At 45.7% G+C, this 144,179-nt stretch overlaps 1 protein-coding gene across 1 annotated transcript; it reads right to left on the minus strand.

Moving 5' to 3' along the window:
* Positions 1–18,195: 18,195 nt before the first annotated feature.
* On the minus strand, positions 18,196–106,412 carry FASN (fatty acid synthase). The gene is made up of 43 exons (XM_073588141.1): positions 106,217–106,412; positions 98,500–98,633; positions 98,131–98,283; positions 95,381–95,554; positions 95,059–95,259; positions 93,738–93,860; positions 92,170–92,285; positions 91,088–91,222; positions 89,546–90,005; positions 88,416–88,603; positions 87,895–88,084; positions 86,751–86,845; positions 86,506–86,640; positions 85,445–85,648; positions 84,812–84,927; positions 84,398–84,573; positions 84,074–84,265; positions 83,041–83,121; positions 80,539–80,724; positions 80,232–80,411; positions 78,520–78,723; positions 77,872–78,185; positions 70,105–70,494; positions 69,794–69,958; positions 69,592–69,710; positions 53,856–53,992; positions 52,404–52,607; positions 51,892–52,042; positions 51,623–51,801; positions 47,858–47,977; positions 46,822–46,944; positions 46,504–46,727; positions 44,740–44,929; positions 44,495–44,646; positions 42,352–42,443; positions 40,271–40,422; positions 39,831–40,076; positions 38,623–38,811; positions 23,328–23,552; positions 22,266–22,486; positions 21,467–21,565; positions 21,131–21,382; positions 18,196–19,675 (listed from the first exon to the last, which is right to left on the minus strand). The coding sequence occupies exons 2-43, from the start codon at positions 98,624–98,626 to the stop codon at positions 19,538–19,540; spliced, it is 7,518 nt and encodes a 2,505-aa protein (XP_073444242.1). The 5' UTR covers positions 98,627–98,633; positions 106,217–106,412; the 3' UTR covers positions 18,196–19,537.
* Between the last annotated feature and the right edge of the window lie 37,767 nt (positions 106,413–144,179).

Below are 144,179 nucleotides of genomic sequence, written 5' to 3' on the forward strand. Positions count from 1 at the left end.
CGGGTTGTTGTCCATGAAGATGGTAAACTTGGCTGAAGCTAGGTAATGCTTGAATCTTTCAGTCACAGCCCAGACTATGGCAAGGCACTCCAGCTTGAAGGAACTGTAGTTGTCAGGGTTCCTTTCAGTGGGACGCAGCTTCCTGCTGGCATAGGAGATCACTCTTTCTTTTCCATTCTGTACCTGCGACAGTACTGCTCCTAGTCCCACGTTGCTGGCATCAGTGTACAACACAAAGGGTTTGTCATAATCTGGGTAGGCCAGAACTTCATCACCTGTGAGAGCCATCTTCAGTCGAGTGAAGGATCTCTCCAACTCCTCAGTCCATTCAAAGGTGGAACTTTTCTGTTTGGTCTTCTTGGACTGCCCCACCAGAAGATTTTGCATAGGGGTGGCTATTTCAGTAAAGCCTTTGATGAATCTTCGGTAGTAGCCTACCAGTCCAAGGAATTGGCATACTTCATGGAGGTTGCTGGGCTTCGGCCAGTCCCGGATGACTGTGACCTTGTCAGGATCTGGTGCCACACCTTCTGCACTCATCACATGACCGAGGTACTGTACCTTGGGTTTCAGGAGGTGGCATTTGGAAGGCTTCACCTTCAGGCAAAAATTGGACAAAGCCTCAAACACCTCAGCCAGATGCTCCAGATGATCTTCATAGGTTTTGGAGAAAACAATGACATCATCAAGGTATAACAGGACTGTCTCAAAGTTCATGTGTCCCAGGCAGCACTCCATTAGCCGTTGAAATGTTCCTGGGGCGGTGCAGAGCCCGAATGGCATATAGTTGAACTCACAGAGACCCATTGGGGTGGTAAATGCTGTTTTCTCCTTGTCTGCCTCTGCCACGGGAACCTGCCAATACCCACTAGTGAGATCCAAGGTGGAAAAGTAGTTAGCAGTCTTAAGTGCAGCTAATGATTCCTCAATTCTAGGTAATGGGTAGGCATCTTTATGTGTAATGCTGTTAATTTTCCTGTAATCAACACACATTCTCATGGTACCATCCTTTTTCTTTACAAAAACTATGGGAGCTGCCCATGGGCTACAACTGTCTCTGATAACCCCAGCTTCCTTCATCTCTCTCAACATACCTTTAGCACATTGGTATTGTGTTGGGGGTATAGGCCGGTACCTTTCTTTTATGGGTGGATGATCTCCAGTGGGGATATGATGTTGAACCCCTTTTGCCTGCCCAAAATATAGTGGGTGTTTACTGAATACACGCTCATATTCTTGTGTCACTCTGTAAACCCCATCTTTCTGGTATGAAGGTGTAGAGCCAAGTCCCCACCTGCAATTGCTGGCACCACTCCTCCAGCTGCTTCACAGAGCCATTGTCCTCCACCTGATCGGATGAGACAAAGGGCTCTGCTGCCTGCAATACGTTGTTACTAACAGTGAGCAGCTTAGCAACTGTGGCGTACCGAGGTACTGTGGCCTTCTCCTCCCCACAATTCAAAAGGCGTACAGGTACTCTCCCTTTACGTACATCAACTACCCCTCTGGCTGTCAGGACAGTGGGCCTGCTATCAGAGTATACTGGTTCTACCAATGCCTGGTAATCTTTTCCTCTGAGACCTATGACTGCCCGACACCAAATCAACATTTCACATCTGGGGGGTATTGCAATGGGGAAAGGATCACTCACTCTGACGCTGCCAATTTCTCCGCCAGAGAGTTCTACCTGTTGTCTTTGCATCCGGGCTCTGATCTCCTTCTGCAGGACTCGTGTTCACTGGAACCAGCAGTCTCAGCCACCTGTTGCAACAAGACAATAACCTCGGAAAGACAATTTTCAATTACATTGGTACCAAGAGTCATCATGGGATTACATTCACGTCGATCAATATCCACAACTATCAGACCTTGAGATTTTAACTCTACTCTACCCACTTTAACAGTAATTTCTTTACATCCTACTTGGGGTAAAGACTGGCCATTACTGACAACTACTGTCAGTTCATCAGTTGGGCCATGGGTAAGTTCAGAGTCAGACCAATACCTCTTGTAAAGAATGTACGGCATGGTGGTCACCTGGGAGCCAGTGTCCAGCAAAGCGTTCAGGGGAATGCCATCAATCACCACTGGAAGGATTGGTCTCCCTCCAACATACTTGGCTCTCCATTCCTTTGGGCCTGGGGATCCTATTCCTGGGGGTTGGCCCTCTGCCCAAGGGGTTGCTCATTTAAATGACAGAACCTGGCGATGTGGCCTGTCTGGCGGCAGTTACGACAGATGGGACGTCCGTCCTGGTCATAGCGGTCGTTGTTCCTTCCTCGGAGTGGCAGAATCCTTTTCTTCCGGAGCCACAGGACATCCTCTGGACTGGAGGCGAGCTGGATCTTCTCCTTGGAGAACACTTGCAGGGACTGCACAGTTTTAGTAAGTGCAGCCATTCCTTTGGTCAACTCCTGGACCTGAAGACGTAGATCTGCAGCTGGGTCTTTAACCAGAGTCTGGGCATCAGCCTCCACAGGGATGGAAGGGAAAGATGTTGCTTCCTGATGGTAGGTGATCGCTGAGCGCCTAGGGGGCGCTGGAGGGTTGACGGTTGGTTCCTGCAGTACCCGAATAGCCCTGTCCTTGAAATCAGCAAAGTGCAAATCAGCGTTTTGCAGGGTGATGATGCGCAGCTGCCCTCTGTGGATACTGGATAGGAGTCCTTCAGTGAACTGCTCCTTTAACAGTTTGTCTTCTTCTTTCACACTGTCAGGATCAATTTGCTTAACGGCTCGCAGCGCCTCCTGCAGGTTAAGAGCATAGTCCCTTATACTGTCCTGCGCCTTCTGTTTACATCCAAAGAACCTCATCTTGATCTCAGCTGTGGTGCAGGTGTCAAAGGTGTTTCTCAGCTTGGCCAGAATCTTTGTCAGTGTCCTGCCAGGCTTTCACCTCTCTCTGTGCTGCACCCGTTAGCTGTCCAATAAGGATGTTCACTTTCTGGCTTTCAGACAGGGGGTATACTTCAAACAAACTACACAGTCTCTCTTTGAATTCACTCAGGGTATGTGACTCCCCTGAATACTGCGGTAGCCATGCTGCTCCCGGAAGGTAGGGCATAGACAGCGGCATTATGGGGATCTCTGCAGTGGGCACTATCGGAGCCACAGCCACATTGGATCCATCATCTTGTGGCGCTGAGCGGTTGGCGACGGCGTCCGCCGCTGCATTGCTGCGTGGGGCAGACATCCTCTTCCCCCCCTATTTAACGTTAGCCAGGGCCGGGGGTTGAGTGAGCTTACCGGCGGCCGCTTCAAGGGCCCGATGCTCCGGGCTGTAGGCCTCAGCTCCTCCCACTTCTCGCACGCTTTTTCCTGTTCCCGCGTGGGACTTCAATGCTTCGCGCTGTCCGGCAGGCTCCACCCACGAAGGCCCGCCTTTTTGTTTTCCTGCGCGCGCCAAGCAGCGGGACAATGACGGCAATGGCGCCAACAGTTCACAGTACACATTACAGTCTCTGGCACACAGGACCCGGGGATACCGGGCTCCGTAATCCTGTTCGTGACGCCAAGGTGGGTCGCCCTCCCAGGGCTGTGGGGTACTCGGTACTGGGCCGGTGTCAGCGGGATGTGTCACAGCGGCAGGGACCCGGTCCGTGGCCCTGGGCGCCCAAGTAATAGGGGAGATTGAATGGTGGAAATACAATAGATTAGATTAATAGTTAGTGACACCACCTGTGGTGTTCGGCAATTGAGATGTTAAGCCGACGCTGCATGCAGATCCTCTGGGACTGGTGGTGTGGGCAGTGTAGATGTGGTTGGTACGGGGATGTAGCAGTGCCGGAAGGGTAGGAAGCAGACAAAGACACAGCGGGGTGCAATTTCTGTACCTTTACTTGATAAATGCAGTCCAGGGTCCTGATTACAGATGGTACCGGAGCAGGCTAGCTTGGAAGCAACTCAGGGATTCTCTCTCTGCAGGTAGGCTGTGCAGTCTCCTTCCTAGCGCTTGATTGAGGTGTCTCCAGTACCAAGTTATACTGAAGTTCCTCCTGATTCCCTTCTCCTAGCATTCCTCGTATGGCAGACAGCTGTAGCCGCTATTCCTCTCTCGGCTCGCTTCGTGCTGTTGTGCCTCCGAGTCTTAGATGGGAGTAGTGCATTTACAGTCTCCTACTCCTCTGGTGTCTGTTGCAGGACTGTTAGTATCCATACAACCGTGGAGACCAGGCTCCAGTTCATGCGCTCTCGATGGAGATGAGCCTTTCCTCGTCGCTCGATCTCCGCGCTTCTTCCTCACGTCTACACACTTCACCCTCCTCAGACTAACTCCTCACTCCTTCCTCTTGGCCCTCAGAGAGCACTCCTCCCCTCAATTCCGGTTCAGATTCCCCCTGCTGGCCTGGAGTGGAACTGTGTTGCATGTATAGATTAACTACGAGAGACCCCTCATTGCTTCCAAGCCTGGCATTACCCTCCCTGGAGGAAGGCAAAGCCACTGTGGCGGCCATATTCCTGGGGGCGCCACATTATACAGCCCAGCATGGTATATAGCCCCCCAGCATGGTATAATACAGCCCAGCATGGTATATAGCCCCCCAGCATGGTATAATACAGCCCAGCATGGTATTTAGCCCCCCCAGCATGGTATATAGCCCCCCCAGCATGGTATGATACAGCCCAGCATGGTATATAGCCCCACCAGCATGGTATATAGCCCCCCCCAGCATGGTATATAGGCCCCCCAGCATGGCCCCACAGTCCAGCATGGTATATAGTCCCCCCAGCATGGTATGATACAGCCCAACATGGTATATAGCTCCCCCCAGCATGGTATGATACAGCCCAGCATGGTATATAGCCCCCCAGCATGGTATGATACAGTCAAGCATGGTATGTAGCCCCCCCAGCATGGTATAATACAGCCCAGCATGGTATATAGCACCCCCCAGTATGGTATAATACAGCCCAGCATGGTATATAGCCCCCCCAGCATGGTATGATACAGCCCAGCATGGTATATAGCCCCCCAGCATGGTATAATACAGCCCAGCATGGTATTTAGCACCCTCAGTAAGGTGTAATACAACCCAGCATGGTATATAGCCCCCCCAGCATGGTATAATACAGCCCAGCATGGTATATAGCACCCCCCAGTATGGTATAATACAGCCCAGCATGGTATATAGCCCCCCCAGCATGGTATGATACAGCCCAGCATGGTATATAGCCCCCCAGCATGGTATAATACAGCCCAGCATGGTATATAGCACCCCCCAGTATGGTATAATACAGCCCAGCATGGTATATAATCCCCCAGCATGGTATAATACAGCCCAGCATGGTATTTAGCACCCCCAGTAAGGTATAATACAACCCAGCATGGTATATAGCCCCCCCAGTATGGTATAATACAGCCCAGCATGGTATGATACAGCCCAGCATGGTATATAGCCCCCCCAGCATGGTATAATACAGCCCAGCATGGTATATAGCACCCCCAGTATGGTATAATACAGCCCAGCATGGTATATAGCCCCCCCAGCATTTTATATAGCCCCCCAGCATGGTATATAGCCCCCCCAACATGGTATATAGCCCCCCCAGCATGGCCCCACCACAGTCCAGTACTCACACTGATTTAAAAAAAACAAATAACACACTCCTCACCTTCTCCTCGTGCCTGCGTTGCACCCGGCTCCTGTCTCCTCTCCTGCACTACCTGGTACACAGTGAGCCCCCGCTGTGTCAGAGGCAGAGCGGGGAATGATGGGAGAGAGGGAGCGTCAGCTGACGCTCTCTCCTCCAGGCTCCATCATTGCCTCCTTCAATGCGGGGAGTGCGGTAGAGTCGGCGCCGGGGGCAGGCGGGCCCCCTGCCTCACAGGGGCCCCTTTGCCTCCTGCAGCGCTGCTCTCCTCATTGCACTACACATGGCTAGTTTGAAATTTGACATAATTAGCCATGTGGTGCTGGAGGCTGGAGGGGCCCCCTCTCCCCCGGGCCCCCGTGCAATGCACGGTCTGCACGGGTGGTAGGTCCGCCCCTGGGTGAATGCGAGCTTGTGCCCTGTACCACCTAGAAATGATCTTGTAGCTTGTCTCCTGAATATGACATGACGAAGAGAGCTTGTGAGTAAGGACGAAGACCCCGTTCCATTCAGACAAAAAAGAAAGATATATCAAGCTCCAGTTCCCAAGCAAATTGGAATGGAGCTGGAGAGTCTAGAACAGTGTTTCCCAAACTCCAGTCCTCATGGACCCCACGGGTCATGTTTTCAGGATTTACATAGAGTTGCACAGGTGAGAGAATTCCTGATGCCTTGATGATACTTCCACCATCTGTACAATAATAAGGAAATCCTGAAAAAATGACCCATGGGGTCCGTGAGGACTGGAGTTTGGGAAACACTGGTCTAGAATCTCCCCCCTCTTTAACAGTCTGCACATCAGAGAGACACAAAGAGAGGGGTTCTACTCCTTAATACATATTTTTGTGCAACTTTAGTTAAGGATCTTGTCCAGATCTCACTACAAGGGGTTGAGTAGAAGAGGCTATGAATACGATGATACCCCAACCAGGCCTGACCACAGGTAAAGCCAGGAGAGACAAGACACTCAATGGGTTTTAAGCCACTTGAAGAGACAACATGTCTCATTTGAGATATTGGAGTATCTGGTGAGCCCAAATCTTGAAGCTATTATATTTGCGCGGATTATGTAGGGGAGTAAAGTGTAAAGTGTAAAGTGCTGCGGAATATGTCGGCGCTATAGAAATAAAATTTATTATTATTGTTATTATTATTATAGGGGAGGCATTAGGCCTGGGATTGATGAAAGTTTATATTTGGGAGCCAATGTTTCCCATATAGTTAATAAAGTATGATATAGAGGAGATATGGGATAAGTTACAGACCTAAGGGTATGCCTACCCCACAATAGTCTAGTGAGATGGATTGGATTTAAGTGATCTTCTATTTTGGACCAGATGCTATTGGGTGGGTTTATGATGATATTCAGGATACAGCACAAACCAGAAACTTATGGACCACTAAAATATACAATAACTTTTAATTAGAAAGTTAAAACTAATGACCTCAACAGTCCATGTTTCAACAGATACAAATATAAATAAATACAACAATAAGTACGATAATGGTCTTCATTAGGGAAAAGTCAAGTTACAATGTGTTTGGACTAATGAGCCCTAGAAATAATCCCTATAATGTTACCTGCCTGTCAGACCTTCATCCAGCTTCCGGATGAAGCTGGATGCGAAACGTGCGTTGGGGTGAGGAGGCAAGCTGATATCTCTGAGTGGCTGCAATCTTCATTATACTGCAGTTCTGGTAATATGTATTGTTTATTTTTACATGGATTGCACACCTTTATAGTAGTAAATATATGGTGCATACCCGCAATTTCTTTGAGAGTAACTTGACTATAATTATATTAGCCTGACTATATACAGGGTCGGCGTTAGGGGCAGGCAGGCCAGGCAGTTGCCTAGGGTCCCCGCTCCCCCAGGGGCCCCAGCTAGCCGCTATGAGGCCCATGAGGCAGGGGAACTCGCCTGCCGCCAGTGCCGACTCTCCCTGCCGCCACATTGAACTATATGAAATTGCCAAGAAACTGAAGATTTCCTACAACGGTGTGTACTACTCTCTTCAGAGGAGAGCACAAACAGGCTCTAACCAGAGTAGAAAGAGATGTGGGAGGCCCCGCTGCACTACTGAGCAACAAGACAAGTACATTAGTCTGTAGTTTGAGAAATCATCTCCTCTCAGGTCCTCAACTGGCAGCTTCATTAAATAGTATTTGCAAAACGTCATTGTTACGCCTCTTTCACACTTCAGTTTTTTGTGTCAGTTAAAATCAGCCAAAAAGGCGGAAAAGCGGATCCGTTCCTAACTGATGTGAACGGAAGCAACAGGATCCATTTTTTGACGGATCCGCAGAATGAAGAATTTTAAAGGAACCGCTGGCCGGGAAAAGAGAGAGAGAGAGACTGCGGACTGTGCTATATACTATGTGGGCTGTGTTATATACTATTGGGGGGTATATTATATTCTATGGAGGAGGCTTTGTTATATACTATCTGGCTGTGTTATATACTATTGGGGGGTACATTATATTCTATGGGGGAGGCTGTGTTATATACTATGGGGGTATATGATATTCTATGGGGTAGGCTGTGCTATATACTATGTGGCTGTGTTATATATTATGGGGGTACATTATACATTATATTCTATGGAGGAGGCTGTGCTATATACTATGGGGGTACATCATATTCTATGGGGGAGGCTGTGTTATATACTATGGGGGACTGCATTATATTCTATGGGGGGCTACATTATATACTATGGGGAGGTGAGCTGTATTATATTCTATGGGGAGCTACATTATATTCTATGGGGGGCTGTATTAGATTTTATGAGGGAGGATTGCATCATACTCTTTGATGGGGCTACATTATATTCTATGGGGAGGTGGTCTGTATTATATTCTATTCGGGGCTACATTATATTCTATGGGGGGGCTGTATTATATTTATATTCTATGAGGGGTGATTGCATCATACTCTGAGGGGGCTACATTATACTATATGAGGGGGGCTGCATTATATTCTATGGGGGGTTACATTATACTTTGCGGGGTGGTTCCATTATACTCTGTGGGGTGGCAGCATTATGATCTATGGGGTGGCTGCATTATGCTATATGCGGGCTGCATTATATTGTATCAAGGACTATGGGGAATACTTTATACTATATGAAGAACTATGGGGTGCATTATACTATGGGAAGTGAATTGTACTACATGGATGACTATGACGGTGCATTATACTATATGGAGCACTATGAGGAGTGTATTATACTATGTGGAAGACTATGGGGAGTGCATTATACTGTATGGAGGACTGAGCAGTATATTTTAATATATGGAGGACTATGAGGAGTGTATTATATTATATGGAGAACTATGGAAAGTGTATAATACTATATGGAGGACTGAGAAGTGTATTATACTATATGTAGGACTATGGGGCATATTATATGGAGGACTATGGGGTGTGCATTTTACAATATGGAGGACTGAGGTGCACATTATAATATATGGAGGACTATGGGGTGTATTATACTAAACAAGCAAAATGCTGCCTATTCATTGAGTGATTGGATTGTTTATGCCGGAACAGAAATCATTGTTCTCAGCAGCACATCACCGGTGTAAACTGTAGATGTGCTACTGATAACATGATACCGTATGGGGACAGATTGATCTATTAGTGATCATTCTGTCCCTATCATTCTTTCTCAGACGGTGGAAAGAGGCCGGAAGAAAAGTGTTGAACGATTTCAATATTGTCGATCACACTCATTTAGTGTCCTGAACTCAGCGCATGTAAATACAACAGAAATGCTTCTGTGTGATGTGCAATATGTTAGAATTTGCAGTCCCATTTTAAACTTTTCCTAGGGCCCCACTGTTAGGGCTGGCGAAACTCACCAAATAATAAAGATGATAATAAGGTGCGTTCTCAGCACGGGGTCCACAGTGCACAGGTGGTAAACTGCTGCTAGTAAAGGCGGACGCTATATGGCGGTATAATAGAGGAGCACACGCGGGTTAACGTCACCCGGTGTGTACAGGAGCGGACTCTGTTGCTTCACAGAGCCCCACTACCACTGAACATAAATGCCAGAGCCTGTTAAAGCTCACAGAGCTCGGCAAGGTAAATGCTCAGTATCAGGTCACAGGACTCAGCCCCAAGGACGCAAGGTAAGAGTCCCTCTAGACCTACTTAAGCATGCGGCATCGCAACTGCGGACGCCACTAAGTGATGCTGGTGACCGTGGAGTGTCGACCAGGAGAACCATGGGGTACAGACCAAGCCACCACTTGGTGTAGATGCCAGTCTCCAACTCTGCCTCCTACTTGCTCCTCAGCCTGGGCGCTAACAGGCTAGGGTACACAACACATGCGTACCAAGGGTAGGGGAGTCATTCACCAGAGACATTCATACGTGCATACAACTCTCACTCCACATGGTCTAAATCTTTCTCTATATTAGCGCATGGCCGAGCGGCCATTCGAACCTTTTATAGCCTTCCTGACCTTCCCGATGGTCCAATCCGAGCTGAAGAAGGACCTGAGCATGTGACCTCCGATCTCCAATGAGAGATCGTCCCACGGGCATGCTCAGTGGACCGAAAGGAGGACTTAGTCCCTGGAGTAACTCGCTGCTGGCCAGCATGCGTTGCCATAACTGGACAAGAGGTAGCAGCAACAACCAAACCCACAGAGCTGGTCTGAGCAGAGCGCCTGGATCAACGAGTCTGCTGAGCAACCTCCTCTGCGGCTGGAGGGGAATGGGAGACTGCCGAATGCAAGGTTTGGGATTCCTGCTGTGCAGCAACAGGAACCCGACGCCTAACACTCACTTTGCCTAAAACCGGCCCTAACTGTATAATATAAGTTTCTGATATGTTGGATTTTATCACACAGCTCAGTGTCCCCCCTACTTAGGGCGCTCTTCTACTTTGCCACAATAATTTTATCATGTGTTATTGTTTTAATATTATTCAATAAAGCATTTAAATTTTAGCTATTTTCTGGATCTCTTCACTCGGTAAACTTGTATGGTAGTCCGATATTTTTGTCTGTATGATAGTGAAAAATTTAAAATAGCTAAAAAAAATTTACTGTAAAAATTGAAAGATATATTTCAATAAAATTTACAATTTAAAAAAAACAGGGTCCGAGCTATATTATCATGCTTATCTTTCATTCTGGTAGGTAATGATGACAACTGAAGGCAGAAGTTAAATATAAGAGTTCGCTCTATTCATAAGAATCTGATATGAGAATCATAAGTTATTTGCACTGTCATTGCCAGTGAGTCAATATAAAAATGGTGCCCTTAGGGTGCGTTTAGTGGCCCCGTTGGGGCATATGTCCGAACCCCCCCACACAAAATGGGATCCGAATGTGTGCGCCGAAGGGGCCATAGACTGTAATGGTGCCGGCAAAGTAAATGTGCGTCATTTTCAGGAGTGTACGCCTACAGGAGGTAAACACCCAGGCAGGGTGGGAGCTGGTGGATTTGGACTTATGCCCTGACGATGCCACTAAACGCAATGTGAAAGTGCAGGGGGGTTGAAGGAAGATGCCCTGAAGAGCACCCTTTTAGGATGTTCTATGTATATATGTTATTATTTGATGTGTACAATGCCAGCAGTAATGCTACACGAGCACATATATTACCGCTTGTCCTGAGGTCCACAGAAGTGATGCTGTGGTACCGCCTAGGGTGCTACTACACCGTAATGTGCGTAAGGACGAAGAAAGAGGGAAAGTGCAGGAGGAATGCTGTGTGGACTGTAATGTAACTGATGTGTCTGGGACCGTTGAAGAGAAAAGTAAAATTGTTTGGTTGGCATCTGAACCGGTATCTGTGTCTGTTCTTTCTGCCCTGTGCACAGAAGCTGAGTGTGCATGAGCTGTGCCGCACCACAGTGAAATTCCTGATGGTGAACCAGAACCCCCAAACAGGTATGCTGGTAGAAGCTGACAAATTTTCTGTGGGAAGAGGCCGGGACACCAAGGCCCTGGTGTCCTCGGTCACGACTACTGTCCTGGCCCCTTCTTACAAAAGCACCCTTACCCACATAGCTAAAGGAGGATGCCATTTTTTAATTGCATTTGCTCATGGATTAAATGTGGCCAAATTGGCCATTTAGGACATTGGGATCACATTTCATAAATTGAGGTGCTAATTCTCACATTTCCAGAATGCAATAGGAAGATTATATTCCATTCTTAAATAGAACATATCAGACAGAACATCTGCTGATGCTTTATAAAATCTAGTAAACCGCATTTAAGCCATAAATTAGTTGCCATTTATTTTTATCTAATTTACTTTTTTAACTGCATTTAATTAGCTTTGATAGTACAATATACTAGAAAAATGGAAGGAAAAACAGATATAGAGACTCTGGTATCAGTTGTGCCAGGAGTAGTTATTAGATGTATTGCTTATGCCAGGAGTAATCATTAGCTGTATCGGTTATTCCATGAGTTCTCATTAACTGTTTCGGTTATTCCATGAGTAATCATTAGCTGTATCGGTTATGCCAGGAGTAATCATTAGCTGTATTGGTTATGCCAGGAGTAATCATTATACAGTATGCATTGGTTTTTCCATGAGTAATCATTAGATGTATAGGTTATGCCTGGAGTAATCATTAGCTGTATCGGTTATGCCAGGAGTAATCATTAACTGTATTGGTTATGCCAGGAGTAATCATTATACAGTATGCATTGGTTTTTCCATGAGTAATCATTAGATGTATAGGTTATGCCTGGAGTAATCATTAGCTGTATCGGTTATGCCAGGAGTAATCAATTAGATGTATCGGTTATGCCAGGAGTAATCAATAGATGTATAGGTTATGCCTGGAGAAATCAATAGATGTATAGGTTATGCCTGGAGTAATCATTAGCTGTATCAGTGATGCCAGGAGTAATCATTAGCTGTATCGGTTATGCCAGGAGTAATCATTATTCACATGTAAAGCGTCATGGAATAAATGACGTTATAATAGTAAATAATAATACAGTATGTATCAGTTATGCCAGGAGTAATCATTAGATGCATAGGTTATGCCAGGAGTAATCATTAGATGTATCGGTTATGTCATGAGTAATCATTATACTGTACATTTGCAGAAAGCAATGTTTTTTTAAGAGCCTCAAGAGAGGGTCAAAGGTGATACATCCTATGCATAGCATATGACATCCAATCCACAATAAAAGCAGATAGTCTGAAGTGCTGCTTGTCCATTAATACACAGTCTAATTGTGTCAAGATTTTCCTGCTCACATCAGAATCCTTAGTTTCCCTTTCCCATTTTCTTAATAGAGTAACATTTGAAAAAATCATGAACTTTGGGTGTTAAATGAAGTAAAACTTAATAAGAATTAAAGTAGAAAAATAAGATCTTCTTAAGGACATTACGCATGAATGAAACATTTCTGCCTCCGCTGAGTGCACAACACGCCATTCCCATGGGTTTTACCCAACGACTGTTATTCAGGTTATATTTTTATATCCTTTTTATGAAACACCTGTCTTGCTTTCTTTCAAGCAGCCGGAGCCTATCGAGTAAAAAGTGATAGATTTTATTTGCTGCAAAGTTTGTTCTAAACAATCAGTGTGAACATGTCCTAAGTAAATCAGTTCTTGTTCTGTCCATAGATGTATAAATGGAGTCATGCAGGTATGAGTAGTTCATTGAAAAGCTATTAAGATATTCGTGGGTATATCCAAAACCTAATTCAGTCCAAAGTAGAGGAAATACTCAAATGTTAGCGACTAAATATATCTCCATTATATACTGTATATAATATCGTTAATTTGTGGACTAAAAATTGGGCAGTCCAACCAGTTGGGCACAGGAGCCACTTTCTAAGTTGTCCTCACTTATAGGCTGAGCAGAATGGAAATTAAAAATGCACAACATTACTCTTCCCGCCATTGCTAATTTTCGTTTAGACACTTTTGTTTTCCTTCTCCTTCCAAGAGCCATAACTTATATTTTTCTGACAAAATTGCCGTCTAAGAGCTTTTGCAGAACAAGTTATAGGTGTGAATGACAAAGTACATTTTACTATACTAAAATGGCGAAAGAAATTCTAAAATGGAGAAAATAGCGCAATTCCAAAATTGTGTTTCCAGTCGGAATGATTATGGCGATACCAAGCTTTTATAGTTTTCTTTAAGTAATGACAGATTTTCTAGAACCGGTAACTTTTAAAATTTTTCTTTGTTGGAGCTGTGTTTTTTTTTGTGTGACGAGTTAGTGGTAAGTTGATGTTTTTATTTATTATGCCCAACCGTGGTGAATGTGGATTTGTAGATCAACTGTGCCACAGGAACGGGTGTAAATAGACAGCTACCTTGGTGTTGACTGGAGCCTCTAGTAGATAGGTCAGGCTTGTGCAGCAGGTAGCCACCAGGTACCACTCCTGGGTGGAACCCAGTATTGCAGCTGCTGACCCCCGGGGTCACGTACGCTGACACTGATTTAGGGCTTAGTTCAGACACACCGATCTAGGATACTGGATCAGGGTTTGGCCACTCATAGGCCAGGGGATAATGTTCATGCACTGGACCAGGGAACTTCAGGAAAAGGGCTGGCTTCACCGGTATCAAGAGATTTTGGATACATGACTGGTCACACCAAGGGATGTTCAGGAACTGGCCGCTCCGGGACCAGGGGACAAGGTTCACCTAGGCACTGGCCGCTACGGGACCAGGGGGACAAGGTTCAGGTTCTGGCACTGAGACCAGGGGATGATTTTCAGGCGCTGGCCGCCCCAGGACCAGGGTACTACGGATACAGGACTGCCCACACCGTGAACAGAGGATAAAGTTCAGACTCTGGCTGCATCAAGATCAGGGGACCTCACAACTCACTAGGAGTACACCGAACACCAAGGGACTTTGGATACAGGACTGGCCACACCAGGACCAAGGGATAATATTCAGGAACTTGCCACTCCGGCACGAGGGAACAAGGGTCATGCTCTGGCTGCTCTGGGTCCAGGGGACAAGGTTCAGGCTCTGGCTGCTCTGGGACCAGGGGACAAGGTTCAGGCTCTGGCTGCTCTGGGACCAGGGAACAAGGTTCAGGCTCTGGCTGCTCTGGGACCAGGGGACAAGGTTCAGGCTCTGGCTGCTTTGGGACCAGGGGACAAGGTTCAGGCTCTGGCTGCTCTGGGACCAGGGGACAAGGTTCAGGCAATGGCTGCTCTGGGACCAGGGGATGAGGTTCAAGTGCTGACCACTTTGGGACCAGGGGACAAGGTTGAGGCACTGGCCACACCGGGATTAGGGGACAACGGATACAGGTCTGATCACACCAGGACCAAAGGATAAAGTTCAGGCTCTGGCCGCACTGGCAACAGGGGATCTCACAACTCACTAGGACACTAGGAGTACACTTTACTAACCAACGATTCAATACATTGCTTGACAACTTCTTGGGGGTGAGGGAGTCTTTTATACAAGATGCCTACCAGTTACTGGCTGGGAGCCATCTTGCAGATGTAGGGGAAGGGGAAATTGTGCAGGTGCTCTGGCTGTAGCGTTACATCATTGATACAATTTTGAGGCATCTGTATCAGTATCAATCTATAATTAAATGTCCTTTATTGATCCCACTAATGTACGGTTATTTGTATTTCCAATATTTCTGATGACGGTCGAAAGGACAAAAACATTACTTTTAAAAATAATTGGATTGCCTTTACATTGAAGAATTTTCTTGTGAAAACAAATATTTGGAGGACTGTGGTCTTTTTGAACTACAGGAGTTAATTACTGTGATAGGCAGACCATTATTTGTAATATTTAGTGCTTCTATAATTACAGGGTTTAATCCAGAGGATTGTCCCATAGCAAATGTGGTATCAATATTCAAAAAGGGGTCAAAAACGGAGTCTGGAAACTAGAGGCTGGTAAGTTTACCGTCTACTGAATGCAAAATCTTTGAGGGTTTTCTAAGAGATGCTATCCTGGAGTATCTGAATAATAGTAACATTATAACCTAGCATCAGTATGTGGATCAGGGAAACAGGTTGGTTATTACAGGAGCACACTCTGACTGTGGAGTAGCACATGGGTCAGTATTGGGCCCTCCTGTGATGTCCCAGGACCAGCCCTTACTGTGATGTAAATACTCCTAGCCCTTCCTGTGATGTGTATACCTGCAGCCCCTCCTGTGATGTGTATGCTCCCATGTCTCCTGTGACGTGTATGCCCCAATGTCTCCTGTGATCTATATGCCCCCAGACCGTCTTGTAATGTGTATGTCGCCATGTCTTTTTGTGATGTATATGGCCCCAGACCTTCCTGTGACATGTATGCCCCCAGCCCCTCCTGTGACGTGTACGCCCCAACTCCTCCTTTGACGTAAATGCCCCCGCTCCTCCTGTGACTTGTATGCCCCCTAACCCCTCTTGTGACGAGTATGCCCCCATCCCTCCTGTCACATATATGCCCCCAACCCCTCCTGTGTTGTGTACGCCCCAGCCCCTCAGGTCATGTGTATGCCCCTGCCCCTCCTATCAGGTGTATATCCCCATCCCCTTTTGTGACATGTACGCCCCCTGCCCCTCCTGTCACGTGTATGCCCCCAGCCAGTCCTGTCATGTGTATGCCCCCTGCCCCTCCTGTCACGTGTATGCCCCCAGCCAGTCCTGTCATGTGTATGCCCCCAGCCCCTCCTGTGAAGCAGTTCCATTGGGGGTGAGTTAGTTAAATGTCTATATAGAAGGATACATATCAAGTTGATAATTTTCTACGGCCCCTGACTGTTGGTATAAATGTCCTGAAAGAAGGTTTGATCATCAGAAATGTAGATGATTCACTGTAAAAGCAGTGAGACTATGGAACTCTCTGCCATATGATGTTATGGTTTATTCACTAACAAAAAGTTCGGAGAGGGCTTGGATGCTTTTCCTGAAAAACATAATATTATAGGTTAGGAGTACTAGATTCTGTGAAGGGATGTTGATCCAGGGAACTCACCTGATTGCTGTAAGTGGAGTCGAGAAGGAATTTTCCCCCCTAATATGGGGCAATTATCATCTGCCTCATAGTTTTTGGCTTCCTCTGGATAAACAGGGTAGGTTATAGGTTGAACTTGATGGACTTCACTCTAAACTTGATGGTGTTCATGCAATTTTAAAACTATGAAATTCGAGTTTCGTGGAGATGGGTATGACCTAACACAAAACATTCATGGAGGTCTTCAGTGAGTGAGAGGCTACCATCTGATATTCCGAGTGGTTTATGAGTTAAAAGCTATAATTTATGTGGCCTATGACTAAAATATAGATACAATTTCAGGTAAATATTAAATGTTCAACATTAAATGCTGGTTAATTTTATAATAAGTGTTTGTAATGGTAGTATTCTAATTACGTAATACATTTCTGGGGGTATGCTGCCAACATTAGGGGGCGCTCACTATATTCTGATTTATTCAGCTCTCATTGAAAGTAATACTGGCTGTAAACATCTGGAGGTAATCCGCTCCCCCAGTGATGGCTGCATTCAGAAAACATTTTACCAAGCAACTATCCTGTTTCTGCATTTTAATGGGAATATATCATAAAAAATAACTTATTGTTTTACTCAGGTTGTATTTCTAAAATAATTATTTGTAATGGGTTTGTTTTCCCATATCACAATCTTTATTAAAATATGAAATAGAAATTTTGCCATTTTCATGCTGGCTACTGGAGATTTTTTTAGACTCAAACTTCACAAAACAACACATGCACATAGTGATAATGAAAAGACCCTGACCCTATCTTTTGTATTGAAGTGTCAGAAGAACCAGCACAGAGGTCATTGTGTAGGAGGGAGAGGGAGCATGGGCAGCGGTCACATCACCTATTGTGAAAAGTAGATCCTGGGTTATCAGCTGTGTATAAAGGAGTTACCTGTCATTACCTCTGATGAAAAGGAGACTGCTGGAAACTCTTCCTCAAAAGATAGAAAGATAGGAGGTATAAGTCTGAAGGCCCTGTTACACACTTCAATGTCCCAGTGATCCCACCAACGATCCGACGTGGATGGGATCGCTGGGACATAGTTAGCTGATCGCTGGTGAGCTGTCACATAGACAGACACACCAGCGATCAGGACCGGCGTGCACGCTGGTTTCCAAGGTAAACAGCGGGTAACTAAGAGCCGCGCGGCTCCTGGATAAACGCTGTTTACATTGGAAATCAGCTCCCATCGTCGCTGATCGTTGGTCTCTCACAGCGATGCGTGCTGACCAGCGGGAGACCAACAATCAAAAAATGGCCCAGGATGTTCGAGCGCGATCAGCGATACCCGGCAGGGGGGCCGGTCGCTGATCCATGTCACACACAGCAATGTCGCTGGCGAGATCGATGTGGCGTCACAAAGTCAGCGATCTAGCTGTGTGTGACGAGGCCCTAAAATGGCTCCAGTGGCAGGAGGAAAATTGCAAGATTACTCGTTTCATTTTTTTAATAAAGATCATAAAATTAAGAAAAGCCATTTTTTAAAAAAAAAATAATACATGCAACTCAAAAACCTGCTTTAATCAGTAGCTCATTTTCTGATAACACATGGCCTTTAATTACTGAAAATAATGACATATGATCATAAATCCCCTTAAAAAGGACAAAAACATGACAAGTCTAAACATTTTTCTTCTTTATTAATAACATGAAAGTGCAACATACACAAGACTATCGTAAAGCTGCAATATTTTACCAGGAAAGAGAAAAAAATAATGTACGAAAAAAGAAAACCATCACTATTATTTCTTTTTTATTAAAATATAGACCTACATTAAAGTTATTCTGCTGCGGTCAACAGAGGAAGGATGCCAACAGGCGTCTACACCGACAGTGAAAGTCCCAGTATGTCCTTATGATCTGCAAGGAATCAATCCTTAATACAGCTTTAGGTCCTGAGCCTTCACCTGGGAGAACTTTAAACCTGTGTCCACCTCTCAACTGTGTCATAGGTGCAGCAGAACATCATTTCCATCAAGGAAAATTCCAGAGTAGATAGACCTGCTTGACGAGCAGGTAACAGGATCACTCCCTCACTAGAAGATGCACAACCACCATGCCTCATATTCACTTGAGTTTACAAGTCATTGGACCATTACATGCATGATTGCAACCTCTCGTGACAGAGTACTGCAATATGTCCAAGCATTACATATTGTTGGCCCTTCATATAAAGGTTAAACCATCCAAAAGCAATAAAAATGGAACCTAAGTGCCATCACTTAGAACACAAATAACGCATAGTGCTAATATATTTAGTACGTATCAGCAGGCAACCCTTGTGCGTGACTGCTTCTTACTGTAGAGCATTTTATGGTTTATGCTTTTTTTCCCATAGAATTCTCCTTGGTAATAGTTGTATAAGTGTAGATCGACAATTAGACTTGAAGGTTTGACCCCACAAACATATTTCTAGATGGAGCTGACTGCATTCTCCAATGAGTGAGTGACCCGAAGAACTAGAAGAGGTACAATAAATTACGGAACATTAAAAAAAAAAAAAAATACACAACCACAAAAAATAAGGCTGACAGGGACTCCACTGTACGAAGACCTATGTCATTATGAGACTAGACCGGCTCGTCACAGGCATGGAGATGCCTCAGAGGGCGAGAACTAGTCATTCAAAAGTGGTGTGCAGAGTTTTCTAAGTGCTAACGTTTCGCCTTTGGAATACTGATAAGAACAACATGCTACAAAATGAGCTCTAAACCTACTCTAGGAAGAAGGCATGGAATCTTTGCTGTGTTTGGTACCCATAGAGCAGGAGAAGTAGTAATGGACATGAAAGGTGAGTGATCCAGGGTTCCTTCCCACTAGAGGTACCATTATGGCACTGCCTCACATGGGGTTCTGTGCTGATGTGAAAGTGACCATATGCCCAGTCCAGTGTGTTAAATGAAGCTCTTTCTCCTTGTAAGCAGGATCTAGAGAAATCCAACAAGGAGATGACGGCTTCACTAATTTAACCCTCACGGACGCTGGTGCGAGGTTCAGCTAGTGAACTGTGGATGATGTTGATGATAGAATCAACGCCAGATCCTTCCAGAAATGTTCGGTGATCTCCTTCTATGACATGAACGGACACCTTACCATCACACACCTAATGGAAAAGGAAAAAAAAAAGAAAGAATTTATATCCAGATAAAGAAGGTAAAAGAATCGGACATTAAGCTGCATCACCAACTATTTCTATAGCCCAACTCCAAGAAGACACCTGGTTAAAGAATGAGCTAATCGGCATCGGCAAGGGTGAATGTCGCAAGAGACTAGGACTTCTATTGTTAAGCTAGGTAAGAAATAGCTGAATGTGCTGAAGAATAATGCTGCCATATGCACACAGTATGTTACACTTATGGGAAACAGAAGTAGCACAAGGGTGCAATTATAAATAATGCAGTGTTACACAGCTTTTGCTTTTTAATTAAGATGGAATGCTATTTTCACCTTGAATAGAACGTGTGGGCGACAATAAAAGAGTATATTCTGAACACCATTTTTCTGTTCGTATGGCATCTATACAAATGCTTAGAAATGGTATAAATATATAGCATTCACTCAATGGGAGTGGAGTTGCAGTACATAAAAACGGCCACTAAGTGCTGTGCTGTTCCGCTTCGGAACACTGTGTGTTTCTGGCGGCTGCGGGACCTGGTAACAGCTGATAAGTAGGGGTGTTGGGAGTGAGATCCCCACCATTTTGATATTGATGACCTATCATAAGAATGGTTTATCATTATTATAATCCTGAACTACCTCCTAAAAGAGGACCTGCCACATCGAAAAAAAAAATGAGTATGTTTCCTGGTCAAAATCCCAATGTTCCCCTGAATCTGCCTCTGTTTTTAGTTTTTTTTAATTTGTCCCTCTGTTGTTGAGATATACCATTTATTCATTTTGGCACCCAGTATCCTAACTTCTGGCATTTAGTCCAAGAGGGTGTGTCAGAAGACTTCTCTGGGGGCTTGTTGTGAAGTCATTTCCCCTCTATGATGTTGCCCAAACAGCAGCATCTGAGATTGATCGATCAGGTGGGATCTCAAGAGATGACTCTGCTCTTGTGAGATCCAATGTAGGAAGACTTTCCTGAGCGCACACAGGCAAATCACATCGAGAACAGTGAGACGAGATTGTGATGATCAAACTGTTTCATGCCCTGACGAGTGGTATATGGGCGGCGTCACAGAGGTGGGAGGACTACACGACACCCCCCAAGGAAATCTCCGACACACCCTCTTGGCAACAAGACAGGAATTACCATATTGGGTGCCAGCAAGAAAAAAGGACTTATTTCAGCAACGGAGGAACAAAAAATAAAACGGAAAACAGAGTCAGATTCCGGGGAGCACGGGGATTTTAGTAAGATAACAATCTAATTGTTATTTTTAGAAGTGACAGACCCTCTTTAAACTCTCATGTACATTTATTTTCTAAACTCAGGGAATGTGCTGTATAATTCTACTGCCTCTGTCCTGCAGTCCTTAGGCCACCTTCAGTGGTCCTTGTGTAAAAGAAAACAGAGCAGACAAAAGATAATGGCTCCCAAGTGTCCACCTACCTCAGAGAGTTTGTAGTCTGCCCCCAGCCCCTCTCCATATTCATTTCTTGTCTTTGCCCTCAGCAGGGTAATGTTTCCATGATACTTATTGCCTGGGACATACTGGTCGGCAGCCTTCAGCTTGTAGTAGAAGGAGGACGCTGCAAAGTGGAGGGAGTCATGGTTGATGGACTTGTGAGTCTGTGTTATTAGATCAACGGCGGCACTGACTCTGGTCGCTAAGTCCTTGTGGGGCAGGAGGGTTTCCAGCAGCTGTGGGAAGGCAGGGTAAGCGATTATATCAGTATTTTTCTGGATACGAGGCAGCCTACTAGGTCTTATGTGAGCAACATCTACCTTATTATATTCAGTGCCGGTGAACTGCTGGATGAACGCGCACAGAGCCTCGGTTTCTGCCTCAGCATCGCTTCCCGGTGTTAGTTTGGCACGATAGCTCTAGAAAACAAAAAAGGATATTCCATCAATCAAGATATGAAGATGATATTACTAGGCACTCAGGCTACTATGATACCTCAGGCTGAACCTAAGGACGGGTAATCCCACAAACCAAACTAAAAACCAAGCGTGTCCACTAACAAAAATTTACAGCTAATAATGCCCAGAGCGCTTGTGCAAAAAACTAATTTTTCATCCATTTCAGGGCAGTCACAAGCCCTCTCCTGTTCTGATCTTGTCCTATGAACAAGCAGTGGAGATGTACCATGCAGAGTTGCTGTGGTTCCTTCTCACTACATGATCAGTGTCAGACCATGGCAAGCATCAGATGGCTGTATTTCACAGGCAGCATATGGACCGCAATGCACAGACAGAACGCAGGATTAGTAACCCGTATTTACACCCTCGTATATGCCTATGAAGCAGTAAATTCGGGTTGGAAGACCTGAATATATTTAGTGTGAACACGCCATTAAGGCTGCAGAAAATAATTCAGGAAAAAACATCTCCAAACTTCTTCAAGAAATGAAAAAACTCCAAAAGCTCCCCAAAGAAGGACAGTTTACTGAAGTGGTTTCTGATCAAAAAACTTGTGGTTTTGAATACCTGAAACAACTGCATGTGAACACAGCCTAATACTACCTTCTTGGCACATTCTCTTTGCAAGGTAAAGAAAATGAATTGCTGTAAGCAGCCTTACCTGCGTATATGCAGCAACGTATGAATGTGACCCATCGAACAGGAACAAGCTGTCGGGGGCATGTGTGGCGGCTCGCTGAGCCTGCAGCTGGGAGCACATCTCAAAGGCTACACAGGCGCCAAATGAGTAGCCAGCTATCCAGTAGGGCCCCTCTGGCTGCACCTGCTTGATACACTGAATGTAGTAGGCTGCCAGATTCTGAATGCTGTCCAAGGGAGCGGCTAAAATGTAAAATAATATACATATAGTTCACGCTGTTAATTTCTGAACAAAAAATGGAATATTTTAACAACAATGAACAAAATACCAGCAAAGAATATAGTAACCGTATAATGTCTGACTATATGATAAATGGAGATGTGGCCCCCAAAAAGTTAGAAATACACACTAGATCTTTATAGCACCATTGTTTGTCCACATAGAGCTGGCACATCCTCCTGCTCTCCAGGGTCTATGTGAATCTTCCATGGGAATCCTCACTGTCTCTTTCCTTACTCCTAGGAGAAATATGGAGCTGGGATCAGAAGTCTGTCAGCTCTATCTAAGCCACAGAGTATAGAAGAGTAATAAAATATATGGTGGATTTAGTGGGCTAGGCAAGATTCATTGTAATACATGAAATTATATTACATATTGGCCCCGATTCATCAAGATGGGCGATTCTCAGTCTTAATGAGGAGGTGTGGTAGAGCAGATGCAACTGGTTCTTTAGGATTCGCTTGCCTCTGTGTGCACCTCAACACCAGTCTTACTTCAGTCCCTGCTGGAGTAAGATTTGTGGTATTGTGAACGCCGCTTGTATGAACTTGACGAGTGAGGATCACCACGACGCGTCAGGCCCCCATCGCTTCTCACTTTGTTGGAGCTGGGGCGAGGATGGCGTGAAAACGATAAAAGTTACATTATTTGAGCAACATTGAGTTTGGTAAAAAAGGACAACTTTGCAAAGTTATTTTTCACCAGAAATCCTCCGAAAAATCTTTGAGTTCGCTCATTGTTTCTTGACCACAAAGTACATTGGGGATGATATGACTGAAGTGGTAAAGCAACCACCTAACTTACCTTTTGTACACTGCAGTCCATAGCAGGAGATGCTGAGTTTTACAGCCAGATTCTGGAATGCAGAGATAGATCCTTCAATGGGGTGCACCAGGAAGAGATGATGTTCGTTACTTTGTACATCGTTCAGCTTGGCAATAGTGGAAGCATCGGGGTTCACCAGGAGATTATTAAGATCTAGGAAGCTTAGATCTGGTTGCGCAGAGGTTTTCCGAGAAGGCTTGGACTCTAAAAAGGTAATGGTTGCCAATAATAGGTTATGTAAAAGAAAGAACTTGTCCATACTTGTTCAACATTCACTACTTTTTGTTTTTAGTTTTTACTTTTTTCATTGGTTTCTCCTATTTTTCCTACTCCCACTAACCCTGTACATTCGGTACCAATAGGACTTTTCCCTACTGGATACTGTATTTACCACTTGTCTATCGGCATAGACCTTGTCAATGCGATGGCGGTAGATAATGAACAGCCGAACAGATGGGAACCATATTACAGATTTTGTATTGGGGGCCAGGAACTTCAAGTTCTGCCTTTGCGCATCACAAACTAGTGAAACTCCCACATATAAATTTTAAGGGCTGGTCCACAAAGACATGCTGAAGTGATAACTTTTCTTACAAACAACTTCCCGGCCACATTTTTAAGAATGTTATGAATAGATGCAATCATTTCATTAGGGATAGAAGCTGGATGAAGTGTTTCTCACGTCACGTGCTCATACACAAGACCGATTATATAGGACAAATGCTATCCATGATTTTCACAGCCAGTACCTATATTATTCTATGGGGCGGTGCACATGGCCAATTTTTTTCCCTCGGACCACTTGGTGATTGATTTTTTTTTTTTTTAAATTCGTTTATTAAACCATAAACAAGACAAACAACATACACACTTATATATGATGATAAGCATTGCATAAAGCACATACACTTTCCACAGTATTGATATAAAACAAAATGTATACGTCGGTTTACATATGGAATAAAATGTAGTGTGAGGTAAACCATGCAAGCTTTTATATTGTTATTCGATCAATAAAGTCTTTTTAAATTCCTAAACCAAACTTTAACTACCAGTTCGCAGCCTAGTTCTACATAATCAGCTAATTATTATGTGATGTCTCCCTCCTACAAGGTAAGATGAGAGGAATTCCACCTCTCCCAGATCTTTTCGAATTTGCCCAGGCACCCTCTATTTCGATACAGCATACGCTCATATGGAATAACCGCATTCACCAACTCAATCCAAGTCCTCAGGGAGGCATATGAGCTCCCCATCCAACGCAGTGCCAGAACCTTTCGTGCCATAAATAACGTTTCCCGTAAAAAAATCCCGATATAATGACCCCAAGATTCATCATCCCACACCCCAAACAGGCAAACCAGTGGCTCAAGGGGAACAGGAGCTTGTACCAGGGAAGTTAATAAAGACGTCACCTCCTTCCAATATTGTGCAATAATAGGGCATTGCCAAATCATGTGTATAAAGTCTGCATCCAATGAGTGACATCTCAAGCATTCCGATGATTGGAATCTGCCCATCCTGAATAGTCGGGTCGGGGTCAGATATGATTGATTTATAATATATAATTGTGTCATTCTGTTATTGATAGACGGAGACACCCAGATCGGAGATTCCAGAATTTCTCCCCATTCCTCTCCTTGTGCATCCGGGATGAGCCTCTCCCACTTCCCTTTAACTGAGTTTATGGTGGATTCCACCCCTACCGATAGTATATATGTGTACAAAGTGGAGATGAGACCCTGGGGACCTTGCGATTTAAGGATGCCTATCAAGGGCAGAGACGATATAGCTTTGTTTACCCCCATATTTCTCATATGTGATTGAAAGGCCGACCTCAATTGTAGATAACGGAAAAATTGGGATCTTGGGACGTTACATTTGACCTGTAATTGTTCAAAAGACACCAAGGTTTCATGATCGTGCAAATCGCATACCGAGGAAACATTGTGCAGAGTCCAGAACTCGGCAGACGGGTGTTCAAGCAATGCCGGAAAATAACCATTATTCCACAGGGGCATTTCAGCCACTATGTCTCTAAATCCAATTACTCTCTTAATCTGCCTCCACACTGATCGTGCCAGGCGAAGCAGAAGCAGCAAACGAGGGACATTTATTTTTTCCAATTCTAAGAAGCCCAGCGGACAGCTAACTCGTGCGGCGTGGAGCAAGTGGCTTTCAGAGTTAGGGAGGTGATCATCAGGCATCCACTTGCATATGGATTTGGCCTGTCCAGAAAGATAATATAGAAAAAAGTCTGGTAGCGCTGCCCCACCTTCCCTTTTTGGTCTTTGCAGAGTGGACAGCCTGAGTTTGGGCCTAGCTTTTCCCCATATAAAGGATGTAATTTGAGAGTTCAAATTTGCAAAGAAGGATCGGGGTACTACCACGGCACTGTGCTGAAGAGAGTAGCTGAGCTTAGGGAGCAGTATCATAGAATCATAGAATCGTAGAGTTGGAAGGGACCTCCTGGGCCATCTGGTCCAACCCCCTGCTCAAAGCAGGATTCGCTAAATCATCCCAGTCAGATGTCTGTCCAGCCTCTGTTTGAAGACTTCCATTGAAGGAGAACTCACCACTTCTCGTGGCAGCCTGTTCCACTCATTGATCACTCTAACTGTCAAAAAGTTTTTTCTAATATCTAATCTGTGTCTCCTCCCATTCAGTTTCATCCCATTGCTTCTAGTCTTTCCTTGTGCAAATGAGAATAAAGTTGATCCTTCTACAATGTGACAGCCCTTTAGATATTTGTAGACAGCTATTAAGTCTCCTCTCAGTCTTCTCTTTTGCAAACTAAACATTCCCAAATCCTGCAACCTTTCCTCATAAGACAGGGTTTGCAGACCGGTCACCATTCTGGTCGCTCTTTTCTGAACTTGCTCCAGTTTGTTGATGTCTTTTTTAAAATGTGGTGCCCAAAACTGGACACAATATTCCAGATGAGGTCTGACCAAAGAGGAGTAGAGGGAAACAATGACCTCACGTGATCTAGACTGTATGCTTCTGTTAATACATCCTAGAACTGCATTTGCCTTTTTTGCTGCTGCATCACACTGTTGACTCATATTCAGTCTGTGATCTATTAGTATACCCAAGTCTTTTTCACATGTGCTGTCACTTAGCCCTATTCCTCCCATTCTATATATGCTTTTTTCATTTTTATTGCCCAGATGTAGTACTTTGCATTTCTCCCTGTTAAAAAGCATTCTGTTAGTTACTGCCCACTTCTCCAGTTTATTTAAATCTTTTTGAATCCTCTCTCTCTCTTCTCTAGTATTAGCTATCCCTCCTAGCTTTGTGTCATCAGCAAATTTAATCAGTTTACCCTCAATTCCTTCATCTAAATCGTTGATAAAGATGTTGAACAATACAGGGCCCAGGACAGAGCCCTGTGGTACCCCACTTGAGACATTCTTCCAACTGGATGTGCAGCCATTTACGACCACTCTTTGGGTCCGATCACTAAGCCAGCTATGAATCCACCTAACAGTTGCCTTGTCCATTCCATACTTAGTCATTTTTTCAATAAGGATTGTATGAGAGACTTTGTCAAATGCTTTGCTGAAGTCAAGATATACTATATCTACAGCATTTCCTTGATCCACCCAATCAGTGATACCGTCATAGAAGGAAATTAAGTTAGTCTGACATGACTTATTAGTTACAAACCCATGCTGACTCTGTTTGATCACTTCATTCTTATCCAGGTATTGACTTACATGTTGTTTAATAATTTGTTCAAAGATCTTTCCTGGTATAGAAGTCAGACTCACCGGCCTATAGTTGCCTGGGTCCACCTTCTTCCCCTTTTTGAAGATAGGAACAACATTTGCTCTTCTCCAGTCTTCTGGCACTTCTCCTGTTCTCCAAGAATTTTCAAAGATTATGGAGAGTGGTTCAGAAATTTCTTCTGCTATCTCCTTCAGTACTCTGGGGTGTAATTCATCTGGACCTGGAGACTTGAATTCATTTAGGTTAGCTAAGTGTTTCCTCACTATCTTTCTGTTTATAGATATCCTGGATTCTTCTATTCCCTTAATAGGACAGTGAATAACAGTTGGTGTTACATTTCCTTTCTGAGAGAAAACAGATGCAAAATAGGAATTTAAAAGTTCAGCCTTCTCAACATCCTGTCTTACCATTTCATCATTTTCATCCTGTAAAAATCCTATAGCATCTTTGACTTTTCTTTTACTTTTGACATATCCCCAAAATCCTTTATTATTGCTTTTGACATCTCTTGCAAGCCTCAATTCATTTTCAGCTTTAGCTAATCTGATTTGAGCCCTGCAGATTCTGCAGACAGCATTATATTCTTCTTTAGATATGCCTCCCTCTTTCCATTTTATAAACATTTTTTTCTTCCTTTTTAGCATGTGCTTAAGTTCTGTGTTCACCCATCCTGGTTTCCTTAAATGCTTCCTATTCTTCCCTCTTTTCGGAATTGTTAACAACTGTGCTTTGAGAATTTCATTTTTCAAGATTTCCCATCCTTCCTGGACATTTTTGTCTTTAAGGATATCCAGCCATTGGATCCCTCCAATTATCTTTCTGAATCCCTTAAAATCTGCCTTTCTGAAATCTAACCTTGACGTCTGAGTCTTCACAGGTCTTCCGCCTCTAGTTATCCAAAATTCTAAAATAGCATGGTCGCTACCTCCTAGGGTTCCAGCCACTTTTACCTCCTCAACCATTTCCTCCCTGTTTATAAGGATTAGATCCAAGGTAGCAGTTCCCCTTGTTTTCTCCCCTACCTTTTGGAAGATAAAGTTGTCAGCAAGAGAGGATAAGAATTTCCTTGACCTGTTAGTTTTGCCTGAGAGAGATTCCCAACAAATGTCTGGATAGTTGAAATCTCCCATGACAACTATGTCATATTTTTTGGAGAACTTGGCCATTTGATGCATAAAGAGTTCATCCATATCTTCAGCTTGCACAGGTGGCCTGTAGTAAATGCCTACAATGGTGTCCTTTCCATTGTTCTGTCCTTGTATTCTTACCCAAACAGTTTCCATTTTGATTAAATTAATACGTCCGGCTACAGAAAGCGGGGGTTTACTCCAAATTAGAAATTTAGCTTTAACCTTTTCCAACAATGGGTATATGTTGAGCCGCAAATCCAACAAACTGCTTTGAGATATGTGAACACCTAGATATTTGAAACTGGGTACAATAGGTAATGAGGAGAGGGCTTCCAGTCGTGGCATCGGGGCATGGGAGAGGGGCATCAGGGCAGACTTTTCCCAATTTATATATAAGCCAGAATATTTACTGAATTTATTGATAGTGGCTATTACCCGTGCCAATGTGTCCTCCGCGCTACCCATAAAAATTACCATGTCATCAGCGTATAAGCCTATGGTGTCTACTCGACCCGCTATTTCTATACCTTCAATATTAGGGGAAGATCTTATACGAATAGCCAATGCCTTGATCGCCAGGGCAAAAAGGGCTGGAGAAAGGGGACAACCCTGACGGGTTCCCCTATGTAATGAAAAGGACTCAGATATAGAACTATTTACAATGACACGAGCCTTAGGTTTCATATATAATGTACTAACCCATTTTAGAAACCTGTCGCCAAACCCATATTTCTGTAAACATGCACATAGGAAGGGCCACTCAAGGGAGTCGAAAGCCTTGGCCGCATCCAGCGATGCCAATGCCCATTGATTATCTGGTACCAGGGAGCTATATTGGACCACCGACTGGACTCGTCTAATATTAATAGAAGTGCTTTTACCAGGCATGAAGCCAGTTTGATCAGGATGTATAAGTTCTAATATAATCAAATTCAACCTGGTAGCCAAAATTTTCGTAAAAATCTTATAGTCCACATTCACTAAGGACTCTGGCATAGACCCTCCCTCCCAAATCCCTTGGAACACCATCAACAACAGTGGCGCTAATATCTCCCGGTATTTCCTATATAATTCAATGGGAAACCCATCAGGTCCAGGGGCCTTCCCAGACGCCATGCCCGTTATGGCATTCTCTATCTCCTCCAGAGTAAATTTAGCATCCATAAAGGTCCGCGGGGAAGGGCTTAGACTGGGAAATGTGATATCCGACAGGTATTCCAAACACGCCTGACTATCAACACCACTTCTAGAGTTGTACAGTGATCTATAATAGTTATGGAAGCAGCTCAGTATCTCTTCAGTTGAAGACACCAGAGTACCATCTAAGCTACGGATCTGTAATATTGTGTTAGTAGTGTTGTGCTGACGTACCAAATAGGCCAAGAATTTACTTGCCTGGTTCCCCAGCTCAAAATAAGATTGACGGGCAAAAAGGAGATTTTTGTGTACTCACCGTAAAATCTCTTTCTCTTAGCCTCTAATTGGGGGACACAGAACCATGTGTTATGCTGCTGTCCACTAGGAGGCGACACTATGCATAATCTGAAAAAGATTAACTTTGGCTCCTCCTCTGCAGTATACACCCCTGGACGGCGTCAGCCTTCTCCAAGTTTTGTGCAAAAGCATTAGGAGGAACGTAACCAAATAACATAACCATGCCTGTAAGAAGGCTACTATGTACGAGCTCAAAGAACAATATGAGAACTCAACCGTAAACAACGGCCCATAAGGGCAACAGGGTGGGAGCTGTGTCCCCCAATTAGAGGCTAAGAGAAAAAGATTTTACGGTGAGTACACAAAAATCTCCTTTACTCTGTCGCCTCATTGGGGGACACAGAACCATGGCACGTCCCAAAGCAGTCCCTGGGTGGGAAGCAATGGACGAATAATGTGCTAGCAGGTCCATAAATTTGGGGCACTGCCGCCTGCAGAACCAGTCTACCCAGGCTCGCATCCGCTGAGGACTGGGTATGAACACTGTAGTGTTTCGTAAACGTGTGTAGGCTAGTCCAAGTGGCCGCCTTACACACTTGTTGTGCCGAAGCCTGATGCCGAATGGCCCAGGAGGCCCCTACTGCCCGTGTACAGTGTGCCGTGATACCGGCCGGAAGAGGGGAACTGTTAAGTCGGTAGGCCTCATGTATGGTGGACTTGATCCACCTGGCAAGGGTAGTCTTGGAAGCCGGCAGTCCCTTGCGACTACCTTCTGGAAGAATGAAGAGGGAATCAGACTTCCGGAAAGGTGCAGTCCTGGACACGTAAATCCGCAATGCTCTGACGAGGTCAAGCGTATGCAGAGCCTTCTCCACTCTATGAACCAGAACCGGGCAAAGGGATGGCAGTGAAATCTCCTCATTGAGGTGAAAGTTGGACACAACCTTCAGAAGGAAGGATGGTACCGTGCGGAGAACCACCTTGTCCTGGTGAAAGGTTAGGAAAGGCCGTCTGCAGGAAAGTGCTGACAATTCCGACACTCTGCGTAACGAGGTGATCGCCACTAGAAAAACCACTTTCTGAGACAGAATGGAGAGTGGAACTCCTCTAAGAGGTTCGAAGGGTGGAGCTTGCAATGCTGTCAGGACCAGATTGAGGTCCCACGTATCCAGCGGACGTTTGTAGGGAGGAACCAATCGGGAAACTCCCTGGATGAAAGTCCTTACTTGCGGTTTAATAGCAATGCGCTTTTGAAAAAGGACTGAAAGCGCCGACACCTGACTCTTAAGCGAGCCTAAGGATAGCTTGGCGTCTAGGCCCGATTGAAGAAAACCTAGTACCTTCGGGAGGGAATAAGGGAGTGGGACTTGTCCATGAGATTCGCACCAAGAAAAGAAAGCTCTCCAGGTACGATAATAGATCTTGGCGGAGGCAGGCTTCCTTGCCCTGATCATAGTTGCAATGACTGCCGGTGAAAAACCTGCCTGGGTTAGAATCCAGGTTTCAAGGGCCATGCCGTCAAATTGAGAGCCCCTGAATTCTGATGGAAGAACGGACCTTGAGACAGAAGGCCGTGACGGTCGGGTAGACGCCAGGGGACGTCTGCTGTAAGTTGAACGATGTCGGCGTACCATGTACGTCTGGGCCAGTCTGGCGCGATGAGGATGGTTGGAACTCCCTCTTGCTTGATCTTCCTCACGACCCTGGAGATTAGGGGGAGGGTTGGAAAAATGTACAGGAGTCGGAACTGGGACCAGTCCTGGACCAGGGCATCCGCTCCGAGCGACCGCGGGTCGTGTGTCCTGGCCATGAAATTGGGGACCTTGGTATTGAGATGGGATGCCATTAGGTCCACCTCCGGGGTTCCCCAGCGTTGACAGATCTGGTAAAAAATCTCGGGATGGAGAGACCACTCCCCCGAGTCCATTCCTTGCCTGCTGAGGAAGTCGGCTTCCCAGTTTTCTACACCCGGAATGTGGACTGCAGAAAGTACCGACCTCGTGTCTTCCGCCCAGCGGAGGATATGCGCCACTTCTCTCATCACCTGGGCGCTGCGGGTCCCGCCTTGGTGGTTCACGTATGCCACAGCCGTGGCATTGTCCGACTGTATCCGTATGTGCGAGGCTCTCAGTGCCAAGAGGATGGCCTTGATTTCCAGAATATTGATGGGCAATGTCACTTCCCTCGGTGACCACTTGCCTTGTGCCCTGTGATGTAGGTGCACCGCCCCCCAGCCTGTCAGGCTTGCATCGGTAGTCAGGATCTTCCATTGTCCTGAGAGAAAGGGCTTCCCTTGTGTAAGCGAGGTTGGTTTGAGCCACCAATGCAGGGACCTCCTGGTTGACGACGTCAACCTGAACTCCCTGTCGAGGGAGAAGGGATTCCTGTCCCAAGACCTGAGTATGGCTAGTTGAAGGACCCTGAGGTGAAACTGGGCAAATGGCACTGCCTCTATTGCTGCTGCCATCCGGCCGAGGACTCTCATGGCAAACCGGAGAGATCGAGGAGGACTGCGAAGGAGTGTACGAACTCCCAGACGGATGGCCAGTGTCTTGTCCTTGGGAAGGAGCACCAGGCCCCTGGAGGTGTCGAATAACATTCCCAGGAATGTTAGAGTCTGACTTGGGATAGTCGACAATTTCTGTAGGTTGACTAGCCATCCCAGGCGACTCAGTGTGTCTATTGTGATTGAGACACTGACCTCGCAGTCTTTGAAAGTGGGAGACTTGATGAGTAGGTCGTCCAGGTACGGGATGACTAGAATGCCTCTTGAGTGCAGAACGTCCATGGTGGCCACCATGACTTTGGTGAACGTTCTTGGAGCCGTGGCGAGTCCGAACGGAAGGGCGACAAACTGGTAGTGGTTTTGGTTGACCGCGAACCTGAGAAACCTTTGGTGGGCGGGAGCAATTGGTATGTGCAGATACGCATCCTGTATGTCTATGGAGGCAAGGTATTCTCCCTGCTCCATGGATGCAATGATGGACCGGAGGGACTCCATGCGGAACCCGTACGTAATTGTTGAGCTGTCTTAGGTCCAGGATGGGTTGGACGCTGCCTCCTTTCTTGGGGACTATGAACAGATTTGAGTAGAACCCACGGAATCTCTCGTTCGCAGGAACCGGCACCACAACTCCTGCTAGAAGGAGAGAGGAGACCGCTTGGTGGAAAGCACGAGCCTTGTCTGGTGGTGTTGGAGGAATAGAAAGGAAGAAATGGTTCGGTGGAGCGGAAGTGAACTCTATCTTGTATCCGGAAGACACTATTTCCCTGACCCACCTGTCTTCTGTAATAGGCAGCCAGACTTGCTAGAAGAGTAAAAGTCGGCCGCCTACTGGTGGGGTGTCTTCCGGAGTTCGTGAGTCATGATGAAGCGAAGTTCTGAGGTTTTCCTCCCTTGGGTTTCGCTTGGCCTGCTTTCGACTGCCAAGCCCTGTCCGGTCGCTGCTGCGTCCGTGGGTTGTCCCTGCGTGGAGAGCGGTTACGGTTTTGCGCTGGGCGCGAGACGGACAAGCCCGAGGAATTCCGAAAGGATCGGAATCGCGTCTGGTTTCTTCGTTTAAACGTGCGTTTCGGTTTTAGTTGAGGGAGAGAGGTACTCTTACCCCCAGTGGCATTGGCTATCATTGTGTCCAACTTTTCACCGAAAAGTCTTCCAGTAAGGTACGGAAGTCGCGTGAGGGACTTCTTTGAGGCTGCATCCGCTTTCCATTCTCGCAGCCAGAGGATGCGTCGGATCGTGATGGCGTTTGATGCTATTCCCGCTACACCTCTTGCGGAATCCAGGGCTGCATGAAACATGTAGTCTGCTACCACTGCTATCTGGACCGCTTGGTCCGAGAGCTCGGGATTTGAAGCTTGAAGACCCTCCTGTAGTTTTTTGGCCCAAGCCAGGATGGCCTTGGCCGCCCAAACTGAAGCAAACGCAGGGCCCAGAGAGGCGCCTGCCGCTTCGAAAATAGAACGAGCCATACGTTCTACTTGCCGGTCTGCTGCGTCCCTGAGGGTTGAGCTATCTGGCAGAGAGAGTAAGGTCTGCGCTGCTAGCCTAGAAACCGGGGGGTCCACTTCAGGTGGATCTGTCCATTGTTTGGTGTCTGTCTGTGGGAAGGGGTACTTCGCTTCCAAATATTTGCGATTAGCAAATTTTTTCTCAGGCTGCGCAAACTGTTTGGTAAGTATTTTCTCAAACTCATGGTGATTAGGGAAGACCTTAGGTGGTTTCTGAACACTTTCGAAGCAAATCCTATGTTCTGGGATTTCCGGGGCCGACTCTGGAATTTTTAGCACCCGATGAATGGCAGAGATTATGTCCTCAACTAGCGCTGTATTGCTAGGTGGAGAAGGTACCACGGACCTCTCCGTTTCGTTATCTGAGTCGGAGTCACAGATGCCCTCCGAATCCTGTGCCTCGCTAAGGTGATCCCTGGAGGGCGACCTGGGGCGGGGGTCTTCTGTGGTGGGGGATCTCTGTGGTAAATTGCACTGTCTGTCTGTGACAGGGGACTGCCTAGGAGACCTGGAATGACGCTGTCTCTCCCTGGGGGGGGGGGGACCTTGTGCTATAGGACGACTCAGGTGATCGAGACCTGTGGGTCCGCTTAAGTCTGTGAGAGTCGGAAGCAGCATGTTCCTGAGACAAGCTGTCCGTTTGCTGTGTAACGTCCATAGCCGGGGCCCGACTCTGCAGAGCTTGCAGCAATGTGGCAGTTAGGTTGTCTATGGACTGTGTCATAGACTGTGACATCTGAGTTGCCCATTCCGGCGTGGCCTCTGACACTGAAGCGTCAGTAGGTACTCCCTGGGGTTCTGACCCAGAGTTCTGGATGCAGTCCCGGCAGTGCGGATACTTGCTGCCACTGGGGAGCGTGGCTTTGCAGGCTGTGCAGAATGCATAGAAACATTCCTGCCTGGTTCTCTTCCTTGAGCCCGGCATAGTGCACAGAGGCTGGCTATCAGGGATCGTACAGGGGTGGCTACGCAGAGGGAACCCACAGAGAGCCTTCTAGGAAGTATGGATTCACAGCTGAGTAATGATAACCCAGCTGTGAGCTTACCCCACCGGTGTGCCCCTAGGTCCAGCGCCGACAGATCCCAGTTCTGTGCCCCCCGGAGACCGCTGTGATGCTCCTCTCCTGGATCTCATCCAAAAAAAAGATGGCCACCGGGACGCTGAGGAGAGGGAGGAGGGGGCGGAGAGCTGAAAAGGGCGCGCTGGGCTGTGTAAAAACGCGCCCTTTCTGCCTCAATCCGCCCCTTCTATGACACTCCAGCGTGTCATTTTAGTCATCCGGGGGGCGGGCCGGGGGGCGGGGAAAAGGCGGCGGCTTCGGCTAGGCCGAAGCCGCTGTCTAAATTAGAGGCCTGATGCCCAGGAGGGCTCCAGAGCGGCGCGGTAGTTCCGGGGGGGGGCGGATTTGTACCAAACCCCCCCGGAATGGTCGACTGGATAGCGGTGGGGGTAGCAGGGGAAGCGGTTCTTGTATGGGGGGCCCCTGGAGCCGCTGCTGCTGCAGAGACAGGGACGCAGAAAAGCCCTCCCCCGGCCCCAACAGGATCCCTCAGCTGGTCTGGGGTCCCTGGAAGCTGCGGAATGATGCCTATTCTCCGACCCTACCTGAGGCGTCTCAACCTAATGCCCCCTGCGGGGGATTAGGGAGGGTGCGTCTGTCACCGTCAGGGCGTCTTCATCCTCGCCTCAACCTCAACCCAGACCCCAAAGGGGTTGGGGAAGGAGGGGGGGACTCAACTTCGGACCAGTACCCGCAGGACTGGGGAAGGAGCGACATGGGGAATAGCCATCTCAACTTCAACCGGGCACCCCTAAAAAGGGGGCCAAGGAAGGAGCCATGTCGGGAGTCTCGCTGGAGACCCACTTTTCTTCATCTGTTCCTGACGAAAAAAAAAAGAGAACGGAAAAAAAGGTGTGCCTCCTTGCGACACTAAGCAAAAACTGGAGAAGGCTGACGCCGTCCAGGGGTGTATACTACAGAGGAGGAGCCAAAGTTAATCTTTTTCAGATTATGCATAGTGTCGCCTCCTAGTGGACAGCAGCATAACACATGGTTCTGTGTCCCCCAATGAGGCGACAGAGTAAAATAATTTACGTTTGGACCTGGTGTCTATGTGTTGAGTATATAATCTTTGAGCAGCCAGCCACTCCACCCTGTTGCCACTAGTCTGATCAGATATGTAGGTGGCCTCCGAGTCTCTCAATCGCTGCTCCACCTCATCATCCTCCCTCGATGTCACCCGTTTTATGTAAGAGATCGTAGAGGATAAGCAGCCCCTCAAGTATGCCTTAAGGGCATCCCAAAATAAGTTAACATTCTGGGGTTCAGGGTGGGATGAAATGAAGCAATGTAATTGATCGATCGTTTTGGTGATTGATTTTGATCAAGTATTTTATCAAAATCGGCAATGCAAGTCTATGGATCCGTGGAAAATAACATCAGACCGCACTCGGATGCAAACTCAAGTGATGTCATCACGTAAAACCTTTTAAAGGGAACCTGACAGCTTCCCCATATCCCACAAACCGGCCCCACATCTTTATCCCACTCTTTGTACTGCTTGCAACAAGCCCCTTTCTTTTGCTTTCTGTATAATCAATTTCCCAAAAAATGTTTATTTAATTTGGCCAGGTCTCTGCAAATCACTGGTGGCTGGAAGGGTGCGTTTCCTTCCCCCAGACTAGTCATGCTATCACTTCCCTGTAGGCGTCAGTAACATGATTTCCCAGAGTCGGTGTTCGCTGGCTGTTAGTAAAACTCTGCCACCTTGACAGTGTGCACTGAAGCCAGGTACACAAACCCCGTCATCAATAGGCGCACTGGACATGTGTAGTGAAGGCAGCGGTGATGTAGGACACAGCCAGCCATAAGATTTTCGGGGTTCGCGGCATCTCTTGACATCACAGACTTCGCCCTATCTTGGATCTCGTCATACCTAAAAAAACGGACATTCAGTGTCTCCCACTTGCACACCACCTCCTCACCTTGCCCCCTTTCTGTTGGAGTCCCACAAGATTCAATCCTAGGGCCCCCGCTCTTCTCCATTTACACCTTCAGCCTGGAACAGTTTATAGACTCTCACGGCTTTCAGTATCATCTCTATGCCGACGACACACAGATCTACATCTCTGGACCAGATATCACCACCCTACTAACCAGAATTCCAAAATGTCTGTCTGCTATTTCATCCTTATTCTCCGCTAGATTTCTAAAACTTAAAGGGGTTGTCCGGGCTTTTCACATAATCTCAGTGCATATCTGGGCTGCAGAATGTTGACAATAAGTAATTTACCTTCTGTGGCCAGTTTGCTAGATATCATCTCTTGCTTGTAAGAAAAACGTCCAGGGGGGGTGTGTTCTGGCATTGAAATGAGAACTGGTCGTTTCCTCCTCACTAGTTTCACTTTCCATAGATCCCTGTTCAGCGTGTGTCTGGGGGAGGAGCAGCTGGGTGGTCCTGCTCTCAGCACTGAGGCTGCTAGAGGGGGAGGATTTGTTACTGTGTGAGGGGGGATAGGCTTCTTCATGTGGTCGGGGAGGGCCGGTTGCTATGGAGGGTGGGGTTGTTGCTACAGACGGCATGTTTTTTAGTAGAGTAGGAGGAAACAACCAGTTCTCATTTCAATGCCAGAACACACCACCCCTGGGCGTTTTTCTTACAAGCAAGAGCTGATATCTTGGAAACCGTGCAAACTGGCCACTGAAGGTAAATTACTTATTGTCAGCATTCTGCAGCCCAGATATGCACTGAGATTATGTGAAAAGCCTGGACAACCCCTATAATATGGACAAAACAGAATTCATCATCTTTCCCCATCTCACTTGACCCCCCCCCAACAGACCCATCCATAAAGGAAATGGCTGCTCACTCTCCCCAGTCCCACAAGCTCGCGCTGCCTCAGGGTAATCCTTGACACTGATCTCTCCTTCAAACCACATATCCAAGCCCTCTCCATATCCTGCTGACTTCAACTCAAAAACATTTCATGGATCCGTACATTCCTCAACCCAGAATCTGCAAAAACCCTAGACCATGCCCTCATCATCTCCCACCTTGACTACTGCAACCTCCTGCTCTGTGGCCTCCACTCTAACACTCTTGCACCCCTCCAATCTATTCTAAACTCCGCTGTCTCCCCGCTATTCCCCAGGCTCCCCCTGTGTGACCTGTGTTGTTTAAGATTACTGTACTTGTTTTTTATCATGTACACCCCTCCTCACATGTAAAGCGCCATGGAATAAATGGCGCTATAATAATAAATAATAATAACTGTTGTCTGTGTCCTGAGTCACCTCTGCCTCCCTGCGCATGTCCACCCTTGACTAGTCACCCACTGATTTGTATATTCCTAGTCAAATTAAATAAATTATTTTTTTTGTCATATCCCCTTTAAGATGGACTCTATCAAACGTGTGTATCATGTAATCCAGCCTTTAATAATCCTGTGCTCTAGAGGTAACCTCATCAGTTCACCTAGCTAGCTGTAAACTGAGCACACTCCTGTGTTTTCTACAACCTGCATCCACGTCCTTCAGTTCCTGGGCCTGTCTACATCCCTGATCTGTGTCTTCTTATGTGTCCTACTTCGCTTGTCTGCCTGCTGTCCTGATACTCGCTGTTCCATGTGCCATGACTCTCAGTCCATGTGTTCCCCCTGACCTGTTCCTTACTGAAACCACCTCACCAGATGAACTCTAAAAGGACCACCTAGTCTGGCCATTTTTGACCTGCTAGATTTTTTTTATATTATTAGGCAATGTTCCCATGATGATCTTTTTGATGTTGCAGATTTTCTACACCCATCAATTTAAATAGACTACTTGCATTTTTTTTCCCGAAAATACACAGTGTAAATACTCATTGTGAGAACGTAGCCTTAGGTGACCTAAATATGGCCAAGAATGTATAATAAGGAAGTCTTAGATATACTAAATAATCCTCGCGACCAACCTATCTATGCCTACCTTCATTATGTCCTGGCTTGGAAGAAAGCTCCCGCAATTTGTTAATTGTTAGTTGTCTAACTTCTCGCATTGCCATGACAATATCATAATCACGTTCCAGCGTCTGTCGCACCTCTACACCCATGAGAGAATCTAGCCCTAAATCGGCCAGTGTGGTGTCAGGATTCAAGCTGGTCACGTCTCGGACACCTAGGGAAAAAAGAACAGAGCAAACTTAGAACATCAATCATCTTAACCTAAAACTCTTAAAGAGGTTTTCGAATCTAATCCATTTATGGGATATTGAAAGTTTAAGTCAGAAATATTGAATTGATGTAGGCACTACGACTGGAAACCATATCTATCCATAGAACAGGGCTCTGTTCTAGAGACAGAGGGTCCTAATCATTGGAGCCACACCTATCAGACATTTATGGCATATCCTAAAAACTAAGGAATAAACCATTTGGATCAATAATGATCTGTATCGAGCGTTATGCCAGAGATTTACAATAAGTGAAATGAATTGATGTTCTCTATGGAGCCCTGCAGCCCTCCTACAAATCGGGGATGATTTGAGCTCAAAAGGGCAAAATTCATCGTGGCATTTTCACTTATATTTTGGCGTAAATAATTCTCAGTTAGTGACTTTTTGATTTCCGAGAAATTCATCAAAAGATTTGTTTCGTTAATATTCTGACTTTTAGATCAACATGTTTTTTTCAGATTTTTAGACTGATTCATCAATTGCGACTGTTTAGTAAGTGGCAACATTTTTACACAAATTTACTCTGTTACCCGACAGGAGTGATTTTTTTTTGTACGCCAGAAATTTTTGCACCAACTGTACAACACTTTTTCAGAATACGACTTTTTGCTCTAAAAAGATGCAAGAAAAAATTAAAAAGACAAAAATAAAGACCATTTGTGCAAAATCCATGAATCACAGGTGCCAATTTGAAGATTTGGTGGAAAGATAGAAACAAATTCCACAAGACAAAAAATAAAAAAGAAAAGTGGCTTAAAAAACACAAATGAGGAATTAAGGCCAAAGTGTTCACCAAAGTGATTCATGACTTAACTGGATTTCTAGCAAATAACTAAACAAACAACTACTATTCTCCAAAACATTAATACAAATAAAACCCTGTATTCTTCATATTAAGGGTGCCACTGGTGATTTATTTAGGAAGCCTTGGCCAATGAATAACTTTCTGAAATGTTCTTACCTAAAATGTGAGCTACAGCCTCCACCAAATCTTGTTGTCCAGCTCCTTTGGTTTTCACAGAAATAGTTTTCTCAGCCAAGACAAAACTGGACATTACAGGATGAGGCTGATTAAGGAACTGATCAAGAACCTCGAGACAGGAACTGATCCTCTGCGGTAATGTGCCACCAATTACTGTGTCATTACTTCCCATGGTCTCCAGCACGACACCCACATCACCAATAGCTCCCCACTGCACAGCCAAACCTGGGGAGACAATTATATTAGGTTGTTTTTTTTTATATCAGGTGATAAAACAATAAAGTATCATTACTTTTTTTACTCAAAATAATAAATAAAAAGGTATTTTCAGCAAATGATGGAACTGCACAAGCTAAGATCCACCTGTATTCCATAGGATCACATGCCCTCCAGTGGTTACATTTCGGCGTGTATTATACCTGGCAGATCGTCCTGACGTCGTTTTTCACAAATACGCTCCATTGTTGAGTTTGCAAATCCGTAGTTACTTTGCCCGGCATTTCCTCTCCCGCAACTCACAGAGGAAAATATGACAAAATGATCCAGCTCAGGACACTTCTCTCTGCTGACCCTGCGAAATGACAAGCGGGACTTCTACCAATCTGCGGGTTATATAACTCCATAGATATATACAGTCAAAAATGACACAAAATAAGAATACTTTCAAAAATAGAATGGTTAATAGTTTATTTTTATCAATAAAAAAATGCAAAATGAAAGAACAAAAGGAGATTTTTGTGTACTCACCGTAAAATCTCTTTCTCTTAGCCTCTGAGGCGACAGAGTAAAGAGAAATATAAATCAAATCAATATTTGGCATGACCACCCTTAGCATCAATTGTATTTTCGGTCAGAGTACGATCCAACAAAACATCGGATCACTCTCGGACCAATGTTATTCTATGGGGCAGAGCCCATGTCCCATTTTTTCCAATCATTAAATTCACAGCAGCCTCGATTTGCATCCAATATTCAGATCGCATTCAGCACGCAGGACAATGAATCAGCTGAAAACATCGGACCGCCCTCAGATCACATCCGAGTGCGGTGCGATTTTCACGGACTGACAAAATGGAGAAGATCATTTTCTTTCCCAAATTCGGATCCTACTGTGTTCAATCTCTGATCAGAGTGTGATTAGCATAAACGGCCCAACTCTCTCGAATAAGGGAAAATACGGTGGTGTGAATGGGGAGCTGGTGTGCTAAGCTTGGTGTTTAGCACTCACATTCTCATGCTGGTCAATGAAAGTTTAACATGGCAAAGAACTCGCTGATGATCTAAAAAAAAAAAATTGTTGCTGTACATATAGGTGGCCTAGGTTATAAGAAGATCACCAACTCCCTAAAACTGAGCTTCAGCACGGTGGGCAAGACCATACAGCAGTTTAACAAGACAGGTTCCACCCAGAACTGGCCTCGCCGTGGTCGACCAAAGAGCTTGAGCGCATATGCTCAGCGTCATATCCAGAGGTATGAGTGCTGCCAGCATTGCTGCATAGTTTAAAGGGGTGGGGGATCAGCTTGTCAGTGTTCAGACTAGTCAATGCATGCGATTAGTTTCTCCATGCAGGAGGTGTCTTGAAGGTGCCATCACCAATACAGGCTTTTGTACGAAGTATTAAATACGTTTCACTAAGCGTGCTCAATACTTTTTTCTGTGTGTCATTTCTCATTATTACAGAAAACTTAATTTATGGACATCTAAGGTTTGATTTCTTTTCCTATGTGGATTGGATGGGTTATTACTGACATCTGTAGAGAATTTCATGTCAATAGCACCTTTAGAAATATATTTACTTGATGACGTGTTCAATACTTATTTCACCCTCTGCCTTTATGTAAAATATGACAGCAGGTGCTCTGGACTGATGACTCAAAATTGGAAATATTTGGCTGTAACAGAAGGCAGTTCACCGTTCACTGAAAGGCTGGAGATCAGTACAATAAGGAGGGTCTGTAGGCATCAGTGAAGTATGGTGGAGGTTGCCTGCAAGTTTTGGGCTGTATTCATCAAAGGGAGTCCTGAACATGATGATATGTCCACATAGAGCCCTCATCTCAACATCATCAAGTCTGGGTGGGATTATCTGAAGAAACAGAAGGCTTTGCACCAGCCTACATCCATAGCAGATCTGTGGTTAGTTCTCCAAGATATCTGGAACAATCTCCCTGCTGAGGTCCTACAAAAACTGTGCACAAGTGTAACGAGAAGAGTTAATTCCATTTTGAAGGCAAAGGGCGATCACACCAAATATTGGTTGGATTTAGATTTCTCTTTTGTTTATTCACAATGAATTTCGTTAATTGATAAAAAAAAACTATTAACACATTTTTTAAAGCATTTTTACTTTGTAACATTTTTTCCACACATGCCTAAAACTTTTGCACACAGCTCTATGTGACTATTATCAAAATAATGTTTAGGGGGCAAGAAACAAGGAAAGGATGGAGAGGGGTACAGCCAGGATGCCCACAGGGCAGTTACCGTATATACTCACCTGTCCAGGTTAAGAGTACCATCATACTTTGGTTTGTTCACATCCTGAAACAGTTTTGTGGATAGGTTTTCAATCATGGCATCTTTGAGAACCTGTCCAAAAGAGAAATAGATATTTATTACATTTTTGTTGCTTTTTCTAGTTCTGTTTATTCTCCAGGTGGTCAGCTCCACAAGCGTTCACATCTAGTGCGGCCGGAGGGGAGACCAGCGGATCAGTGGGGTGTTGGCTTTTGGTTCCCAATCTTCTGAAATCGATGATTTAGGATCTCTATGAGAGAGCCACTACCAGACATCTCAGGAGGCTTCATTTCACCATGGGCAAAGATTCAGATTTCTGTCCTAGACCTGTAACTAAGTCCCTTGGCCTCCTCAGTTTGGTACCCCCTGTCCTTGCAGATTACTAAACAGTTTTCCATTTACAAACTGATATGTGATTTTCCATCTTTTAACTGTACAACGTACAAAGTCACCCAAGTATTCAGCTGGGGTATAAGTGTTCATCAAACCTGCGCCGCCTTTATCTGTACAGAGAATGTAAGGACTAATTATGTTACAGCTATGAGAGGCGCATCATTAATCTTGGAGAGGCTGATAAACAGCACCAGACGGTCCTCAAATCTGACATTTTTTTGCACTGATAAATACATATAATAGCACGAAGCCATCATGTCACCTACAGTTTTGTTACCCCACTCTAAAGGGGTTGTCTGGGCAAAGAGAAATGTCTCCCATTTCCTTGCAGGTGTTAAAGGGAATCTGTCAGCAGGTTTTTGCTATATAATCTGAGAGCAGCATGATGTAGGGGCAGAGGCTCCGATTCTAGGGATGTGTCACATATTAGGCTATGTGTTATAATTTCAATACAATCAGTGTTTTATCAGGAGGAGATTATCACTACATGATTAGGTCTCCCCTTAGACCAGTCAGGATAATCTGTGTAACTCCACCCCCTTCACCTACTGGAAGCTTGCTCACAATGCACAGTGTACACAAATAGCTGCCAATCAGGGGTGTACACAGCTCAGCATTCACACCACTACAACATCTGCAACAGAGAAAACCGGGATTCTATCAAAACTACATCAAACAGTCCAGTAAGTGACACATCGCTGGAATAAGGCTCTCCTCCCCTACATCATACTGCTCTCAGATTACATGGCAAAAACCTGCTGACGGATTCCCTTTAATAAATTACAAACTAAGTGATACTCGCCTGAAACCACCCATCTGGGTCCAGAGTATGTAGGTGAGTGTTACTTAGTTTGTAATTTTCTACACCGCCAAGCCTCTGGGGAACTCTTGTTTTTGCCCAGAAAACCCCTTTAATTCAAGCATAATATTAATTGTATAATTACATTCTTAGAATAGTGAGAATAGTATGAATAAGGAAACCAAAAGCTGTCATCACAGCGCCACAGAAAATTTTCCTCTGTACACAATTCCCTCAAGAGCCTTGAGGATATCATTATTTTCATAATAATGTACAAAAATATACAATTTTATATATTTTTTAATAATTATTTGTAGATGGATTATTTTTCATTCAGAACAAATTCCACTGACCTGAATACTGTGAATGCCAACATCACAAAAGGAAGCATGTAATATTACCGTTCTAACATTTTTGTGGGCTCTAGAAAATACTAAAAGGGGTTGTCCAGCCAAAATTAAAATCTAGTGTATAAAAAAATAACAAACTAAGCGATACTGTTCTTGCGGCACTTACCTGGATCCAGCGTACACTGCTCTGCGGTCTGCTTTTACTCCAGAAGGAAGTCGTCACCGATCAATATAGCAGCAGAGACCTATGATTGGCTGCTTTAGTCAGGTGACTTCAGCAGCAAATCATGGGTGACGTAAAGGATGACGCACTATTAAAAACAGGTCCCAGTGGAGCTGCTACCGCTTGAAAGGTCATGACTTCCCTCTGGTGTATATGCATTGTTGGCTTTTTTTAAATACCAAGTCAATGCTAAAAATTAAATTTTGCCTGGACAACCCCTTTAAGGGTGGAGGTTAGAATTAAATAATGTAATTCTTTATAAATAGACGTTATTACAGAAGATGCAAGCTGATGGAGTGGTAACACACATTGATTACTTGACCTGGATGAGTTAGTAAATGATCTTTTCAGAACTCACCATGGCAAGGTTAAAGATCCCGCCCACTGGTCCTAACTGTGATGCCGCATCTATCAATTGACGCGCTCCTCCTATGGAACCGGCGTCTTTGGTTGAAACAATCACAGTGATTCCTGCCTCCTTCCAGCTCTGGACTTGTTTGGCCTGATAACCTACAAATAAAAGCAAGAGGTCAAAACTCTGATGTACCATTCCAGCTTTTTACTAAATATCATAGTTTGGAAATTTGTGCGACTGGACATTACCATTCCTTATGCCAGATCGAGACGTTAAAATGAGGTTCCTGGCACCTCTCTCAATTAACCACTGCGCCAACTCCAAGCCGAATCCCCCAAGTCCTCCAGTAATGATGTAGGACTTTGTTGGTGGGAAAGATGTCCGAGGGATTGCGGGAAGGGAAGTTTCAGAGCCATGAGCTGACCCCTCTTCACGCACCTACATATGAAAAATATACAACAGATACAAAATGTATTCCATAAAAGATATATATCTCAAGAAGTCATTCTTTTAGGGATTTTTGCAGCAGCTACAACCTTTCTTTTCTTTTTCCTAATTTATAATAGTACTTGCTTTTGCTTTTGTGTCACAGAAAGGATAAAACACTATCCTAAGCCACTGGTGAGGCAAAAGGTGGATTTCAGGCCAAACAAATCTGGTTAGAATGTGTTAGTATTAAAGGGCTTTTTCTCTTTCAGGAAACTTCTATTCACAGGCACAGTTTAGTTAAAAAAAAACAAAAAAGTTTGCTTTAGCTACCCTCTTTGTGTTCAGCACAAAGTATCTGTCACTGCATCGGTCTCTGTTGTGCTGCAGTGGCAACACCACGTTAACAGCACTGCAGCCAATCACTGAGTTCAGCAGCTTTTGTTGTATACATTGGCAGAGCTGCTGAGCTCAGTGATTTGCTGCAGCGCTACTGATGTGACGCCACCACTGCACCAAAACAACACATCCTCAGGCAACAGCAAAGACTCAGTGCTGGACCCCTGGACCCAATCGGAGGAGTAAAGCATAGATTGTTTGTTTGTTTTTTACACCTAACTGTGCCTGTGGACAGAAGTTTACAGAGAGGAAATAACTTTTAACGTTGTAAATTTAGAGAAGAATTATGCTTTCTCAAAAGCCAGGACCCATGATTTCCAACAATACATGCTTTCTTCATTTAGCTGGTGTAATGCTATTCAATCCTTTTTCAATAAAGCTTTCTGTGAAAAATGAGCACAGTCATAAGGTCATGGCTCAGTTTGGGGATTCGATCTGCTGACCAGTTGCTTCATGGTCGGTTACCCTGTCTGCTGAGCTGTTGCCTTTTCTTCCCTGTACAAATGCTAATGGTTCCAATTGACTTTGTTTCCCCTTCTCGGTGTGCTTCTCTGAAAGTGTTTTCCATCTTCCCGTTTTGGACTGCCCTATCCTACTCTGGGTTGGGTTTTATATGTTCACCTTTCACTGCACTTCCTTGCTGTCTATACCTCTAGGTAGACTTTGGTTTAGGAGTTCAAACCCTTCAGCTAAGGGGTTTACCTTGCTTGGTAAACACCAGTTGAATTCCTGCAGCGTATTTGTTTGTTATCCTTCCCAGTACCTCTTCCTTTCACCTCATTAGGTTTCTGGGACTTTATACTTGTTCCGTTTACTTTTAGTTCTCTTTAGCTTTCACTCTCTACCCTACATGAATGTGTTTTAATTTTCTCACACTGGGTTTTCATATCTTCCTTCACAATTATCTCTCCTCTTGTTGGCAGTGTGTTGAGGCCTCCCCTCTGGTTTCTCAGGAGGTATGAGAAACCCCTCAAAGGCCTTTTAGGGAGCCAGGTCAAAGGTGATGCTTTTTAGTTGTGCAGCTAGGGTCTTTCTAGTCTTCCCTATTTCTGTTACCCTTGGGTTAGTGTGTTTACGTTCATAACAAATAAAAGCATTGAGATTACAATTCTGTCCCACCAATATTTTTGGGAAAACTCTGATGTAACTGCTGTATAACATTTTAGGGCATAGTGAATTTCTCTGACCTTTATAAGAACTTTGCCGATGTGCTTTCCTTGTGCCATGAACCTAAAGGCTGGCTCCACCTCATCCCGAGAGAAGATGGTGCAATTTAGTGGCTTCACCACTCCATTTCTAATTCCAGACTTCAGTAGATTAGACACATCCTCCCATTCTTTGTTTCCTTCTTCAAAAAGGGCATCGAGCAGGATTCCGTGGAATGCCACGTTTTTCAGGAAAACAGCCATTCCTACATGATGACAGCATCAAAAAGAATTTGTCACAGAAAATGAGCGATGATCTTAACACGGAAACTTCTTAGATTAATATTTAGTTAAACTTACCTAATAGAGTATTGTTTGATAGATCATATTTTCCTATTTCCAAGAAGCGTCCATGGCGGGCCAGACAGCGGAGACTAGCCTGTAATTTTTCCTCTGCCAATGAGTTAAGAATGAGGTCCACTCCTACAGTGAAGTGAAAAACACAATAGTTTGCTGGTGTTTGGATCATTCTACTTCTAGGATTTTTCGGGTCACAAAAAAATATCTGTCTGTTCTTGTGATAAATCCCATCCCTAAACCCACAAGTTACCTTTATTTTCGTTTTATGACTTCCTTTCAGCCCCATGCAGCCATCTGAGCGATTTGTTAGTGTTTACTTCCAAAACTTTCCGTAAGCTCTACCTCTATGGATCCAGACTAAATTTCTTAAAAGCCAGAGCTGTATTTGTCTCACAGCTCACATACTCCCATTTTCAATGCCCGCCAAAACTCCACCTGTAATGTACCACCCTGAGACTCCAGTATCAAGATGAATAAATTGATGCACACACAATTTCTCCTTCCTAACAATGCTCCCACTTTCCACCTAGAATGTGCTGTCTTGACACTCTCATGCAGACAGTAATTTTACTTACTGGTGATGACAGTGGCACCACACAGGTTCAGTGTACTGTGGGAGCAATGAGTCAGATAATGTATTCATGTATTATAATGTAATCTTGCATTTTGGAAAGCCCATCACCATCTTCTATGGTCCAAGTTGCAAGATGATGAGAATACTTGTTCTGTGCGGAGTCCGCAATGTCTCTAGGCTCTCCCTCACTCCTTGTACACAACCCCAGTCATTGTAAACTTGTGGAGGATCACAGGCCCTGTCCCCCATTACATCACCGTTCAAAGCACTGGCAAGAAATCAATGTGCTCTGTGCTTTAAAGTAGGAAGTAAGGAGATGGAAGTCACTTCACCACGTGACAGCTTAGAAAAAGAGCAGAATTTTAATTTTTAATTTTGTGATGGATTAATAAAGCATTCTAAATCCTATCTGCCTGGAAAACAAACCCCTTAACTAAGAATAAAACCTTAGCTTCCACTCACCTTTCCCTCCTGTAACAGTGAGAACATGTTGTTCAAAAGACGTATCTCGGGAATTCGCAAAACAGCTGGCATCAAGCTGCGGGAATCTGCTCTGGAGATATTGCTGCTTTTCTGAAGATCCTAAGCAATACATATGAATATTCCAGGTCAATGTTTCCATACAGTTCTTTGCTAAATCTTGATCCTAACAAACTGAATGGCAACATTACAGTTTTTATATGGATTGTCACCCAGCTTTTTCCACTTATGGATGGGGACAAGAATTGTAACACAGCATAGTTTCTATTATTTAACCCCCGGAGGTGTTTTCGGTTTCGCATTTTCGTTTATCGCTCCCCTCCTTCATAGAGCCAAAACTTTTTTACACCATGTCGTGTACTAGAAAACAGGAAAAAAATTCCAAGTGCGGTGAAATTGCAAAAAAATCTATCCCACACTTGTTTTTTGTTTGGCTTTTTTGCTAGGTTCCCTAAATGCTAAAACTGACCTACCATTATGATTCTCCCGATCATTACGAGTTCATAGACACCAAACATGTCTAGGTTTTTTTTTTTCTATGTGGTGAAAAAAAAATTCCAAACTTTGCTAAAAAAACAAACAAAAAAAAATAGTTGTGCCATTTTCTGATACCCGTAGCGTCTCCATTTTTTGTGAATTTCAGGTTGGGTGAAGGCTTATATTTTGCATGTTGGACTGACGTTTTTAATTATACCATTCTGGTGCAGATACGATCTTTTGATCACCTGTTATTGCATTCTAATGCAAATGTCGTGGCGACCAAAAAAACGTAATTCTGGCGGTTTTAATTTTTTCTCACTACGTCGTTTAGAGATCGGGTTAATCCTTCTATTTTTTTATTGTTAGATCGGGCGATTCTGAACATGGCGATACCGAATATATGTATGTTTGATTTTATTTTTATTGTTTTATTTTGAATGGGGCGAAAGAGGGGTGATTTGAACTTTTATATATTTTTTTAAACACGTATTTTTTTTAAATTTTGCCATGGTTCAATAGTTTCCATAGGAGACTAGAAGCTGCCACAACTCGATCGGCTCTGCTACATAGAGCCGATGAGCAGATCGCCTTTATATAGCAGATTTGCTCACATGCTATGAGCGCCGACCACTGGGTGGTGCTCATAGCAAGCCGGCAGTGGCCCCGGGTCCCGCCCTCTGAGGGGGCCCACCGAGCTACGCTACTGTAACTGTATCGGCGTGCACAGCGCGCCCATACAGTTACATTCTGCGGCAGAGCAGAATCCCTACTCTGCCGCCCAGCCGCTATGGGCCCCTGAGAAGGCGGTGGGGGGCCCCGGTGCCAGCAGTGGGCCCACCACCTCACAGCCAGCAATGTCATCCTGGGCTATTCTGTGCGCACAGGACCTGTGGTGAGGTCACAGGAGGGGCGGAGTCAGGGGGTCACATGATCAGAGGCTTCGGTGGCTGCAGGACTCTGCTGTGCTGGTTGTCATGGTGCTGGATGAGGTGAAGTAAGTTTCTGTGTGGGGTCAGGAGGGTTTTACAGGGTGGATGTAGCAGAGCTGTGTGTGTATGAGGTGTACAGAGCGGAGCCGTGTGTGTAGAAGGTGTACGGAGCAGAGATATGCATGTATGAGGTGTACGGAGCGGAGCCGCGTGTGTATGGGGTAAGCGGAGCCGTTTGTGTACGGAGTGGAGCCGTGTGTGTACGGGGTGTACGGAGCAGAGCCGTGTGTGTACGGGGTGTACAGAGCAGAGCCGTGTGTGTGTGCGGGGTGCACGGAGCAGAGCCGTGTGTGCAAGGTGTACAGAGTGGAGCCGTATGTGTACGAGGTGTATGGAGCGGAGCCGCGTGTGTACGGGGTGTGCGGAGCAGAGCCGTGTGTGTACGAGGTGTACGGAGTGGATCCAGGTTTGTACAAGGTGTACGGAGCTTAGCCGCGTGTGTACAGCGTTTACGTAGCAGAGGCGCGTGTGTACAGCATGTACGTAGCCGAGGCCCGCGTGTACAAGGTGTACGGAGCAGAGCAGCGTGTGTACAAGGTGTACGGAACAGAGCTGCGTGTGTACAAGGTGTACGGAGGGGAGCCGTGTGTGTATAGGGGGTGCAGAGCAGAGCCGTGTGTGTATAGGGGGTATTAGGTGCAGTAATAGGGACACATACGGCAGCAGCGGCTCAGCATTGGGGTATCAGGTACAGTAATTGGGACACATACGGCAGCAGCGGCTCAGTATTGGGGTATCAGGGGCAGTAATAGGGACACATACAGCAGCAGCGGCTCAGCATTGGGTATCAGCAGGATGAGGGGTTTGTGCAGGTTGGAGATAGATGGTGATGGGGCTGGAATATGAGAAGTGAAACATGTCGTTGTTGTATTCTCTGTAGCAGAGTCCTGGCTGGAGGAGTCGTCATGTCGGTCTGGGCCAGATGGAAAAGACGTGAAAAGTGAACGATTCCATCAGAAAGATCGTCAGCGGTAAGACACCAACTATAACTGTGCAGTAATCACATATGTTTTTTAGAACTGGTATTTACCACTGACCATATGGCGGTAATATCAATATTGGTCTTTATATAGGGATTATTTTCAGTAACAGCGCAGTCATCTCCTTCATCCACTATTAGGGTGTGTCACCGAGTTGTAATCAAAGTTACCTAGTTAGGGGCTCACTCAGAAGTTTCACCCCCCTGAACCAAAACCCTAGCTACGCCTCTGCTCTAGCTGTAATGCCCCAGAGTAACAGACTGTTATGCTACGCTCACCATAAACCACTCACTTAAAAAAATGTGTCTTTTTCCCATTATAAAAAGTCATTGGGAGTTTATTAGGTTAGGTACACCCTACATCTGTGTCCACTATTGTGGGCATACACTCAGAAGGTATAAGCCCAACAGTGGCCCCAGTAATGGATGGTAATGTCTAGGGAGATTAGCTACAGTGCCATAGGTTGTAAACTGCTTGATTATGTTGCGCATCATAAACAAAGGAACATCAGAATCTTGGAGATGAACTTGTAACCTTGAGATTGTTGATATTGTGCAACATTTTTGGATCTCAAGTCCTCAGACAGTTCTTTTCTCCTCTTTTTGTTATCCATGCTTAGTGTGGCACACAGAGATACACAATGTAAAGATTGAGTCAACTGCTCCCCTTTCTATCTGGTTTCAGGAGTAATTTTCATATTTTCCACACCTGTTACTTGCCACAAGTGAGTTTGAACAAGCATCAAATGCTTGAAACACAGTTGCTTACCCACAATTGGAATCCATTTTTGGGGTTTTTGTGTGAAATTATGTCTAATTTGCCGTTTTTTTGTGTTGTTCCAATACACAAAGGAAATAAACATGTGTATAACAAAACAAGTGTAATTGATATAATTTTCTGTGAGAAATAATTCATTTTCTGGAACAGTTTCAAGGGTGCCAACACTTTTGGCCATGACTGTATGTCTGGAAAAGCTCCCTTTGTATATTGTAGGGTAAATGTACAGACACAGTGTGCTCGTAGTCTTAGTGCTCCTTTTTTGTTTCTAGAAAGTGCATTAAGACATTACAGAAAATAGAAGTCATCTATAAGTTTACATGTCTGATGTGGGGAAATGAGCAAGATGCCTACTGAAATGTGATATTGTAATAAAAGTAGTTAGACTCCAAAAATGTATGCTGCATAGAATTCAAAAAACAAGTAGCCATGACCAGATCTTCTACCAAGTCCAACAAGAGTTCTAGGTTTGATGGCAAGGAATGGAATAATAATTACACACTTTCTTCTGAACAACCTACCTACTGTAGTGAAGACGCTGCAACCCATGCTAAGAGAAATGGCTATTGCTGCCTGCCCAACGCCACCTGATCCAGAGTGGATAAGAACGCTCTCACCCTTCCTCATCCGTCCACGCACAATCATGGCATAGTATGCTGTGGCGTAGACCACAGGAACCGAGGCAGCATCAGCCAAAGACCTAGAACGGAAAGGACAGAATATAACAGTGAACACACAACAATTACAATACCATATTCGGCAACTCATTTCGGTAAGACTGAGAACTTACCAATCTTCAGGTACATTCCACAAGAAGCGTTGATCGGCATCTACAACAGTAGCAAGGCCTTTAGCTGGAAGAAGTCCCATGACCCTGTTACCTGCAGGGTCACGTCCTGAAAACTCCATTCCCAGCATGCACTGCTGTAAAGCTACATCTCCTGAAAACCAACAGCAAAATTGTCAAGTATGTTCCAATATTCACCTAATGTCCTTTATATGCAGCAAAATTATTATTTGGGAGTAACATAAATATTTATATGTATATTGTTCCAGCTCCGTAGATAGCTATTGAAGCCAAAATTGGCTATCACCCTTGACACTAATGGAAAGAGATGAGAACTTAATTCAGACTTTTATGTCTGGCCAAGGTGACTACCAGAGTACAGATGATTTGCTACCAGTCAGATCAAGTTTACAAATTGGACCATAGCACCATGTACGGGGACCCTAGAAGTCGCGTATGTGGCAGTGCTCTATACAAGCTGCTATAATGAACCTTATAATGGAAATGTTTCATACCAGGTATGGCATCGGGGGGCAGCTTTCCAGTTGCCAGCATGATGTCACGGAAGTTGAGCGATGAATAGTACACCTGACACAGTTTCACATTGGGATTGGTGGGGTGGAAGTGGCGCAGAGGAGATGCAATCCAGCGTAGGGTGGAGAGATCTCCGCGGGTCAGCACGTTCACAAAGGCATAGGCTGTTTCTTCCTGTGCTTGTCCTTTAGGTAAAAAAAAATAATACAAAATATTATTGCTTTAGAAATGACACACCCCTATGGAGCAGTGGGAAGCAGACCTACAAATCTCCCTCACACCTCAAAGGTGTTACAGGTGTTACCAGAATATAATGAGTGGTAGCAATCAAGTTTCACTTACTGAAACATCTCTAAAACTGTTCCATAGGATTCACTACGTACCTAACTTCCTGCACAATATCTACCACTCAGTCCCTGGTAATTGTTTTAGAGGGTGCACGGATAGTGGGGAGACCCTCCAGATATGGTGGACATGCCCGATAGTAAAGTCTCTCTGGAACGATGTGGTAAAACTAATTGACAATTTACTGAGTAAGAAATTGCCTCTGTCGCCGTCAGTACTACTGCTGGGAGACAGACCAATCAATGCCAATACTGGGACCTGCCGTCTTATTGACTTTATTGCTATGGCATCGAGAAACCACATAGCTAGCAGATGGAAGACTAGTACCCTATCAATAACGCAGGTGAAGAGAAGGGTTAATTTGATAATGTTATACGAGAAAATAGAAGCCATCAGATCTGATTCTCTCGACATGTTTCGAAATATCTGGGACCCCTGGATTCAGGCCCATGGGGGTGACGACCTCTCCAGGATGATATCCTTATCCACATAGCGTGCAACACTACATTAGTCATGTTTTATTTGTTTTTCTACAAATATTTAAACATTAAGATATCAAAGTCAAGGATAACATATGACATATTGTGTCTTTTCCTATGTACTTCCCCCTGCGAGGGGATCCTTGTTCTCTAATGTGAATGTATTTCATGTTTAATGATGTTTCCTTTTCAATAAAACCATTGAAACTAGAAATTACACACCCAAATTATCTTTTAACTCTACAACTGTATTTTACGTGGTAGCGTTAGCAATAATAATTTTTTGGTTTAAATCGTTCCCTGAAGCTGAGTTGGAGTTCAAGAATCCACTGAACATCCAGCTGTAGTGAAGGATTTCTCATTCCAAGCTAAAGGATCGTCTCTTCAGTCCCCAAAAATTCCCCTATTAGACCAGTACCAAATATTTCAAGCTAAATGTGTTCAGATATTAACCAGTTTATCCCGAGATGGGACGTTATCTAGCAATCAAAAGATCTACGGGATAGGCACAAAGCAGATACCGTATGATACTTATCCTAACTAAATACTTAAATGCATGCATACTGTACACAATCCTGACATTCTTCTCAGAAATAGTCATTTACTCACCGTTCTGAAAGGGTGTGTGTCGAAAGGCTCCCCACCTTCCATCCTGGTAGACATTCATTGCCAGATCCTGCCTCTGCCGCTGCAGGATCTCTTTTTCAGACACTTTATGTGAATTCACATCAGAGTTAAAGATACACCTAGAAATAAAATGTCAATATGTAGCTCTGCATGCAGCAACATTAAGAATTACAGTATTTCGCTCCAGTATACAACATTTCTCGTTCGCCTTATTGGGGGACACAGAGACCATGGGTGTACGCTGCTGCCACTAGGAGGCTGACACTATGCACAAAAAAAGGGTTAGCTCCTCCTCCGCAGTGTACACCCCACCGACCGGCAGGAAATTCCTCAGTTTAGCTTAGTGTCAGTAGGAGGTGGACACGGGTCTTTCTTTAGACCCATATCTACCTCGATGTGCGTCGTTCCTTTTCAGGTTTCCGGAGGGATACAGTGTGAATGGTCACTACTGTACTCCCACAAGAGACTATGAGTACGGCGTGTACTGCCACCCCGTATCCTCATAGCTCTCAGTGGCGGGACCACAGCTTAGCACGGGTGCGTGCCAGCGATCAGGAGAGTCCTCGCCCCCCGCCTCCCACCCACTCGCCTACCAGAGCCTGTCGGTCGGATGAGGCGCGGATACCACAAAGACGCAGACAGCGTGGGATATATCAGGTACCTTTATTGCAAACGGAGGTGAGTATGCAGTCCAAGACGCGGCCCCCTGGCGGTTTCAGGATTCTAGGGAGCGGTCGCCGAGGGAGTACTGTGGAGTCTCTGCGCCGCCCGCGCCTCCCGGCGGCCGCCGCATTCGTACGGGCCCCGGCTGTTGCGCGGGCCTTGTTCTATGCTTCTCCACCTCCTTCTTTCTTCGGCATTCGGCAGGGGATCCAGGTGATAGGTAGGGAGGTGGTCGCGGCGACGCTGCGAGACCTCCGCGCCGCCCCGCGCTGACAGGCGGCCGTCGCCATTAATTTAGTCCCCGGCTTCATTTCGGGCCTTCTCTGACGTCGCGGCCACGCCCACCCGCTCTCTCTCTCATAGGCGGGCTTCTCTCCCGCCCATTCTAGGACCACCCACCGCCTCTCAGAGCCTGCGGTGGGCAGCGGGCGGTACCTTCTTTGCCTCAGCAGCTAGCTCCGCCCATCTTCTTCGTTTGAAGGCGCGCGTTTATCCTGGTTCTCTCAGGCTGCCGCCATTTTATCACCATGTCAGCCGGACACAGAGGGATTCCACGTTCTCCTCTGCTGGGGCCCTGCATCTTCAGACGAGCCGTGTATCAGCACCTTTGGGGACACCGCATCGTGAGTAGCTCTGCAACTGCAGACTGACACCCTTCTCTGCCTTCTGTCCCCCAACCTTCCAGCATTTCCGCAGGTTTCTTCTTTTCTCCTTCATTATCCTATCTCTAAGGCTGAGCGTGGCAGTCCGCCTGCCCCCACCCCTCTGCCTGGACTGCAGCAATCCCATTCAGCATCACTCCGTCCAGGAGCCACCTATTGCGCCACGTGAACGCGAACCCCCCATTCCTGGTTGGGCCTCGTCTCTTTCACAATCTGTGGCAGGCCTCACCAGGGTGTCTCAGTCCATAGTAGCCGTCCTTGATAAGTTGCCCCTGGACACTTCTGCAGGGTCCAGCAGGTCACATGAAGCTCCATCTGAGCCAGCCAGCAGAAGCCGCAAAGGCCCAGACAGGATCACCGGCCGGGATCCCCTCCTGGCCTCACATCCCCACATAGTCCTTCCCAGCAGTCACCCTCCCGTGCCTCCTGACCCGAGTCAGGTGAAGCGTTCTCGGATGCGTCATCCGAAGGGATCTTAGAGCTGGACGCGGACATGAAGGTTACGGTACAGAACCTCATTGCTGCGATTAACCACACCTTCGAAATCTCAGACTCCCCTGCGAAATCCTCAGAACAGGAGGTTTCGTTCAGACGGGCAGAAACACCTTCCAGGGTCTTCGCCTCCCACTCTGAGTTTGGCAAGATCCTTACCAGGGAAAGAGAAAATCCGACCAGGCGCCTTCAAAGAGGGAAGCGCCTCGGCGTGCTGTACCCGTTTGCCAAGGAGCTCACCAACAACTGGTCTGCTTCCCCCTCGGTAGACGCACCCGTGTCCAGACTGTCTAACAGCACGGTCTTCCCGATTTCAGGTGTGGCGTCACTAAAGGATTCGAATGATAGGATTATAGAATCCTTAGCAAAGCATACGAAGCGGCTGCAGCGGTGCTAAGCCCAGCCTTCGCTTCCTCTTGGGTAGCGAAGGCCATAGCCACTTGGGCAGAGGATCTCTGCAAGGGCATCCTAGGTAAGGCCCAACCAGAGCAATTGTCCGAACTGGCCAACCAGATCTCCCATGCAGGGGATTATCTGCTCTCTGCCTCCTTGGATGTCGCGTCTTGCGCAGTTCAGGCGTCAAGCAGCGTTGTGGCAATCCGACGTACAATTTGGCTCAAGGCTTGGCAGGCGGATTTGAATTCAGATAAGTCTCTTACCAATCTGCCTTTTCAGGGAGCGCGTCTCTTCGGATCCCAGATGGATCAGATTATTAAGGACGCCACTGGAGGCACGAGTTCCCTCCTCCCTCAGTCCAAGCCTCGCAGACCTCCGCTAAAACGTCAGTTTCGGCCCTTTCGGACATTCCACCGTTTCAATACGGCAGACAACTTCTCTAACCAACAGAAAACGCAGGTACGCCAGGATAGAAAAAAGGCGTCTTTCAGACCCACTCCCTCCAGGCGATCTCACTCCTCCCAGGGCAGAACCTCCGGATCCAGATCTGGACAGTCCACATCAGCATGACTATCAACGAACCCCCGAGAGTCCTTCCCAATTGGGAGGTCGACGTCTTTTCTTCAGAGACGGCTGGCTTGCCTCAGTAGAGGACGCTTGGGTCAGGGAGGTGGTATCATCAGGATACAAGATAGAGTTCATTTCTCGTCCCCGGGATCGTTTCTTCAAGTCCCAACCTCCAAAAGATCCTGCCTTAGTTCCGGGGTTCTTTGCGTCCATCGCCTCTCTCCTCACTTCTGGAGTGATCGTGCCCGTCCCCGAGTCAGAACGGTTCACAGGGTTTTACTCAAACCTGTTTGTGGTACCGAAAAAAGGCGGTACAGTTCGCCCCATCTTGGACCTCAAGTTACTCAACAAGACAGTCCGACTGCGTCATTTCCGAATGGAGTCTCTGGTCGGTAATCGCTTCCATAGAGACGCAGGAGTTCATGTGTTAAATAGACATTCAAGATGCCTATCTACATGTTCCCATATTCTCCGGCCATCAGAAATTCCTGCGATTCGCCAGGAACATTACCAATTCGTTGCACTGCCGTTCGATCTCGCCACCGCACCCAGAGTATTTACGAAGATCATGGCAGCGTTGATGGCCTTGTTGAGAATCAAAGGTCTCGTTCTTTTTCCGTACCTCGACGACATTCTGATCGAAGCTCCATCCTTTCATCAAGCTCGCCAAAGTCTTACCATCGTCCCCGACACCCTGTCCAATTTCGGGTGGCTCATCAACAAAAGGAAGTCCTGCCTTTTTCCGACACAACGTCTTGTGTTTCTGGGTCTATTGTTCGGCAATCGTCTATCGAAGGTTTTCTCCCACAAGAAAAGATTTGCTCCCTGCAGCGGGATGTGCGAGCGCTGCATATCTTACGACTTCCATCTCTCCGGACAACCATGAAAGTCCTGGGAAAGATGGTGGCAGCGACAGAGGCAGTTCCCTTTGCCCAATTTCACTCCAGACCCCTCCAACACGCCATACTGTCTCGGTGGAACAGGTCTGTTCTTTCCCTGGACCGCCCATTTCGTCTTTCATACCGGGTCAAGCAGTCCCTCAATTGGTGGCTGATGTCTCCTCTCATCTCCCTAGGACGGCCATTCCTTCCCATTCACTGGCAGATTGTGACAACGGATGCCAGCCTCCTCGACTGGGGGCAGTGTTCCGCAGTCACACTGTTCAGGGTCGATGGTCGATTCAGGAGTCAGCTCTGCCGATCAACGTCCTCGAGATACGAGCGATTTATCTGTCTCTTGTTCACTGGGAGAGGCTTCTCAAGGGCCTGCCTATCCGGATTAAGACAGACAATACCACAGCGGTGGCATATGTCAACCGCCAGGGGGGACACGGAGTGTCTCAGCCCTGGCAGAAGTGTCCAAGATTCTTCATTGGGCAGAGCTTTCAGTCCCGGCAATATCCGCGGTGCACATTCCTGGCGTGGACAACTGGGCCGCCGATTTTCTCAGCCGCGAGGGTCTAGTGGCGGGAGAGTGGTCCCTACGTCCGGAGGTATTTCTTCAGCTTTGCCGTCGTTGGGGAACCCCGGACGTAGACCTGCTAGATTCTCGCCTCAACAGGAAAGTTTGTATCCAGGGCTCGAGATCCTCTCGCAGTGGGCGCCAGCGCTCTGGCCATTCCTTGGTCGCAGTTCAAGCTCCCCTACCTATTCCCTCCTCTGCCTCTTCTTCCCAGGCTGTTGAAGAAAATCAAGGCGGAAGGAATTCCAGTCACTCATCGCCCCGAATTGGCCCAGAAGGGCTTGGTTCACACATCGTCCTATCGTGGACATCGTCAACCTTCTCGCGGACACCCCCTGGAAGCTTCCAGACAGGGCAGATCTGCTGTCTCAAGGTCCGATTTGCCACTCCAATTCTCGGCCACTCAATTTAACGGCGTGGCTGTTGAAACCGAGGTTTTGAAACGATCAGGCTTTTCGGATCGAGTTATTCATACTATGATCCAGGCCAGAAAGCCATCGTCTTCCAAAGTTTATTACCGTACCTGGAAGGCCTATTTCACTTGGTGCGAGTCCACCGACATTCTGCCCATACATTTTTCGCTCCCTTCTGTCCTGGCGTTTCTTCAGGCAGGGCGTGATGCAGGCCTTGCCCTCAGCTCTTTAAAAGGTCAAGTTTCGGCGCTGTCCATTTTATTTCAGAAGACGTTGGCCTCCCGTCCTCAGGTCAAAACCTTCCTTCAAGGAGTGGCTCATACGGCTCCTCCGTACCGAGCGCCCGTAGATCCTTGGGATCTTAATCTGGTTCTTGAGGCTCTGCAAGGTCCTCCCTTTGAACCTCTCAGGGAACTTTCCCCTATCCCTCCTTTCATGGAAAGTAGCCTTCCTAGTGGCCATCGCCTCCATCCGGCGCGTGTCGGAATTGGCGGCCCTCTCTTGCCGCTCTCCTTTCTTGGTACTCCTCTAGGACAAGGTAGTTCTGCGGCCTCCGCCCGCTTTCCTTCTTAAAGTGCTGTCCACTTTCCACCTGAATGAGGATACTGTTCTCCCGTCCTTTTGTCCGGGTCCAGCTCGTCCTCGGGACCGCTCCTTGAACAAGCTGGACTTGGTCAGGGCGATGAAGGTCTACCTAGCTAGGACGACTTCTTTGCGGAAGACAGACTCTCTCTTCATCCTTCCAGATGGGGTGCAGAGAGGTCAGCCGGCCTCCAAAGCTACTATTGCTCGCTGGATCAGATCGGCAATTTTGGAGGCCTACCGGGTCATACATTGATTGACCCCTCCGGGAATTAGAGCTCACTCTACCCGGGCAGTGGGTACCTCCTGGACGGTGCGCCACTGAGCTTCCGCGCTGCAGCTTGTAAAGCTGCAACCTGGTCATTGGTTCACACATTTGTGAAATTCTACAAGGTCCACACCTACGCTTCGGTGGATGCCAGCCTAGGTGGAAGGATTCTGCAGGCAGCGGTGGTGAGTCCGCAGGCCTGATGGAAGTTTGCTTTCCCGCCCCAGGGACTGCTTTGGGACGTCCCATGGTCTCTGTGTCCCCCAATAAGGCGAACGAGAAAACAGGATTTTTGGGTTGCTTACCGTAAAATCTGTTTCTCGGAGCCTTCATTGGGGGACACAGCACCCTCCCATGTTCTGCAACTCCTGTTCTTATGTTTGTTGGTTATTTACAGTTGAGTTGTCCTGTTTTTCAATCTATTCTGTTACTTCTCCTACTGCTTTCTCACTAACTGAGGAATTTCCTGCCGGTCGGTGGGGTGTACACTGCGGAGGAGGAGCTAACCCTTTTTTTGTGCATAGTGTCAGCCTCCTAGTGGCAGCAGCGTACACCCATGGTCTCTGTGTCCCCCAATGAAGGCTCCGAGAAACAGATTTTACGGTAAGCAACCCAAAAATCCTGTTTTTTTGCTGCCAACACAGACAGAAATGTAACAACCTACAGGTGACACTAGAGAGACAGCATACTTCCATATTGATGTAACGATCCTGTCAGCAGGATTGTGCCTGGTAACCTACAGACAGTGTCAGGTCGGCGCCGTTATACTGATTACAATGATACATTGGTTGATGGAATCCGTCTTGTGGTTGTTGTGTAATCTTTATTTTCAGTTTTAAGTTAATGATATGCTCGTGTCCCAAAGCGGCCTGTGAGGGGGGTCTTCATGTGGTGCCCTGATTAGGTATTCATAATGCAGACTGCTGACAGGTCACTGATCCCTCACTGACCTGACCCCTAGTTTACACACTGCATACTATAGTGAGGTCCCTAAAAAAATTATTAAACTTCATTAAAGTGGTGCAGGCAGTGTGTAGCATGATACAATGGCTAATATGCCTATATGAATTTATGCTTTATTCCTATACTACGGTGGGGTAAAAACAATATATATACCGTATTTTTCGCTTTATAAGACGCACTTTTGTTCCCCCAAATTTTTGGGGAAAGTAGGGGGTGCGTCTTATAATCCGAATATACGGGGGGAGGGGGGGTGTATATATATATATACTGCAGGGTCCAGGGGAGGTGGGGGCAGCTTTGGAGCGGTGCTGTGAGCTGGTAAAAGCTGCCGGAGGGAGCCTTTGATCTCCTGCTCCCGCTCATATAATATGCACTGCCGCTGTCCATCACCATGGTGCTGAAACCGCACCACGGTGACTGGCTGGGGGAGCGGCGCATACTATAGCTGCCTGCGCCCTCCTTTGATCGCACATGATCCCCTGTGTTAGATATCTCCCCCATGCTGCTGCCCATAGTAAAATAAAAAACTCTTTCCTTACCTCCTCCAGCGCTGATCTCCCAGTGTCTCGGCTGCCGCTGTCATCAGGCACGCAGAGATGATATCACTCTGCTGTGCTGATCACATGACCGGCACTGAGAACCAGGAAGTGGAGGAGGAGCTCAACCACACTGAGGGAGACACGAGGAGGGACAGCGCTGAGAAGGTAAGGAAAGAGTTTATTTTACTAAAAGCAGCAGCATGGAGGCGATATCTAACACAGGGGGCCGTGTGTCAGCCACAGGGGGCCGTGTGTCAGCCACAGGGGGCCAGTGTGTCAGCCACAGGGGGCCAGTGTGTCAGCCACAGGGGGCCAGTGTGTCAGCCACAGTGGGCCAGTGTGCCAGCCACAGTGGGCCAGTGTGTCAGCCACAGGGGGCCAGTGTGTCAGCCACAGGGGGCCAGTGTGTCAGCCACAGTGGGCCAGTGTGTCAGCCACAGTGGGCCAGTGTGCCAGCCACAGTGGGCCAGTGTGTCAGCCACAGGGGGCCAGTGTGTCAGCCACAGGGGGCCAGTGTGTCAGCCACAGGGGGCCAGTGTGTCAGCCACAGGGGGCCAGTGTGCCAGCCACAGGGGGCCGTGTGTCAGCCACAGGGGGGCCGAGTGTCAGCCACAGGGGGGCCGTGTATCAGCCACAGGGGGCCCGTGTGCCAGCACAAGGGGGCTATATTCAATATAAGGTGGCCATATCCAGATTAAGGGGGCTAATTTTAGGATGGGGGGGCTATGAGGGACATATACCCTATATGATTTGTTAGACGGACACTGGCATTATAAGACGGACCCCATTTATTAAAAAATTCTCTATTCCTTCACCACATTTGGGGGTGCGTCTTATAATCAGGTGCGTCTTATAAAGCGAAAAATACGGTGTATATATATATATATATATATATATATCTTCATAAAAATGGCGGCGATGGCACCTGCGCAGTAGCATTTATCGTGTTCCAATATATTGTACTGAGTAAGCACCGCCGCTGGCACCATTTTGCTGGAGTAAAAAAAAAAATTGCCTGCACAGTAGCATCTATCGCCGATAGGTGCTATTTTGATGGAGCCCTTTTTTTTTTTCTCTAGCAAAATTGCGTCGGCGCCTGTGCAGTACCAATAGCGTTCCGATGCTACTGCGCAGGCACCCCTGCCGGCGTCATTTTGAGGAAGCCAAATTTTTTTTTTCTCTAGCAAAATGGCACCAGTGGAAACGCTTGTGCAGTAGCATCTATTGGTGCTCACAATGTAGAGCAGCGAATCCTGAGAGCACAACCTTCTTGTAAAGACCATAAAAATCAGAATGCTACTGCGCAAGCGCCGCTGCCATTTTGATGAAGATATAATTTTTTTTTTACCCTGCGATAGTATAGGAATAAAGCATAAATGTATACAGGCATATTAGCCATTTGTATCATGCTACAGCGCAGGCGCCATTTTGATGAAGTTGAATTTTTTTTCTGTAACCCCACAATAGTATATGCACTATGTAAAATAGGGGGCAGGTCAGTGAAGGATCAGTGACCTGTCAAAAGCCATACAGATGAATATGTAAGCAGACCAACTCATAAAGACCCCCCCACAGGCCACCATGGAGCATGAGCTCCACCTTTTACTCACCGTAAAATCCTTTTCTCCAAGCCATTCATTGGGGGACACAGAGACAGTGGGTGTTATGCTCCTGCCACTAGGAGGACACTAAGCAAATCAGAAAAAGTTAACTCCTCCCCTGCAGTATATACCCCACAGCTGGATGAGATATCTCCAGTTCATAGAAAAAAGCAGTAGAAGCTTAAACCGTCAACAGTAACAAACTATGTCAAAACCTAAGAATGCTACAAATGAGCCAGTAGGCTAAACAGGGAGGGTGCTGTGTCCCCCAATGAATGGCTCGGAGAAAAGGATTTTACGGTGAGTACACAAAAATCCCTATTTCTCCTACGCCTCATTGGGGGACACAGAGACAGTGGGACGTCCTAAAGCAGTCCTTGGGTGGGGAGCATACATCTGCTAATATCCCACGTACCTCTGAGTTAAGACTGAGGTACTGCCGATTGCAGGATGCGTCTGCCGAGAGCTGCATCTGCAGAGGCCTGAGAATGAATTTGGTAATGTTTTGAAAAGGTATGCAGACTGGACCAAGTTGCAGCCTTGCAGACCTGTTCTGCCGTGGCCTGGTGCCGAATGGCCCACTAGGCGCCCACTGACCGGGTAGAGTGCGCCTTAATCCCCGCAGGGACAGGCGCGTTCCTGACACAGTAGGATTCCTGAATCGCAGAGCGAATCCACCTGGCTAGCGTTGCTTTGGACGCGGCTAGGCCTTTCCTATGCCACTGAGGAAGTATGAACTGGGCATCTGACCTGCGGAAGGGAGCCGTCCGCGAGATGTACCGTCTCAGCGCCCTAACCACAGGGTGTGGAGGGCCTTCTCAATGCGATGGACTGGTGCCGGACAAAAGGAAGGCAAAACAATTTCATCGTTGAGATGGAAAGAGGAAACGACCTTGGGCATGAAGGACGGGGATGTTCTGAGAACCACCTTGTCCTGATGAAAATTCAGGAACGGAGAACGGCAGGACAGAGCTGCCAATTCTGAAACTCGTCTGATTGACGTAATGGCTACTAGAAAGACCACTTTCCAAGAGAGGATGGTCAAAGACACGTCCTGCAGCGATTCAAAAGGCTCCTCTTGTAAGGCCCCGAGAACCAGGTTAAGGTCCCATGGTTCTAATGGATTCCTATAAGGAGGCGCTACATGGGAGACTCCTTGAATAAACGTCTTGACCTGAGGTTTGGTGGCAACTCTTTGTTGGAAAAACACTGACAAGGCCGAAATTTGGCCCTTGAGTGAGCTAAGCGCGAGGCCTGATCTTAGTCCGGATTGAAGAAACTCCAATATGCTCGGAATGGAGAATACCAGAGGGGAACGACTATGATACTTGCACTGTGAAAGGAATATTTTCCAGGTGTGGTGATAGATACGTCTGGATACGGGCTTTCTAGCACTAATCATGGTGGAGATGACGTCGGGAGAGAATCCAGCCTGTGCTAAAATCCAGGATTCAACAGCCATGCCGTCAAAGACAGGGCCCTGGAGTTCTGGTGGTAAATCGGGCCCTGAGAAAGCAGATCCGAGCGATCTAGAAGCTGCCAGGAAACGTCGGCGACTAGCTGTATTAGTTCCACATACCATGCTCGGCGCGGCCAATCTGGCGCGACTAGGATCACAGGCACTCCCTCTGCTCTGATCTTCTTGAAGACCCTCGGAAGTAAGGGAAGAGGGGGAAAAATGTACGGAAGCCGAAATTGGTGCCATGGCAGCACCAGGGCGTCCGCTCCGATGGCACATGGATCGCGCGATCGGGCAATGAACCGAGACACCTTGTTGTTTAGCATGGAGGCCATGAGGTCCACATCCGGAGTCTCCCAACGAAGACAGATCTGGTGAAAGACCTCTGGATGAAGAGACCACTCTCCTGAGGCAATGCCTTGGTGACTGAGAAAATCTGCTGCCCAATTTTCCACGCCGGGGATGTGAATTGCCGAGATGGACGAGTGGTTGGTCTCGGCTCAATGGAGGATGTGACTCACTTCGTGCATGGCCATCTTGCTCTGGGTACCTCCCTGGCGGATGATATACGCTACAGCCGTGGCGTTGTCTGATTGGATACTGATATGGTGACCTGCGAGGAGATGGTGGAAACTCCGTAGAGCTAATCTGATCGCTCGAATCTCTAGGATGTTGATGGGGAGACGTGATTCTTGGGTTGACCAACGACCCTGTGCCATGTGGTGACAAAAGACCGCACCCCAGCCGAGAAGACTTGCGTCGGTGGTTACTATCAACCATCTTACTGGGAGAAAAGACCTTCCTTGATTCAGGGAGGACTTCAGAGTCCACCACTTGAGGGCTTGCCTGACCCGCAGGGACAGAAGGATCCGATGGTCCAGGGAGAATGGGTTCTTGTCCCAAGCTGACAGCAACTGGTGTTGTAAGGGACGAAGATGGAACTGTGCAAACGGAACTGCTTCTATGGCAACCACCATTTTTGGCAGACAGCATTGAGAGCAGAAGGACACATATGTCTCTTTAGTTTTAGCACTATGGCACTTTGTGACAAGCTAGTCCCCTGAGGAGTTTGCTTGGATGAAACGCGTTGGGACATCTGTTTAGGGAAAGTGCAGGGCATGTGCAATATAGGGTTAGATGTGGACTGCCCTTATTAGGACGGGAGTTTTGGGGAATAGATGATTGCTAGCCCCATAGGGATTGACAGGGTATTGTCCTCCCAAGCTTCGGTTCCATGGACCTTTGATGATTTTATACAGGATCCATGAAGACTCCTGCCTTTGTTACAACTATAGGTGAGACTGTTCCAATCTTTCTGTCTCATTCTTCTATATTTGTACAGTTGTAAATTGTCTTTACAACATTTGTATCTGTTATATATATGTGCTTATTGGGTTACAGCATACTGAATGATGAATTTTTCATTGCTGTACCCTGGTTATAGTGTCATCTGTACATATTAAGGTGACAATTTATATTTTTAGGATTGTTGACACTGGGGGGGAGTTGTTATTCTTCCCCTTTTTTTCCCTGTTTTGTTGGGGATTGGTTACTTGATCAACAATCTTTCCCTTTCTTTTGGGTGACACATATTCTAAACTTTTTTATCTAACAGAGTAAAAGTTACGTTTTAATTTCACCTTTTGCTGTATGTTGGTATCTTTTTTGGTGAATCTCATTCTTTTGACAAGTAATTGTCTTTGCTTTACAGCCACCATTTTTCCAAGAACTCTCATGCTGAAACGAATGGAGTGAGAAGCTAGACGGGAAAGAGTTCGCACTGCCTGTTGTAAAATTTGCGTCTTTTCTGGAGGGAGAATGACCAACCCGCGGGAAGTGTCCAAGATCATTCCTAAAAAGGAGATTTGCTGAGCCGGTTTCGGGGAAGACTTTGCGAAGTTTATCTTCCACCCCAGGCGTGAAAGTGTATTTAATGTTATCTCCACAGATTCTTTGCAGGCTGAAAGGGACGGACCCTTGATGAGCAGGTCGTTGAGATACGGTACCACTACTACTCCTCGAGAGTGGAGAATGGCCATGACAGCCGCCATGACCTTGCTAAAGACCCTGGGGGCAGTGGCGAGTCCGAAGGGCAATGCCACGAACTGGAAGTGTTCCTCGTGAATTGCAAAGCGAAGAAACTGTTGGTGAGACGGGCAGATCAGGATGTGAAGGTAAGCGTCCTTGATGTCGATGGATGCTAGGAACTCTCCTTTCTCCATGGAAGCGACCACTGACCGGAGAGATTCCATTCGGAACCGTGCCGAACTGATTTAACAGTTTGAGATCCAGAATGGGACGCATCGAGCCGTCTTTCTTTGGAACCACAAAAAGGTTTGAATAGAATCCTCTGCACCTCTCATGATGAGGAACTGGAATGATGACGCTGTCCCTTAAGAGAGCTTGAACAGCCCAAAGGAAGGCTCTTGTCTTTCCCTTGGGCGGAAAAAACGAGTTGGAGGTGGGAGGAAAACTCTTATCTTGTATCCGGAGGACACCAGCTCCCTGACCCACTTGTCGTGGACGACCGCGAGCCAGGTGTGGCTGAAGGAAAGTAGACGGCCTCCTACTTTGTCGGCGTCTGCCGGATACCGCAACAAGTCATTGGGTAGATCTCTGAGACCTGGCTCCTTTGGAACCAGAAACACTAGGTCTGGGTTTCCAAGGACGGTTAGGTCTGTACGAGACCTGGGAGCCTCTGTCCCCACGCAAAGATGGACCTGATCCGGAAGAGAAGGTAGAGGAAGACCAACCGGAGTTGTTGCGAAAGGAACGAAAGCGCGCTGGCTGTTGGTTGCGAAACAGCCGAGCAGCTTTTCGTTGAGGGAGGAATTTACTCTTCCCCCCCGGTAGCATCAGAAATGAGTTGATCTAGTTTCTCTCCAAAAAGGCGACCTGTTTGAAACGGGAGAAGTCAAGGATCTTTTGGATGTGGCATCCGCCCGCCAGTCACGGAGCCATAGGGCTCTTCTAATGGAGACCGCATTAGCGGCAGTTTGAGCAGCGCAGTTGGCGGCGTCAAAAGAGGCGTCCACTACGAAGTCTGCTGCGTGAATTATCTACCTGGCGACCGCGGTTGCTTCCGGGGGAAGACTGGTGTCCTGTAAGGAGGTAATCAAGACCTCTGCCCAAGCGGCCATTGCTTTCGTGACCCAAATTGCCGCGAAAGATGGAAAAAGCACTGCTCCTGAAGCTTCAAAAACTGAACGGGCGAGGTAATCAATCTGACGATCGGAGGGGTTTTTGATCGAGGACCCCTCGGACACAGACAGAAGTGTCCGGATGGCTGGTAAATAACCTACGCACGTGTTTGGTTTTCTTAAGAGAAATAGGATGTGTTGGAGAGGGAACATTATCCTCATCCAACTTCAGGATCTTGTTAAATGATTCTATAAGAGAATCAAGTGACTCTTGATCAGATGGAGGATTCTGAGGGGCAGACGTGTCAGAATCAAAATCAGAGTCGTGCTCGCTGAGAACTCCAGGAGAGGGAGAGCAAGAGATAGGAGCCGCAGATGCAGAGGTGCGAACAGGGCTAGAGGAAGCATCACGGGTCCGCTTTCTAGAGCCCCGACCATCTCTTGAACGAGAACGGCCCCTGCTGGCGGATGGTTCCCTTTCAACGCCAAAGCTTTCCTAGGGGGGTAAGGACGCCTTCTGGTTTAAACAGCCCTCCCGAAGGGAGAATATAGCCTGGGTCAGAGACTCTACCGATCGTGACAGGGACGCAGCCCACTCAGGGGTACAAGACGCAGGAGACCCGTTGGCAGCGGCGGCAGGGGGCGATTGAGCGCAGGTCTGGGCGCAGGCCGGGTCGCAGTTAGTGCAGAGCGGATTAGTCTGTGCACTAGGTAAGCTAGCCTTGCAAGGGGTACACACGGTAAAAAACGCAGTGTGCTTTTTAGCAACCCGCTTCGCTTCCTTAGATTGAGACATAGCGCTCCTGAAAGGGTTAATGGCAGAGTCTGCTGCAGGGAACGTGCCAGGAAGGGGTTAAGCTTTAATCTGGGGTAGATGCAGCTTACCCGGTGCTATCTTGTGTCCCCCGGGAGGAATGGCTGTGGCCCTGCGGTGACACTCTGTATCCGGCTGCTCACCTCACACCTTGTGTGCAGCTGAGGTAACAAGGATATAGCCCCCGAGATTAGGATCGCGCGTCTCGTGCAGGCTGAGAGGCGCCAAGGCGAGGGGGGCGGCGCTATTCAAATTGCGGCCTAGTAGGCCGGAAAAGCCGGGGCCTGGATTTTGAGCGTACCCGAGATAGGCGCCGGTGGGTGGGCCGGGGCGGCGCCAGTGGGCGGCGCCATTTAAATTGCGGCCTAGCAGGCCAGAAAGCCAGGGGCTAAATTTTTTGCGCTACGGTGAGGGCCGCGATGGGCTGAGAACTCCAGGGTGCACCGCCGCTGACTACATCAGCGCTACTCCCGGGGGACAGGCCCCGACCCCATACCTCCACTCCAGCGTTCAGCGCTGTCCGGTCCTCTATGCAGGCTCTCATCCTCCAGGCTGAAGCAGAGCTGGAGGAGTTCTTAAAGGCCACGCTCAATCGACCCTCCCTATGATAGGGGAATGGAGAGCTATGGGGCTGATTCAGGGCCTACGCAAGCGCTGTCCCAGTCTTCTCCGTTACGTGCGCCTGCCCCGAACGGGAACTTCCATCAGGCATCATCGCCAAAGGTAGAGGAATCAGCCCCAAAAACGTCGCAGGAAAGGTACGTGAAGGGTTACTCCACGTGCTTGCCTGTTGTTGGTTTGGGGGAGAGTGGGCCGTAGAAAGGAACCGTCGCCCCCTTCACTCCGTTAATTAAAAAATAAAAATTTACTGAAAAATTCAAAAATAAAATAAAAACGGTGGGGTGTGAAACCAGACCCAAGTGCCTCCTACAGACACTAAGCAAGAACTGGAGATATCTCATCCAGCTGCAGGGTGTATACTGCAGGGGAGGAGTTAACTTTTTTTCTGATTTGCTTAGTGTCCTCCTAGTGGCAGCAGCATAACACCCACTGTCTCTGTGTCCCCCAATGAGGCGTAGGAGAAATGGGCGGTACTCACAGGGTGATAATGCAGATTAGGCTAAAACATGCCCCCAGAGAATCCTGAGAGCACCACCCACTTGGTAAAGACCATAAAATTAGAACTACATAAAAAGGCCCATATCTCTGGAACCATATGGCAGATTTGGAAAAAGCCCTGAATACTCAAGGAAGCAGAGACTTAGTGGCAGGTCTCTCAACTATTGGACGGGAAGCACAGAGTTAGGATCACTTGCTGATCAGTTAGGGTCTGACTACAGAGGCCCTCACGATATTAGAATAAGAGGACTGCAGAATGAGTTTTCCTTCCAGAGAATTCTCAGAGGTTGGCCACAACTGATCAATGTTAAGCCATATTTTAGAGATATGCTATAATATTAAAAAAGGGAATATCACTTTAAAAGGTCATGATAAGAAGTCATCTCATGTACATATATCTCGTACCTATACATATATGTACATTGTTTGTGTATTTGTTATGTAAAGGTGATGGATTTGAGGTCGTACTGTTTCTTAATTTTGCTACACCTTACAGATCTAAAATTCTGTGCATTAATACAAATTGCCACACAAAACCTGAATCTTGCTCATGTAACCATCCTATGACATCTGCCTTACCTTATTCTTTGTCCTCCTGGCTCCTGGCGCAGGCAGTTTACCATTCCAACAATACCAGAATTTGGTTCATTCAGGGCTTTTAGCCAAATTCGGTGATCCGATGTATCGGCCAAAGCTTCCTATAATATAGAACAGATGATGATGAAGAATAGAGCTATTCAGACAACACGAGTAAATGCACTGTTCATTTAAAATGCGGCACCTTCACTGATTCCACCCACGGACAGTCCATGTCTTCAACCGAGAGGAGAGCCACTTTCCTCTCTGGGGTACGTCGACGACATAAGAAAATGACTGAGTTGTAGAAGGACTTCTTCATGGCAACCACGTCCATGTTGGCACTGTCAATCAGCTTCTCCCATTCTGCCTGAGAAGATTAAGACATTTCAGACAGTTCAGAGTATGTAGAAAGGTTAGAGACATAGTGCACATGTATTTATCACTAAATTACCCGAATTGAAGTCAATTCATTGCTCAGCCGTCATAGTGCACTGACATATAGAAACATCATACCTGGGAAAGGAGACCATCTTTCTGCTGGAGATTTTGGGTCCTTAGGAAGGCAATGGTTTCTCCTAGGATATCTCCTTTTAGATGTGTATGAAGTAATATGAACCCTCCTTCTTTCACGGCCACTGCCATATTGGGCAGAACTTGTCTAGGATCCCGTAGGAGATGTGCTGAGCTATTGCACACCAACAGATCAGCACCAGTTACACCATTAGGTGGAGTGGTATATGGGTCCCATTGCTCTATGGAAACTCCAGCTTCTTTCAGATCGTCCTCTACTGTAGAAAGGACATCCAGAGTCTGGTCAGTGGCAATGTAATCTATCTGCAGCATTGGTTGGGTGTTCAGCACATTCAGCACATAAGAAGACAAATTCCCTTTTCCTGTTAGGGTCTAAGGAGAAAAAAGAAATAAAAACTAACATGGGTAAGTCACGTACAGTGTGTAACTCCTAGATGTAGGTATTAATATGGAGCAACTACTATTTCCCTGCGTTCTTGTTCTTTTCATAGAGAAATGGTCTCAAGCTGCAAGCTCAATATAAAGCCAATCCACTAGATAATAGAGTTGAGAAAATAATGTACAGGCCCAGCAGCTTTGTCAGTAGTCCGTGGCCACCAAACAAGAGCACTGTGAACTTCCTACTACCTTGTCATCTTCTGATTAATAGACCCTGCGATGTCCTGAGGCTGCAACACAACACAAATGCATAACATAGGAGCAGCCTACTAATTAGAAGAGGCACCAGGGATGCTGGAGGTAGTAGGAGGTCCTCAGTGATCTGGCCCAGCTGCCATGAACCACTAATGTAGCCATTGGACCATGTTCCTGCAAATTTCATTGTTCAGCTCTAAGGATAAAACAGGATTTTTGGGTTGCTTACCGTAAAATCTGTTTCTCGGAGCCTTCATTGGGGGACACAGAGACCATGGGTGTATGCTGCTGCCACTAGAAGGCTGACACTATGCACAAAAAAAGGTTAGCTCCTCCTCCGCAGTGTACACCCCACCGACCGGCAGGAAGTTCCTCAGTTAGTGAGAAAGCAGTAGGAGAAGTAACAGAATAGATTGAAAACAGAACAGACAACTCAAACCAACCAACATAATAACAAGAGTTGTAGAACATGGGAGGGTGCTGTGTCCCCCAATGAAGGCTCCGAGAAACAGATTTTACGGTAAGCAACCCAAAAATCCTGTTTTCTCGTTCGCCTTATTGGGGGACACAGAGACCATGGGACGTCCCAAAGCAGTCCCTGGGGTGGGAAAAACAAACTTCCATCAGGCCAGCGGACTCACTACCGCAGCCTGCAGGATCCTTCTACCTAGGCTGGCATCTGCCGAAGCGTAGGTATGGACCTTGTAGAATTTTACAAACGTGTGAACCGATGACCAGGTTGCAGCTTCGTAAAGCTGCAGCACGGAAGCTCTGTGACGTACCACCTAGGAGGCACCCACTGCCCGGGTAGAATGCGCTCTAATTCCCGGAGGGACCACTCGTTGTTTGACCCGGTAGGCCTCCAAAATTGCCGATCTGATCCAGCGAGCAATAGTAGCTTTGGAGGCCGGGTGACCTTTCCGCGCCCCATCTGGAATGATGAAGAAAGAATCTGTCTTCCGCAAGAAGTCATCCTAGTTAGGTAGACATTCATCGCCCTGACCAAGTCCAGCTTGTTCAAGGACCGCTCCCGAGGGTGAGCTGGACCCGGACAAAAGGACGGGAGAACAATGTCCTCATTCAGGTGGAAAGTGGACACAATCTTAGGAAGGAAAGAGGGCGGAGGCCGCAGAACTACCTTGTCCTGGTAGAATACCAAGAGAGCGGCAAGAGAGGGCCGCCAATTCCGACGCGCGCCGGATGGAGGTGATGGCTGCCAGAAAGGCTACTTTCCACGAAAGGAGAGAAAGGGAAACATCCCAGAGAGGTTTAAAGGAAGGACCTTGCAGAACCTCGAGGACCAGATTAAGATCCCATGGATCTACGGGCGCTCGGTACGGAGGAACCATGTGAGCCACACCCTGACGGAAGGTTTTAACCTGAGGACGGGAGCCGTCTTCCGAAATAAAATGGACAGCGCCGACACTTGACCCTTTAAAGAGCTGAGGGCAAGACCCGCATCCAGCCCCGCTTGAAGGAACACCAGGACAGAAGGGAGCGAAAAAACACATGGGCGGAATGTCATTGATCTCGCACCAAGTGAAATAGTTCTTCCAAGAACGGCAATAAATCTTGGAAGACGATGGCTTCCTGGCTCAGATCATGGTATGAATAACTCGATCGGAAAAGCCTGATCGTTGCAAAACCTCGGCCTCAACAGCCACGCCGTTAAATTGAGCGGCCGAGAATTGGGGTGGCAAATCGGACCTTGAGACAGCAGATCTGCTCAGTCTGGAAGCTTCCAGAGGGCGTCCGCGAGAAGGTTGGCGATGTCCGCGAACCAATCCCTACTGGGCCAATTCGGGACGAAGAGGAGGACTGAAATTCCTTCCGCCTTGATTTTCTTCAGCCGCCTGGGAAGAAGAGGCAGGGGAGGAAACCGGTAGGGGAGCTCGAACTGTGACCAAGGAATGGCCAGAGCATTGGCGCCCACCGCGAGAGGATCTCGAGCCCTGGATACAAACTGTGGAACTTTTCTGTTGAGGCGAGAAGCTAGCAGATCTACGTCCGGGGTTCCCCACGACAGCAAGTTGAAGAAATACTTCCGGATGTAGGGACCACTCTCCCGCCGCGAGATCCTCGCGGCTGAGAAATCGGCGGCCCAATTGTCCACGCCGGGAATGTGTACCGCGGATATTGCCGGGACTGAAGCCTCCGCCCAATGAAGAATCTTGGACATTTCTGCCAGGGCTGAGACACTCCGCGTCCCTCCCTGGCGTGTGACATATGCCACCACCATGGCATTGTCTGTCTGAATCCGGATAGGCAGTCCCCTGAGAAGTCTCTCCCAGTGAACGAGAGACAGATAAATCGCTTGTATCTCGAGGACGTTGAATGGCAGGGCTGACTCCTGAGTTGACCAACGACCCTGAACAGTGTGATTGCGGAACACTGCCCCCCCAGCCGAGGAGGGTGGCATCCGTTGTCACAATCTGCCAGTGAAAGGGGAGGAATGACCGTCCTAGGGAGATGAGAGGAGACGTCAGCCACCAATTGAGGGACTGCTTGACATGGTTTGAAAGGCGAAATGGGCGATCCAGGGAAAGGACAGATCTGTTCCACCGGGATAGGATGGCGAGTTGGAGAGGTCTGGAGTGAAATTGGGCAAAGGGGACCGCCTCTGTTGCCGCCACCATCTTTCCCAGGACTTTGATGGTCGTCCGGAGAGATGGAAGTCTCATGAGCGGCCGCGATCGTACATCCCGTTGCAGGGAGCCAATTTTCTCTTGAGGGAGAAAAACCCTCGATCGACGAGTGTCGAACAATAGACCCAGAAACACAAGACGTTGTGTCGGGACAAGACAAGACTTCTTTTCGTTGATGAGCCACCCGAAATTGGTCAGGTAAGACTTTGGCGAGCTTGACGAAAGGATGGAGCTTTGATCAGAATGTCGTCGAGGTACGGAAAAAGAACGAGACCTCTGATTCTCCACCAGGCCATCAACGCCGCCATGATCTCTGTAAATGCTCTGGGTGCGGTGGCAAGACCGAACGGCAGTGCACAAAATTGATAATGTTCCTGGCGAATCGCAGGAATTTCTGATGCCCGGAGAATATGGGAACATGTAGATAGGCATCTTGAATGTCTATTGAACACATGAACTCCTGCGTCTCCATGGAAGCGATTAACCGAAGAAACTCCATTCGGAAATGACGCAGTCGGGCTCTCCTGTTGAGTAATTTGAGGTCGAAGATGGGGCGAACTGTCCCGCCTTTGTTCGGCACCACGAACAGGTTTGAAGAAAACCCTGTGAAACGTTCTGATTCGGGAACGGGCACAATCACCCCGGAACTGAGGAGAGAGGCGATGGATGCAAGAACCCCGGAACTAAGGCTGGATCTTTTGGAGGACGGGACTCGAAGAAGCGATCCCGTGGACGAGAAATGAACTCTATCTTGTACCCTGAAGATACAAGCTCCCTGACCCAAGCGTCCTCTACTGAGGCCAGCCAGGTATCCCTGAAGAAACGGAGTCGACCTCCCAATTGGGAGGGACCCTCGGGAGTTCGTTGACAGTCATGCTGACGTGGACCGTCCAGATCTGGACCTGGAGGGTCTGCCCTGGGAGGAGTGAGATCGCCAGGAGGGAGTGGGTCTGAAGGACACCGTCTTTCTATCCTGGCGTACCTGTGGTCTTTGTTGGTTAGAGAAGTTATCTGCCGTATTGAAGCGGCGGTAAGCCCAAAAGGGCCGAAACTGACGCCTTGGCGGGGGTCTGCGAGGTTTGGACTGAGGGAGGAGAGAACTCGTGCCTCCAGTGGCGTCCTTAATAATCTGGTCCAGCTGGGACCCAAAGAGACGCGCTCCATGAATAGGCAGATTGGTAAGAGACTTTTTAGAAGACAAGTCCGCCTGCCAAGCCTTGAGCAAAATTGTACGTCGGATTGCCACAACGTTGCTTGACGCCTGAACAGCGCGAGACGCGGCATCCAAGGAAGCAGAAAGCAGATAATCCCCTGCATGGGAAATCTGGTTGGCCAGATCGGTCAATTGCTCTGGTTGGGCCTTATCTAGGATGCCCTTACGGAGATCCTCTGCCCAAGTGGCTATGGCCTTTGCCACCCAAGATGAGGCAAAGACTGGACATAGCGCCGCTGCAGCCGCCGCGAATGCTGACTTTGCCAAGGATTCTATAATTCTATCATTAGAATCCTTTAGTGACGCTACACCTGAAAGCGGGAGAACCGTGTTATTAGAAAGTCTGGACACGGGTGCGTCCACCGACAGGGAAGCAGACCAGTTGTCAGAGAGCTCTTTAGCCAACGGATACAGCACGCCGAGATGCTTCCCTCTTTGAAATCGCCTGGACGGATTTTCTCTTTCCCTGGCAAGGATCTTGCCAAACTCAGAGTGGAAGGCGAATACCCTGGATGGTGTTTGTGCCCGTCTGAACGAAACCTCCTGATCTGAGGATTTCGCAGGGGAGTCAGATATTTCGAAGGTGTGGTTAATCGCAGCAATGAGGTTCTGTACCGTAACCTTCATGTCCGCGTCCTGGTCAGAATCCAGCTCTAAAATCCCTACAGAGGACATATCCGAGAACGCTTCACCTGACTCGGGTGAGGAGGCACGGGAGGGCGACTGCTGGGAAGGACTAGGTGCCGATGAGAGACCAGGAGAGGATTCCAGCCGTGGATCCTGCCTGGGCCTTTCGCGGCATCTGCTAGCTGGCTCAGATGGAACGTCTTGCGACCTGCTGGACCCTGCAGAAGTGTCCAGGGGCAACTTATCAAGAACGGCCAACTAGGGACTGAGACACCCTGGTGAGGTCTGCCACAGATTGTGAAAGGGATGAGGCCCAGCCAGGAATGGGGGGTTCGATTTCACGTGGCGCAGTAGATGGCTCCTGGACGGCATCCTGCTGAACGGGATTGCTGCAGTCCCGGCAGAGGGGAATTTGCGATTGCAAGAGGAGCATGCGAAAAAAAATCTGCGGAAGTGCTGGAGGGTTGGGGGACAGCAAGGCAGGGTAGGGTGTCAGTCTGCAGTTGCAGAACTACTCACGGTCCGGTGTCCCCGAAAGATGGCATCTGCTGTAGTCTCCGGCTGTCAGGCTGCAAAGATGGCGGCAGCCTGATGTGAGGAATCAAAAAGCGCGGTCTCTGTGTAAGAAGAAAGGCGGAGCTAGCCGCCTGCACCAGAGGGAAGAACCGCCTCCTCCCCCTTCCCAGCCACAAGACTAGAGAGGCGGTGGGAGGGCTTAGGAACGGGCGGGAGCGCAGCCGGCCTATGATAATGAACGGGGGGCGTGGCCGCGACGGGTGCAAAGGCCCAAACTGAAGCCGGGGACTAAATTTGAAACGGCGGCCGCCTGTCAGCACAGGGCGGCGCGGAAGAATTGCGACGCAGCCGCGTCCGCCCCTAAAGGAGACGCCGCCATAGCCCTGCTCCCAGACGCAGCCCTCACAAGAATACCGGCGGTGGGGTGAAGAAGGCCCCCACCGCCGCCGGGGCCAAAAAGGGATGCGACGACCGTCGGACGGCGCGAGCAGTGCGAGAATCTGCGGCGCTACTTTGGCGCCGCTCCCGGGTCATCTTGTGGCTTTATGTTCCGGTGCTCCAATAAAGGTACCTTCTGTATCCCACGCTGTCTGCTCATCTTCTACATATTCGCGCCTCGTCCAACCGACAGGCTCTGGTGGGCGAGTGGGTGGGAGGCGGGGGGCAAGGACCATCTGTTTTCGCTGGCACGACACCTGTGCTCAGCCTGTGGTCCGCCCGGAGAACTAAGAGGATACGGGGTGGCAGTACACGCCGTACTCATAGCCTCTTTGTGGGAGTACAGTTGTGACTCTTCACACTGTATCCCTCCTGGAACCTGAAAAGGAACGACGCACATCGAGGTAGATATGGGTCTAATGAAAGACCCGTGTCCACCTCCTACTGACACTAAGCTAAACTGAGGAACTTCCTGCCGGTCGGTGGGGTGTACACTGCGGAGGAGGAGCTAACCTTTTTTTGTGCATAGTGTCAGCCTCCTAGTGGCAGCAGCTTACACCCATGGTCTCTGTGTCCCCCAATAAGGCGAACGAGAAAGAAAAGTTATGCCTCTTGGTAATAAACTTTTATGTTCCACACTCTCAGACTTTTTCACAATCTTCGCTTGATGTCAGTAGCCACACAGTGGCTATAAACCAATCCACATCATGTCCTTCTTATAATGAAATGTTGGGCAATCACAGGATAGAAAAAGGCTGACATACACTAGGTATTCCCAAGTTTACACGTTATACCTTGTCTGTAAGTTAGGGAATAACTTCACTGGAGGATCCAACCACTGGGCCTGCATAAATCTCATAAACCGGAGCTCTTAAGTGGTTGATCATGTGCACTGCAGCTCCATTTATTCTCATGGGAGTGCTGAAGATGAGCCAAAGTACTGCGTTCGGCTGTCTCCGGCTATCACATTAAGAATGAATGGAGTGGCAGTGAACATGATTGACCCCAGCTCCATTCACATGGGGTTCTTCTTCTTGTGATCAGTGGGGTTCCAGCGGTTATACCACCATTAATTGGGACGTTATCCCCTATCCTGTAGCTAGGGAATAACTTCAAACTTGGGAATACTCCCTTTAGTAGAATGTGCACCTGAGTGAGCAGATCAAGTAGGGTTTTTAGCCACAAAATTTAAAAACTATGAATGCTTCCATTCAAAGACAAAGAAGAGATCTTGAAAGCATTGATGAATTAGAAGGCAAAGTATAACTATAATGACCGCCCTTTACCTATAAAGACTAATCTGTTGGGTTAACCTCTTATTACTAGTAGACTGAAATGACGTCCCTATATTTAGCATGTAGGACTAACGCATGAGTGATGAATGTATTAAAGGATGCCTTAGCACAAACCCTAACACAACATGTCGTGAACAAAGCCTGATCTATCATTGACATTTAATTGTAAGTAGCTTTCCAGACAGATGGCCTTATTCTTCTACTGCACTGTACAGATGGTGACCTTTTGTTTTGTAGCCCATCCAGAGATGCCCTTGAAAATACTGATTGCTTTTTCTCAGCTTTGACTCAAATCCCCGGTATACCCTGCTGAATAAACTGCTAAATATCATCTGTATCATGCTTAATAGTATTATCCATCTAAAATATTGAAAAAACTTACTTCAATAATCTTCATTTTATGGAGATTACTGTTCTCTAGAACTGTATCCAGACACGTTTTCAGATGAGGTGATGTGAGCAACCCATTCAGGAGAGAATCATCTTGGAGCTGATTGTTCTTCTGGGTCAGAGTTTCTTCCAGTTCAGAATGCAAGTTGCCATTTAACTCGAGATTACAGATCTCTGTGAGGACATGCAGAAGACCATGGTCTGGAGAACTACTTAGTTTTTTATTCCGGTGGGCTCTTTTGATTCTGGGAATGTTGATTTGTAGTCCATGCTGGGCCACCTTTGACTCTAGTTCACAAATCTTATCTGCAAGGGAACCAGATGACGCTCTAGATTTACAGCCAACTAGACTCGTTGGGGTCAGGGGTGTTAATACACCTGATGATGTTCTGAATGAGTTGGACCCATCAAGCATATGTAGGCTAGGGCCCCTTCATTCAGCATATTGTTGGGGCCCAAAGCTCTCTGACCTCATATTATTGGAATCCCAGTTACCATCATGTCAGAAAGTGATGATTTAGGGTGAACGATTTACTAGATCTGTTGGACATTGTGACATATAAAATATAGTTTACAAACTTTTCAATGAGTATATAAAAACCATAGACTTTAATAATAAGATAATAGTATAAACAAGTACCTGTACATTGCTCTAGAAGAGAATATAGGTCATTGTTATCTCGTAGACAATTTTCCTCAATGTACGGGGTAAAGACATAGTTCTCCAGAGTAGGCGGCGTCTGCTGCTGTTGGCGACGTGGAGCAGTGGTGGCATGGAGACCAGATATCTGCACCCCTCCAGATGTAATTTTTTCTAGGCATTTGTGGACACTAACATGAAGTGCTGAAATAATAGGAATATCATGTGTTAAGCAAATCATACGCAAAGGAGAAATGTAATGCAGTAAATAGTAATCCACAGTACAAGATGCCTCAGATGCTTAAATCTATGACTTTTATATCAATTTATATTTCCCTACTGTATGTTATTCTAGTTAATATATATTTATGGGTCAACTCATCTTTTTATTAAAGTGTATCTGTCATTTCACGTAACGTCTCAGAATAAGCATTTCTGTATCTGAACAAGAAGAATAGCATAATGTCTGGCTTTTATATGACTGCATGTTTCACCAATTTTGTCCTCTGTAGACTACACCTTCAACTTTCAGTATATCTGACATAGTGAGTGGAGACTAGCTGATATGATGTTTCAGATGGAATCCCATACATTTTTTTTTGTCTGATCACACAAACCGAAGCAGCAGCAGCATGGAGGACATCATTCAGCATCACTGAGCGGTGTAGCTGTGAATCCAAATTTGAAGTAAATTAAATTTGCTGAACCCTGTAGCATGGAGGACGTTATTCAGCATAATTGAGCAGTGTAACTGTGAATCCAGCTTTGAAGTAAACTAAATTTGCTAGAATTTTCAGCATGATCTGTCTGAGTCTGACTGATTTTTCCCTGTGCTGAAAGCTCCTCACCCTTCCTACCTTCGCATCTCACAGAGTTTAACATGCTCTCTGACCTGACACTTCAGTGAGCTAGCATTCTGTATTGCTTTGATCAAGATGTATTTAATTTGGGGTTTTTTTTAGAGTGGATGACCAATTAAGAAGACATGGCGTGTTTTACAACAAAACATAATATGCCGTAAATCACTGAAGTGTTAGAGACATACACCCCATCAGAAGAATGGACATGTTGCTTGTATGGTTCTGTATTTAAAGAGGTATTTTCGTCAGAAATATTAATCATCTCTTCACTGGACAGGTGATGTTTTGTTGTTGGGGGTCCTTTCTCTTAACCTCCATTTCCTAAAATGCTGTAGCTAGGACAAGTTGAAACTGAAAGGTAGGTGAACATACATCTTGGCGCATTGTTCCACATCCATGGCTCTTACAGACAAAACAGAGCGGTAAATCTCACCCAAGCGTAGTGAGAAATGCTCCTGGTTGGAATATCCTTTTTAGGCCGCGGACACACGTGCGAGAAATTCGCACGAGGCTCGCGTCTCAATACCTGGCTCTGCCACCGGCACTCGGGAGTGGAACGCTCAGCTGCATAGAAATACTGTACATGCAGCTGCACACTCCGGTCCTGAGTGCCGGCGGCAGAGCCAGGTATTGAGACACGAGACTTGTTCGAGTTTCTCGCACGTGTGACCCCGGCCTAAAAGTTTTGTTCTATTAGGAACACCCCTCCATAAAATGAAACTGATTGCCATGGGTCAATAAAATTGCTGATCAGTGGAGAGTCTAGTTGCAGCCACTCATTCCCCAACGGAAAAATCGTGATTCTGATAACTGACATTATATCTATGGCCATAAAAAAAATATGTATTATACCTTTTTTGTCATCTGAACACAAGGATACACGTTCCTCATGTGTTGCGGGGTCAATGGAAACAGACTGGATCCTTGTGGGTAAGCGGAGGCTGCGACCACTTATCCCTAAAACCAGCATCTGCAGCATTGTATCCAGGAAGGTCACCCAATTATCATTCCACAGCAACTTCCCCTGATCACCTATAAATGAGATGAAAAAAACAGAAAACATAAGAACAATGTTATTCCACTGGAGCAGAAGACGCTATGGTCATGTAACTGCTTTCACCTGTGTGGAATGCTAAAACCAGCCCTGCCGATAACTCACCCTTGCTACTGGATTCAATAATCCCTCGGAAGGTGGGTCCATAGTCGTACCCTCGCAGCCGTAACTCTTTATACACATCGTTGTCTGACAACACGAAATCCTCCGTCTCTTTGTTTCCAATCACAGTATCTCTTAGCTGTTTCTGGAAGTCACTTACATTATTTTCTTCCATGATCGAAATTTTCCCTGAAAATAAAATTTATAAATTGTTTCATGGCTATCACTACTTGTTCACTAGTATATAGTTGTTGTTTTTTTCACAAAAATGTACTAATATATGGTATTTATAACATGAAGGCATATCGAGTACTGATGAGCGAATGTGCTGGGATAAGGTGTTATATGAGCATGCTCAGATACTAACCAAGTGTCTCCGGCGTTCTGGAATACTACGTTCGAGTCCCCGCGGCTGCATGTCTCGACTTGCCTGTTTGCTAGACAATCCCTGCATGTGTTGTGGCTGTTGAACAGCCCTGAGATATGCAGTCGTGGAGTCTCGAACATATTATTCGAGCACAATGAAGACACTCAGTTAGCACCCAAGCATCACCTTATCCCAGCATGTCCGAGCCTCACTAATATCGAGCAACTGCAAAAACAACAATTCCTATCCAATTAACTAATCTATTCCTATTACATGAAATATCTAGGACTCGTTGACATTTCTTGCTCCAAATTCTTTAAAATTGGGTTGATGAATTTTGCTCAAAATCAAACACTCTTTTTTTCTGTCTTTTATCTTTTTCTGCGCCTTTTTAGAGCAAAAAGTCGCATAATTCTTCTAAAATGTTGCACGTTAAACTGCGCAGAAACGAATTTAGATTAAGGTACCGTAGTACAAATTGAAAAGTTGAAAAAGATCTGGATGAAGAAAACTGTGTCCACAATGTCAAACAAAACCAAGTAAAGTTGTGTTAAAAAAAAAATGAAAAAATGAGTAAGGCGCAAACATTACAGTCACTAATAAAACACATTTCTACTCCAGAAAAAAAGGCGAAAAGAATGCGCCTTATGTCTTTATGGGCATATACTCAACCTAGGCTCTGCTAATGGATTCACAATTCTGGAATTGAAATATATACATTATGGAAGTCACTTTTTTTTTAAGTCACTTTTCTGCTTTTGTCTTGTGGTAGTCGTTTTTAGCTCCAAATTCATCAAAATGGTGAGCGCAAAATATTTTGAATTTTACGCAAAATAAAAAAAACCTTCTTTATTTTTGTCTTTCACCTATTTTGCGACTCAAACCCCCCACAATTTGGCAAATTTGGGGGCTAAAATATCTGGCGGATATAAAATCACTCCAGGAACAAACTGGAGTACATTTGCGACACCTATTGAGACTTTTCCAAAAGTCACAAATGATCAATCGTGTGAATTTATTTGGAAACGCTAAAATCCGTCCATAATGGCAAATAAAAAAAAATCGTAAAAAAACAGGCGAAGACAGAAAAGTAGTGGCTTCAAAGAAGATGCAACAAAAAATGACACAAAATACTAAACACTCCGACAAAAAAACAGGATTACAGTAAATGCAATAATGGATGGACCTGAAGTCTTTTCATCCAGGCACAAAAAAAATAATAATAATAAAATAACTATGAAATAAGTTCTCAGTATATGGGTGACCTGTTACCAACCACTTAAAAAAAATGATAACGAGGTCGTGCACTACCTCACACCAATAGCACCAACTGGAGACTAACTGTCGTCAGTCACACAATCTATTGATCAGACATCTTCTGTCCATTCAGTGTTTCTCCAACTTAGGCTAGATTTACACATCCGTGTGTCGTGGTCTGAGCACGGATCGCAACGCATGGAGTGGTCCCTGGTCTCCTGACCCGAACTCTCTAGCCTCAAGCTGCTGAGCTGGGGTCAGGAGACTTGAGCCTTGCAGTCCATGCTCGGACCATGACACACGGATGTGTGAATATAGCCTGAGTGGTCATTCAGGAGAACATCTATAACAAGTCTGTATGCTGTCCATATGCAAAACTGGTAGCGTACGGACAGCACACTGATCGATGCAATTCAATGTGGTAGTGCATAGGAACGTTTTTATTAAATAATATGGCTGTATAAAGTGGACATACAGATGACATACAAATGAAAATCGTTTGCTTTTTTCTGTATGAAAAACAAATGATTTTCGGCAGAATCAGGTCTAAAATGAACACTCTACACTCCTTTCTACACCCAGCAATGAACCCAGCGCCTAAACTGACTGAGGACTATAGGCAAAGCCAGGCCAAGAAGCAAGAATGACCAAAGTCGCTCTTAGCAAATATTACTTTACCAGGCATAGCCAGCCTTCCTAGATCCCTCACCCCGTTTTTCCTGGATGAGACCTATACTTTCTTGAACCCAGTATGCATATGGGCCACTTGTACAGTCACCATCTCACAAGATATAATATGAAGTTGCCCTTTAAACAAATGTAAATTCACATTTTTATTTCCATTTTGTCACAGTTTTTTTTTATGTCACCAGTAAACCTACCACTAGCTGCCAGACTGCCGTTCTCGGAGACTTCAAACCGTTTCGATGCCGGCATCAGACGAACCTCCAGTTGGACAACTCCTTTAGACACAAAGAAAGAAAATGTGCTCAAATATACAAGAAGTTCCATTATTTACATGTTACAGATCAATAATCTGAGCATCCGAGTAGCTGATTCCAGCATAGGTGTAATTAGGGGGCTATGGTGGGACATAAGGCCTAAATACGGAGAAAGGGGAGGACAATAAGCCACTCTGCGTTGGCCAAGATATTCACATATAGGACTAGGACATTAAACTGATTCTTTGTTCTGGGTCAGGAAAAGCCAAACTATGACTTTGTGCATCAAGATTAAATTTGGAGCACGTACTAAGGACATTATAGGCTCAACAGCGGCCAAGTGTTCCTTATCCACTGATCAATCTGTTAGGCCGGGGTCACACTTGTGAGTGCAATGCGAGAAACTCACACGAGTCTCTTGCCTCAATACCCGGCACTGCCGCCGGCGGTTCAGACCGGAGCGTTCAGCTGCATAGAAAGACATGCCGCCGCACAGTCCGATCCCGAGTGCCGGCGGCAGTGCCGGGTATTGGTGAAAGACTCGTGTGAGTTTCTCGCATTGCACTCATAAGTGTGACCCCGGCCTTAGAGGTTTTGTCCACTCAAATAGATATTTCTATTAAGACCAATCTGTATATGGATCCCTCTACATCTAACACTGTACCACAGGAGATAAGACCCCCAGCTAAGATAATGGATGTCACCTCACTTTCCTAGAAACAGATAAGAAACTACCACGAAGAACGTGCGATCATTTTACAACAGAGAACAGTTCTGTAAAATTACAGATCATTTCCAATCGATATCGGAACAATGCAATAGCAATTTTTGGAGCTCCCATAGAAATACATGGAGAGAACTGTAGATCCGTGACCACTTCTCCATAAGTGACAGCGTCTGGTCTAAGCTAAATCTGGATCCATATGGGACAACCTGCTATGGACGGTGACACGGCATGCCATATAGTAGTCACCTGTTTTGGGGAGAATTGTTGCTCTGTGAATCGTAATATCTTCGAATAGAACAGGTGTCTGCTCCATGACTACACCCGAGGATCTGGCAAGAGTCCTCCATGATAACACTAAATAGCCGGTCGCTGGGTACAGGACCCGACCATCGATACAATGTCCGTTCATAAAAATATCTGGAGAATCTGGGCTCATATCTAAAACAGAGGAAATAAAAACACAATAGTGAGAGCAGAAATACAAGGGACCAGCTTCTGTGATCGTCACCGTCTAAATGCCTTGTAAAATCAGTATACAGTGGTATTTATATATACAACTGAGTAGTTTACCTATGTTATAGACGGTAGACGATGTAGACCCCCCTGAACCAGCAGGGAAGTCGTCGGGCTTGGGAACGTCCCACGTCTGGCTGTGATCCCACTGAATGAGAGGGGAGATCAGGGGAGTTCCAGCAGGCACAGGGTACTCAACTGGTGGGTATATGTTATTACAGTGGACATTGATTCTGCAGAGAAGAAGCAGAAATAATCAGATATATCAAAGAGAAAACATGGTAAAACACATAGTATAGGGTGTACCATAGAGGATCATTGTGCTTTTCATCTAAATCGACAGAAAACACTGTGTGTGGGCGTCGAGTATACTCCCGCAACGGGACAGGGGGCATTTTGGTGTGATCACCAGTACGAGACCAGTACAGGAACACCAAAATTATATTATCAAATAAAGCAAACATTTCCTACCCATTCAAATAGACTTTCCCAATGTTTGTAAGGAAAAATTCCAGATTGTTACTATGTCCTTTTTTCATGAGCGGGAGGATTGTGTTGGTTGACTTTAGACTCCTCTTTAGGATTGCCTGGGGTGGAAATTAATATAACTAATATAATGAAGATTAAAAAATACATAAAGTCAATCAGCAGTAAATCATTTTAGAAAATGCAATAAAAAAACAATAAAGCTAGAACAGAATTTAATTTTTGCAGTGCCACATAGTTGCCAGTAGATGTCAGTGCAAAACAGCCATTCAGGTCTGTAGTGCATTGTATAGGTGCAATGTGGCACCTGAGCCACCAGGGGTCGCAGCTGCTTCACTTAAAAAAAACTTCAATGTGTACTAAAATATACATAGTGGATTAAAAAAAACTTTTAGTATACTAAAAAGACTTCACTTGTCTGACTTTTACATACACTTTCTTACTATTTTCAATATCTCTGATGTTTTAACATTAGTTATAGCCTGGCTTTCAATGCCTAATAATAAAAATATAATATAAATGGACACACATGATTTGTACTGAGAAATGGGAAAAAGTAACAAACTGGCACCAGCTCACAAACAACTCATCTTCACAGTAGGCAATGGATATACCAACCTGAAGAAGGGCATGGGGCGCGATCTCCAGCACTATTGCGTTTTCTGGGATGCTCTGCAAGCCTTCCTGGAATAAGACCGGACTGACCAAATTATTAACGTGATATTCTGCTGATGAGAACTGAGCAAGGTCACTTTGCCACTGAGCCTCTGGTATGGACGTGCTGATCCAGCGATGAGATCGCCGCTTGGGAACCGTAATCACCTGAAGGGCGATATCAGTACAAATCTGAGCTCCTTCACCAATATAATGAGGATTATGCAGGATTGCAGAAACTGTTCTCTGTCATACTCAGATGAGGAAGGTTCCATTTCTAAACCCAAATGTGCATAGACCTATTAGATTATGCAAGGCCATGCTACCGATGACCCGCTCTACCTTTGTAAAGCTGGGTGTAAAATAGACAGGGAACCCACGTGTGTATACATAAGACATACTGCTTTCTGACACTTCTGGTCACTATATGACTTGTATATAGCGTTTTCACCTCTTCCATGTTACTGAGCTGCCATGATGTCTTTCCTACACTGTACACACAGAGGAGATCCTGCTCCCCTATGCCATGGAGCCCGCACTCAGACGCAGCATGAGGGTCAGTGCTGGGCAATGCAGCTATGAAATAGGCAATGGCGTGAGATAAAACATTTACGGGCCGCTCTATGCCTCTATCTCACTCTGCAGCTGCTTCAGCCTCTTTCCCCTTCGTTCTCCATAGACCTTTGTTGGCAGCATGTAACCTGATCCCTCAGTATACTGATAATCCTTCTCATTAGGACAATTTTTATCAGTAAATTCAGAATAATGAATCAGTCTAGGATGCTGGGGTGAGAAGTGACCCACATGGGGAGAAGACATCTTTCTTTGATAAGATACGTTACAAAATTTCTTAAATTCACGTGTGCTATTGATATCGCCACCATTGGAGCTGACTAGAAGGCAGATGGACGCTCACTAGCCAGACATGTCAGAATGGGTTCGATGATTGAACATCTCATATCCCAATGACAGAGGTCCTTGGTACCAGGATTGGTGAATACACAGGATCTAAGCAGATGACTTACTTTCTTGAGGGCATGAAGTAGGGATGGAGCAATGGATGCCATGTAATAAGAGTGAAAGGCTACTCCTGCACTCTGCACTTCTTTGGCGAACACCCCATCTTTCTTGAGTTTTGCAACAAAGTCTCGCACAGAATCCTAAAAGAAGAGAGAGTTCATTTCCACAAATACTAAAGCAAAGTTCAAGGCGCCGCTCAAGCTGTAGCGAAACCTATACCAAGAGAGAATGGAGACAGATGTATTATTACCTGTGGACCAGATATGGTGACTGTATCCTCAGAGTTATGGCAAGCCGGCACCACTCCCTGGGGACACTGAATTTTACATTCCTCCCACGTCAGCCCTGACGGGAGAAAATAATCCAATGTTATCATTAATAATCACCAGATTATTCAAAGAGAGTCCAAGAGTCAGTGTCCTAAACTGTGTAGTGTGATGTTCTTCTCTTAGTCCTCCTGAAAATGGATTAATACATTGGACATCCCCTTGTTAATATTACATGTGATAGGGAATGTCGGAACATCAAGCTGTCCATTTCTAGGATGAATAACTGCGGGCCCACAATGCAGAATTCTTAGAGAAGATGCTCCAGAATGATATCATGGAGTCCAAGTACTTTCTAATACAGTCCGATCAGCTGAGCTGACAGGTCTATGTCCCTGCCCCACATGGAGTAGCTGACCGGTAGATGGAGATCAGGTGCCATCAGGCTTTTGTTGGCCATTGTTATAAAGATGATGAACTCTCGCTAACTCTAGAATTGAAGAAGGGTCCTAGCATTGATCAAATGGGCAACTGGAAGTTGGGATCAGTCAAAAGCCCCCTCTTAGACCCTCAGTCTGTAGGTCTTCACAGACCATATACTCCAGAGTAAGCCCAGGTTCAATAGCTTGGATTGGACCAATCGCAACCACAAATGGCAGGTCTGACTTGGCCCATGTATAGATAAGTGACAATGTGTGCCAGCCTCACATGCGTGATTAGATTTTTTTTCCGCATAGATCTGCGGTCAGTCACACACATGGATAGGACACACACCGAAAAAAAAAAGGAATCTGAACAAGGCCGACAGGGTACGGCACTTGCAATCTTTAGGCCTAAAAGAACGGTCAGTATCACATTTTTTCACTGCTGACTGTTATCGTTTGGTCTAAATATATATATTTACCTTCAAATGCCGTTTTTATATAGAATATTAAAAAAAACAAACAAGTAAAGTAGTTTTCTAAATACATTGCATTACTTATTTTGTACTCTGGGGTTTGATGAGCGAATGAAAAATTGTTGCCTTTTCAAAACATTTTCTATCTGTATTGTCATCCGCGTGTCCGTATATTGTATCGATTAATAAGAGATGTAATACAGATGCTCCCAAGATGATGGGTAGCCTACCTACTGCAGCCATTCCACCTGGGGGGAGTCTGGCCTCTTTGATGCTCCGTCCCCTCCAGTAGGCAGCAAGTATGGCTTCTGACTGGCTAAGTGAGTTATCAGCATACCCACAAGCCAACTCTCCCACTGAGTGGCCAACGATGCCATCAGGTTCCAGCTTCATTGCTTTCAGCATGTCGATCTGAGCAATCTGAGAAGGAGAAATCATTTATTAATGACAACAGATGCATCATACTGGCCCAAGTATAACATGCAAATACAAGGGCAGACCTATCATTGGGCCCATTTCTACCTCCAAAGCAGGGGCGATTTTGCATTTTTAGGAGCTCTTGGGCTACAAAGGGCCGGTATATTGCTATCGCACAGGAGGCCTTTGCTAGCTGTGTTCGTCAGTGCGATTATATATATATTATTTTTTTAAGAATGCTAAGTGCATACTGTATGTGGTACAGTATATTATATCCCAGTGTACATGCCATTGTCATCATATTCGAGAAGGGCGTACCATATACAGAACCTACCTGAATGGCAGCGAGCCCAACGAAGGCATGAATGGTGTCCTCGAATGTGCTGTCATCAGCGTACAGCAGGAGTTCGGAGACTTTTAATCCCGTTCCTTTTAATGCTTCATCAGATCGTAAAATGGACTCCCGGAATATATCTAAGGTCATGAGACTATGGCCCATTCCTTTCCACTGTGTTCCCATTCCTGTAGGTCACATAAAACATGGATCATGTCAAAAACGGGTCAAGCACTCTTGGTGTCCAATGCAGGTACATAAGAATGTCCCCCCCAACAGTCAATCCTAAAGCTCAAAGTTATAGCTGTATGATGGGTCACCATTAAAGGGAATCAGTTAGCATGTTTTACTATGTTTAGTGTAGGGTGAGAGAGCCTGATTCCAGGGATGTATCACTTACTGTACTGCTTTGTTCAGTTGTAATGGAATCTCTGTTATCCCTGTGGCAGATGTAGCAGTGATCATACTGCTGAGTTGTCTTTAATTCCATACACACCCATGATTGGCAGCTACTGTGTACACTCTGCATTGTCAGCAAGCGGCCAATCAGTGGTGGGGGCGCGGCTACACAGATTAGCTGGACTGTCCTGCACGTGACAACAAGTCCTGCAGTGATAATCTCCTGCTGATAAAACACTGATTTTACTGAACCTACAGCAAACAGCTGAGCAAGTGACATATGCCAGGAATCAGGCTCTCTATCCTTACAGTATGTTGCTCTCAGACTAATTAGCAAAAACCTGCTGAAAACATCCCTTTAATTTATTGCAATCTGTCACCTTCTGATTCCACGTCAATTTCTCTCATTTCTGTTCACCCACATCCCTTTAACATATATATAATGTCACAAAATGTGGGGACAGCTGTATCTATCTCTGAAAGAGTCTTCATGTTCTGAAGCTCATCAGATAGACATTTAAAGGTAGGTTGCGGTTTCCTAAATAATGAAGGCCCCCTAAGGATCCTTAGGCTGAGGCATATTCCAACTAGGCCTAGAATTAGCTGTCAATGATACTGACCTACATCATGATGAGATTTTAGTCAGCACTGGGATAAACCAAAACTCGTACCAAGAATTGACCCAAAAATTGGCTTTATGGCAGAGAACCAAGTTGGAGAGCAATTCTCACCTGAACAAATGTACCACAGAGGTCTGCCCGATGCCTGTGTCTGCTGGATTTCCTTTATGTCACTTTCTGTCCCCACAAGTGTGTACCCCCGGTATGGCATGGCTGAAGAGGGAATTCCAGAGATATTGTTCAGCAGATTCACAAAACTGGCATCGGAGGCAAGTTTTCGACTGTTCTCTATAAGATCCTCAACGGCCTCTTGTGTCCTTCCGCATATTTGAACCAGGCGGGGAAGAGGTAGGGAGTCCGCGCTAGAGGCTGCTTTTTGGTTTGGTCTCAAGATCACATGGACATTGGAGCCACCAAATCCAAAAGAGTTGATGCCAACAATACCACCTTTGACTTGGATGGGTTCAGTCACTACTTGGATTCTTCCATCTTGCAAAGCAGGAATATCTTGGTTAGGATTATTGTAATGGAGATTTGGGGCCCAAAAGCCATGTTCAAGGGACAAAATCACCTAGAGTGGTGTAAAATTGAAACAGTAAGTTATAATGTGTGCATTTTTATCCTACAAAAGACCGTCCTGCTGGTGGGATTGATAAATTAGATTCTGTGATGACCTATAAAGGATAACGAAAAAGGGATGGCGGTGGGGCAAGCCAGTCCTAAAAAATGTAATGGTTAAATCCGTGCACACAGATATTAACCTGGCTGTCATAGTAATGGCAGGAACTAAACTGCACGGAAACTACAAAGCTGAGTGAGGTCATTGATTATTAGAGGAGACTGGTTGATTTTTGTAGAAAAGATTTCAAACTGGTTTAGTGAGGTGAAAAGATATAGAACTGATTATTGTACTTTCACGAATCCACACGTGGACAGCCCACTGGATCTCGGCGATCTGTCTGTGTAATAATATATTATTGTGTATTTGGGTAAGTGACCAACAGGTATCTCTGATGGCTTCTAGTGTCCACTTACTACTCAACGAGTCTCTCAATCCTTTTAGTGTAGGACATGACATACAATCCTTCGCGTTCCTCTACCGGTATATCGGAAAATAACCTGAAAATAGAGTGGAGCTGGGGAAATAAATCCCCAGGAGCTTCCACAGCCATGTAGCTTGTGTTTTATGATCCACAGACAGAATACAAGAAGCTGTAGATGGGCTCTATTATTCTGCCGCATGGCCTAGTAATGAGGGAATATCATCTCCCAACGGCTTCTTCTTCTGCACTATTAGTGGACTACACGTTATAGCAAAGGAATACTTCAAAGACCCATACATATAAGAGAAGGTTAAGATCACGATTGTGCCACCACAGCATAAACCCCTTCACCCCCCCAGGCTATTTTCTGTTTTTTTTTCGTTTTTGCTTTTTTTTTTATTTTTCCCCCACCTTAGCCATTTGAGGGCTTGTTTTTTTTGTGGGACAAGTTTTACTTTTGAATGACACCATCTATTTTATCATGTGATGCAGTGGAAAGTTGGAAAAAATTCCAAATGTGGTGAAATTGCCAAAAAAAGTGCAATTCCACAATTGTTTTTTTGTGTTTTGTAAACTCAATATATTAGTCAAGATATACTTTCCTTCTCACCTTACACAATGCAGCGAGACCAGAGGCAGGTTCTGGATGACCCATATTTGACTTGGTGGATCCAAGTAACAATGGTTCTCTTTCTGACTTGCAGAAAACACTCACGATCCCATTTACTTCTTGTGGATCTCCAACCTGCATGAAATAAGATTATGCAGCTATGTCATAAGCATAGTATACTTATAGAATCATATATTAGAGATGGAAGGGACCTCTAGGGTCATCATGTCCAACCCCCTGCTCAATGCAGGATTCACTAAACCATCTCAGTTTGAAGACTTCCATTGAATGAGAACTCACCATCTCTCGTGGCAGCCTGTTCCACTCATTGATCTCTCTTACTGTCAAAAAGTTTTTTCTAATATCTAATCTATAATCTCAAATTTGTGCACACCTTTTAATGTTGAGGAACCTGCAGCGATATGGGCACGTGACCATCACACGTGCCGGTCCTCAATCCAGTGTGTGGAATTTCAAAGGGCCAAAGAAAAGGGGAAAGTGAGCAGTTATGAGTGAATTGTTTGAGGGTCTTTTTTAATTCCTGGGGTCCTGTCCATATTTATCTAGGGAGTTTGTATTTAGATGTCTGTATTTATTTAAGGGTTCTAGTCTAGGGGGTCTAAACAATCAATATACTTTACATACAAGATGCCAATCACATGTTCTTTTTTAGGGTATGTGTTTTATCTTTTCACAGACAGAGCATATAACCATAAATAGGTATTTAAAAAAAAAATGGCACTCAGATGCCATAAACCGTCTTGTGCTTTATAGGAGTAGGTAGAAGCTTTGAACATCTATCTTTATTTTTTGTCTATGAGAAAAATGGATGCCACACTAATGAGAAAATGACAAGGGTGTCTTCTGAAGTACTCTACCAATGATGAACGCTTCCCGATGGAAGCTACAATCATGGTCTCTACACTCCTGCACAGTATATCTTTGGTAAAACCTGCAGCAATCCTGAAGAAGGCTTTCCAGAATGCTCTTTGTATGCTCAAGGCCAGCACAGTTATGTCCTACTACCTTAGTCAGCACAGTTATGTCCTACTACCTTAGTCAGCACAGTTATGTCCTACTACCTTAGTGCCTGTGCCGTGGGCCTCCACGTATTCCACCTCACTGGTCTGGATTCCAGCCTTGTGGTACAAGGCGTTCAGCAGCTGCTGCTGCACTTCACCGGATGGGAAGGTCACTCCTGTTGGACAGAAGACAGTGGAGTCTTTTGAAGATTTCAACAAACCAGAGAAGACAACTCTGTAGAATACAGATGAGGTGGAAGCCACTTGCTCTCGGCTTTACACTGATGCCGCTATCCCCCTTCCTTTCTGGTTTCTATTAATTAGGCAACATTAAGGTTAGTCTTGTATCACAGGATCTAAATACACTTACGGTCTATCCCAGCTAAACCTATCCTTATAGACTGGTGGGGTCGGACCTCTGAGACTTTGCCTAAACTGTGGTCACGTATAGGAAGAGATAGAGAGGACTGGAATTCGAGCCTGCAACTGGGAACTCTATTCTTAGTCTTTGGAATTGACATGAACAGTCGAACAAGGAGCTCAGGGTGCCGCTATCAATAGTATGGATTGACCACCACAAATCTTGCATTTATCACCTAGCCCGAGTTTTTTTGTAGGTCACAATATCCTTGGTATAAGCCATCAATATTGTATCAGCGGGGGGGTCCAACTCTTGGCACCCCAACTTATTAGTTTTTTGAAGGGTCCGTGGCGAGTGCTGCAGCCTTTTTTATGTTTCGCCATCTACCTTTATGTCATCTACATAGTAACGTCTGTGCTGAGTATTGCAGTGTTGTCCCATAGATGTCAATGGTGGAGGGGGACTTAATGAGCAAATGGCCAGATGAATAACTGCACTCATCACTCTGGCATGGGTGATACTCACTTGCTCTTTACGTTCTTCCGTGTCTGCTGTTCGGAGACGTTTTAGCTTTGTACAAGTATAAACGGGATTAAGCTCCCACAATACGTTTTTGGTGCGTTTTTGACGCCGCGTATTTTCACTGCACGGCGTCCTACATGTGGATGGGATTTATCGAGATCTCATGCCCACTGTGATTTTTTTACGCAGTGTAAACTGAGCTCCGGTGCGTTTTAAATCTGTAACCTGTCAATTTCTCTTGTGGGTAGGCTGGGTTTTATGTGTTGATTTTCTCCTTAGAATCGCATTAAATGCAAAAAATCCACAGGTAAAAAAAAAATGTATGCACTTTTATTGTGCTTCTGCTGTGGAAACGCATTAAAAAGCCATGTAATCTGCACACGACTATCAATAAAGTTGCATTAAAGCCAATTAACAGGTAATATCCAAAACAAAGCATCCTTATTGAAAACAGGACATACTGAAAAGAGACGGCAATAAAAAAGCACTAAAAAAAACTAACATATCTAGCAGGCACAGATATGCTGCAGAAAATGCAGCAAAAACTCACTAAATGATGCCCGAGGTGGGCTGAAATACACCAACAAACACACAACCTCAATCCTTCCCCCATGCTTTACACTGCAGCTCTGCTCAGTCTGCCTCCTGTTTCTAAGCACAAGCTGATCATGTGAAGATGATTTGTAGGAATCTAGATAACACTATACTACGGCACAGAACACACCACTGGTCCACGTAGACTCACCTTGCTCTTTATAGCCATCAGTATTGCTCCCAGCGTTGACAATGGTAGCATACACTCGTCTTGCCAGAGCCTTCTTGGTGACCAGAACAGCGCAAGCAGCTTCAGAACGACAATAGCCATTTCCTAAATTAGGGACATAAAACAAGCACAAATGACATCAGCCGAAACATCAAGGGGACTCCTAATCCCGCTATGCTGTCATCTACTTGTTGCAACTCGAACTTCTGAAGTACTTCACTCAATGGGAAACCCTTGTGTATCAAGGCTACAGTATGTGTAATGTCAGAGACATGCCCATTGTTCCTCCCTTTAAATACATTCAGAGTAAATAATTCTGAAGAAGACTATGAATAGCCTACCATCTTTAGTATATAATTTCTTCAAAAGACTTAGAGATACTGTAGATTGGAGACCATGTGAACAATGGACATGGCCAACAGTCAATGTTGGATACTCGTGGATACTTGTGATCTACGGACCATCGGTCATTAAAAATAGGCATCTGTCATGCAAATCACTGCATGGGCTCAGAGAAACTTCTAGAAATCATTGTTTGGGCAGACCATTAGTGGCTATGGCTTGGTTACAGAGGTTGAACACATAGACCTAGGACCATCAAGTTCAACCTTTCTCCACCAAAGTTCTATAAAACGTTGAGCATCATATAGATGTTTTAGAACAACATACGCACATCTATTTCAGAGAGGGGTTTGTATATTTTAGGAAAACAATGCTGAACCATATACTGAATCCATCACAAGAGAATGGCATCGAAAAGGAGTTCGGGTGATGAACTGGCCCCCCCGCAGTCCAGACCTTTCCCCAATAGAAAACATTTGGCGAATTATGAAATTGGAAATCCGATAAAGAAGACCCAGGACTGAGGAGAAGCGACAATTCAACATCACATAAGAATGGGACAACATTCTTCTCCCAAATCTCCAACAGTTGGTCTCCTCACTTCCCAGACATTTATAGACTATTGTGAAAAGAGAGGCTACACAATAGTAGACATGTCTCAACTTTTTAAGATGTTGCTGCCATCAATTTCTAAACAAGTTGATTTTTTGAAGTGAAAAATGTCTAACGTTCTTCTGATCTGTGTTCTCTCTTCTGAATATGATATGATTATATGAGATTTCCAAATCATTCCATTCTTGTTTTGGGAATTGGAGTGGTATATATAGGACTGAAAGAACATCAAAATTGTTCCATGTGTGGGTGCCATAAAGTGAGGCCGTATTTCTGCAATGGGGTTCTTCTATACAACTGTGGATCTTCCTTTACTACGAGTCTAATGAGACAGTCTCAGTTCATTTACCTGAGGCATCAAAAGACTTGCAGGTTCCATCCGGACTCAGCATGCCCAGTTTCATAAATTGTACTGATGTGTTGGGTTTGAGCAGCAAATTGACTCCACCTACGATTGCCGCATTGCACTGGCCATGGTAGATCGCCTTGTATGCATTTTCTAAAGCCAATAAACTGGATGAACATGCAGTGTCTATAGCCAAACTGGGACCTGAGATAAGTAAAACATAAGTGTAAGAAATCTGAAATAAAACCAATATCTGTAAAAAAAAACAACAAAAAATATAAATATTTCAATATTATGGTACAGACAATATATAGTCGAGCCCCACCTTTAAAGTCAAAGAAGTATGATATGCGGTTAGCAAACATGGCACGTTGGCATCCAGTCATGCTGTACCCAAGCAATTCTTCTGGATCCCGGCTGAAGGCCTCCCCTGCCTCAGATCCACTGACACCTATCCAGACACCAGTGTTTGTGCCACGTAGATCTGATGGGTTCATACCTGAAAGAACAGAAGTATTGTAAGAATATGAAGCAATTTTGCCAGTAAAATGTTTAGAGTGTAATTGTGTACTAGCTGGCATGATTCAGATCCATTGTTGAGCCAACTTTGGCACACAGTATTGGCTCAGTGATACTAGAATACTAGGGATGGTTTACCAGCTGCTACTGGTCCTGGAAGGGGCAGCCAAACTCAAATTGGCCCCATCCCTGCAAATTTAGCAAATAAGGGACAAAGAATAGCCAAACATTAAACTGCCCTCTCCTTCTACATCACATATGCCAAACTGTGGCTCACAGGGCGAGTATATTTGGCCTGTGACACCAGGTGGGTCCCCCCAGAATATTTGGCCGACCCCGCCCAGCATCGCATTTGCAACTGATGCTCCCTTCTCCCATCATTCCCCCCTCTGACATCGGAGCGCAGTGGGCGTATTAATGTCATTACAACGAGCCCGCTGTAACCGTGCTGTGCAGAGGATCTGAAGACACCCTGAAGAGACCAGAGCAGCGGGGTAACAGGAGAGGTGAGTATTTATGTTTTTTTATAGGCCCCACCTTATTATACTGTATGGATCACTATGTGGGGCCATTATACTCTATGGAGCACTATATGAGGCCATTATACTGTATGGAGCACTATGTTCGGCCATTATACTGTATGGAGCACTATGTGGAGCCATTATACTGTACGGAGCACTATATGGGGCCATTATACTGTTTGGCGCACTTTTTGTGGCCATTATACTGTATGGAGTACTATGTGGGGCCATTATACCTTATGGATCACTTTTCTGTGGCCCCATCTCACAGATCTTCCTTACCTGACCTATCTATAACAATTGACGACATCACGCTTTCCCCCGTACCAGAGGTCCGCTGCCTCGGAGTAACCCTGGACTCTGCCCTGTCCTTCAAACCGCACATCCAAGCTCTCTCTACCTCCTGCCGCCTCCAGCTCAAAAATATTTCCAGAATCCGTCCCTTCCTCAACCCTCACTCTACTAAAATGCTTGTGCATGCCCTCATCATCTCCGTCTCGACTACTGCAACATCCTTTTCTGTGGCCTCCCTGCTAACACCCTCGCACCTCTCCAGTCCATCCTTATCTCTGCTGCCCGACTAATTCATCTCTCTCCTCGCTACTCCTCCGCTTCTCCCCTTTGCAAATCTCTTCACTGGCTCCCACTCCCTCAGCGTATCCAGTTCAAATTACTAATACTGACCTACAAGGTTATCTATAACCTGTCTCCTCCATATGTCTCTGAGCTAATCTCCCGATACCTTCCCTCACGTAATCTCCGGACCTCCCAAGACCTCCTTCTCTCCTCCACACTTATTCGCTCCTCACCCAATCGCCTCCAAGACTTCTCCCGAATAGCCCCCATCCACTGGAATTCCTTGCCCCAACACATCCGGCTATCAACCACACTGAGATCCTTCAGACGGAACCTGAAAACCCATCTCTTCAGGAAAGCCTACAGCCTGCAATGACCCCGCTGCCTCCTCACAACTACTGGAGCTACCGCCTCACCATCACCAGAGCTGCTGCAACCCCCCAACCTACTGTCTCCTTCCCCACCATCCTGTAGAATGTAAGCCCGAAAGGGCAGGGTCCTCTCTCCCCTCTGTATCAGTCTGTGATTGTTAGTTTGTTTACTGTAAGTGATATCTGTAATTTGTATGTAACCCCTTCTCATGTACAGCACCATGGAATCAATGGTGCTATATAAATAAATAATAATAATTATATTGTATGGAGCACTATGTGGGGCAATACTACTGTATGGAGCACTATGTGAGGACATTATACTGTATGGAGAACTTCGTGAGGCCATTATAATTTATTGAGAACAATTGGAGGTCAGTATACTGTATAAATGCAGGGTCCTGTTATACTGTATGAAGGACTATGTGGGGTCCATTAAACTGTATGGAGCAGTTTGTGGCCATTATACTGTATAGAGGGCTGTGTGAGGATTATAGTTGGTATTATAGTTCATACTGTGAGAGGGTCACCATTATTTGTCGGGGGATTGAGAGTAGGGTTATCATACCATGCATGTGGAAGGTACCATGGAGCAATGCACTGTGGGGGTACCATATTGTGTATTGTGTCTAGGGGCACAATTTTTTGCATCATACTTTATTATCTATATTATTCAAGGTTTTTTATCTTTTGTTATTACATATTTAAATGAGGCCATATGATTTTTACTTCGCTACCATAATATATTTTTCCAATACTTTATTCTAAGATCTATTCAACAAAATGTACTTTGTTCGTGGGACAACCCCTATATAAATATCAAGGTTGGCCAGTGACTTTGTCCAAGCTTTTAATTTTGGCCCTCTGTGTATTTGAGTTTGATATTCCTGTTCTACAAGGAGAATCTCAACATGGTCTCCATCTACTTTATTTTGTAAAGTTCATCACTACAGAAAGCCTGTATCATGTGTTTAACACAAAATGTATGACAATAATTACAACAAGTGAACAGGAATTGATAGTAACCAATGTTGGAAATACAGAAAGAAAGAAATCTAATGAAAATAAACTTGGAACCTAGATCTTACCTCCATCTACTATGGCTTCATAGCAAATTTCTAAAAGTAAGCGTAACTGGGGGTCCATGGTATGAGCTTGCTTAGGGTGGACTCCGAAAAAAGAGGCATCAAATGTATTAATTTCTTTGAGTTTTCCATTTCTTGTTGGTAATCCATACAGTCCTAGGAAATGCAAATAAAAATCATGTATTGACATGTAGTACAATAGTATGAAACCCTTTCTTCTCCATTATTGACAGATAGATCACACATCCCATAGTCATCATGCTCTCCATTACAACTTAATGGAGCAACACAGACGTTATCAGGCAGAGCGGCCGCCGACATTACTATGTTGTGTAGCCACAGACATTAACAGCCATCAACATCATCAGTTACCTGGTTTCCACCTTCTGTCATCTTCTGTTACCATGTCCACGCCTCCTATTAGGTTTTCCCAGAATTCCTGCAGATTGTCTGACTCCGGGAGCCTCCCCGCTATTCCAGCTATCACGATGTCCTCCATATTTATTCTGTGGGAAAAAAGGCAACATTGAGATGTAGAATTTAGGTAACTGAGGTACATCCATTGCCTTGGTGTTGGTGCTGTGTGGCGGCCATTGTTGCTGCAGCTTTGCGTCTGTGGGGCGGTGCGGCCTGGAGCCATGGGGACTCAGCCTTGTAGTATGGGTGCTGTGAGGCACCATATTGGCCACCTTACTGGTGCACTGTTGCTGTGATGGTGGTTTGCACGTGACACGGCACCTTTTAGGCTAGGAACCCACTGAGAGGTTCGCCGTGACGTGGCAGTGGGATTCATACCATAAGAACCTCATGATCAGTTTTGTACATTTGTGCCTAGTGGCATTAGATCAACCTATGATTTTTCTAGGTCTTTTTTTCTACAGTTCTGGTTTAGACACAGATCACCCCATGCGTTAGAGTTTACCACCTGCCCATTTCACCAATATTCCCAGTCCAAGGTTTAATTTCCTGTCAGATGTTTTCTGTTACCTAATACGTCCAAGAATGGCAGCTCAGAACTGTCTACTTACTAGGGTAATATGTGAGACCCCTATCATCAAGCTGTAGGAATACTGTGATGTTAAGAGTGCGCTATTATCGAAAATCCCAAGAGCTAAATCACAGTCTATAGGGTCCTGTGAGCCAAATGTGCCCCCTTATTAGCCCCTACACAATACTGCCCAATTAATAGTCCTATATGGTGCCTTCCTAAAACTGTCATACGTGAACACTTAACAGTTCCATATAAACTACAATTGTGCTACTAACATAAAGGAAAAAAAATAATAAAACAGTTGGTGTCCTGATGTAAGATCATCACAAACAGAACAATTTAGCCATTTTGGGCCTGGGCACTATTATGAAGAAGCCCAAATGGTAAAGTCACTTTCACTCCTGCAATAATCCAGATCAGAAAATGAAACCGAGCCCAGACGTAAGTGCAATTAATATTGTGTCATGATCGATGAAAAATATCACTTTGGACATAGATGTTAATTGGTTGACTGCTTGATTTAGAAAGGAAGGAATCATAGGTCGGGCAGCCTGGATAAGTCAGAGATAAGCAGCCGTTGCCCAAGCGATTAATTACCCATCTACTCAATGTCCATAAAATATACATGAAATGAACAAGTGTCAGAGGAAATGTCGAGAAAACACAATATTACTACTAGACTTAAAAGCATCTGTGTATATAATAATACATGATATGGACAAATGTATAGGGACCACGGCAGGTATCTCCAGGAGCACCCATGACGTCTCATTCTAAGTCTATCGGCATTAATATAGAATTGTTTGTCCTTTTGTTGCAAATCAGCTTGCACTTTTTTCCGAAGGCTTTCTACAAGATTTTGGAACGTGTCTATGGGAATTTCTGCCCATTCATCCAGAAGAACACGAGACAACGATCATATGTAAGGGACCTCCTGGGTCATCTGGTCCAACCCCCTGCTCAATGCAGGATTCGCTAAATCATCCCAGACAGAGGTCTGTCTAGCCTCTGTTTGAAGACTTCCATGGAAGGAGAACTCACCACCTCTCCTGGCAGCCTGTTCCACTCATTGATCACCCTCACTGTCAATGATGATACACATGAGGGCCTGGCTCACGAGTGTGACTGTCCGGATGGATACATCAGACGACAGTCTGTGATAGGCAGAAAGTGACATACTGACCATTGCGTCCTATTGTAAAAAAAAGCATACTACACCGTATACATAACAGTGTCGCTCCGGGTAGGGGGGATGCAGCAGGCTGTGCTTTCTTATAAAGTAAAAAAAAAGGTATACTGATACAGAAGAACCTCCTTTTGTATATGGCGCATGACCAGTTTGAAGAATGAAAGATAGACAGACTCTGACAGTGTTACAAGAGGTCTCATCACAAATACCAAGAGCACAAATGTGTGCCATACAGGACATGGCCTCGTCCTACAATAACCTTTGATGTTATATTCAGTTTATTTTAGATTAGCACTAGATGACAACACACGTTACATGATTGCACAATTACAATGTATTTGTAACTTATTGTAACCTATTTCTATGAATTAGGACAGAGGAGGTCACAGAAGTACATGAAATCCCACATTTAGTCATTATAGAACATAAACACTCTGTACACTTACCATAATAAAGGGAATCTGTCATCGGGTGTTTACCACCTAATCTGACAGCACCATGATGTAGGGTCAGAGACTCCGAGAGTCCAGCGATGTGTCACTTACAGGGCTGATGGCTTCAGTTTTGATAAAATCACAGTATCAGCATGAGATTATTATTACGACTAGTAAACCTGTTAAGGCCCCGTCACACACAGCGATCTCGCCAGCGAGATCGCTGTGTGTGACGGGGATCAGAGACCGGCCCCCCTGCCGGGTATTGCTAATCGCGCTCCATCGTCCTGGGCCGTTTTTTGATCGTTGGTCTCCTGCTGGCCAGCGTGCATCGCTGCGTGTGGCAGCGAGAGACCAGCAATCAGCGACGCTGGACGCTGGTTTCCAATGTAAACATCGGGTATCTAAGAGCCGCGAGTTTTTGTAGGTTGGAGAATGATGGGGATGGTGCCTAAAATTTGAGGTCAGATGTGTCTTTGTTGTAATCTCTGTAGCCGAGTCCTGGCTGGAAAAAATTGCCATGTTGGTGTGGGCCAGATGAAAAAGATGGGGAAAGTGAATGACATCACCAGAAAGATCGTCAGCTGTAATTCACCATGAAGTCTAATGGGATAAGTGTCTTTATCAACAAAGTTCAAAAATATTGTAACCCACTGTCTGGTGTTATCAATGGACATAGCAGGCCTAAAACTATATGTGGCAGGGGGTCACAGGAGTCTCTTCTATGCTCTACATGGCGGTGATGACAGCTCCAAAGCATGCAAACCTCCTTGTGCTTCTTAATTTATAGAAGCGTTACCCATCTCATAGAAGTTGTGAGCCATTACGTGGACATGAGCCTGCACTAAAATGCCATAATGAACGCTTATCTGAGGTCAGCTTTAATGTGTATGAGGGATACAGTAGAAATAGCCATCACTCAACAGCCATATATTGTGTATGGGCACCCGTACAGAAAATCTACTCAGACCTTGTATCAAAGTCTGACAACAGCCTAGAAAACAATGAGCCCCCATGATATACTTTATTCTACACATTTAGATCATGTCCCTACTCCACAGACCAAACTCTAAAACAAACTCATTCAAACTTCTCCAAAATGTAGACTAGGAGATATCTGAGGCCCACAAAAGTCTCACACAATTGTCCTATTATGGGACCAAGTGTACCCAACCACCCAACAAGCATCCCATGGACGCTACATACAGATTGGACAAAGTGCACCAACCACCCAACAACTATCCCATGGAAGCTACATATAGATGGGCCCAAGTGTACCCAACCACCCAAAAAGCATCCAATGGAAGCTACGTACAGATGGGACCAAGCGTAACCAACCACCCAACAAGCATCTCATGGAAGCTACATACAGATGGAACCAAGCATACCCAACCACCAAACAAGCGTCCCATGGAAGCTACATAGAGATGGGAACAAGCGTACCCCAACAAACAAAAACCATCCCATGGAAAATACATACAGATGGGACTAAGCGTATCCAGGCATCCCCTGGAAGCTACATACAGATGGGACCAAGTGTACCCAGCCACCCAATAAGCATCCCATGGAAGCTACATACAGATGGGACCAAGCGTAACCAAACCACCCAACAAGCATCCTATGGAAGCTACATACAGATAGGTCTAAGTGTATCCAACCACCCAACAAGCATCCCATGGAAGCTACATACAGATGGGACCAAGTGTACCCAACCACCCAAAAAACATCCCATAAAAGCTACATACAGATGGGATCAAGCGTATCCAACCACCCAACAAGCATCCCATGGAGCTACATACAGATGAGACCAAGTGTACCTAACCACCCAACAAGCATCCCATGGAAGCTACATACAAATGGGACCAAGCATATCCAACCACCCAACAAGCATCCCATGGAAGCTACATACAGATGGTACCAAGCGTATCCAACCACCCAACAAGCATCCCATGGAAACTACATACGGATGGGACCAAGCGTACCCAATCACGCAACAAGCATCCCATGGGAGCTACATACAGAAAGATTTGCCCCCAGTCTTTATAGTAGGCTGATACAGGACAAGGGTCAGTAGAGGGGCACACACTGTCAGAAATCAGTTATGGGAATGGTTCTAAGCTGAATAAACACTATGAGCAATAAGTCAACCATAATACATTTATGGGGTCTTATCCGTGCAGTGGGAAGCCACTGTTTTTAATTACAGGAATAATAATTATAGTTAAAGGTGTTGCCCGATCATACAATATTGTCTATTGATGACCTATCCTGATTATAGATAGTCAATATCAGATTGTTGGGAGTCAGACACCTGATACTCCCACCCATCGGTGGTGACCATTTGTAGACAATGAACGGAGCTATAATGCAAATCTCTAGTCAATGTGTGAATATATAAGCAACAGGAAATATATCAATTATAGACTGCTATGTCCTCTGACCGGGGATAGCTTGGTGACAGACAATATCATACCCATTACAGCCCCCCGAGATGTTCTAATAACACGTATAGTTGTCTTCACAGCAGCATGGTAAGGAGGATTTATGGTAAGGAGGATTAATGCACTGCCTCACATCTAGGCTGGCTGTATATATCATGAAGCAGCTTTCCAAAGAAACACATTAAACAGCTGCTATATATCTAAAAATGTATAAATTGGAGGAAGAATTCTGTATTCATGGAGATAATATTAAATAACATTAAAATTTATATCAAAAATAATATCCGATTTGTTAACCTTTGTTAGCTTTTCTAGATATGATGTACCTCTATATGTCTATACTGTATATTATCTGACTTTGTCATTTATATATTAAACCCTATAATATGTCATTTTATAGTGTTACACAGAAGGCTTGCCATCAGACGGGTAATATGGGACAGGAGGGGGTGAAATTAGCAGAGGCGCCCTTCCTCCTATGGCAGGCCGGCGGCCTAGTTCGCCCCTAGCTGTGAACCTGAATGCCACTCTATAGGATGCAGGAGAGTGCTACATTCGAGCAGCTACTGTAAGGGGAAGGCATTTTGTGCCTACGAAGCTGAGCTCCATCTTAACACATGCACGCTTCTCCATGTCCGCTCAGAAAATGCCTCCTCTGTAAAGCGCCCAGCATTGATGCCACGAAGGATTCTGAGGAGATTAGTCGTGCCCTACGACGACCTGTGATTTCATGTGGAAGCCTGGATTGATCAAGGAGATGAAGAGATTCCCTTATTGCATAGTATGAATTTATAGATTCAGTTTGCTGTGGTCCATGATAGGGTTAATCCCTATACCAGTTTCAATATTTTATAGGGTATTCCAATATTAATCTACCAAGTGGGGGGCACAGATTGATGAGGGGCCCCTGTGCAAGAACATTAGTACCGTGGTAGAAGCTGCACGTTGCTTTGGAGGTGGAAGTGGGCCCCTTGACCTCTTGGGCCTCAGGTTGGCACCAATGCTATGTCCAACCCTAAATATACCAATGTCAAGACCTTTCATTGTGGACATCAGTGGGGTTTCCTTAGGACATATATGTTGAGTGGTATTGTAGAAGAACCCTATGGGAACCACCTGGACAAAATGAGTTGTCCATTCTGAGTATGAATGAACACATCTGACGCCAGCTTCACACGTCCACATTTCAGGGTCCACGTACAGACCACGATTTCAGGACTGGCCTATACATAAAGCGCTTGAGATAGGACCAGGAGACCTTTGGCCGATTCGGCAATCACGGACCAAACACTGACTATGAAGCCAGCAGAATATGCACATTCACCTGTGGCCATGAAGATGGAGCTTATTAAGGAGAAATTCCCTATTGTCCTAAAAAAATCCACAGGCCAATGTGTGAATCCGGCCTAATATGTTCAAGAAGAAAGCTATATTGCATAATAAACGCTATCAATTCTAATAGATTCAGTCAGGGGCAGACAAGGCCTTGGCTCAGATGACAGTGTTCCTCAAGGGTGGTGGTGGCCTCTTACTTTTCGCATTTCCTATTGATATTTATGTAGGTCTTACTATCTGGCGGCTGTGTGCACCTCTGCGCGCAGGTGCTAAAACGTATTTCTTTCCATCAAACTTAGCAGGTAACGTTATTTGCAGAATTTGCCTCCATTCATATTAATTCCCCATCACAGGCTGAAAAAAAAAACAGTGGAGGTCCTCAAATGTGCAATTTAAAGGAGAACCCCACCTGTGTAGATCCCTTGAGATGTCAGAAGGTGGCACTCTAGAAAAAATGAAGGTGCACTGATGCCCAGTATAGCATTGGTTTGGTACTGAAAGGGTGTTTCTGTTACTATAGTGCATTTCTGCAGTAACTTGCTAACATCCTATCAAAATGGCTACCTTTCCGAGTGGACCAGACTGATCAGCTGTACGTGAACTATCTGCCACCATGGCGGGAGGGCCCCTGCACATTAGATGGCTGGACTATAGAGCTGAGACTGATGGTTACGGACCACTGATGTGCATAGGGGCCTTAAATGTGACCTGTCTTACCCTTATTTTAGTCCTGCTGCTCCCCTTAGTGCTCCCCTTTTTTCTTTTTTATAACTGCCAAAGTTCGAGAAATATTTTATTTCGTCTTGATTTTTATGGTCTGTGCCAAGGAGGAGGTGCTCAAAGGATAATAATGCATCCTAAAGACACGCCCCCATAGAATCCTGTGAGCCACACCCCCTTGTATAAGACATTAAAACTCAGTAGCACATAAACAGGCCCATATCTCAGGAACCATATCGCCGATTTATAAAAGAAAATGCATTGAATAATCAGGGGGGTAGTGGGAATAAAATAAGAGCAAAACCAGGACTCTTTACACCTGGTGATTGTCCCACTTTAAGGACAAAGGAGAATATAAAAGGAAACTGAACATAATGGCAGTAATGTGTTGGGGCATCATACCGCAGTGCAAGTGCCCACAAAGCCCAGAGCAGGCCGCTATATAGTAACGTGGCCTCTACAGATTATCCCAATACTACTCCTCCACAGCGGGCATCAGCCATGGGGCACAGTCCGGCCTGCCCTACATTACCAAGGGCATGAGGACTTATGTGCGTATAGATCCATCCCAGTAAGATCCAGGACCAGGAGACAGTATGCACACAGGACAGCTTACATCCCACAGACACTGATGACATTGCCACCATAGTGGGCATAGTGTGGGCCTTCTTGTCTTGGGGCCTCCATGGCAGCTACATGAATCCACCATGTACAATCACTCACCCGCCTACACAATACTCATTATTATTCTACAGAAAGAAGAATATGGAGAATAATAAATCATCTACAGCCCTGGTCTGGTATGAACCACATCTGTCATCTAGTGCTGGAAGGTGAAGACCCCCCACCACGCATCAGGCCTGCTGGGGGTATCATGCAATGCCATCCCTCCAGGAAATAATGGGCACATGCTGTCCCTCCTCCTCTGCCCCATCTTCTGGGGGTCCTAGATCGGGCACCATGGGCTGGGGGCACTTACCTGCTGCTGCCTCCTCGGCTGTGTCCGTGCTGGGCTCTCCCTGGTAGACTGGGCAGGTGATGCAGCAGCAAGAGGTCTCCTCCCTGGTGATGTCTCTCCGTGCCCCCTCCCTGCTGGTGCAGTCTCTGGGATGTCTCTCTCCGAGCAGCGCCGTCTATTTAAATGACAGACATCCTCCGCCGGCCACGCCACATGGGCTGACAGCTTCTCGCCGCCGTCGTCCAATGAGGGGAGGCCGGGCTCCGGGGTGATTCAGCCCCCCATCCCCACCCCAAACGTGCAACCTCTGCAGAGGGGGGGAGCTGTAACCTGAGGGAGACCTGTGTGCTGCGAAATACCGTCCTTTATCAGCGGAGACCGGGCCAGCAGCCGTGACCCGAAAGCTGGCACTCCATGGCTCCATGTGCCAGCTGCCAGTGGCCCTGCCTGTCAGGGATACACATTGCACGATGCTGCCACAGATGCCCCTATGATGATGTACACCTACCCCATGTGCCAGCCACAGATGCCCCTATGATGATGTACACCTACCCCATGTGCCAGCCACAGGTTCCCCTATGATGATGTACACCTACCCCATGTGCCAGCCACAGATGCCCCTATGATGATGTACACCTACCCCATGTGCCAGCCACAGGTTCCCCTATGATGATGTACACCTACCCCATGTGCCAGCCACAGATGCCCCTATGATGATGTACACCTACCCCATGTGCCAGCCACAGATGCCCCTATGATGATGTACACCTACCCCATGTGCCAGCCACAGATGCCCCTATGATGATGTACACCTACCCCATGTGCCAGCCACAGATGCCCCTATGATGATGTACACCTACCTCATGTGCCAGCCACAGATGCCCCTATGATGATGTACACCTACCCCATGTGCCAGCCACAGATGCCCCTATGATGATGCACACCTACCCCATGTGCCAGCCACAGATGCCCTGATGATGATGTACACCTACCTACCCCATGTGCCAGCCACAGATGCCCCTATGATGATGTACACCTACCTACCCCATGTGCCAGCCACAGATGACCCTATGATGATGTACACCTACCCCATGTGCCAGCCACAGATGCCCCTATGATGATGTACACCTACCCCATGTGCCAGCCACAGATGCCCCTATGATGATGTACACCTACCCCATGTGCCAGCCACAGATGACCCTATGATGATGTACACCTACCTCATGTGCCAGCCACAGATGACCCTATGATGATGTACACCTACCCCATGTGCCAGCCACAGATGCCCCTATGATGATGTACACCTACCCCATGTGCCAGCCACAGATGCCCTGATGATGATGTACACCTACCTACCCCATGTGCCAGCCACAGATGACCCTATGATGATGTACACCTACCCCATGTGCCAGCCACAGATGCCCCTATGATGTACACCTACCTCATGTGCCAGCCACAGATGACCCTATGATGATGTACACCTACCCCATGTGCCAGCCACAGATGCCCTGATGATGATGTACACCTACCTCATGTGCCAGCCACAGATGACCCTATGATGATGTACACCTACCCCATGTGCCAGCCACAGATGCCCTGATGATGATGTACACCTACCTACCCCATGTGCCAGCCACAGATGACCCTATGATGATGTACACCTACCCCATGTGCCAGCCACAGATGCCCCTATGATGTACACCTACCTCATGTGCCAGCCACAGATGCCCCTATGATGATGTACACCTACCTCATGTGCCAGCCACAGATGACCCTATGATGATGTGCACCTACCCCATGTGCCAGCCACAGATGCCCCTATGATGATGTACACCTACCTCATGTGCCAGCCACAGATGCCCCTATGATGATGTACACCTACCTCATGTGCCAGCCACAGATGCCCCTATGATGATGTACACCTACCCCATGTGCCAGCCACAGATGCCCCTATGATGATGTACACCTACCCCATGTGCCAGCCACAGATGCCCTATGATGATGTACACCTACCTCATGTGCCAGCCACAGATGCCCCTATGATGATGTACACCTACCCCATGTGCCAGCCACAGATGCCCCTATGATGATGCACACCTACCCCATGTGCCAGCCACAGATGCCCTGATGATGATGTACACCTACCTCATGTGCCAGCCACAGATGCCCCTATGATGATGTACACCTACCTACCCCATGTGCCAGCCACAGATGACCCTATGATGATGTACACCTACCCCATGTGCCAGCCACAGATGCCCCTATGATGATGTACACCTACCCCATGTGCCAGCCACAGATGCCCCTATGATGATGTACACCTACCCCATGTGCCAGCCACAGATGACCCTATGATGATGTACACCTACCTCATGTGCCAGCCACAGATGACCCTATGATGATGTACACCTACCCCATGTGCCAGCCACAGATGCCCCTATGATGATGTACACCTACCCCATGTGCCAGCCACAGATGCCCTGATGATGATGTACACCTACCTACCCCATGTGCCAGCCACAGATGACCCTATGATGATGTACACCTACCCCATGTGCCAGCCACAGATGCCCCTATGATGTACACCTACCTCATGTGCCAGCCACAGATGACCCTATGATGATGTACACCTACCCCATGTGCCAGCCACAGATGCCCTGATGATGATGTACACCTACCTCATGTGCCAGCCACAGATGACCCTATGATGTACACCTACCCCATGTGCCAGCCACAGATGCCCTGATGATGATGTACACCTACCTACCCCATGTGCCAGCCACAGATGACCCTATGATGATGTACACCTACCCCATGTGCCAGCCACAGATGCCCCTATGATGTACACCTACCTCATGTGCCAGCCACAGATGCCCCTATGATGATGTACACCTACCTCATGTGCCAGCCACAGATGACCCTATGATGATGTGCACCTACCCCATGTGCCAGCCACAGATGCCCCTATGATGATGTACACCTACCTCATGTGCCAGCCACAGATGCCCCTATGATGATGTACACCTACCTCATGTGCCAGCCACAGATGCCCCTATGATGATGTACACCTACCCCATGTGCCAGCCACAGATGCCCCTATGATGACGTACATCTACCCCATGTGCCAGCCACAGATGCCCCTATGATTATGCACACCTACCCCATGTGCCAGCCACAGATGCCCCTATGATGATGTACACCTACCCCATGTGCCAGCCACAGATGACCCTATGATGATGTACACCTACCCCATGTGCCAGCCACAGATGCCCCTATGATGATGTACACCTACCTCATGTGCCAGCCAGATGCCCCTATGATGATGTACACCTACCTCATGTGCCAGCCACAGATGCCCCTATGATGATGTACACCTACCTACCCCATGTGCCAGCCACAGATGCCCCTATGATGATGCACACCTACCCCATGTGCCAGCCACAGATTCCCTGATGATGTACACCTACCTACCCCATGTGCCAGCCACAGATGACCCTATGATGATGTACACCTACCCCATGTGCCAGCCACAGATGCCCCTATGATGTACACCTACCCCATGTGCCAGCCACAGATGCCCCCATGATGATGTACACCTACCTCATGTGCCAGCCACAGATGACCCTATGATGATGTACACCTACCCCATGTGCCAGCCACAGATGCCCCTATGATGATGTACACCTACCTCATGTGCCAGCCACAGATGCCCCTATGATGATGTACACCTACCTCATGTGCCAGCCACAGATGCCCCTATGATGATGTACACCTACCTACCCCATGTGCCAGCCACAGATGCCCCTATGATGATGCACACCTACCCCATGTGCCAGCCACAGATTCCCCTATGATGATGTACACCTACCTCATGTGCCAGCCACAGATGCCCCTATGATGATGTACACCTACCCCATGTGCCAGCCAGATGCCCCTATGATGATGTACACCTACCTCATGTGCCAGCCACAGATGCCCCTATGATGATGTACACCTACCTCATGTGCCAGCCACAGATGCCCCTATGATGATGTACACCTACCTCATGTGCCAGCCACAGATGACCCTATGATGATGTACACCTACTCCATGTGCCAGCCACAGATGCCCCTATGATGATGTACACCTACCTCATGTGCCAGCCACAGATGCCCCTATGATGATGTACACCTACCTCATGTGCCAGCCACAGATGCCCCTATGATGATGTACACCTACCCCATGTGCCAGCCACAGATGCCCCTATGATGACGTACACCTACCCCATGTGCCAGCCACAGATGCCCCTATGATGATGCACACCTACCCCATGTGCCAGCCACAGATGCCCCTATGATGATGTACACCTACCTCATGTGCCAGCCACAGATGACCCTATGATGATGTACACCTACCCCATGTGCCAGCCACAGATGCCCCTATGATGATGTACACCTACCTCATGTGCCAGCCACAGATGCCCTGATGATGATGTACACCTACCTACCCCATGTGCCAGCCACAGATGCCCCTATGATGATGTACACCTACCTACCCCATGTGCCAGCCACAGATGACCCTATGATGATGTACACCTACCCCATGTGCCAGCCACAGATGCCCCTATGATGATGTACACCTACCCCATGTGCCAGCCACAGATGCCCCTATGATGATGTACACCTACCCCATGTGCCAGCCACAGATGACCCTATGATGATGTACACCTACCTCATGTGCCAGCCACAGATGACCCTATGATGATGTACACCTACCCCATGTGCCAGCCACAGATGCCCCTATGATGATGTACACCTACCCCATGTGCCAGCCACAGATGCCCTGATGATGATGTACACCTACCTACCCCATGTGCCAGCCACAGATGACCCTATGATGATGTACACCTACCCCATGTGCCAGCCACAGATGCCCCTATGATGTACACCTACCTCATGTGCCAGCCACAGATGACCCTATGATGATGTACACCTACCCCATGTGCCAGCCACAGATGCCCTGATGATGATGTACACCTACCTCATGTGCCAGCCACAGATGACCCTATGATGATGTACACCTACCCCATGTGCCAGCCACAGATGCCCTGATGATGATGTACACCTACCTACCCCATGTGCCAGCCACAGATGACCCTATGATGATGTACACCTACCCCATGTGCCAGCCACAGATGCCCCTATGATGTACACCTACCTCATGTGCCAGCCACAGATGCCCCTATGATGATGTACACCTACCTCATGTGCCAGCCACAGATGACCCTATGATGATGTGCACCTACCCCATGTGCCAGCCACAGATGCCCCTATGATGATGTACACCTACCTCATGTGCCAGCCACAGATGCCCCTATGATGATGTACACCTACCTCATGTGCCAGCCACAGATGCCCCTATGATGATGTACACCTACCCCATGTGCCAGCCACAGATGCCCCTATGATGATGTACACCTACCCCATGTGCCAGCCACAGATGCCCTATGATGATGTACACCTACCTCATGTGCCAGCCACAGATGCCCCTATGATGATGTACACCTACCCCATGTGCCAGCCACAGATGCCCCTATGATGATGCACACCTACCCCATGTGCCAGCCACAGATGCCCTGATGATGATGTACACCTACCTCATGTGCCAGCCACAGATGCCCCTATGATGATGTACACCTACCTACCCCATGTGCCAGCCACAGATGACCCTATGATGATGTACACCTACCCCATGTGCCAGCCACAGATGCCCCTATGATGATGTACACCTACCCCATGTGCCAGCCACAGATGCCCCTATGATGATGTACACCTACCCCATGTGCCAGCCACAGATGACCCTATGATGATGTACACCTACCTCATGTGCCAGCCACAGATGACCCTATGATGATGTACACCTACCCCATGTGCCAGCCACAGATGCCCCTATGATGATGTACACCTACCCCATGTGCCAGCCACAGATGCCCTGATGATGATGTACACCTACCTACCCCATGTGCCAGCCACAGATGACCCTATGATGATGTACACCTACCCCATGTGCCAGCCACAGATGCCCCTATGATGTACACCTACCTCATGTGCCAGCCACAGATGACCCTATGATGATGTACACCTACCCCATGTGCCAGCCACAGATGCCCTGATGATGATGTACACCTACCTCATGTGCCAGCCACAGATGACCCTATGATGTACACCTACCCCATGTGCCAGCCACAGATGCCCTGATGATGATGTACACCTACCTACCCCATGTGCCAGCCACAGATGACCCTATGATGATGTACACCTACCCCATGTGCCAGCCACAGATGCCCCTATGATGTACACCTACCTCATGTGCCAGCCACAGATGCCCCTATGATGATGTACACCTACCTCATGTGCCAGCCACAGATGACCCTATGATGATGTGCACCTACCCCATGTGCCAGCCACAGATGCCCCTATGATGATGTACACCTACCTCATGTGCCAGCCACAGATGCCCCTATGATGATGTACACCTACCTCATGTGCCAGCCACAGATGCCCCTATGATGATGTACACCTACCCCATGTGCCAGCCACAGATGCCCCTATGATGACGTACATCTACCCCATGTGCCAGCCACAGATGCCCCTATGATTATGCACACCTACCCCATGTGCCAGCCACAGATGCCCCTATGATGATGTACACCTACCCCATGTGCCAGCCACAGATGACCCTATGATGATGTACACCTACCCCATGTGCCAGCCACAGATGCCCCTATGATGATGTACACCTACCTCATGTGCCAGCCAGATGCCCCTATGATGATGTACACCTACCTCATGTGCCAGCCACAGATGCCCCTATGATGATGTACACCTACCTACCCCATGTGCCAGCCACAGATGCCCCTATGATGATGCACACCTACCCCATGTGCCAGCCACAGATGCCCTGATGATGATGTACACCTACCTACCCCATGTGCCAGCCACAGATGACCCTATGATGATGTACACCTACCCCATGTGCCAGCCACAGATGCCCCTATGATGTACACCTACCCCATGTGCCAGCCACAGATGCCCCCATGATGATGTACACCTACCTCATGTGCCAGCCACAGATGACCCTATGATGATGTACACCTACCCCATGTGCCAGCCACAGATGCCCCTATGATGATGTACACCTACCTCATGTGCCAGCCACAGATGCCCCTATGATGATGTACACCTACCTCATGTGCCAGCCACAGATGCCCCTATGATGATGTACACCTACCTACCCCATGTGCCAGCCACAGATGCCCCTATGATGATGCACACCTACCCCATGTGCCAGCCACAGATTCCCCTATGATGATGTACACCTACCTCATGTGCCAGCCACAGATGCCCCTATGATGATGTACACCTACCCCATGTGCCAGCCAGATGCCCCTATGATGATGTACACCTACCTCATGTGCCAGCCACAGATGCCCCTATGATGATGTACACCTACCTCATGTGCCAGCCACAGATGCCCCTATGATGATGTACACCTACCTCATGTGCCAGCCACAGATGACCCTATGATGATGTACACCTACTCCATGTGCCAGCCACAGATGCCCCTATGATGATGTACACCTACCTCATGTGCCAGCCACAGATGCCCCTATGATGATGTACACCTACCTCATGTGCCAGCCACAGATGCCCCTATGATGATGTACACCTACCCCATGTGCCAGCCACAGATGCCCCTATGATGACGTACACCTACCCCATGTGCCAGCCACAGATGCCCCTATGATGATGCACACCTACCCCATGTGCCAGCCACAGATGCCCCTATGATGATGTACACCTACCTCATGTGCCAGCCACAGATGACCCTATGATGATGTACACCTACCCCATGTGCCAGCCACAGATGCCCCTATGATGATGTACACCTACCTCATGTGCCAGCCACAGATGCCCCTATGATGATGTACACCTACCTCATGTGCCAGCCACAGATGCCCCTATGATGATGTACACCTACCCCATGTGCCAGCCACAGATGCCCCTATGATGACGTACACCTACCCCATGTGCCAGCCACAGATGCCCCTATGATGATGCACACCTACCCCATGTGCCAGCCACAGATGCCCCTATGATGATGTACACCTACCTCATGTGCCAGCCACAGATGACCCTATGATGTACACCTACCCCATGTGCCAGCCACAGATGCCCCTATGATGATGTACACCTACCTCATGTGCCAGCCACAGATGCCCCTATGATGATGTACACCTACCTCATGTGCCAGCCACAGATGCCCCTATGATGATGTACACCTACCTCATGTGCTAGCCACAGATGCCCCTATGATGATGTACACCTACCCCATGTGCCAGCCACAGATGCCCCTATGATGATGTACACCTACCCCATGTGCCAGCCACAGATGCCCCTATGATGATGTACACCTACCTCATGTGCCAGCCACAGATGCCCCTATGATGATGTACACCTACCTCATGTGCCAGCCACAGATGCCCCTATGATGATGTACACCTACCCCATGTGCCAGCCACAGATGCCCCTATGATGATGTACATCTACCCCATGTGCCAGCCACAGATGCCCCTATGATGATGCACACCTACCCCATGTGCCAGCCACAGATGCCCCTATGATGATGTACACCTACCTCATGTGCCAGCCACAGATGACCCTATGATGATGTACACCTACCCCATGTGCCAGCCACAGATGCCCCTATGATGATGTACACCTACCTCATGTGCCAGCCACAGATGCCCCTATGATGATGTACACCTACCTCATGTGCCAGCCACAGATGCCCCTATGATGATGTACACCTACCTCATGTGCCAGCCACAGATGACCCTATGATGATGTACACCTACCTACCCCATGTGCCAGCCACAGATGACCCTATGATGATGTACACCTATCCCATGTGCCAGCCACAGATGCCCATATGATGATGTACACCTACCTCATGTGCCAGCCACAGATGCCCCTATGATGATGTACACCTACCCCATGTGCCAGCCATAGATGCCCCTATGGTGATGTACACCTACCCCATGTGCCAGCCACAGATGCCCCTATGATGATGTACACCTACCCCATGTGCCAGCCACAGATGCCCCTATAATAAATTGCCAGTTACAGATGCCTCTATAATAAAGTGTCAGCCACAGATGCCCCTATAATAAAGTGCCAGTCACAGATGCCCCTATAATAATGTGCCAGCCACAGATGCCCCTATAATAAAGCGCCAGTCACAAATGCACCTATAATAATATTCCAGCCACAGATACCCGTATAATAAAGTGCGAGTCACAGATGCCCCTATAATAAAGTGCCAGCCACAGAAGCCCCTATAATAAAGTGTCAGCCACAGATGCCCCTATAATAAAGTGCCAGTCACAGATTCCCCTATAAAAAAGAGCCAGCCACAGATTCTCTTATAATAAAGTGCTAGTCACAGATTCCTTTATAATAAAGTGCTAGTCACAGATTCCCTTATAAGAAAGTGCTAGTCACAGATGCCCCTATAATAAAGTGCCAGTCACAGATACCCCTATAATAAGCGTCAGTCACATATGCCCCTATAATAAAGTGCCAGCCACAGATGCCCTATAGTAAAGTGTCAGCCACAGATGCCCCTATCATAAATTGCCAGTCACAGATTCCCCTATGATGAAGCGCTAGTCACAAATGCCCCTATAATAAAGCGATAATCACAAATGCCCCTATAATAAAGTATCAGCCTCAGCTGCCCCTATAATAAAGTGCCAGCCACAGATGCACCTATAGTAAAGTGCTAGTCACAGATGCCCCTATAATGAATTGTCAACCGCAGATGCCACTATAATAAAGTGCCAGTCACAGATGCACCTATAATAATATTCTAGCCACAGATGCCCCTATAATAAAGAGTGAGTCACAGGTGCCCCTATAATAAAGTGCCAGCCACAGAAGTCCCTATAATAAAGTGCCAGTCACAGATTCCCCTATAAAAAAGAGCCAGCCACAGATTCCCTTATAATAAAGTGCTAGTCACAGATTCCCTTATAATAAAGTGCTAGTCACAGATGCCCCTATAATATAGTGCCAGTCACAGATGCCCCTATAATAAGTGTCAGCCACAAATGCCCCTATAATAAAGTACCAGCCACAGGTTCCCCTATAATAAAGTGTCAGCCACAAATGCCCCTATAATAAAGTGCCAGCCACAGATTCCCCTATAATAAAGTGTCAGCTACAGATGCCCCTATAATAAAGTGACAGTCGCAGATGCCCCTATAATAAAGTGTCAGCCACAGATGCCCCTATAATAAAGTACCAGCCTCAGATGCCCCTCTAATAATCTTCCAGCCACAGATGCCCCTATGATAATGTTCCAGTCACAGATGACCCTATAATAAAGTGACAGCCACAGATGCACCCTATAATAAAGTTCCAGCCACAGATGCCCCTGTAATAAAGTGCCAGTCACAGATGCCCCTATAATAAAGTACCAGCAACAAATTCCCTTATAATAAAGTGTCAGTCACAGATGCCCCTATAATAACAAGCCAGCCACAGATGCCCCTACAATAAAGTATCAGCCACAGATGCCCCTATAATAAAGTACCAGCCTCAGATGCCCCTCTAATAATCTTCCAGCCACAGATGTCCCTATGATAATGTTCCAGTCACAGATGACCCTATAATAAAGTGCCAGACACAGATGCCCCTGTAATAAAGTGCCAGTCACAGATGCCCCTATAATAAAGTGCCAGTCACAGATGCCCCTAAAATAAAATACCAGTCACAGATGCCCCTATAATAAAGTGCCAGCCACAGATGCCCCTCTAATAATCTTCCAGCCAAAGATGCCCCTATGATAATGTTTCAGTCACGGATGACCCTATGATAAAGTACCAGCCACAGATACACCTATTATAAAGCACCAGTCACAGATGACGCTATAATTAAGTATGAGCCACAGATGCCCGTAAAATAAAATGTCAGTCACAGAAGCCTCTATAATAAAGTACCAGCCACAGATGGCCCTCTAATAATCTTCCATCCACAAATGCCCCTATGACAATGTTCCAGTTACAGATGACGCTATAATAAAGTGCCAGCCACAACTGCCCCTATAATAATTTAACAGACACTGTTAGCCCTATATTAAGGGTATGTGCACACGTATGCAGAAAATTCCTGACTGAAAACCGGACTCCTTCCCAGAAAACACGTGTTTTTTTCTGCACGTTTTCCGCGCAATTTTTTTTTTTGCGTTTTTTATGCGTTTTTTTCGCGGAAAAAAAACGCATCAATATGCACAAAAAGTGCAGAATTCATTAAAATGAATGGGATGCTTCTTGTAAGGGTGTGTGCACACATTGCGGATTATTTTCCGCACGTGTTGGGAGAAACCGCAACAGCATGTGCACAACGGATTTGGTTTTCCATAGGTTTACATGGTAAACTGCAGCGGATCCGCAGGGCCAAATCCGCTGCGGATCCGCAGCAAAAACCACAACGTGTGCACTCACCCTAAGCATTTTTAAGCGTTTTTGCCGGTAAAAACGCTTACGTGTGCACATACCCTAACTATCAGCCACAGATACTATTATAATAATGTACCGGACAAGAATGCCTCTATAGTAATGTATCTGCACTAAAAAAAAGTGCGAGCCACAGATTCCTCTATAATAGTGTACCTGCCACTAATGTAATGCCACTATAATGATGTATACTTCCACCTATACTCATAAACCTACCTCTTGCCTTTCTTCTTACTAGTGATGATCGAGCACTGAAATGCTCTAGTGCTTGATATTCAAAACGAGCAAGTTTGACGCTCAGAAGGGCTCAACACAAGCAACTAGTATCATGGAAGTCGATGGGAAACTCAAGTATTTTTATGGAACACATTAACTGGAGGGCTGAAGGGGGGCAGGAAAATCACTGATATGGATGGAAAGAGCGCTCAACTGTAGCTGGAACAGCATGGGAAAGATGCCTGGATGCATCTCTGACTCCCAGGTCGCTGCAATGTTGTCAGAGTATTACACCACTTTTACGGACTGACAATAAAACATTCAAAACCGAAGATAACATGGATTTTACAAGAAAATTTGTTAGGAAACATTCTTTCCCGTATACTGACTTGTGTATAATGCTAATCTAACCCCTTTCTGACATCTGACATACTATCACGTCCACAGTACCCGCGCCCGTATGACCTTGGACGTGATAGTACGTCATCGCGATCAGCTGTGTTCACGGGGGGAACGCAGCTGATCGCGGCCGAGTGTCAGCTGATTATCACAGCTGACACCCGGCACTATGTGCCAGGTGCGGTCACGGACATGATCGCAGTGTACCATGGGCATATGGAAGAATCACGCAGGGAGGGGGCTCCCTGCGTGCTTCCCTGAGACCCTCGGAGAAACGCAACACAACGCCGATCTGACACAGTGCACTGCAAAGTGTCAGATCAGCGATCTATATAATAAAGTAAAAAAAGTGTAAAAATAATTTTTAAAAAATGTCTAAATAAATAAATAAAAATTTTCCCTAATAAATTCTTTTTTTTATAAATTAAAAAAAACAATAAAAGTACACATACTTAGTATCGCCGCATCCGTAACAACCTGCCCTATAAAACTGTCCCACTAGTTAACCCCTTTAGTGAACCCCTTAAAAAAAAAAAAGCAAAAAAACAATGCTTCATCTCATACCACCGATCAAAAAATGCAATAACACGCGATCAAAAAGACGAATATAAATAAGTTTCTTGGGGGGTCTAGTTTCCAAAATGGAGTCATTTGTGGGGGGTTTGCACAGTTTTGGCACATCAGAGGCTCTCCAAACGCAACATGACACCCGCAGACCATTCCATCAAAATCTGCATTCCAAAACGTCACTACTTCCCTTCCGAGCCTTAACGTGTGCCCATACAGTAGTTTTCTCCCACATATTGGGTATCAGCGTACTCAGGTCAAATTGGACATCAACTTTTGGGTTCAATTTCTCCTGTTACCCTTGGGAAATTAAAAAAATTGGGGACTAAAAGATCATGTTTGTGGAAAAAATACGATTTTTTTATTTTCACACCCGGTCGTTATAAACTTCTGTGAAGCACTGGGGGGTTCAAAGTGCTCACCACACATCTAGATAACTTCTTTGGGGGGTCTAGTTTCCAAAATGGGGTCACTTGTGGGGGTTTCCACAATTTAGGCACATCGGGGGCTCTCCAAACGCGACATTACACCCGCAGACCATTCCATCAAAATCTGCATTCCAAAACGTCACTACTTCTCTTCCGAGTCCTGACGTGTGCCCATACAGTAGTTTTCTCCCACATATGGGGTATCAGCGTACTCAGGCCAATTGGACAACTTTTGGGGTCTAATTTCTCCTGTTACCCTTGAGAAAATAAAAAAATTGGGGACTAAAAGATCATGTTTGTGGAAAAAATTTGATTTTTTTATTTTCATGCACGGGGGTTATAAACTTATGTGAAGCACTTGGGGGTTCAAAGTGCTCACCACACATCTAGATAAGTTCCTTGGGGGGGTCTAGTTTCCAAAATGGTGTCATTATTGGGGGGGTTTCCACTGTTTAGGCACATCAGGGGCTCTCCAAATGCGATATGGCGTCAAGCCAATTCTGCATTGAAAAAGTGAAACAGCACTCATTCCCTTCCGAGCTCTGCCATGTGCCGAAACAGTGGCACATATCAGGTATCAATGTACTCAGGACAAATTGCACAATAACTTTTGCAGTCCAATATCTCCTGTTACCCTTGGTAAAATAAAAAAAATTGGACCTGAAGTAATTTTTTTGTGAAAAAAAGATAAATGTACATTTTTTTAAACATTCAAAAAATTCATGTGAAGGACCTGAAAGGTTAATAAACTTCTTGAATGTGGTTTTGAGTACTGTCAGGGGTGCAGTTTTTTAGAATGGTGTCACTTTTGGGCATTCTCTATCATATAGACCCCTCAAAGAGACTTCAAATGTGATGTGGTCCCTAAAAAAAAATGGTGTTGTAAAAATGAGAAATCGCTGGTCAACTTTTAACCCTTATAACTTCCTAACAAAATAAATTTTTGTTCCAAAATTGTGCTGATGTAAAGTAAACATGTGGGAAATGTTACTTATTAAGTTTTTTGTGTGCCGTATCTCTGTGATTTAAGGGCATAAAAATTCAACGTTGGAAAATTGCAATTTTCAACATTTTCACCAAATTTCCCTTTTTTTCACAAAGAAACGCAAGCTATATGAATGAACTTTTACCACTAAGATGAAGTACAATATGTCCCGAGAAAAACAATTTTAGAATCACCGGGATCCATGGAAGCGTTCCAGAGTTATTACCTCGTAAAGGAACTGTAGTCAGAATTTTAAAAATTGGCCCGGTCATTAACGTACAAACCACCCTTGGTGGTAAAGGGGTTAAAAAGAGGAAAAAAATAAAACAAAAAAAGCCTCCTCCACCCCTTAATAGGTAGGCCATCTCTCATCGTATTTTGCCGTCGCCTATGACTACAGTGAGTGACATAGTAGAGGTGGAAATAAAACTACAACCACCAGTAGTCACCGTTAAATGTAATTTTAACATTTTACTACCTTATCTGGGCATGTGGTGTGTGTGACATGGTGAGACACATCCTATTTAATTTATGAAGGAGGGGCTCTAAAACTTGCAAACTCTATGCGTTTAATGCAAGAAATGCCAAAATTTAGAAGGAAGAGGGACTCCAATACACCCTAGAAGACAAAAAATTTGAAGAGCGTAATGATGAGATCAGATCCCCGCTAGCACTGTGAGCGCTCACAGCTCACGGTGCTAGCAGGGATCTCACTGAAGTTATCGCAGCTCAGCCCGGCTGGCAACGTGGCGTCAGTGACCGGGGATGATGTCATAGAGATTACCTTCGGTCACTGAGCTCAGTTCCCAAATGGGCTGAGCTGCGGTCACTTCGGTGAGATCCCTGCTAGCGCCGTGAGCTGTGAGCACTCACTGTGCTAGCGGGGATCTGATCGCAGCTCAGTCCGGCTGTGAAAGGAGCTCATGACCGAAGGTAACCTCTATGACATCATCCCCGGTCACTGATGCCACGTTGCCAGCTGGGCTGAGCTGCGGTAACTTCAGTGAGATCCCCGCTAGCACCGTGAACTGTGAGCTGAAAGGTGACATCAACCCCACAAATATAACCCCACTTGCCACCGCTACAGGGCAAGTGGGAAGATTCGGGCAAAGCGCCAGAAAAGGCGCATCTAATAGATGTGCGTTTTCTGGGCAGCTGTGGGCTGCTATTTTTAGGCTGGGGGGTCAATATCCATGGCCTCTTACCAGCTTGAGAATACCAGCCCCCAGTTGTCTGCTTTAGTAAGGCTGGTTGTCCAAAATAGAGGGGACCCCACTCTGTTTTTTTAAATTATTTATTTAAATAATTAAAAAAAACAGCCTGGGGACCCCTCTATAGTCGCATCAGCCGCCGCCTGCTGTGTCTTATATTACGGTACTTAAATGTACCTCTCATCATTCTCCCCTGCTCGCGCCGATCACCGGCAGAGCAGGGGAGAATGATGAGAGCCATGTTCAGCACCCAGCGACAGGGAACAGCACTTATTGTAACGCTTCTTCCCTGGCGCCCGTCCATGTGGTACTGATGCGACACATGCATGCCACACGTGTGCTGCCAGTATTACACACACGGACACTGACATCTCCGGTACAGGAAATATCAGGACGTGTGAATGAGGCCTTATAGCGGGTTTTTATGTTTGGCTGCTGTCACACGCTAAAAGACACTTTTTATTGCAAGAAAAAATAGTTTTTGCATCACCACATTTTGAGAGCTATAATTTTTCCATATTTTGGCCAACAGAGTCATGTGAGGTCTTGTTATTTGCGGGACGAGCCGACGTTTTTATTGCTACCATTTTAGGGCACATGACATTTTTTAATCGCTTTCCATTCCAATTTTTGGGAGACAGAATGAGCAAAAACTAGCAATTCATGAATTTATTTTTTTTTTTGGGGGGGACGTTTATACCGTTCCGTGTGTGGTAAAATTGATAAGGCCATTTTATTCTTTGGGTCAGCACAATTACAGAGATACCTCATTTTTTTTTTATGTATTGGAGCTTTTATATAATAAAAACTATTTTATAGAAAAAATAATTATTTTTGAATCGCTTTATTCTGAGAGCTATAACTTTTTTTCGCTGATGACGCTGTATGGCAGCTCATTTTTTGTTGGACAAGATGACATTTTCAGCAGTACCATGTTTATTTATATCCATCTTTTTGATTGCATGTCATTCGACCTTATGTTCGGCGGTATGTTGATAAAGCATTGTTTTTTGCCCTTTTTTTTGAATGGTGGTCACTAAAGGGGTTAATTAGTGGGACAGTTTTATAGGTCGGGTCATTGCGGACGTGGCATTACCAAATATATGTACTTTTATCGTTTAGATTTTTTTTATGGCCGATCGCGATGACGTACTATTCCATCCATGGTCAAATTGTGCCAGGTCACATGGACGGAATAGTACGTCAGATGTCAGAAAGGGGTTAAACAAGGTCCATAAAAACATGGTTGGGGGACATTGCTTTGGAAAAACTTGCCTAGCCACACTGTGCCCTGACCTCAGACCCAACAAACACCTTTGGGATGAATTAAAAATGAGATTGTGAACTCTTTTGGATGATTCGGCTAAAATTGCCACAGACAATTCTAAAATCTTGTGGAAATTCTTCCCATGAAGAGTGGAAGCTGTTTTAGGTGCAATGGGATGAACTCCATAATAATGCCTTTGGCTTTAGAATGGAATGTCCTAAAAGCTCCTGTAAAGGAAATATGCAGTTGTTCCAATACTTTTGTACTTTTGTCACATAATGTAAGTTCCAATAAATGAGGGCACAGTAGGATGTTCTGTTGCCCTGTGCTCTACTGCCCTTTACCTGTCTAGAGAAAAAGACAGATGTCCTGCTGTCTATTCGACTGGTTCCTGCCTCTAATATTTTCTCAGTATATCAGCAGGGGGACCTCTTTACTAGAGCTACATTTTAAATGTGTAATTTGTTTATATGGCAATCACAATTAGAGTTTCGAATTCTGGAGTTTGTAGAGGAAAATCCTTTATTTATTTTCAGTGTGCCCGTGTCTCATGGAAGAAGAATCCCCTTATTTGGAAGAAGAAGGTCTTCCCTGCTTCAGTTGCTACTTGCAAAAACTAATTGTATATTTATGACAAAAAATGTTTTCTACGTTCCCTTCCATCATTGTAAGTACAGTGCAATGTAGCACCACTATAGGACCACAAACACAGCTTTAGCACCAGGCAGGACCAGAAACATAGCTTTAGCATCATGGTAGGACTAGAAACACAGGTTTAGCACCACGGTAGGACAAGAAACATGGCTTTGGCACCACTTTAAGGCCAGAAACACAGCTTTAGCACCACTTTAGGACCAGAAACACAGCTTTAGCACCATGGTAGAACCAGAAACAGAGCTTTAGCACCAAGGCAGCACCAGAGACATAGCTTTAGCACCATGGTAGGACCTAAAACACAGATTTCGCACCACAGTAGGACCAGAAACATAGCTTTAGCAAAACGGTAGTGTAGAAAAGCACAGGAACGCGGGACACAGTGATGAGTAGGAGGCAGATCGAGAGTTAAAGGGGATTTATTACAAAGGATACTCCACGCAGAGAGAGTATTGGTGATGAAGGGGGTGAAGGCAGAACGCATTAACAGGGGGAACAAGAAAATTATCTAAGTAACTTGCAAACTTATCAGTATGAAGTTCTCAGGGCGACGCAGGCTTGTTCTTCCACAGTGGCGCCGAAGGAAGCGTGTGAAGTCTCTGGCTTGGTCCTGAAGATAGTTGAGGCACTGTCTCCTGACGAAAGTGGTGTGTCCGGGTTCCCTTGGGCAAGGTCCTGTGAAGACGGAGCAACGTGCGGGTTGCAAAGCAGTCTCTAATTCCGCTGAAGTTTTGCAGCGTTCAGTGGCGGAGGCGGGATGCAAGCCAGCCGGCTGCGGCTGATAACGCTGTTCAAGGGTAGGCCGCGCGCCCACGTTGGTCTGCGGAACGGCACGCACAGTCAGTTCTGTCTCAGAGGTAGGTGTAGTCAATGCCCTCACGGTCAGAGGAGATGTGCGGCAGCGTACGGCAGTGAGGGACGGTATTCAGGAGTCATCTCACAGAGAGAGTTAATTGTCTCCTGCTGCGTACTCTGTCTTCCCAAGTCCTGCCGATTCACGCACACAGCTCCTTTTATTTAAGTCACGCCCCCTTCAGTCCAGTGCAAAGGTTGGTCCAGTTCTGAATGCCTTCCCCCATGCAACAATGGTGACAGTCCCTTTAGTTCCATGACCGGCACAGGAGAGGCACTACTGGCCCGTTCCATCTTCCTACTGTAGGACCAGAAACACAACTTTAGCACCATGGCAGGACCAGAAACAGAACTTTAGCACCACAGTAGGACCAGAAACACAGCTTTAGCACCACGGTAGGAGCAGAAACATAGCTTTAGTACCACGGTAGGACCAGAAACATAGCTTTAGGACCAAAAACATAGCTTTAGTACCAGGGTAGGACCAGAAACACAGCTTTAGCACCACCGTAGGAGCTAGCATATCCATGTGGTTTTTACCTGGACATACTATTTTACTCATATACTCACAATATATCCTGCAGCTCAACTGGCTGCAACAAAGCCAAGTTTTGTCAAATATAGGTTAGAAAATAGAATTATCATTTGAAGGGCTCAAACTCAGATTATCCTATACACAATATAAAATAGTTTGTAATTTTGTGTTAAGAAGGCACCTTTGTGACTGAAAAGATTTTCATCACTATATCAACGCTATATACAAAATGTAAGTAATAAAGAAGGGAATGAAATGTATGGATTCTGAGGAACAACAGGGAAAATAAGCTTCTGAGCTTATGGTGGTTGCCTGTGACTGGATAGTTGTCTGTCTTGATCTGTAATTTTTGATGGATCCACTAACTATAATTATGCTCCATAGAATAGATATCGGGCACGATTCATTAGGCCATTTATGGCAGTATTATGGTGTAAAACTGAATGAAATGTTGTTGTGCAAGAACATTGCTTTTTTTGACATTTTTACTCAAGTGTCAGGTAGCTCCACCAAATAGCAGAACTTTGCAGGGTGGGGACATGGCCAAGCGCAGACAATAAATTAATTTATGGCTTAAAGGGGGATTGCAAGATCCTATCCCAATTTGTGGTAGGTATAAGAGCAATAATATTACAAAATATCTGTAATTAGAAATGTTGTATAGTTTTTTGAGTTGCTATGTCTCTTTCCTCACGTGTAGGCATTGCAGGACCTTCATGGTTACATCCACTAGCAACTAGCGAACTATCAATGAATGTAACCATGGATACGTAAGGTCTTGCAATACCTGCACATGAGGAAAGTGAATCAGAAAAACTATACCACTTTGCTAATTGGAGGATTTGCTAGCATTGTTATTATTATTACACCTACTACATATTGGGATAGGATCTTCGAGAAAGTCCGCGTCTGGAGTCCATATCTAACAGTGAAGCGTAGGTGATGAAAGATGCACCAAGTTCATTAAGAGTAAGGAGTAAGATGCTCTACCTAATGAATTTGGCACATCTTACTCCAGCACATGGTTAAAGACTGGATGTATGGGTCCCAGTACAACAAAAAATCATCCTGACAGTTTTCCTTTGTATCTTGGTGTATGGTCCTTTAGGTCCCATGCACTGAGCTTCTGTATGGTAGCGCTTCCTGGTGAGAGCCAATAGATCCTGTTTACTGCATACATATCCTGATGGGTGTCATTTGTCTGGAGAACTACTGGATGTTCACGCTGCAATTACTCTTAGAGAATTCTATCTCCCACCTCTCCCACCTTAAACTTTGGTGATGCAGTCATGTGCGGACTACATGCGTTTTTAATGCATCTCGTCTGCGGAAACACACTAAAAACGCATATATGTTTTTTACCTACAGATTTTCCACATTTAATGCAATTTGGCTTTGATCACACATTGCATTTTTTCAGTGTTTTTTTAATGCGTTTTTTAATGTAAATTTTCAGCTGTGTTTTACAGTACCAGCAAAATCTATGAAGTTTCAAAAATCTCATGCACATGGCTTGGTTTTTTTTGTTCTCAGTATTTTGTGCAATACCTTGGTTGTTGCAAAATGCAGCATGTCACTTCTTTCAGCGTTTTATTCCAGTGTTTTTTTTTACCCATTGAAAGCAATGGGTGCTGGTACAAAAAAAAGCTGAGAAAACACAGGTATTAGGTTTTACTGTGTGTTTGGTGCCAAAACCTGATGAAGTAGAATCAGATTTTTTTTTATGCACTAATCTTTATCAGCATGCACAAGAGACAAATATATCCTGAGAAAAACGCAGCAGAAAAGCACCAAAAACACAGCAAAAAAAGTAACAAAACTGCGTTTTTGAGGCAAGTTTCTTACTACCAAGAAAACAGGTTTTGCTAGAACAAAACACAGCAAAAACCACAAGAGAAATGTTGCAAATTTGAAACATGAACCGCAGGACACGTTGAGTTTACGCTGAGTAAAAAAGAGAGCACAGTAAGCATGAGATCTCTATAACTCCCACTTTGCTGGAAATGTAAGGGTATGTTTCCACAGTCAGTATCCGGCAGCGATTTGGACGCAGCACATGTCTGCTCCGTCCAAAGCACTGCCGGGTTTTGAACGCGGGTGATTCTGCATGTTTTCATTGAACTGTGCAGAATCACCGCGTCCTATACATTGGATGGGTGACTTTATTTCCGCAAGATAAATAGACATGCTGTGGTCTGGCAAGACGCCTTCATGTCCGGTTACCCAGGGAAGCCGGAGGTGTCCCTGCCCGCATAGTGGAGATGGGATTTCCTGAAATCCCCTACACTATGCTGTAACATCTGGCTGCTGCGGATTGAACGCTGCGGCTGTACGCAGTGTCCAACCCGCAGCATTTACTGACTGTGGAAACACACCCTAAGATGCTGTGGTTTTGACGCAGTGAAAATACGCACAATCAAAGATTAACCAAAAACTCATCGTGGACACACAGCCTTAATTTCTGGGGCTTGGTCAGGATATAAAATTAATATATATTTTTTACATATATACAGTATATATATATATATATATATATATATATATAGATAGATATTGACTCTTAAATATTATCTATTCATTGATAATGGTACCGCCGTCACTGTTGAGCTATTTTTACTATAAATATATATATATATGTCTATATATATATTTATAGTAAAAATAGCTCAACAGAGACAGCGCTACCATTATCAATTAAAGAGAATCTGTCATCCCTTTTTTCGAATATGAGCTGCCGACACCGCCATCAGGGGCTTATCTACAGCATTCTGTAATGCTGTAGATAAGCCCCCGATGTAACCTGAAAGATAAGAAAAAAGAGTTAGATTATACTCATCGGGGGGGCGGTCCGGTCCGATGGGTGTCGCGGTCCGGTCCGACGCTTCCCATCTTCTAGCGATGACGTCCTCTTTTTTCCTTCCTGTCGTGGATCCTGCGCCTGCGCACTGCAGAACTCTGCCCTAAAGTGATACATGAGAAATATACCAGAAATAATCCAGAAATCGGTCAACCGGTAAGACTAACCACTGCTTTCTTACCTTATTTGCTTTTTTTTTTTTAACTCTGCTCTTTAACCATGCTCACATTTGCCATCACCGTTTTTGCTCCACTAATCTTCACTCTCCTTCGCTATCCCCAAACCTCTGTACCCTCGAACTAAATAAATATCTCCCCCTCTCTTTTACCCCCCCACCTCGCTTTATCTGCAGACATACTCCTTAACCTCAGACCTCTCCTACTAAAATACAATACAAGCGATCACTCTCCTTCACTCACCTGCTTTCCCTTTCTCTGCTTCTTCTCACTGCTGGTGACATATCCCCCAATCCTTGCCCCCCTGCCTCATACATCCCACTAATCCTCACCCCTATCTTTCTCACACTAAGAAAAACTACCGCAATCCCTCACACTTAAAACCTGTGCCACTTACCCCCCTCCCGCACCCTCTTTCTGGAGCACTTTGGAATGCTCGCTCCATCTGCAATAAGCTCCATGTGATCCATGATCTGTTTACCTTCCGCAACCATTCCTTCCTGGCCCTCACTGAGACCTGGCTAACACCCCCTGACACTGCCTCCCCGGCCGCACTGAGTTATGGCGGCCTCCACTTTACCCACACTCCTCGCCCTGGCAACAGACAAGGTGGATGAGTGGGTTTCCTCCTTTCTAAAAACTGCTCCTTCAACCCTAGCCAACCCCCACCCTCCCTTCTTTCGGGGGTTCACTCTGTCCATATTTACTCTCCCTCTAATCTCCAAATGGCTGTCATATACCGACCACCGGGCTCAGCCACTGCCTTCATTGACCAATTCTCCACCTGGCTCCTCCACTTTCTCTCTTCTGACATCCCCACCATCATCATGGGGGACTTCAACATCCCCATTGACACCCACCAGCCAGCAGACTCCAAAATCCTGTCACTTACCTCATCCTTTGGACTTACTCAGTGGTCCTCCACAGCCACCCACACAGATGGACATACATTAGACCTCATATTCACCCGCCTCTGTTCCCTATCTAATCTCACAACCTCTCCCTTCCCCCATCTGACCACTGTCTACTCACCTTCTCATCCTTGTCTTTCTCACCTGCCCCCCATGTCCAGCCACTAGCATATCCTCGCAGAAACCTCGCACACCGAGACATCCACAGACTCTCAGACTCTCTTCTACCTCTGTCCTCCATATCTTCACTCCACAACACGGACAGTGCCACCGCTTTCTACAATGCCACCCTCACATCAGCCAAAGACTCAGTCGCTCCTCTCATGCATGGCAAAGTGCGACAAACCAATAGGCAACCCTGGCACAACAACCTCACCAAAAAACTTTGACAAGCATCCAGGGTCGCAGAGCGGCATTGGAAGAAAACACGTCTGCCAGACAACTTCACTGCTTTCAAACACGCTACACTTGCCTTTACAAACTTTGTATCTTCATTATCCCACAACCCAAAACAACTGTTCAGCACATTCAACTCTCTCCTCCGCCCACCACTGCCACCTCCAACTCCCCTCATCTCTGCTGAGGACTTTGCCACTTACTTCAAAAATAAGATTGACCAAACAAGGCAAACCTTTACAGTTCCACCACCCCAACCACTCCACATACCAGACCTCTGCCCTTCCCTAATAACCTCCCTCTCCAACATCACTGACGGAGAGCTTACTCATCTCCTTTCCAAATCACGCCTCACCACCTGTGCACTTGACCCCATCTCTTCCCACCTGCTCCCCAACCTCACTAACATGATCATTCCAGCCCTAAGCCATCTCTTCAACCTATCCCTAACTTCTGATACCTTCCCCTCTGCCTTCAAACATGCCACCATAATACACATCCTCAAAAAATCAAACCTTGACCCAAATGCTATGCCCAGCTATCGCCCCATATCACTGCTCCCGTTTACTTCTAAACTCCTTGAACAGCATGACCATGCTCAACTTTCCTCCCACCTCTCATCTAACTCCCTCCTTGACATCCTGCAATCTGGCTTCCGCCCCCACCACTCCACTGAAACTGCCCTGACCAAAATTACTAATGACTTACTCACAGCCAAAGCTAACAGACAGTTCTCTATCCTCCTCCTTCCTGACCTGTCCTCTGCCTTTGACACAGTTGACCGCTGCCTACTGCTACAGATTTTTTCTTCCCTTGGCATGAAAGACCTCTGGATTTCCTCATACCTTTCTGACCGCACATTCAGCGTTTCCCACTTCAACACTACCTCCTCATCCCGCCCCCTCTCTGTTGGAGTCCCCTACTTTTTTCCATCTATACTCTTGGCCTAGGACAACTCATAAAGTGACATGGCTTCCAGTACCACCTGTATGCAGATGACACTCAGATCTACCTCTCTGGCCCAGATGTCACCTCTCTGATGTCACCTCTCTGCTGTCCAGAATCCCGCTGCCTCGGAGTAACTCTTGACTCTGCCCTGTCCTTCAAACCACACGTCCAATCTCTTGCCACCTCCTGTCGCCTCCAACTCAGAAATATTTCCAGAAACCATCCCTTCCTCAGTCTACTAAAACTCTTGTACATCATCTCCCGCCTTGACTACGGCAACACTCTCCTCTGTGGCCTCCCTGCTAACTCTCTTGCACCACTCCAGTCTGTCCTCAATTCTGCTGCCTGACTAATCCACCTCTCTCCTCGCTATTCCCCTGTCTCCCCCCTCTGTAAATCCCTCCATTGGCTCCCAATTCCCCAACGAATCCAGTTCAAACTACTAACACTGACCTACAAAGCCATCCACAACCTTTCCCCTCCCTATTTCTCTAAACTAATCTCCCAATATCTTCCCTCACGTAATCTTCGATCCTTTCAAGACCTCCAACTCTCCTCCACACTTATTCGTTCCTCACACAACCGCCTCTAAGATTTCTCCCGAATATCCCTTATCCTCTGGAATGCCATGCCTCAACATGTCCGATTATCCGGATACTTCAAACGGAACCTGAAAACTCATCTTTTCAGGAAAGGTTACAGCCTGCAATGACTATTCTGCTGCCTCACCACCACCAGAGCTGCACCCCCGACCTTCTGTCTCTTCCCCACTATCCCGTAGAATGTAAGTCCGCAAGGACAGGGTCCCCTCCCCTCTGTACCAGTCTGTCATTGTAAATTTGTTTACTGTTAACGATATCTATAACTGTCAGGAATCTAACCCAGTACCTCCTGTCCACGACCCAGCAGCTCTACCTCCTGAGCTATTCAAGTCAGCTGGACAGCTCCTTGCTAAAACCCAGATACCAGTGACTGTTGTTCCTGATCGGCTCCACCCTGTGTTCTCTAATTGGCCCTCTGATTGCTAATTACATGCCCTATATAAACCTGGCCTTGTGATTGCTGCAGTGCGAGATTATTGTGCTTCCAGCCTCTAGTCAAGCTCTTCCTTCTGCTGATCCTCTGCTACCGAACTGCCTCTCCAGTGTACCGACCCCCGACTGTCATCTGACTACGTTATCTGCTTGATCCTCTGCTACCGAACTGCCATTCCAGTGTACCGAACCCCGGCTGTCATCTGACTATGTTATCTGCTTGATCCTCTGCTACCAAACTGCCTCTCCAGTGTACCGACCCCCGGCTGTCATCTGACTACGTTATCTGCCTCTGTGGTCCCTAGTGGTTGTAATAATATAGACTCCAATTCAGTACAGATCGTGACAATAACTTTATATCTAACCCCCCTTCTCATGTATAGCACCCTGGAATTAATGGCACTATATAAATAATTAATAATAAAAATAATAAAAAAGAGGACCGCATCGAAGATGTGAGATGCCGGATCGGACCGCGACACCCATCGGACCGGACCGCCCCCTCCGGTGAGTATAATCTAACTCTTTTTTCTTATCTTTCAGGTTACATCGGGGGCTTATCTACAGCATTACAGAATGCTGTAGATAAGCCCCTGATGTCGGTGCCGGCAGCTCATATTCGAAAAAAGGGTGACAGATTCCCTTTAATAGATAATATTTAAGAGTCAATATCCATGATGGCCTGATCCTCAAATTACATGTATAACAAGAAAAAAACAGATAGCCCAAAAAGTAAAAAAATGTAAACACTTTATTGTCATATTCATATCAAGAACAAATAAAGGGGAGAGAAGGAAATGCATATGTGCAGTACAAAGTGCAGGATACACAATGCAAGCTGATGGTCAGCCAGTAATTATATTATATTTGACAAATAGCCACCACATTATTATATAGAATTTACGGGCCAGAAGCCCAGAGTCAATACCAAATGGTGTGGTGTCAGTAAACAGGTAAGGCAGACCAGTAATGAAACTAGGTCATGAGGGTATACAGTAGCACAATAAGCATACACATTTTAAAGTAGTTTATTTATACCTGGTTGAGACACTACATTGTAGATTTTGGCATAGGTGGTTTCCTTCATTGGAGACTGCCCTTCCCGTGGTTGTATCTTCCCGGTGAAAGACCTGGCTAGTCATTGCTTGCGTTGAGAAACATGTGATGGTGTCTCCGCGGCTTCTGTTTTGCATGTTTTACTATATTGTAGATGGCACAGCAGCACGTGCGTCCGCCCCATCGCGCATTTCTGACATGCCTTCCAAGAGCCATAACTTTTTTTAAATATATATATTTCTATCAATATAGCCGTATGAGGGCTTATTTAATGTGGGACAAGTTATACTTGAATGACAATATTCATTCTACCACATAGTTTACTGGAAAATGGGAAAAAAAATTGCAAGTGCGTTGTAATTGCCAAAAAGGGCAATTTCACAATTGCTTTCTTTCTTTTTTTTATTTACCATGTTCTCTATATGATAAAAGTGACCAAAAGTATGATGTTCCAGGTTTGTATGATCATGCAGATACCAAACATGTATAGTTTTTTATTTCAATTTTTTTTTTTTAAATTTGTAATAAAAAAAAAGGTTTTCTTTTGTTTTTTTTGGCATATCCTGGGAGATCAATGAGATGATTTTTTCTGGATAGGAATATTAATGTTTGTTTTGCATGGTGATTAAATAAACTGCTATTTTTAGTGTATTATTAATGATACTTAGGTGCAGGTTTATATGAAATAACACTTTGGATATGCGTATGGATTAGAACCTCCATTGATATTGTCTGCTCTTTTTTTTTCCCCTTTTGGGGTATGTTATCAGGAAACAATGAATATGTAGCCAATTTTAAATGTCTTTATTTTGTTTAATAAAGTTACATGTTTTTAATATAATTGTGGTTCGCTTCATTTTGGATAAGGAGTAATATTCATGCGAATTGGCCATATTCTACAATACCCGATGCGTTAGAATCGGGCCACCATCTAGTTTTATTATAATGTTGTAGTGGCCAAAAAAACTGTAATTTTGGCATTTTGATTTTTTTTTCTCATTACACCGTTTTCTGATTGCATTAATATATTTTATGTTTTTATAGATCAAACTTTTACTAAAGCAGCAATAACAAATACGTGTAATTTTTTTTGTTTTATTTTTAATGAGGCAAAACTTTTGTGTTTTTTAATTTTTTAAAAACTTTTGTCTTTCTCTTTTTTTTACTGTAGCTAAGTGTCCCCTTAGGGAACTTTCTAAGTATAGTGAAAATCACGATTTCCTATGAACGCTGGCCAGCTTTCACAGGAGGATCAGTATGATAGGCACGGGGGTCATTAGCAGATCCTAAGCTGTCATGACGACTCATCGGTGTCCCACGATCACGTCACGAGTGCGCCGATGGGATCGTGGAATGATGCGTGCTCATGACTGTGTGTGCTAAATGCCTCTGTCAGAGATTAGTGGGATGTAACACCGCTCAAATGGATTTCGACGGGATTTAACACCACACCACCCATGGCTGTTAGAGGAACATGATGGCTGATTAAAGAAAGACAAAAACCACAGCGTCAAAAATGCATGGAAAAAGAGAACACACTTAAAATCATAATTAAAAAAAAGCAAGTAACCTAATTGACATAATAGGATTTAGTTGCCCCTTAACATATCGATTCACTTTAATTAAGGAAATGAGTCTTAAATAATATTTTTCCCATATAATCCCTGTGGGGATCGATAATGCAGAGTGGCACCGCATGGCTCCATTGTAGGGAGGATCCTTGTCTGTATATTAATTAACCTGTACTTTAGTTTTCCATCTGTAAACTGTGGATGTGACTGGCTCTGTGGTCATGTCCACATTTTGGGTGGGCACAGGAGCTGCCATTACATTGCATGCCATAGGCTAAGTTGCCACTATTAGTATTCAATGTGTTTTTTTGCTGCGTGTTTTCATTGTACAAAAAATGCAGCATAAACTAACCTGCGGTGCATTTTTGAAATCCGCAATATGTCATTGTCCTTTGTGGTAAATAAGTGATTTATTTGTGAATTTTCTCCATAGGCTTCAATGAGATGAAGAAAATCCACAGAGAAAAATCACATATAGGTTTTTAGTGCGTTTCCACAACGGACGTATGCTAAAACCGCATGTAGTCCCAACATGACTTAATAAAGTTTCATCAAATCCAAGTAACAGGAAGTTTCCAAAACAGAGCAGCTTTATTTAACACATGACATACCAAAAAGAGACAAAACACAAGTAATCTAATTTAGCTGATAGCAGGTGCAGAAATTCAGCAGAAAATCAGCAAAAATCAAAATCTTACCAATTACTCATTGTTGGACCATGGCCATAATCTAATAAGTAACATGGACCCAACAAAAATTGTTATACTAAAGTTTATGCCTATAATTGCTACTAATTTTGTGGAGGTTGCCATGGCTGAGGACGGCCATGTTTACAGGAGGGAGGAGTGTAAGAAGGTGGCAGAGAACCTCGTTTGCCCCTCCCCCATGCGGAGCCCATGCGACTGCACGGTTTTATATTTTATCCTACTATGTACTACTGTGTATTACCTTGCAAATATGGTCATATTATTCAATTGTGGGAAGTTCTCCTTTAAATTGTCTATGTTATATATATATTGCACTGCATATGTCATGTATTTTTAATGTGCTGACTTCTGTGTTTGCACTGTTCCAATTGTAATATGCTGTGCTGTGGTTGCCCTGTTTTGTCATGTTCCCATATGTGTCACTGTTGTAGAATGAGGGAAAGCAAGGAGTTAACGATATGGGCTGGGCCAGCTCAGAAAAGGCGTCAGGAGGCTGCTGCTCCCAGTCAGTAGCCCGGGCCACGTTGGCCTGGACAGATGTGTGGGTTTGGCCTGAGCCGGGGCATTGCCAGACTGTTAGGGCTGGCGGAACGCACCAAATTATAAAATAATAGTAGGTGCGTTCGCAGCCCGGGGTCCACCGTGCAGAGGTGGTACACTGCTGCTAAATAATCGCGGAAGAATTAAGCGGTGTGAAACCAGTCACACGTGGGTTACGTCACCCAATATGAACAGGGGCAAACTCTGTTAATGCACAGAGCCGCACAACCGCTGAACGTAGATGCCGGAGCCTGTTAAGCACACAGAGCCCGGCCAAAAGAGCGCACAGTGTACGGCCACTGAACTCTACCCCAAGGACACGGGGTTAGAGTCCTTCTAGGCCCACTGAACGCGCGGCGTCGCTGCCGCGAACGCCGCTATAGACGCTGGCTATGGAGCACGTGCACAGAGGCGTGCTGAGTCCCTGGTGAGGACTGATGCCTGACTCAACCTCTGTTCTACCTACACCTAAGCCTGGGCGCTAGCAGGCTAGGCTGCACAACACATGCGTACCAAGGGTAGGGGTTTCTTAATGAGTCATTCACCAGAGACATTCATGCGTGCATACATCACTCACTCCACATAGTCTAAATACAGTCTTATCCTAGCGCATGGCCGAGCGGCCATGCGAACCTTTTATAGCCGCGAGCGTCCGGGACCTTCCTGGCTTCTCGGATGGGCCAATCCGAACAGGAGCAGGACCTGAGCATGTGACCTTCGATCTCCAATGGGAGATCACTCCACGGGCATGCTCAGTGACATGAGGACTTAGTCCCTGGAGAATCTCGCTGCTGAGCAGCATGCATAGTCATAGCTGTACCAGAGGTGGCAGCAGCTAGCAAACCCACGGAGTTGGCCTGGGCAGAGCGCCGGGACCGATGCATCTGCTGAGCAGGCTCCACTGTGGCCGAAGAATGGGAGACCACTGGATGCAAGGCTCTGGACTCCTGCTGTGCAGTGGCAGGAACCCGACGCCTAACACAGACTCCCAGGAGGGAGAGGATCTGCTGTCCCGGTCAAAAAGGGACACAACGGAGCATTGCCAGACTCCCAGGAGGGAGAGGATCTGCTGCCCCGGACTAAGGACTAAGGACTTAAGGACCATAACAGGGGCCCCAGGATTTCGGAAGGGCCCCTCGCTTATGGGACTATAGGCGTCCAGATCCCAGAGAGTGGACTACTGCGTAATTTCAGCTAATACGGCTGTTGTGGGTATGGCCGTGGATAGTGTCAGAGAGAGCAGGAAGCCAGTGTTGTATTCTTTTCTTCCTCATCAACGTTCATTCAAAGTTATTCCCTGTTGGACCGCAGAAGTGTTCCTGGACTTTGTTTTTCCGGAGCACTGTGGCCGGAGGGAGGAAAGGTAACCAGGGCGAAGAAGCTGTGTCAGTCCTGTCTATTTATGTACAAGGGGCCGGGAGTGCTCGCTGACCGTTTGCTCAGTGGACTCTGTCTGTGGACTATGCCTTTAAGTAACTTGGCCATAACAACACCCCCCCACCGTGCCACCTTGTTACACTCTCAAGCCTGAATGAGCCCTCAGTGTGTCTGAGAGACACATATAGTTCTGGCAAAAATTTAGAGACCACTGCACAGTTTTATAAAAATCAGCTTCTCTACATGTCTAACAGCCATTCCATCCCAGTGTCAGTTGAATTCAAACCAGAGTACACCTCATTCTACTTAAAGTGCTTCTGATTAGGTGATCACCTGAACCAAATCTTATTCAACGAAGGAAAGTATAGAAAACCCTGCTGTGGTGTTCACAATCCTCTTGCAATAGGACAAAGTTGGATGGCAAAACAAGTGCTAGTAATATCCCAAAAGTAATAGGAATGAAAAAATAACTTTTAACCATGCCAAAGGAGTTGAAAAGAAAAGTCTTGAGTGAGGAAAAGAAGGGCTCAATTCTGGCTTTACTAGCAGAGGGATACAGTGAGCGTCATGTTACCTCCATCCTTAAAATTTCTAAGACGTCAGTCCATTACCACAAGGTCAAACAGCAGACATTGGGGGACAAGAAAGCTACAGACCAGCAGAGGGCGAAAACGACTCTCCACTGACCGAGATGACTGTTATCTTATTCGAATGTCACTCAGCAACCGTAGGATGACATCAAGTGAACTACAAAAGGAATGCAAATGGCAGCTGGGGTGAAGTGCATGGCAAGAACAGTTCGTAACAGGCTCCTAGAGGCAGGGATCAAGTCATGTAAAGGTAGAAAAAAGCCTTTCATCAATGAGAAGCAAAGGAAAGCCAGGCTGAAGTTTGCCAAAGACCATAAGGATTGAACCATTGAGGACTGGAGTAAGGTAATCTTCTCTGATGAGTCTAATTTTCAGCTTTGCCCAACACCTGGTCGTCTAATGGTTAGATGGAGACCTGGAGAGGCGTACAAGGCACAGTGTCTTGCACCCACTGTGAAATTTGGTGGAGGATCAGTGATGACCTGGGGATGCTGCAACACGGCTGGAATTGGGCAGGTTATTCTTTGCAAAGGACGTATGAATCAAGTCGCATACAAGGTTATCCTGGAAAAACAGTTGATTCCTTCTGCTCAGGCAATGTTCCCCAACTCTGAAGACTGTTTTTTCCAGCAGGACAATGCGCCATGCCACACAGTTAGGTCAATCAATGAAGGACCACCACATCAAATCCCTGTCATGGCCAGCCCAATCTCCAGACCTGAACCCCATTGAAAACCTCTGGAAAATTCCCTTCTCTTTCTTTTCCCATCCCTTTCCCTTAGTGTTAATTCCCTTCCTCTCCCCTCCCTTTCAACCCTATATTATTACTAAAATTCAATAAAAATGTTTGAAAAGAAAACCTCTGGAATGCAATCAAGAGGAGATGGATAGTCACAAGCCATCAAACAAAGATGAACTGCTTACATTTTTGTATGGGGAGTGGCATAAGGTCATCCAAAAGCAGTGTTAAAGACTGTTGGAAAGCATGCCAAGACGCATGAAAGCTGTGATTAACAATCATGGTTATTCCACAAAATATTGATTTCTGAACTCTTCCTGAGTTAAAACATTTGTATTGTTGATTCTAAATGATTATGAACTTGTTTTCTTAGCATGTTAACATGCATAACATGTTACTATGTTATTTGAGGTCTGCAAGCACTGCATTATTTTGTTATTTTGACCATTTCTCTTTTTCTGAAAATAAACACAAAATGTAGTGCTTGGAAATTCAGAGACATGTTGTCAGTAGTTTATAGAATAAAAGAGCAATTTACATTTTACTCAAAAATATACCTATAAAGGGAAAAATCAGGCAAAATGAAAATTTTGCAGTGGTCTCTTAATTTTTTCCAGAGCTGATATGTGACGCATTGCTTATGCAGTATTTGCTAGACTCCTGTAATGGAATCAAGATATCCTGAGAGGAACTGTATGTCTAAGGGACATTTACAGCAATACTATTCCTGACTGTAGGCCAGCAAGAACAGCTGGGTAGATCTGAAAAGAGGATAGAAATTCAGATGATAGAAAGCGCGGAGCTCTTAAGTCTTTTAATAATTGGTCCAAGCATTTTCCATTTACTCTCCTGTTCTTAGCGAAAAGTTCCCTAATCTATGTAGTGGACTTTTTTAGAATAGCGACATAATTTTGGAAGCATTTCGTAACTTTGGAGGCATGGCCTGGCTTAGATATGATGAGGCTTTTAGACAAAAATTGGCCATTCATCCAAACGTTATGTGTTAAAATAAAGATGTTGGTCTTTAGATCAATTTCATGCTCCCGCAGAGAAAGTTATTTGTAAAACAACTTGTCAACAATTTTAATAATAGGAAGGGCGTTTCCTTTGCATTTAATGAAACGTCTTGCAAATGGCTCCATAAATGCAGGTTTCACCATGAGTGTTCCTTTTGCGGGGGTTCTCACCCCATATCTAAATATTTTAGAAAGCAGATCACACAGCTGTCCACTGTTAGAGAACTTAAAAAGCTCCGACACCAGTGAAATTGGAAAAAATGGTAGCATGGTTAGACCGGTAGCCAGATCGGGAGAATAAATACTTTCTGTACCAAGGTTTTTCTCAAGGGTTTTATATCCCCCCTTTTTTGAGGGGTGGCTTGAAAATTGGAAAATAACTTACCCTCATTGTCAAAATTCCCTGATATAGCAAGAGAAAAAATTTACAAAGAATTGGAATTAGGCAGAATAGCAGGTCCATTTAATTCTCCTCCATTTCCGGATTTTTGTATTTCCCCGCTGGGTATTGTCCACAAGAAGGAACCGGGTTCTTTCCGAATGATATATCATTTATCATACCCTCATGGTTTTTCACTTAATGACGAGGTGGATAAATCTTTTTGTTCCGTGAGCTATTCCTCTTTTGATTCGGCAGTAGATTTACTTAAAAAATTTGGTCAAAATGCGTTAATGTCCAAATCGGATATTAAATCAGCATTTAGACTCCTCCCTGTTCATCCTGATGGCTTTAATTCTTTGGGTTTTTGTTTTGATAATACATTTTTCTTTGATAGATGTCTACCCATGGCTTTTTCCCTCTCTTGCGTTTATTTCAAAACTTTTTCTTCCTTTTTGCATTGCGTCTTTGAGTCAGATTCCCCTGGCAGGGGCATGCTGCATACCTCGATTATTTTCTTTTTATTGGCAACCTGGATCTCAGATTTGCCTTGAGTTATTGAACAAATTTATTTTAATGTGTAATGAATTTGGTGTTCCAGTTGCTTTTGAAAAAACTGTTCTACCATCTCAATCTTTGGAGTTTCTTGGTATAACCTTAGACTTGGCTAAGATGGAATGTAGAATCCCTGACGAGAAGATTTTTAAATTGCGCAACACCTTATCGAGTTTTTTATCAAAGAAAAAGATCACCCTTAAGGAACTTCAATCACTTCTAGGTTTATTAAATTTTGCGCTACAAATTATTCCTATGGGTCGCGTTTTTTCAAGGCGCCTTTATGATGCTACAAAAGGCCATTTGTCTCCTGGTTCTCATATTAGGATTTACTCGAATTTAAAAGAGGATGTTAAAATTTGGCTAGAATTTCTCTCTAATTTCAATCGTAGATCTTGTTGGCAGCACCCCTATAATTTAGTAGATTCTGAATATTTACCTTTTTTATTTTCAACTGATGTGTCCAAAGGCTATGGAAACTTGTTTTCTTCTCATTGGTCAGTTCATTATTGGCCAGAAAAATAGGTATCCAAAAATGTAATTAAAAATCTCTCGGTCCTTGAAGTTTTTTCAGTTTTTTTGGGGGGCGTTTAGTTATGAAGCTCCTTAATGCAGAATTCGAGAATTTTAGTTTTTTTCAGCTAATCAAGGTCTTATTTTTTTATTTTTATTAATACCCTCTCTTCTAAAAACGTCTGGGTGGCCAGGATTATCAGACAGCTAGTTATGAACCGTTTGAAGTATAATATCTGGCTTAAGGCTAGATTAGGCACGAGCAAAAAAATTTTAACTTCTAATTCCCTTTGTCACAGCCAGTGGTCGGTATTTCACCAACAGGCACCAGATGCCGACGACGAAGCAACAGCTTGCCCCCTTATGTTTGGGACATAATTTAGGGCTAATTCCTCATTTCATTGAAATATCCTTACCTGATAGACCAGGGCCGATTATTCGGCTGCAAGGCAACAGTGGGTTAACTTCTGCCTAATGAACAAATGTGACTTTGCGGTATCTAGTCCTGTGCCAGGCATGAAGTTCGCAGAGTTCTTAATTAATAAAGGCCTATCATATTCTGCCTTATCGAAGTCTTTGGCGGGTGTGTCTTTCTTCTTGAAGATTATTGGTAAGCCCCCTCTAGCTGGTTCATTCCCGATAAAACAGTTCTTAGAAGGGTTTAAGAGAGGCAATTACAAAGTAGACTCTAGACGCCCTATATCTTCTTCTTTATTGAGGGATCTCTGTATCTTTAACTCCTTCACTACCAAGGGTGGTTTGCACGTTAACTCCCGGGCCAATTTTTACAATTCTGACCACTGTCCCTATATGAGGTAATAACTCTGAAACGCTTCCATGGATCCCGGTGATTCTGACATTGTTTTCTCGTGACATATTGTACTTCATGTTAGTGGTAAAATTTCATTCAAATAACTTGCGTTTATTTGTGAAAAAAACGGAATTTTTAAAATTTCGCAATATTCCAAATTTGAATTTTTATGCCCTTAAATCACAGAGATATGGCACACAAAAAACTTGACAAGTAACATTTCCCACATGTTTACTTTACATCAGCACAATTTTGGAACCAAAATTTTTTTTTGTTAGGAAGTTATAAGGGTTAAAAATTTACCAGCGATTTCTCATTTTTGCAACACCATTTTATTTTTACGGACCACATCATATTTGAAGCCACTTTGCGGGGTGTATATGATAGAAAATACCCAAAAGTGATACCATTCTAAAAACTGCACCCCTTAAGGTGCTCAAAACCACATACAAGAAGTTTATTAAAACTTTAGGTGCATCACAGGAATTTTTTGAATATTTAAAAAAAATTAACATTTAACTTTTTTTCACAAAAAAAATACTTCAGATTCAATTTTTTTTATTTTACCAAGGGTAACAGGAGAAATTGGACTGCAAAAGTTATTGTGCAATTTGTCTTGAGTACGCTGATACCCGATATGTGGGGGGAATCACTGTTTCGGCGTATGGCAGAGCTCAGAAGGGAAGGAGCGCCGTTTGACTTTTTCAATGCAAAAGTGGCTGGAATTCAGATCAGACGCCATGTCGCGTTTGGAGAGCCCCTGATGTGCCTAAACAGTGGAAACCCCCCACAAGTGACCCCATTTTGGAAACTAGACCCCCCAAGGAACTTATCTAGATATGTGGTGAGAACTTTGAACCCACAAGGGCTTCACAGAAGTTTATAACGTACAGCGGTACAATTAAAAAATCATATTTTTTCCACAAAAATGATCTTTTCACCCCCAATTTTCATTTTACCAAGGGTAACAGGACCCTAAAAGTTATTGTGCAATTTGTCTTGAGTACGCTGATACCCCACATGTTGGGGTAAACCACTATTTGGGCGCAAGGCAGAGCTCGGAAGGGAAGGAGCGCCATTTGACGTTTTTGGCTGGAATTGAGATCGGACACCATGTCGCGATTGGAAAACCCCTGATGTACCAAAACAGTGAAACCCCCACAAATGACACCATTTTGGAAACTAGACCCCCCAAGGAACTTATCTAGATGTGTGGTGAGAACTTTGAACCCCCCAGTGCTTCACAGAAGTTTATAATGCCCTTGCATGAAAATAAAAAAATCGTATTTTTTCCACAAACATGATCAATTAGTCCCCAATTTTTTTATTTTCCCAAGGGTACCAGGCGAAATTGGACCCCAAAAGTTGTTGTCCAATTTGTCCTGAGTACGCTGATACCTCATATGTGGGAGAAAACTACTGTATGGGCACACGTCGGGGCTCGGAAGGGAAGTAGTGACGTTTTGGAATGCAGACTTTGATGGAATGGTCTGCGAGTGTCGTGTGCGTTTGGAGAGCCACTGATGTACCTAAACTATTGAAACTCCCTACAAGTGACCCCATTTTGAAAACTAGACCCCCCCACGGAACTTATCTAGATGTGTGGTGAGCACTTTGAACCCCCAAGTGCTTCACAGAAGTTTATAACGCCCGGGCGTGAAAATAAAAAAATAATTTTTTCCACAAAAATGATATTTTTGCCCCCAATTTTTTATTTTCCTAAGGGTAACAGGAGAAATTGGACCCCAAAAGTTGTTTTTCAATTTGTCCTGAGTAGGCTGATACCCCATATGTGGGGATAAAACACTGTTTGGGCGCATGGCTGAGTTTGGAAGGAGCACCATTTGACTGTTTCAACGCAGAATTGGCCGGAATTGAGATCAGACGCCATGTTGCATTTGGAGAGCACCTGATGAGCCCAAACAGTGGAAACCCCTAATTCTAACTCCAACCCTAACCCCAACACACCCCTAACCCTAATCCTAGCCCTAATCCTATCCCTAATCCTAACCCTAGCATGCAAAACAGAAGCCGCGGAGACACCATCACATGTTTCTCAACGCAAGCAATGACTAGCCAGGTCTTTCACCGGGAAGGAACAACCACGGGAAGGGCAGTCTCCAATGAAGGAAACCACCTATGCCAAAACATGGTATCCATCCACAGACAGCTTTTTCGGGGTATTTGCCCCTCATCAGTGTGGAGTAGGAAACTGGCTAGTAGGAGCAATGCCTAGTAGAAGACTGTGAGAAATGAGGATGATTGACCTCATGGAGATCAACATCCGACACTGCGGAGACACCATCACATGTTTCTCAACGCAGTGATTCTAGAGCACTGCCCCCATCCCTTATGGGAAATATGCGAAGCATGCAAAACAGAAGCCGCGGAGACACCATCACATGTTTCTCAACGCAAGCAATGACTAGCCAGGTCTTTCACCGGGAAGGAACAACCACGGGAAGGGTTGGAGGCCTGTACGGGTAAACCTTGTTGTTCTTTTGCTGTTCTCATTATTGGAGGATTTTCAAGTCCTCTTTTTGTACTGTGCTGTATTATTATTTAGTGTTAGGTACCCGTAAGCGTGGAGATCTTTGACGTAGGTTACGGGCTCACGTATTTTGGCCAAAATATCAGCTAATACTCCACATTTTTTTAAAATGTGTTTTTTGCACTTTTTATTCGGGGTGCAGTTGGGCCCATTTGGTCTTGTAAACTGCGGTGTCTGTTCACACGGCATGCATTTTGTTAGCGCTGGGCAGCCCGCCTGAACTAATAGAAGGGTGTTGGTACTAGGCTGGCCTGGATGCTGTGCATGGCCTTAGTGTGAACAGCGCCGCATACAAGTTGTTTTGTGCATCAACATACCAGGCAATCGCCCCCTCCATGTATTGGTAGGCTGGAGCAGTTGCTTGATTGGTATTTTTGCACCTGTGTTGCCATCTTTATTATATGGGTCCACTGCATCCTGATAGTGCATTTGTTTGGAGGCCTGTACGGGTAAACCTTGTTGTTCTTTTGCTGTTCTCGCTTTTATGCTATGAAAACAATTTTATATAAAAAATAATTATTTTTGCATCACTTTATTCTGCGAGCTATAACTTTTTTATTTTTTCACTGGTGATGCTGTGTGGCAG

This window comes from Dendrobates tinctorius, unplaced genomic scaffold (assembly GCF_039654945.1).
Source record: "Dendrobates tinctorius isolate UK_male_01 unplaced genomic scaffold, ASM3965494v1 ptg000103l, whole genome shotgun sequence".
Lineage (NCBI taxonomy): Eukaryota > Metazoa > Chordata > Amphibia > Anura > Dendrobatidae > Dendrobates > Dendrobates tinctorius.

Bases quoted from the DNA above. Each gene is read 5' to 3' on its own strand.
- FASN (XM_073588141.1), bottom strand. From the start codon at position 98,626: ATGGAGGACATCGTGATAGCTGGAATAGCGGGGAGGCTCCCGGAGTCA. The intron at 52,608-53,855 runs GTGAGTAAATGA...TTTTACCTAAAG, and splicing joins ACACACACCCTTTCAGAACG to GACAAGCACAGGAAGAAACA. The intron at 22,487-23,327 runs GTAAGTTAGGTG...TTTACATTTTAG, and splicing joins TGGACTGCAGTGTACAAAAG to CCGCTCCCTTGGACAGCATT.